A 108,951-nucleotide genomic window follows, 5' to 3' on the forward strand; every position below is an offset into this window, starting at 1 on the left:
TTTTTTTTTAATTTCTATTGAAAAAGAAATGGAGACAATTCAGAAAAGGAGGGTGAGAATGATCGCACAACTAGAAGAATGTAATCAATTCCACCGAGCTGCACATGTAGAAACCGAACTGGTGTACAATTTGCTGTATCTATTCTCAACAACAGCAAAACAAATGAAATTAAAAAGAAAAAAAGAAACAGAGGCCCTGAAGGAGAGAGCAATAGTTTCTGTCTGCCACCTGCCTTCCTGTGATCAGCGCCAGGTGCCACTCAGAGACCAACTGAAGGTACCCCAGGAAAGAGGGGTTTAGAGGGGTGTCCAGGAGATAGCTATCCAGAAAGATGCAGTGACTCGCCCAGGGAAGGAGCTGAGCTTTGATCAGAGATTGGTTTCAGTCCAAAGCTCTTTGCACACATTACCCACAGCACTTCTTCCCAGGTTTGCTGCCCACCAAACCCTGGGATGTTCCTCGGAACTAGCCTATCTCCTCAAGATAAACGGAGGCATAAGGTCATTTGGTGAGAGGCTTTTATGGGAAGCCTTGAATGCCAGGCAAAGAAATTGGGCAGGCGCAGGGGCCTCATTGGCTGGAGGAATTCTGGGTCATGGTGACCTCATAAAGATCATAACACAAGCCTAGGCTAGGGGAGCCTAGGTCAGCTGGGGGTAGCTCTGGGAAAGTACAAGGGGTGGGGGCAGCCTCAGTGACCACCTTCGCCCCACCCCCCCGGGTAAAAGTCTCTCTCCTCTGGCTGTAATTCCACAGTTAGAACTTCATACCCTTGGCTTAAAGCTGAATTTTCTGTTACCATGTGGATGCTCCAGGTGGAGGTAACACATTGAACTTTATATCAGCAGCTTAAGGCTCAGAAAGAGTTTATGCTATAGGTCCTGAGAAGGTGCGAGTGGGAGTGGCGAGAGGTGAAGAGTTGAGGAGGGAAGAGTGAGAAGACACAGGGAGAGAATATCACAGACTGGGGAAAAGAGAAAGCAGAGAATCTGGAAGCCAGGCTTTGTCTCTTTTTTAAGAGACTCGTTGCCATCGAGTCTTTTTACCCTGCCCTCACCCAGGGAGAAGAAGGAATGGCAGGGGTGAACATTTGTTGAGGGCCTACTGTGGGCTAGAACATATGATCATCACTTTATATGCATTATTTTATACTCTTCTGTATAATAATCTTGGGTATTGAGTATTAAGATGGAAGCTCAGAGTGGGAATGCCACCTGCACTGTTTTAAATCACTGGTGACACAGAGTGGGTTTTGAATTTAGGTTTGTCTGACCCCAAAGTCCTGGAGTTTTGCATTATACCTGGGCATCAGGAGAGTTGCATTGTTTTTATTGGACTTTTCCTCTAGACTAGGGGCCTAAGAGTGGCAGAGAGAATAGAGAGTAAGAAATGGGAAGACATGGCTCCACTGAGTGATTCGTGCTTTGGGAACCTCTGTGGTATTGTGGGGAAAGATATAAATTGAGAGAAGCTAGGTTTGAGTTCTGCCTCTGCCATTTATTGAGAACTTTGCAAAAATGCCTTTAGCTCCCTGAACAGTCTGAATTAACTTCTCAGTAAATGAGGATGATGATACCTCCTTTGAAGAGTTGTCATTTGTTCATTCATTCTCTCACTTCATGTGTTCTGAGCCTACCCTGTGTGTCAGGCACTGTGATATGTGTTGGGAAAACAAGGGTAACAAGATAGCCAGACACTCACCAAGCTCACTTTCTAAGATAGAGACAGACAAGTAGGTAATCCTGGTACAGGGTGATCACACAAGGGGGGGTGCCTCACCCACATTTAGGGGATCTGGGAAGACTTCTGGAAGAAGGGACATTTAAGTTGGTGTCTGAAGTGTGAGCCAGGAGTAGTGATTGTAGTTTAGGAGGGTGGTCTTGGGGAAGTTACGTAAAGAGGAAGAGTGTTTGCAAAGGCCCCAAGGCAAGAGGGAGGCCAACACATTTGAGGCACTGGCAGAAGTTGAGAGTATGGGTGTGCAAGGTTAGGGAAAAAGATGGCAGTAAGCTGGGGAGGTGGGGAGGTGGAAGGGCCAGGCCTGCAGGTTGAAGACCCTGTGAAAGAAACAAAAACATCAGCCTGTAGATCAGGGTGTCTCCACCATGGCCTGCCCACCAGCTTTGTGATAAAATGCTTTATAAAAGGTTGATTCATAGCCCCCTTCAGAGCTACAAAGTGAAGTCTCTGAGGGTGAGGCCTGGGAATCGATCTTAAAAATATAAGCCCCACCTCCATTCCACAATCCGAGAACCCAAGAGAAGCCACAGAGTTGTTACAAGTGGGGAATGCATGGTTGGATTTGCTTGCATTTTTTCTTTCATCTGAGAATGTCTTTATTTCCCCTTCATTGCTGAAGGATAGCATCATTGGGTATAGAATTTGTGGTTGACAGATCTTTTCTTTCAGCACTTGAAAAATTCTTGCCACTTCCTGCTGGCCTCCATGATTTCAGATGAAAAATCTGCTGTCACTCAAACTTGTGTTCCTCTATGGGTAGTGTGTCAATTCCCTCTGGTTGCTTCTAATATTTTTTTTCTTAGTTTTCAGAAGTTTAGTTATGATCTATTTTGAAATGTATTTCTTTGGATTTATTCCATTTTGGTGTTTGCTCAGCTTCCAAACTCTGTATGTTTATGTCTTTCACTAAATTTGGGACATTTTCAGCCATTATTTGCTTGAACGCCTTTTCAACCCCACACTCTTTCTCCTCTCCTGGACTTCAATGACACGAATGTTAGATGCTTTGTTATTACCTTAGAACTCTGAGATAATTTTTTTTCAGTTGATTTTCTCTCTGTTCTTTAGATTAAGTAGATTTTATTAATAGGTCTTCAAGTTCACTGAGTCTTAACCTCTGTCATCTCTGTACTATTGAGCTCATCCAGTATTTTTATTTTGGATTTTTATTTTTCTGTAATTTCCATTTGCTTCTTTGTTTTTTTAAATATATAACTTCTATTTCTTTGCCGAGATTTTATCTTTTTTCATGTGTTTCAGGAGAATTTGTAACTGCTTGTTAAAGCATTTTTATGTTGGCTGCTTAAAAATCCTTGTCGCAAATTCCAACATCTGATTTATCTCAGTATTGGTATCAGTTGATTGTCTTTTCTCACTCAAGATGAGATTTTCCTGGGTTTTGGTGTGATGAGTGATTTTTTATTGTATCATCGACATTTTGGATTCTATGTTAATAGGCTCTTGATCCTATTTCAATCTATTTTAGCAGGCAGTCAACCAGCTAAGGTTTAGTGTGCAGATTCTGGTCTACTTTTGGGAACTGTAGTTCCAGCAACAGTTCAGTTTTCAGAGCCCTGGTCTGCTTTGTTTGTCTGGTACTACTGGGCTCGTGTTCATCCTTACTGGTGCTGCCTTCAGGGGGAGAAGGTGTTTCCCTGGGTCATCTGTTGTCACTCGGGTGGCCAGGAATTCCTGGGCCTGTTAAGCTGTCTGCCGCTGATGGAGGGCCCAGAGACACAGAGCTCTTCTGACACTGCCATTGAGGGAGAATTGGGGGTAAGGGACCTCTGCTGGGGTTCTCTCTCTGTTGGGCTTCCCATTTCCCAGTCCTTTGGCTAGAGAAAGTAGGTTTTTTTTGTTTTTTGGTGTTTGTGTCTGTGTGCACGCTGTTGGCAGTTCTATTGCAGGCCTCTCTGGCACCCAGTTTGGGATATATAGGAGATAAACAATAATCCCAAGAAACTCACTGCAGGGTTGTCTCTCAAGTTTTGAGGTTCTTAGCCAGTCCACTGCCGCCTTTCCAGTTTTTGGATTCCTTTTATGATTGTTGAATTATTTCATAATACTTAATTGTATTTTAGAAGGAGGAGCAGGGAAAGTGAGTCTACACCATCTTGTCTGTTGCATGCATTTTTTTTTTTTTTATAATAACTTTTATTAAGCTTCAAGTGAACGTTTACAAATCCAATCAGTCTGTCACATATAAGTTTACATACATCTCACTCCCTACTCCCACTTACTCTCCCCGTCTTGAGTCAGCCCTTTCAGTCTCTCTGCATGCATTTTTAAAGGAAGATCTTTGTGGTTCAGTCTCGAGAATGCTCTGGCAGGAGCAGGCTTGGATACAGAGACCCGTTTTGAGAGGACAATTCCAAGATCCAGCTCTGAGGCAATAGGAGCTGGACTAGGTAGGACAAGTGATGGTGATGGAGAGATGGGTAGAGTTTTTTTTTTTTTAGATGAAGGTTTACAGGGCAAATTAGTTTCTTGTTAAACAACTAATACACATATCGTTTTGTGACATTGGTTGCCAACCTCTTGACACGTCAACACTCTCCCCTTCTCGACCTTGGGTTCCCCATTTCCTTTCGTCCAGCTTTCTTGTCCCTTCCTGCCTTCTCTCCCTTGCCCTTGGGCTGGTGTGCCCATATAGTCTCCTATACATGGTTACGCTACGTGTATTATTATTTGATTTATGGGCCTGTCTAATCTTTGGCTGAAGGTGAACCTCAGGAGTGGCCTCATTGCTGAGTTAAAAGGGTGTTCAGGGGCCATACTCTCAAGGTTTTCTCCAGTCTCTGTCAGACTAGTAAGTCTGGTCTTTTTTTGTGAGTTTGAATTTTGATCTGCATTTTCCTCCAGCTCTGTCAGGGACCCTCTATTGTGATCTGTATAGAGATATGAGAGCTGTTCTGGAGCCAGAATTAGCAGAACCTGACCATTAATTTGATGCAGCAAGTGAGGGAGAGAGGAGTCAAGAATGATGGTATTTCTCGCTTGGACGATGGTGCAAGTTCCTTGCAATGGAGGAGAGTTGGAGGGTTCAATTTGGGGGGAAGATGGTGAATTCTGTTTTGGATGCTCTCGGTCCAAGGTGCTCCAAATGCCAGATGTTGTGTGTGTGTGTGCGTGTGCATGTGTGTACACATGCATGCATGCACGCGTATGCTGAGTGCCTAACATATTCTGGGCCTACACACCTGGTAAACATGTTCTTAATGAGGAACTGGAAGATCCATTGATGGCTCACCCCCTGGGGGGTTCAGCAATGCCTGTCCAGGACCTGGAAGGCTTCATTGAGGTGGGTGGGGGCACAGGAATCAGTCAATAATTCTCTCAGTCTTGGACAGGACTAGCTGTTTTATGGCCACACTTCGCCCTCCCCATTTGGGGCCCCAGGGCTTGGAACAAAGGCCGATAGGCAGCTTGTGGCTGCCAAGTCAGTAGTGGCCCCAGGCTCTGGGGAGCTTCCTTAGCTCCCTTGGATGCTGCCTAGGCCCTTCACAGCCACCCCTCTTCCTATTGCACAAGGCCCCTTTGGCGGAGGGTAAGACAACGGCTGCCCCAGGCCACTGGTAGGCAGCTCTGAGTGAAGCCCTGTCTGTCTGTTGAGGATGGAGGAAGATTGAGGGAACAGGAGGAAGTGGGGGAGGTGGTTGTGGTGGATATTCTGCTCTTCTCTCATGGAAGAGGGAGGGCCAGCCAGAGTTGAGACTTGAGGTCTCTGCCCAGTGACCTGGTATTGTGCCTCTGCTGGGCCAGTGGAATGGAGATCATCACCCTTACCCATGGCCCAGGTTTTCAAGAGCCTATTCACTACCCAGTGAGCTGCACCTGACCAGTATTTTCCCAGGTTGAACATGCTTCACTTTGATAACTATGGCTGTGTGTGTGCATGTGCGTGTGTGTGTGTGTGTATGTGTGTGTGTGTTTATGTGGCATGACCAAGAGAGGAGCTTGAAGCTTTATATAATTTTGAGGTCCCTCTTTAAGTAGAAGAAGATAATGTGAACATAAAAGTAGGTACAGAGCCTTGGAAGGGACTGTGCAAGCAAAGGGCCCTGAGATTTTAAATTTCATCAGCTTCTTGGTAAAATTGTCCCTGGGGTTGTTGGTAAGTAAAGGCTTCCTGCTTCTGAGGCAGGATGCAAAGCTGTGCTCAACCACTTGCTTGGAATGAAGGCGGCTCCCACCTGGCTGAGTGCTTAATCCTCTCTGCCCACATGCCCAGCAAGGGAGAAGCTATCACTTAGGGAAGGCCTTCAGTGGGTGGCAGACTTAATGCTCCCTGTCTTAGAGGTGAGGAAGACAAGGGTTCGGGGGGATGTCTCTTGCTCAAGTTCACCTGGACTACTAAGAGGGTAGTCTGGGATTTGAACCCAGGTCTACATGGCTCCAAATCTATAGCCTTTCTACAGCCAAGCTATAAAGATGCATGGCAAAATTTGTGGCTTCAGAACATGATTTAGTGAACGGGTTAGTGCATGCTTGAGAGAGTCAGTAGAAGAATGGATGAGCAAATGAAGAGATAAAAGGATGAAATTACAAACCTAAACATTTATTGAACAATTGCTGTGTGCCAGGTGCTGTGCTAAACATTAGAAATTGGCAGAGAAAAAGGCAGACGTAGTCCTTGCCCTTAGGGAACTTATTATCCGGTTGGGAAGCCAGATGCTGCGTGTAGGAACAAAAAATAAAACCCGTTGCCATCTAATCGATTCTGATTCATAGTGATCCTATAGAACAGAGTAGAATTGCCCCATATGGTTTCCAAGGAGCAGCTGGTGGATTTGAACTGCTGACCTTTTGGTTATTAGCCTGAGCTCTTAACCACTGTGCCATCAGGGAGGGGGAAAGAATAAGGCACCTTGGGAACTCATAGGTAGACCTCACCTAGGGGGCCAGGAAGGCTCTTGACATTTGAACTAAAGCCTAAAGGGGTGACGTTTTTGGTGTTAGACAGGGAAGGGAGGTGGAGAAGGGGGCTTCCAGCCTGTGGAAGGCCCAGACCTGACCTGGAGAGCCTGGCTCTTTGGGGAAAATTAAATGAAGGTGGAATGGAGGGAGATGGGAGTACGGGGAGGCAAGGAGGGTAAAAAGGGGGCTGCGGCCAGAGAAAGGAAGGCTTTTTAGGTCCTGCCAAGGATTGGGAACCCTGTCCTGAAGACGACAGGTATCCATGGAGGAGTTTAGGCAGGAGAGTGGCATAAAGAGATGGTCATGGCTGCCCTGAGGCCTGATGAAATAAGTGAATCTCCTCTTCTTGCCCACCACTTCCTCATGGGGCAGAATATCTAACTTCCAGGACTCTGTATGTGTGTGTGTGCACACGCAGGGTGTGTAGGGGGATTTGGTTAGAAGGTGTACATGTCTGGTCTGTAGACTCTGCTCAGTAAGTGCTGAAAAAGCCACTCTTCCCCTGACTTGGTCTCCTCCCAGGGGCCCACTCCTGCTTAAGAACACCGTGCATACAGGGGAGCTGTACCCACAATTACCACAGGGAGGGTGGTCCAGGTGTTGGGGGTGGGGTGGCGTGGAGGGATTGGGGAGTTCATCTAGCAGTCAGATTGCTGGGTTGAAGCAGGCTGTATTTTTAATGAGTGCCCCAGGTTCTCCATACAGTCTGCCTCACCCAGCACAGTCCAAATGTTAAGGGCTGTGGGCAGGTCTGCCAATGCTGCTTTGGAAAGCTAATACCATGGCTCTTTGAAGGAGAGTTCTAGAGACTTAAGGGTTTGTCTCTGATTAGGACCATCCTAATCTGCTGAGGTTCAGGAATCCTTGTTGGTGAATATAGGTTTCCAAGTCATGTGTGGCTGGGTGGCAGTAGGGTTATCCATTAAAAGGCTTCTCCTTTTTTCTGCCTGAAGGTAGAAGAGGTTCCTCACTTGTTCTAGTATTTGTAGACTTTCTACTGTGTACCTGGCACTGTACTAGGTGCTGGGGATGCTACAGGGGCCAGGATATGTACAGTTCTTGTCATCACTGAGCTCGTTTCTTGCAGGGGCTAGACCACTAAATAAGTCACTGGGATAAAGCATGAATATTTTGCTTGGAGGAGTAGGATTGACAAAGGGCAATGGGAGGAGGTCCAGGCCAAGGAAATTTGTGAGGGCCTTAAAAGGGAGCCCTAGTAGTGCAGTGATTAAGAGCTGGGCTGCTAACCAAAAGGTCAGCCATTCGAATCCACCAGTCACTTCTTAGAAATCATATGGGGCAGCTCTACTCTGTCCTATAGGGTGGCTATGAGTTGGAATCTTCTCTAAGACAACTGCTTCGGTTTTTTGGTTTTGATCCAAAAGAGAATAGGGAGTGGTCAAAGACAGAGAATAGGAAGTGGTCCAAAAGAGAGAGTAAGAAGTAGTCAAAGACAAGGAACAGGGAGTGATATTGGTGGAACCAGGATAAGGGTCATGTATGAGGCCTTAGTGAGTAGGGAGTGGTCAAGGACAGAAAGTAGGGTGTGGTAAAAGAACTGAAACACATCATCTGGAACCTAGAAAGCTGTGCAAGATGGGCCTGGAGAGGTGGGCTGGGTGTGGTCACTGGGGACATTGTAAACCACAGTGAGGGCCTTCATCCTAAAGGGAGCCATGAAAAAGCTCTAACAAGGTGTGGCATGGCCACATTTGCCTTTCTCTCAGGAGCACTACAGGAAGCTCAACCGTCGGCTGTTGGAGAGAAGGGGGCAGTGGCACTGAAAGACCTCCAGGCTGGTCATGGCCCTGAGTCCAGGAGTTAGTCTGACTCTCCGTGAAAACTCAAAGATGACGCCAAGTCTCAACGCCAGTGAGGCCCCTGTTTTAGGCTCTGGCACTGTCTCTGTGCCCAACCCAGATGTGGCCCTTGTTCCTACCTTGAATCTACCCTTGAGTTCTGGCTTGGCTCTTGTTTCAGACCTTAACCCAGCTCTGAGTCCTGTCTCAGGGGAAACCCCTGGCCTGATGTCTGATAGCACCCCCAGACCTGGGGACACTAAAGCCCCGGTTCCAGCCTCCCTCCAGACTCCCAGTTCCCACCCTGCTGAGGCTGTGGGCTCGGATTCGAACCACATCTCAAAGCCTGACTCCTGTGGGCCCCTTTGTCCAGCCTCAAATCTCATCCTGAGCCCTGGCTTTACTGAGGCCCCTGATCTAAGCTCGGACAACCACTCTGGGCCAAATTCTGAGGAGACCTTCAATGCCCTCTCAAGCAAGGTTTTTGGTTTGGGTCAGAGTAACTCCAATCCTTCCAGGCCTGAATCAAACCCATTTGTAAGGCCCCATTCAAAAGAGGCCCTGGTGATGGGCCACAGCGTTTCCAGGCCAGGCTCAAAAGCAGTTCTTATTCCAGCCTTAAGCACTTCTCTGGATCCTGACTCAGGAAATGTCTCTATACTGGATCTGGATGCCACTCCAGGGACCCCCATCCCAGACACAAGTGAAACCATCACTTTGTCTTCCCATAACATCTCTGAGTCTGTTTCTAAAGGAGCCTTGGATGCAACCTGGAACACAAGCTCCAGGGGCACCATCAATGTGGTTTCAAATGTCAACCCCAGATCTGATTTGAACGTGACCTTCACTAAGGTTTCATGCATGACCCTGAATCCCTGCTACACTGACGGTATCAGCCTGCACTCCAGCACCCATGGGCCCAACTGTGCCCTCTTTCCATCCTCGTGCATGACCCTGGTCCTGGGCTCCAATGAGACCCTGAGCATGGGCTCCAGCCTCCTCTTCAGCGACACCTCCACCCTGACTCTGAGCAGTCAGCCAGATTATTCCGAGGACAACAGCATTCGCACCATACCCCTGGATGAAAATCTGGACGGCTGGAGCGAGGCGACCAATGTTGAGGCAGGCAAGTTCCCCCTGGGGTTCTCCACCTCTGACACCAAGGATAAGGATACCACGGTCTTCCAAAACATCCCTGAGGGTGAGTAAGGCAAATGGAAATGCCCCAGAGAGATCACTGACCTGGAAGGAGTCAGCATTCAGACTTGTGGGCAGGGAGGGGAAAGGACATACACATTACACACGATGTGCAGTGGATTAATTATACACAAAAGAACTAGTATTCAGCCTGTGCTAGCTGTGTGACTTGGGACAAGGTACTTCATGAGCTTCAATTTCCTTAACTGTCATACTTCCATAAAATAGTAATAATACTTGTATTCTGTCTAAATTATTAGTTCATTAGCTAATTATACCCCCCATTTAAGGTTTCTTTCTTGACAAATTTTAAACCTGGGCTTCTCAAGCCAAAGTTTTACCAGTGCAGCATGCAGGCTCTAGGCTCAGCACACCTCTCTTGAGTCTTTGAGATCCTCACCTGTGCAGGGCCTTGGGGTCCTGCCTGGAGCCTGTGCCTCACCCTTAACACACAGGAGTTCCGTAACTTAACCCCTGTCGATTTGTGATGTTGTAAATATCTTTTCTCAATCTATTTTTGTTTGTTCATGCATCAATACCATATTATGATGTTTCAAAAATTACCATGGCTTTGTAATATGTACGATATTTTTATGCAAATAACGCTCGCGTTATATGCTTTTGCCAACCGTGCGACCTCCTTGCACATTATTTTCCTAGGCGTGCTATAAGTGTTACAGGTGTGGGTGTGTTATTTAAAATATGGTATTCATATCTGGTAGAGTGAGAATCCCTCTTTAAAATTCTTTCTCAAAATTGACTTAGTTATTAGTCCATGTACTTTTAGAATAAGTTTGCCTAGTTCCTCAAAACTAGACAATGGCATTTTTATTACAGTGTTGTTAATTTGTATATCTATTCAAATTTTCCTTTAAAGGCTATATCCTTTATTAGAATTAAAAATAATTCTTCATAAAGTATTTACCCAATATTACCCGTTGCCATTGAGTCAATTCCAGCTCATAGCTAGGGATAGATTAATTCCTACATGCTCTCTAGGTTTTATTGCTATCATGGATCATATCTTATTTTCTAATACAATTCCTATTTGTACTGATGTTGTAGAGGAACTTTATTTCTGTAAGTTTATCTTTTTCTTTTTAACAGCATTAAACCATCCCCATTGCCATCGAGTTGAATCTGACTCATAGCAACCCTACAGGACGGAGTAGTTCTGCCCCACAGCGTTTCCAAGATTGCCACGTTTCTCCTGCAGAGGGGCTGGTGGATTTGTACTTCCACTGTGCCACCAGAGCTCCTTTTTAACAGCTTTACTGAGATATAATTCACATGCCACACACACAAATACATTTAAAGTGCACAAGTCGGTGCCTTTTCATAGATTCACAGCTGGGCAACCATTACTCCTAAAAGAAACCTCACCTCTCAGCCATCACCCCTCAGCTCCCCCCATGCCCTCCAACCTTAGGCAACCACTAATCTACTTTCTGTCTCTATGGATTTTCCTGTTCTGGATATTTCCTATAAATGGGATCATACAATATGTGGTCCTTTGTGCCTGGCGTCTTTCACTAACCATAATGTTTTCAAGGTTCATGCATGTTGTGCTTTATAACATTACTTTATTCCATTTTATTGTCAAATAATATTCCATTGTATGGCTAAACTATGCTTTATTTAGCCATTCATCGGTTGGTGAACACTTGGGTTGTTTCCATTTTTTGGCTATTTTGAAGAATGCATCTATGAACGTTTGTGTACAAGTTTTTTTTTTTTTTTTAAATAATTTTTATTGAGCTTTAAGTGAACGTTTACAAATCAAGTCAGTCTGTCACGTATAAGCTTATACACACCTTACTCCATGTTCCCACTTACTCTCCCCCTAATGAGTCAGCCCTTCCGGTCTCTCCTTTTGTAACAATTTTGCCAGTTTCTAACCCTCTCTACCCTCCCATCTCCCCTCCAGACAGGAGATGCCAACACAGTCCCAAGTGTCCACCTGATACAAGTAGCTCACTCTTCATCAACATCTCTCTCCAACCCATTGTCCAGTCCCTTCCATGTCTGATGAGTTGCCTTGGGGAATGGTTCCTGTCCTGGGCCAACAGAAGGTTTGGGGACCATGACCGCCAGGATTCCTCTAGTCTCAGTCAGACCGTTAAGTCTGGTCTTTTTATGAGAATTTGGGGTCTGCATCCCACTGATCTCCTGCTCCCTCAGGGGTTCTCTGTTGTGCTCCCTGTCAGGGCAGTCATCAGTTGTGGCCGGACACCATCTAGTTCTTCTGGTCTCAGGATGATGTAAGTCTCTGGTTCATGTGGCCCTTTCTGTCTCTTGGGCTCATAGTTGTCGTGTGACCTTGGTGTTCTTCATTCTCCTTTGATCCAGGTGGGTTGAGACCAATTGATGCATCTTAGATGGCCGCTTGTTAGCATTTAAGACCCCAGATGCCACATTTCAAAGTAGGATGCAGAATGTTTTCATAATAGTATTATTTTGCCAATTGACTTAGAAGTCCCCTTAAGCCATAGTCCCCAAACCCCGCCCTTGCTTCACTGACCTTTGAAGCATTCAGTTTATCCAGGAAACTTCTTTGCTTTTGGTCCAGTCCATTTGAGCTGACCTTCTTTGTATTGAGTATTGTCCTTCCCTTCACCTAAAGTAGTTCTTATCTACTAACTAATCAGTAAAAAACCCTCTCCCACCCTCCCTCCCTCCCCACCTCGTAACCACAAAAGTATGTGTTCTTCTCAGTTTATACCATTTCTCAAGATCTTATCATAGTGGTCTTATACAATATTTGTCCTTTTGCCTCTGACTAATTTCGCTCAGCATAATGCCTTCCAGGTTCCTCCATGTTATGAAATGTTTCACAGATTCGTCACTGTTCTTTATTGATGCATAGTATTCTATTGTTGTGTACAAGTTTTTATGTGGGCATAAGTTTTCATTCTCTTGTGTATATACCCAGTAGTGGAACTGTTGGGTGATATGGTAACTGTGTGTTTAACAATTTGAGGAACTGCCAGACTGTTTTTCAAAGTGCCTGTGGTGGTTAAAATTGTGTGTCAACTTGGCTGGGCCATGATTCTCAGTGTTTTGGCAGTCGTGTAATGTTTTGATCACTTCCTTGTTGAGATTTGATACATGATCACCCCCATGACGGGATCTGCTGTGAGTAGCCAGTCAGTTGAAGGGGAGTTTCCTTGAGCATGGGGACTGCATCGAGTGTGGGCGGATGTTCAGGCAGGGCTCAGGGGCTCTTACTTGTTCTGGATCCTGCAGCTGGCTCCTGTTTGTCTGACCTCCAGTTCTTGGGACTTGAGCTAGCAGCTTACCTGCCATCTTGCCTGCTGATCTTGGGATTCGGTGAGCTTCACAGCCTGTGAGCAACAGCCTTGCCCTCTGGCCTGCTAATCTTGAGTTCGCCAGCCCCTTCAGCTATGTGAATCAGACGCCTCTTTCCTGACCCACAGATTTGGGACATTACAGCCTCTACAACTGCGTGAGCCATTTCCTTGATACAAATCTCTATATATTTATATGCTTTACTGGTTTTGCTTCTCTAGAGAACCCAGCCTAAAACAGTGCCTGAACCATTTTACATCCCCACCAGCTGTGTATGAGGGCTCCAATTTCTTCACATCCTCACCAAGTACTTGTTATTGTCCATGCTTGTTTGTTTGTTTTTTAAATAGTTATCCTAGTGGGAGTGAAATGATACTGTATTGTGGTTTGGATTTGCATTTCACTGATGGCTAATGATGTTGTACATCTTTTCATGTGCTTATTGGCCACTTGTGTATTTTTAGAGAAATGTCAATTTAAATCCTTAGCCCACGTCGTCAAAAATTGGATTACTTGTCTTTTTATTATTGAGTGCTAAGAGTTCTTCATATAGTGTAGATACAAGTCCCTTATCAGATAGATAAGTTGTAAATATATCCTCCTGTTCTGCTGGCCGTCTTTTTCACTTTCTTGATGGTGTCTTTTAAAGCACAAACATTTTTAGTTTTGATGATATCCAATTTACTTTTTTTTTCTCGAGTTGATTGTGTTTTAGTGTCACATGTAAGAAACCATTACCTAATCCAAGGTCATGATTTATGCTTATGTTTTCTTCTAAGAGTTTTCTAATTTTAGCTCTTACATTTAGGCCTTTGATTCATTTTGAGATAATTTTTTTATATGGCGTGAGGTAGGAGTCCAACTTCATTCTTGTGCATTCTTTACTCATCTGTAAAACCATTTTGTCTTGAGGATTTGGGGGATGGGGTGAGTGGAAGGTAAGAGGAAGTTTTTGATTACCATTAAAAATAGTTTTATTGATTATAATTGACATACACTAAACTACACTTACTTCAAGTTTATAGTTTGATAAATTTTTACATATGTATTCACCTATACCATTCACCACAAGCAAAACTATCCTTTAGTGCCAAAAGATTCCTCATGTCCCTTTGTAATTCTGCCTCCCACTACTGTCCCTAGGCAAATACCACTTGCTTGCTATCTGTTGCTATAAATTAGTTTGCATTTTCTGGAATTTTATATAAATGGAATCATATGGTATGTACTCTTCTTTCATTCAGCAAAATTGTTTTGAGATTTATTCTTGTTACAATGTACATCTATAAAACTATAGTTCATTCTTTTTATTGCTCAGTTGCAGTCCATTGTATGGATATACTGCAATTTGTTTATCAATTCAATTCATTTGGGTTGTTTCTAGGTTTTGGCTGTTACAAACAAAACTGCTGGGAAATCCATGTGCAGGTCTTTGTAAGGACATATACCTCCATTTCTCTTGGGTAAATATCTAGTATTGAAATGGCTACATCACATGGTAGGTGTATGTTTAACTTTTTAATAACTTTCCAAGGTTGATGTATCATTTTATGTTCCTACCAGCAGCACATGGGAACTCCAGTCACTCCACATCATCTCCAAGACTTGATATTGTCAGGCTTTTTGCTTTTAGCCATTCCAATAGGTATATAGTTGTATCTCATTTTGGTTTTAATTTGCATTTCCCTAATGACTAATGATGTTAGGATTTTTTTCATGTACTTATTTTGCTATCCATATATCGTCTTTGGTGAAGTGTCTGTTAAAGTCTTTTGGCCATTTAAAAAAATGTGGCATGTTTTCTTACTTTTTAAAGAGTTTTTCAGGTTTTTTAAATATATATCTTGGATATGTCTTTTATCAGATAGATGATTTACAAATATTTTTTTCTCACTCTGTTGTTTGTCTTTTCATTCTCTCGTAGTGTCTTTCAAAGCATTCTTAATTTTGAAAAAGTCTAATTTATCAATTTTTTTCTCTTATGGATCATACTTGCCTAACTCAAAATCACAAAGACTTTCTTCTATGTTTTCTTGTATTAGGTTTTATAGTTCTAAGTTTTATATTTACAACTATGATCAACTTTAGCTAATTTTTTATATGGCATGAGATACGGATCCAGTTTTTTTTTTTTTTAATGTAATGTATTTTTTCCAGTATCATTGGCTGAAAAGACTACCCTTTCTCCACTTAATTGCTTTTGCCTCTTTTTCAAAAATCAATTGACCTTATATATGTGGGTCTATTTCTGGACTGTCTATGCTGTTATATTGATCTATGTGTCTATCCCTTAACCAATACCATACTGTTTTTACTGTGGTTGTTGTTAGGTGCCATTGAGTCAGCTCTGACTCATAGCAATTTTACATGTAACAGAACGAAACGTTGCCCATTCCTATAATATCCTCATAATTGTTGCTTTATCTGAGCTCTTTGTTGCAACCACTGTGTCAATCCATCTCATTGAGGATTTCCCTCTTTTTTGCTGACCCTCTACTTTACCAATCATGATGTCTTTCTCCAGCAATTTGTCTCTTCTGACGACATGTCCAAAGTAAGCAAGATGAAGTCTTGCCATCTTCGATTCTAAGGACAAGTCTGGCTGTACTTCCTCCAAAACAAATTTATTACAGTAGATTTATAATAAGTCTTGAAATCAGGTAGCATAAGTTCTCCAACTTTGTGCTTATTTTTTAGTTATTTTTGCTATTCTAAATCCTTTGATTTACCATATGAATTTTAGAATTGGCTTGCCAATTTCTACAAAAGAAGCTTTCTGAGATTTTGAGTGAGACTGCATTGACTATAGATCAAGTTGGGGAAAATTGACATTTTAATATTCTTTTGATCCATGAACTTGGTATCTATTTATTTAGATCTTCTTTAATTTCTCTCAGGAATGTTTTATTATTTTCAGTTTATGGATCTTGTACATCTTTTGTCAGATTTATCTCTAAGAATTTTTTGTTATTTTTTAAATTTTTTGAATATTTTATTGTGTTTTAGGTGAAACTTTACAAGGCAAATTAGATTCCCATTCAAAATTCATACACAAATTGTTCTGTGACATTGGTTACACTCCCTGTAATATGACAGCACTCTCACCATTTCCATGCTGCCTGTCCTGTTTCCATCCATCCAGTTTCCCTGCCCCTCCTTGCCTTCTTATCTTTGCTTTTGTGTGAATGCTGACCATTTGGTCTGATATAGTTGATTGTTTAGAGGAGCATATTCCTCGCAGGTGTTATTGTTTATTTTACCGGCCAATTCATTATTTGGCTGAAAGGCGACCTCCTGCAGTGTCTTCAGTTCCAGGTTAAAAGGGTATCTTAGGGCGATGATCTCTGGGGTTCCTCTAGTCCCTATTAGTCCAGTAAGTCTGGTCTTTTTATGAATTTGAGTTTTGTTCTACATTTTTCTCCCATTCTGTCTGGGGCCTTCTATTGTGTCCCTGGTCAGAACCATCAGTAGTGGTAGCTGGGCACCATCTAGTTCTTCTGGGCTCAGGCTAGAAGAGGCTGTGGTTCATGTGGGCCATCTAAGAATTTTTTTATGCTGTCATAATTTTTATTGTTTTTTAAATTTCTGATTATTTGTTGTTAGTCTATAGAAATATATTGATTTTTTTGGATCCCACAATCTTGCTAAACTGATTCTAGTGGCTTTTTTTTTCAGACTCCATAGGATTTTCTATATAGACAATCATATTGTTCTGTGAATAAGAGTTTTACTTCTCTCTTTCCAATCTCCATGTCTTTATTTCTTTTTCTTGCGTCATTGCGCTGGCTAGCACTGACAGTACAATATTGAATAGAAATGATGACAGCAGACATTCTTGCTGTGTTCCTGATCTTATTAGGGAAAGCATTGTTCACCATCAAGTAAATTGTTAGTTATAGGTTTCATGCAATCTTTTTAGAGAACTTTCGGCTTTGTGGTTTTCTCTATTGTATGCATACTTTCCATTTTACCAATTTCTGCTTTTTAATTTTTCTTTTTATTACTTTCTTTGCTTTAACTTTTTAGTTTTTTCTTCTTGAGATAAAGTTTAAATCATTGATTTTCTGTATTTATTTTCTAAAATATCCATTTAAAGCCATAAATTTCCCTTAAGGCATGACTTCACTGAATCCTACAAGTTTTGATATGTTCCATTTTTTTAATCAATCAATTCAAAATACTCTCTAGTTTTTAATTGGGATTTCTTCATTGACACATGAATTATTTAGAAGTGAGTGCTAAATTTCCAAATGTTTTCTAGAAATTTTTCTGTTATTGATTTCTGGCTTAATTTCACTATGGTCAGAAATAGTCTATGTGATTTAAATCCTTTGAAATTTGTTAAGTTTTGATTTATGGTTCAGCACATGTAAGTTTTAGTAAAGGTTCTATTGCATTTGAAAAGAATCTGCATTATTCAGGCATAGGGTGCCATGTTCTGTGTGTTTCGATTAGGTCAATTTTGTTTTCCAAACTGTCTACCTATCTATCTATCCATATATCTATAATGAAATCTCAAGAAATCCCTTGGGTGTGGGTAAACAGCAAATTTACTTCTGGTGTCCACCTGCAGTAAGGAGGTGGCCCTTTGGAGTCTAAACCTTACATACATTTAATGTATCTTCCCTACTAGTCTTTGAGCTCCACGGGAGCTAGGATTCTGTCTGTTTTATTCACCCCTGACTCTCTAGTAGTGCCTACCACAGTGGCTGGGCACTAAATAATTAGTTTATTCAATAAACATTTGAGTTTATGCACGGGTGATGCAATCCGATTTACATATTAAGAATCATTTGTGGGGGGTGGGACAGAAAACAAAGCCCAAGGCCCACCCAAGTCTTCTAAGAGACCCTCTCCATAAAGTTGGGATTTTTCATTGCAAGAATGTCCTTTTTTGTTGCAAAAGATTAAAATCCATCGCAACACCAGACTGAGTCCAGCACAACTAGATGGTGCCTGGCTATCACCACCAACTGCTCTGACAGGGATCACAATACAGGGTCCTGGATAGAGCTGGATAAAAATGTAGAACAAAATTTAAACTCACAAAAAAAGACCACACGTACTGGTCTGATAGAGACTGGAGAAACCCCGAGAGTATAGCACCCAGACACCCTTTTAACTCAGTACCAAAGATTAGGCAGGCCCATAAAATAAACAATAAGACACGTAGTTCAACCATGTATACAAGACTAAATGGGCACACGAGCCCAGCGGTAAGGATGAAAACGCAGGAGGGGACAGGAAAGCTGGATGAATGGAAACGGGGAACCCAAGGTTGAGAAGGGGAGAGTGTTGACACAGTGCAAGGTTGGTAACCAATGTCACAAAACAATATGTGTATCAACTGTTCAACGAAAAACTCATTTGCTCTGTAAACCTTCACCTAAAAAAAAAAAAAATTTCACCTAAGGCACAATAAAAAAAATAAGTAACACGATTTAGAAAAAAAGTCCAATTCAAAGTTGCTTAAGCAAACCAGGGACTTTATTGGCTCACATAACTAAAAAGTCCAGGGATAGAGCTAGCTATAAAAAAATATAAGCAGGGTTAATCCAAAAGTTCAAATAATATCAGAAATCTCCTCTCTCTCTGTGTTCCCTCTCGTCTCTGCTTTTATCCCTGTTGGCTCCATGCTCCATGGCATCCTCTGGTGGCCGAGATGCCCTGAAGGTCTAGGCGTCTGTGACCGCCATCTCAGGAGAGAGGCCTCTCTCCCTCGGTGATGCCCTCAGCCCCCATAAGGGGCTCTACTCAGCCAAGTGCCCACCCTTGGAATGGCCCCTGTGTCTCGGGGCGTGAGGCGCTCAGATTGGCCAAGCTTGGGTTCCAGACCACCTCTGTTTGAAGAGGGGCTGATGGGTGGGGGTTGCGGAATTCAGCTTCACCTAGCTACATGGAATGGGCAGCCCATAGGAAAGAGAGAGGTTCTTTCACCTAAAGAAAAGTGAGGAAGTTTGGGGTTGGCAAGACAGCAGGTATCTACTATAACAAATAAATGTTTAATTATAAATTGCGACAACTGTGGAAAGAAGAGAATAGGATGATGAAGAGGGTCAGGGAGAGCCCTCATGTAGCCTGGGGGTTTAGGGAGACCTTTCTGAGGAGTGCAGGCAAGCAGAGACTGAAGGAGGTGACCCCTCACTGGGTAAGGGGGTGAGGCAGGGGACAGCCCAGGTAGAGGAAACCACATGTGCAAAGGCCTTAAGGGGGAAGCTTTCTGGGGACTGCAAGGAGGCAGAAGTGGCCAGAGCACGGTGAGAAAGGGGAGAGCGGAGGGAGACAGGGCTGGGGAGGTGGGGAGGGAACGCAGGCCCTGCAGGGCCTTGAAGGCTCTGGCAAGGATGCTGGCTTTGTGCTCTGTGAACTGGAGCATCACTGCAGGGTTTTAAGGAGGACCAGAGTGGTGACATGAGCTCATTTACACTTTTAAAAGCTCTCTTTGGCTGCTGGGGGAGCCAGGATTGAAGGGGAGAGGGGACTTTGTACTCTGTAAAAAAAAAAAAAAAAAAGGTGTTTTTTTTTTTTTTTTTAATCTTTACCCTCCCTTTTCTCTCCTCATTGAAATCGTGACATGCAGGAATCTTCGATGAGGTGCTCTCTTGTCTGGTGAAGATGCCTGGGAAGAGAGAGGATGAAAGCAACATGGCTCTGGTACGCCTCCTGCTTAACCCCCAGCTGACTCTCCTGGAGATCCCCCACCCCACCCCCACACACACCACCTGGCTTTGCCTGTCCTCTGCCCAGCTTTTCTTTCCTCCATTGTACTCATCACCATTTGATACGCTCTATGCTCTGCTTAATCAGTCTTATTGTCAGTCTCGCCACTCTAGAAGGTAACCTCCATAGCGACAAGGATTCCTGTCTGTCTTGTTTACAACTCTATGCCCAGCATCTAGAAGAGTGCCTGGCACATACTAGGTGCTCAATAGAAGTTTTTTGAATGACTGAATGAATTGTGGGAGAGGCTCTGAAAGGGACAGAAAGGCTGGATATGGCCTTTTTCAGGACACAGTTGGCCCCAACCCAGGTCTTGGCCATGTAGCAGGCCACAGAAGGCCAGTCCAGTGGAGGCAGACTAGACAGGCTGGTGACCTTGACTGTGATATATGGATATATGATATACTGGCAAGACTGAAAGGTGGACAGAATTCAGAGAAAGGGAATCCACCCAGGCCAGGATACAAGGGAACCCAGATGGACAGCCAGTACCAGGGGAGTAAGCAGGAGGGAGGCTCTGGCCCCAGGCTGCTTAGGAGCAAGCTCCAGTCTCTGTGGCAGTGCAGGGTGGTAGTGGAGGGAGGGTGACAGGACCAAGAAGAGGCCCTGCATTTTGGGAGCACCTGTCCTCATCCTGTGACGTTCTCCCGGTTACCCATCTTGCTATTTCCACACCAGCCTTCTTTCTGTTTCTCACAATGCTAAGCTCATTCCTGTCTCAGGGCCCTTGTACTTGCTGTTTCCTCTGTCAGGAAGGTTCTTCACATTTATAAAATAGGTGCAGTAGTTGAAGTGAGGCCTATGTTAGATAATGTATACACCGCACTGAGCGTGGTGCCTACATAAAGAGTTTATTTAGCCATTCAGTCAGTTTTTTACTGAGCTCCTGGTATGTGGTATGCACTCTTTAGGCATTAAGGCTATAATAGTGAACTGATACTCTAGTTTGGGGAGACAGGCAGGCCTTCCTCTTCCTTCTTCACGTGGCTAGCTCTTCCTTGTCATTCAAAGCTCAGCCCAAATGTCGCCTCCTCTAACAGTCCTTTCCTGATCATTTGGTCCAAATTAGCCATCCCTCCACCATCGCTCTCACTGTTTAAGTTATCAGTTGCTGTTTAACAAACCACCTCAAAACTTAGAGGCTTAAAATTCACTCTGTCTGCTGCGTGGTTCTTCTGCTCCACGTGGTGTAGACTGAGATTGCTGTCGGGGGTTGGAACATCCAAGATGACTCTTTATCACCCAGGAACTCTTTCCACATGGTCTCTCATCATTCCATAGTCTAGTCTGGGCTTCCTTACAGCGTGGTGGCTGGGTTCCAGAGGGAAAAAGAGGAACATACCAGTTGCCAGTTTCCTTAAGGGCTAGGCTAGAACCTGGCACAGCATCACTTAGTTAAAGGTAGTTGTAAGATGAGTCCAGATTTAAGGGGAGAGGAAATAGACTCTACCTCTTAGTAGGCAAAGCAGGAAAGAACTTATGGTCATCTTTAACCCATCACCCTCTCCATCAGATAAGCTTCTTTTGTTATCTTTACTATATGAAGTTATCTGTTTTTGCTTCTTCCATAAGATAGTGGGAACTCATAGATTAACTCGACATCAGTTAATGTGTTTGTTCTCTGTCTTAGGTAGCAAAATGCCTTAACCTGACCAGTATGTCCTAGGAGGCCCTTAAGAAGTGAGGCTAGTGGTAGAATTTCCAGTTGAAGTTTTAGGACCTTTCCTATCTCACCAGCTCCTGCTCTTCTTCTCCCTTGATTGACCGGAGGTGGGGGCCTCTGACACCTGGTCCTCCTCCAAATGCTGACCTTGAGGGATTATCCTCCCCACCCACCCCCTGCCACTGTGATCTTCTCAAATCTCCACCCCACCCCACCCCGAGATCCCATTGTGGTTTGTTACTTCTCCTGAGCCAATGCAGGTGGCCGGCGGCTGGGGAAGAGCAGGTGAACGAGTTGGGTGGTTAATGGGTGGCTATCAGCAACTCCTGAGGGTTAGGTTCAGTGTGGTACTCACCTTGTGGCTTTGTGCTCTGCTGCCCCCAAGGTCGAGAATGGCCTCACCATCCAGAAGGGTCAGAATCTGCTGGACTCAGAAGGAGAGAAGAAGATCCTGATGCAGAAGATGATGGTGCGGAAGTCACATCCGGGTCTGTGGCACCGGGGTGGGGAGGGGATGGAAGGCCCGAGGTTTCCTGCTGAGGAAACAGGGGGCTGAGGTGGGCAGCCGACAGGATGAGGAGGCAGGTCACCTAGGCTTGAGCCCTAGCTCCACCACTAACTTCCTGAGGGAGCTTGGAAAAGTCACTTTATTTTTCTGAGCCTCCTTCTTCTCATCTCACAAACAGGTGTGATAATACCTGTATCGATGGGTCGCTGGGAGAACACAACCCCATGGTTAGTTAACTATAAAGCTTTATGCATCCAGTAACAGTTATTATTATTTAATGCATTCTTTCCCCAGAAATTCCTCCTCGTGGGAAACTTAGAAAGTTTCCTCACCATTTTGCTAAACGCAGTCACTTCTCAGTCATCTGCCAGAATGAGTTTTGGCAGTGATAGCCACCGATGTTTTCAAAACTATATTTGGCTTCCCTTAAAAAGAGGAAAAAATCCTTACCCTTTGCATCTTCATTTAACTAACATTAATTGAGCACCTACTTTGTGCAAGTGCTAGGTCCAAAGTGGAAGTGAGAAGTAATTTGTTGAATGTTTTGAAGGAATCCAACCAGACAGCTTTCAAGGGCCATGTATGATGTTTTCTGGTCAGGTCCGTCTGCGCTTTAAACATGCCTCCCCATCCCAAGGCTGCTGACACAGTGCTTGCTGAGTCCTATATGTGGGGTGCAGCTGGTTAGGGTGTAGGGTGTTTCTGGTGGTCTTGAAGTGAGGGCCCAGGATGGGTTTTAGTAGCGAGTGAGCTCTCCAGCTCCTGGAGGCCCAGCAGGGTGTGGCACCGGTGGGGGAGTTCTGCGCAGGCTGAGGGGCTGCATGGCCTGCTCCCTCTGAGGTCTGGCGTGGTCCTGCCCCTCTCATCAGCCTCTCTGGGGTCCCCTTTCCAGAAGCAGATCCAAGAGGAGCCACTGGATTCCCTCTCGAGCAGTGTTCGCCGGCAGGCCATGGAGACCCTGACCCAGCTGAGGTGTCCACAACGACTCCCCTCACCCCTTCTCACTGCTCCTCCGGGCTCTGCCTGTCTCTTCTGCAGCCTTTCCCTGGTGCCCCTGCCACTCTTCGCCTTTTCTTCTCCCTTGCCCAGGGCTCTCTGACACCCACACCCTGCTTCCCTCTTTCTCCACCTCTTCCCCTCCTTTTTTGGAGTCTGAATCTCAGGCAGCCCTTACGCCAGCCCCACATCCTTAGCTTCCTCTCCTCCAGCAACAGGGCCCATTCCCTCACTCGATGTCTTTGCTTCTTGTCTCTTCTCCAGTCACAAGCAGCCAGTCCTGGGGTTGCGGGAGAGGTCAGAGCTGGTGAATGTGTGCGTGAAGAGTGTGTTCTCCTTGCCCTCTGTGCAGGCCATGCAAGAGAGAGATGAAGCCAAGGCTGAGGCCATACAGGTGAGGCAGTCCCCGCCCTCCCAGGTGCCTCCTCAGGGCCTCCCTCTCATGATCCTGACACTGAGGCGTGTTTCTGCACTCACAGGGTAGAGAAGTAGAAAGGTGTTTCAGGAGGTCGATCTGGAAATTCACTTCCCATTTATTAGCTGCCTGGCCTTGGCAATTCTCACCTCTCTTGGCCTGAGCAGACACTCAATGGATGTTTGATCAATGAGTGAATCCTCAGAACAAGGGGACCCTCATCTGGAGGGCCCTGTCTACTTCTGGACAAACGTTGGCATGGTCAGAGAAGGTGGCCAGGATTTGGGGGTGGAAGGACTAAAGACCAGACCATCACAAAGGAAGACCGGGGGAGTTGGGGCTGAGGTTTGGAGAAGAGGAAACTTAAAAGGCTGATGCAAGCATCTTCATACTGCTGCAGGGTTATCCTGAGAGGAGCAGGCAGAGGTGACCCCTAGGACAGAGGAGAGCTGGGGTCACTGGAGTGCAGAGGTGACTCAGGATGAAGGGACAGCTGGGGTCACTGGGGAGCGGGGAGGTTAAAGGAGAGAGTGTCAGCTCAGGTGAGGCACATTCATTCATTCTTTCATTCAGCAAATGTTAACCGAGTGCCTACTTCACGCCAAACTCAGTAACAATGGAGCCAGGAGGGGAGAAATAGAAGTTATCAAAGAATCATACAAATAAATGCAAAATTACAACAGTGGTAAATGCTAAAAATAACAATAGGTGGTGCTGCAAAGAGCGTGCACTGGGGGATATTCCCTGAGGGATCGTGATGGCGGAGCGGAGAGGCTACAGAAGAATTAATCAGAAGGGGGTGGTAGGAGGAGGAGTATTCTAGGCAGAGGGAACAGTTTCTGTGGGGATCTGTGGACAGAGAGAACATGGTGGCTGCAGGATGACAAGAAGGTAGTGTGGGTGGAGCCCAGAGGGAGAGGGCTAGAGTGGTGAGAAGTGAGGCTGGAGAGTGGGTAGGGGTCAGGCCACGTTGGCAGTTTGAGGGCTCTGAGTCCCTGCGGGGCTGTGCTGAGAGGCTCAAAGGAAAGTTGGGGGATCCTTGCCAGGTGAGAAGAGGGGGCAGCCGTCATGTCATACCAGACATGACCAGCAGAGGTCAGTGCTGCATAGTGATTGGCAGCACATGGCAGGGAAGGAGGAGGTAGTTGGTGGGTGAGGCTTGCTTGGTGGTTGTGGTATAAACCTGAGAACCTCTGGCTCCTGGTTGTTCAAAAGCTTGGGAGGCCTGGACAGTGAGAACCCCTGAAACAGGCTTGGGGAGCTGACAAGAGGAAGGGAGGCAAGGAAGAGAGGGTCTTCCCAGAGTGGCTCAAACCCACCACCCAGCCTGTGTACGTGTAATGCCTATACCTCCAAAAGACGATTCCAGAACTGTGGGATAAGGAACCTGGAACCTCTAAGGAGGGATGGCTTCCTTAAGAGGGCCCACTTGGAAAATCTTTACGTTTAGGAGTAGAAGTTCAAAAAAGAATCAGAGAACTTTCCCATAGACAATAATAAAAATAAGGTTGGTTCTCCTAACTCTTACAATGCTAGAGCACGTTCCCATCCATCCTCTCATTTGTTCCTCATGACTTGAAACTTCCTTGCTGTGTGATCTTGGTCAAGTATCTACTCGTTTGTAAAACGAGAAAAACAATTTGAAAACAAACGGCTATGGTTGTAAAACCCACCAGGCACTTTCCTGGCCCGTGGTAGACTCTCAGCAAATGCTGACCCTCTGCTTCCAACCTGTTTAGGCTAGGAAGGGCAGGGATAATTACTACCAATTTGCCAATGAAGAAATTGTAACACATGGAAGGAAGTCATTTGCCCAATATAACCCATCAAGTTAGTCTCAGAGGCCTGGCCAGAAAGCAGCTTCCCTGGGCCTGAGAGCCCCCTTCTCCTCTGACCCATGCCAGGGATTGTCTGGGGTGGAGCCTGCCCTAGAAGCTCCCTAGTGACTTGGTCCTCCTCCTGTCCACAGGTACTTTATCATCAGACCCTGGACGCCCTGCAGACACTGCTCAACGCCCTCTTTGTTGAGGACCCCACTCCTGCTGGGCTGAAGAGCATCTTGGAGGTATGGGGTAGGGGTGAGTGGGGACAGGGAGAGGGGAACTGACTCAGGAGTGGTGGGGGCTGGGTGCAGGAAGGAGTGATTTGACTCCAGGATGTCATCTTGTGCCAGTGTTCTGCCTCTCTGTCCCTCTTACAGCCCTTGTCCCAGTCCTGCACCCCTTCACTCTCTCTCTGTCCCCCATCTTCCTGTTTTAGATGTCCCCATCTCCTCTCTACTCCATTCTCCTCTCTGTCTCTCTCTTGTGTCTGCAAGACCCTCCACCTCTCATTTCTCCTCATCAACCCACTTCTTCCCTCCTGTTTCTCAGCCCTGTTCTCAGCTTCTGGACCCTATCACCCCCTAAACTCTGAAAAGAGGATGAGGGCTGTGGTGAGTTACCTTCACACCCTCCGTGGAAGCTTCCTGCTGATTGGCAATGGCTGGCTGTCCACCCCAGCAGCAGGGGCTGGCATCCAGGCTGCAGCTCTCAGTCCTGCTCTTATTGTCCCCACAGCCCCTGGGGCCCTGGATGAACTCTGGGAAAGCCCATGAGAGAGCGCGGGCTGTAAACAGCAATGTCTCCGTGTTGAACCACACACTTCTGACTCTGCCTTTCTTTGTGAGTGGCCCCTGGGAGGGGTGGGCAGTCATGGGGAGAATCTTCCTAGTTCTGAGAGGGCCTGTGCATCTATCCAGGGAATGCTGGGTGGCCCTCACTATCCTCTATCTGCTGCCAGGGCCAAACCATTCGGCTCTGTTCACCATTACTGTATAGTGTTATCGAACCAATAAGACTCAGTCTCTAAGATTCTGACACAAATAGATGTCCTCGGGGTTCCCGGCACTGGGGCTTCTGCTGGGGAGGCTCATCCTTCGCATCGGGGATCCTGACGAGGAGATCGGCCGGGAAGCTCTGGACGGCATCACCATCCTTTACACCATTCTGGAGCTCCAAAAGAGTAAGCCCTATTTGAGTGCTTCCAAAGCAAGACCTCTGAATAGATGCTCAGCGTGGGAATCTGGGGTGAGGCAGGCTGGGGCCTTGGCAATAAAGTGCTGGTGAGATATGGGGGAGACCAGGGTAAGGTCAGATGGGCCTGGGACAACTTGTGTGAAGCCTTAGTCACTTCAGAACCAGAGACAGCCTACAAACAAACCTGTTTTGTTTAAAGAAACCCTTCTTCTACCTGAGCATTTTTTTTTTCATCCTTCCAAGCTTAATTTGTGACTTATCTTCACGTTTCCATGCTATTGCATATACCAGGGCGTGATAGCCTTAATGGCAAGCTTCTTTGTCTTCCCTACTGGATTTATTACCCCATTGAGGGTAGGCCAGGGTGGTTTCTTATTCACAACAGTATTCTTAAGGCCTAGCACTGGGACTGGCACATGGTGGGTGCTCAGTGAATATTTATTGAATGAGTGAACCAAAAACAGGTCTTATCTTAGAATCTGGAGTGGTTAAAACCTATTGTTGAGGGACTACCCCTAGATTTGGCATCAGGGAACTGGGAATGTGGTATGGGCTGACACAGGTACTCATCTGGCCCTGCACCTACAGCTAGAGGTGGATGGTACTAGCTGTTACTTACCTTCTTCTTCTCCATTGTCCCAACTCTGCCCCAAACCAGAGGACCTTGACATATTGTTTAAACTCCACTGGCTCTGGAGACATAGTGACCTAGGTAAAAGACCCAGCTCTGGCCCTTCCTAGCTGTGTGACCTCAGGCAAACGACATTGCTTACCCAGGCCTAGGTCTCCTCATCTGTAAAAAGGGCACAATAGGTATAACTTGCAAGCTTTTCAAAAGATTAAACAAGATCCTATATGTGAAGAGGCCAGCTCAGTGCTGGGTCATTATAGGTACTTGTTGTATAGAGTTTCTTTTGTCCCTCACCTACAAGGCCCATCTTCCTCATTTCAGCCTATCACTCCAGGCTTCGGGGATCTGTCTACTGTCCCTGCTCTTCTGGATCCCCAGTGTTGGGGCAAAGATTTGGTCCCTGGGAACTACTCACGCCTCCTGAGTGATGGGGTGAGGGTGGTATAAGCCATGTTATGCCTGGCCTTAACCAAAACAAAAAAACCCACTGCCGCCAAGCCGATTCTGACTCATAGCGACCCTGTAGGACAGAGTAGACTACTGCATAGAGTTTCAAAGGAGCAGCTGGTAGATTCGAACTGCCGACCTTTTGATTAGCACCCAAACGCTTAGCCACTTCACCATGTGGGCTCCATGATTGGCCTGAGGGGTAGGAATATTACAGACCAAATTAGAATTGTCAGATTTGGCAAATAAAAATACAGAATGTCCAGTTAAATTTGAATTTCAGATAAATGAATAATTTTTAGTATATTTGGGACATACTTATACTAAAAATTATTCATTGTTTATCTGAATTCAAATGTAACTGGGCAGCCTGTATTTTATTTTGTATTTCTCCCTAGGTCAAACCCACATTGGCAAAGTCTCAAGGAGTAAAGTGGCTTGTCCAGACACCCTGACTACAAGAAGCAAATCTGTATTCCAACCCGGGTCTGCCAGATTACAGACCTCAAGCTCTTTCCCTTTACAAACAACCCCCGCACTTGGTCCTTAGGATCACTCTGCCTTGATGGCCCTTTCTTATGGCACAGTGCTTAAGTGCTTGGCTGCTAAGCAAAAGGTCAGCAGTTTGAATCCACTAGCTGCTCCTTGGAAACCCTATGGGGCACTAGGAGTCGAAGCTGACTCCACAGCAAGGAGTTTGGTTTGGTTTTGGTGTTTTGCATACCTTGAGGGAATGCAGGCAAGACCCAGGCCAGGCCCTGGTAAGGGCTCAGGAAATGGACCTGAAATGCATTTCTTTCCACAGAAAATATGGAGCCCCTGAGTCCCTGGGTGGCACAAATGGTTAAGTATTCAGCTACTAGCCAAAAGGTTGGCAGTTCAAACCCACCCAGAGTTGCCTTGGAAGACAGGCCTGGAGATCTGCTTCCAAAGGTCACAACCTTGAAAACCTTATGGAGCAGTTCTACTCTGCATACGTGGGGTCCCCATGAGTCGGAATCGACTTCACAGCCACTGACAACAACATGTGGCAGGTACTATGCTAGGTAGTGCAGACATAGCAGTGAAGAGATGAATTCAACTATCCACCTTCATTAAGCATGTGTTCTTGTTGCCCCAAGACAAACAATGAACAAAATAAATAATACATATTGCAAGTCACATGGTGAAAGTGCTTTAAAAAAAAAAAAGGCAGAAAAGGGAATTGGGAGTGCCTGGGGTAGAAGGGTTACAATTTAAAAGGGGCACCACCATCATCCCCAGCCACAGAATGTAAAAAATGAAACAGATGAAAATAGGGACAACATTAGGAGCCCTAACACATGGCATAAACAGTATATAAAACATTACTAACAATGCAGAAGAGAAACTAGATAACTGGGAACTCCTAAAAATCAAACACCTATGCTCATCCAAAGACTTCACCAAAAGAGTAAAAAGATTACCTACAGACCGGGAAAAAGTTTTTAGCTATGGCATTTCCAATCAGCACCTGATCTCTAAAATCTACATGGTACTGCAAAAACTCGGCTACAAAAAGACAAATAACCCAATTAAAAAAAATGGGCAAAGGATATGAACAGGGACTTCACTAAAGAAGACATTCAGGCAGCTAACAGATACATGAGGAAGTGCTTGGGATCATTAGCCATTAGAGAAATGCAAATCAAAGCTACGATGAGATTCCATCTCACTCCAACAAGGCTGGCATTAATCCAAAAAACACAAAATAATAACTGTTGGAGAGGTTGTGGAGAGACTGGAATACTTATACACTGCTGATGGGAATATAAAATCACACAACCACTGTGGAAATCGATTTGGCGCTTCCTTTTTTTTGCTGGGTAAAAAGCTAGAAATAGAACTACCATAAAAAAAAAAAGGATCCAGCAATCCCACTCCTTGGAATATATCCTAGAGAAATAAGAGCCTTTATACAAACACATATGTGCACACCCATGTTCATTGCACCACTGTTTTCAATAGCAAAAAATGGAAGCAACCAAGGTGCCCATCAACGGGATGAATGAATATATAAATTATGGTATATTCACGCGATGGAATACTATACATCCATAAAGAACAGTGAGGAATCTGTGAAACATTTCATAACATGGAGGAGTCTGGAAGGCATTATGCTAAGTGAAATTAGTCAGTTGCAAAAGGACAAATATTGTATAAGACCATTATTACAAGAACTGGAAAAACAGTTTAAACAGAGAAGAAAAATTCTTTGACGGTTATGAGAGAAGGGAGGGAGGGAGGGAGGGAGAGGGGTACTCACTAATTAGGTAGTAGATGAGAACTACTTTAGGTGAAGGGAAAGACAACACACAATACAGGAGAGGCCAGCACAGCTGGACTAAACCAAAAGCAAAGAAGTTTCCTGAATGAACTGAATGCTTCGAAGGCCAGCGTAGCAGGGGTAGGGGTTTGGGGATCATGGTTTCAGGGGACATCTAAGTCAAGTGGCGTAATAAAATCTATTAAGGAAACATTCTGCATCCCACTTTGGAGAGTGGCGTCTGGGGTCTTAAGCGCTAGCAAGCAGCCATCTAAGGTGCATCAATTGGTCTCAACCCACCTGGAGCAAAGGAGAATGAAGAACACGAAGGACACAAGGTAATTATGAGTCCAAGAGACAGAAAGGGGCACATAAACCGGAGACTACAGCATCCTGAGACCAGAAGAACTAGATGGTGCCTGGCTACAACCGATGACTGCCCTGATAGGGAACACAACAGAGAACCCCTGAGGGAGCAGGAGAGCAGTGGAATGCAGACCCCAAATCCTTGTAAAAAGACCAGACTTAATGGTCCGACTGAGACTAGAAGGACCCTGGTGGTCGTGGCCCCCAGACCTTCTATTGGCCCAGGACAGGAACCATTCCCAAAGCCAACTCTTCAGACAGGGATTAGATTGAACTGGACAATGGGATAGAAAATGATGCTGGTGAGGAGTGAGCTTCTTGGATCAAGTAGACACTTGAGACTATGTGGGCAGCTCCTATCCGGAGGGGAGATGAGAGGGCAGAGGAGGTTAGAAGCTGGCTAAATGGACACGAAAAGAGAGAGTGGAGGGAAGGAGCAGACGGTCTTATTAGAGGGAGAGCAGTTAAGAGTATATAGCAAGGTGCATATAAATTTTTGTATGAGATACTGACTCAATTTGTAAACTTTCGCTTAAAGCACAATAAAAAAAAACAGACTGGCAATACCATGTGCTGGCAAGATGTGGAGCAGCCAGAACTCTTATACACGGATAAAAAAAAAGAAAAACCTAAATCCATTGCTGTGGAGTCAATTCCAACTCAATTCCAACTCATAGCAACCCTACAGGACAGAGTAGAACTGCTCCACAGGGTTTCCAAGCAGCACCTGGTGGATTCAAACCGCCAATCATTTGGTTAGCAGCTGTAGCACTTAACCACTACACCACCGGGGTTTCCCGTACACCACCAGTAGGAGCTAGTTGGCTAATTCCCCGCTGTGGAAATTGTTCAGTAGTATCTCCTGAAGCTGAACATATGCCTACCCCACCGTCCAGAAATTCCACTCCTAGGTATATACCCCCCCAAAAAATGTGTACATATTTTCACCAAAAGACATGTACTAGAATGTTCATGGTAGTTCTATGCATAATAGCTAGAAACAGCCCAAATGTCCATCACAAGTCCAAAACCCAAACCAAACCCAGTGCTGTCGAGTGGATTCCGACTCATAGTGACCCTATAGGACAGAGTAGAACTGCTCCATAGAGTTTCCAAGGAGTGCCTGGCGGATTCCAACTGCCGACCCTTTGGTTAGCAGCCATAGCACTTAACCACTACGCCGCCAGGGTTTCCCCATCACAAGTAGAATAGATAAATAAGTGGTGATATATTTACACCACGGAAACTCTGGCGGCGTAGTGCCCAAGTGCTACAGCTGCTAACCGCAGGGTCGGCAGTTCCAATCAGCCAGGCGCTCCTTGGAGACTCTATGGGGCAGTTCTACTCTGTCCTATAGGGTCGCTATGAGTCGGAATCGACTCGACAGCACTGGGTTTGGTTTGGGTTTTATATTTACACCATGGGAATTTAGACAGCACTGAGAATGAATGAACTAATGCTACCTGCGACAGTATAGATGAATCTCACCCACGTAATCTTGAGTAAAAGGAACCAGCCGCAAAGGACAACATATTGTCTGAGTCCGTTTAAACAAAGTTCAAAAGCAAGCAGAACTAATCTAGGGATGCAGAAGTTGGAAGAGCAGTTACCCTGGGCGGGGAGGGGATAATGATTGGAAGCGGGGGGCACAAAAGGGGCTTCTGGGGTGCCTGTCATGCTCCAAATTTGCTGGCTACACAGTATGTTCACTGCGTGCAAATTTATCACGGGGGTTACTTAAGATCTGTACACTTCTGGTTTAAACAATTAGGGTGGCCAGGCCTCACGGAGATGTTCTCTCCTTGCAGGAGCCAGAGACAAGGAGCAGACCAACAAGATGGACCTCTACGAGAGCAACAAGCGCTTCCTGGGGCCCTATAACCCCGTCAGCCCGTGCCAGAACATCCTGCGTGTGATCGCGGTGACTGCCTGCTGCCTGTCAGCCTTCCACCCCAAGTGCCTTACCCTCCCCCTCCCTCAGCTGGCCCCCTCTGCAGGAAGCCTTCCCCATCTCGTTAGCCCCTCCTGAGCACCTCCTCCTCCTCTGCCCTTTGCCACGACTCCTGGGTCATGACTTTGTTCTCCTTGATGGGTGCTACCCAGTCCTGGGGGCAGGGACCATGTCACCTCTTCTACTGTAGCCCCTCCTCCCCTACCAACCCTGTATGCGTGGGCCCCTCTGTGGCTGTGTTTGTACATCTGTATATTGTGCCAGGTATGTCAGCATCTCTCCATCTTTGTTTCAGGAATTTGGGGACTTCCTGGGACCCCAACAGGTAAAGGACCTGCTGCTGGCAGCCCTGGAAGGGTTGAAGAGTGGCTCAGAGGCTCTTGGGAAGGACTCGGGGGAGATGATGCAGCTGGCTTCGGAAGTCACGCTCAGCTCGGTGCTGGAGTGGTACCGGCACAGGGCGCTGGAGGTGGTAAGGCCCGCTGCGGGCAGGGGACTGGGCTGTCACTGGGGGTCTGGGAGTCCCTACAGGGCCTGCTTGTTACTCTGAGCAGCCTGCTTGTCTGTGGATGAGGTTGGAGGGGTGGGGAGTGATGTTGAAACCCTAACCAAGCACTGGGGCAGAGTAGAGTGGAGGGGTGGTAGCTGAGTTCTGGGAGCCCCCAACCTGCAGCTTTCTCCCCACCCCCAAGAGAAAGCAAACTGAGTTGGGAGGGGGAGGAGGCAGCTGATACCAACTGACTCATCCCAGGGAAGAGCAGGCGCTGGCTGTCTGTCCCCCCATTTCTCTCCTTGCTTTCTCCTCCCTGCCTCCTGTCACCCTCTCTCCTGTCACTCCTGTCACATCCCTTCCTTCCTCCTCCCATCCCCCTACGCCCTTCCCCCATGCCTCCTTTGGCTTCTCTGTCTGCCTGCCTCCCACCTGTTCATGGCTGCCTGGCTGTGCCCCAGATCCCGGAAATCATGCAGGCCATCTACGTGCAGCTGAGCCACATCCAGGAGCCACGGGCCCGCGAGGTGGCCCTGCTGCCTGTCTCCCTTCTGGCCAGCTCCTTCATGACTGAGGTGGTTGTGGCCCTGCTCATGTGCCCCCTCCCACTGGACAGGTACCAAGTGGGGGCTGGGAACCCCCCCTTCTGCTCCCCTGCCCTCCCAGATGGCCCTTCTTCATGAGCACTGCTGGGTGTCAAGCACCATGCTGGGCATTTAGTACATTCTCCAATTCTCACAACAGTCCCATTCTACAGATGAGGAAACTGAGGCTCAGCAGGTAGTTTCTTGCCCTAGGTACCAGTGAGCAAGCAACAAAGCCAGGACCTAAACTCAGGTCTGACTGACTCCAAGCCCAGAGCTCTTTTAGTGATACCAGGGAAAGGAGGCCTGAGTGTTGCCCTGACTCTACCTTCAGCTGCTGTGTGACTTTGGGCAACTGCTTGCCCTTTCTGGGCTTCAGTGTTCCCCCATAGTCGAGAGGAAGAAATATCCCTGCATCTACACTGGAGGGGTAGTTGTGACAAGTAATGCAGCCAGTGGTCCTGAGTGCCTGCTGGGGCCTGGCCTATGCTGGAGGACGTGCCACACTCACATTCTGATGGACAGAGGGGAACAGGGCCAGACAGTGAGCTCGTGGGCACCAGAGACCAGCATGGCTGGCCTCAGCCTCTCAGCGCAGGAAACATGCCCATGTGTTCTGTGAATGAATAAAACAAGGCGTTGTGTGGTATTGTTATTAATTGCAATCGATTCCAACACATGGTGATCCCATGTGTGTCAGAGTAGGACTGCTCCATAGGGTTTTCTTGGCTGTAATATTAATGGAAGCAGATTACCAGGGCTTTTCTTCTGCAGTGCTGCTGGGTGGGTTCAAACTGCCAACCTTTAAGTTAGCACTCGATTGCAAAGTTGTTTGAGAACAAATGTGAAAGAATTGTGCAGAGCTGGGCAAATGGGGTGTGTTTCCAGTAAAGAGCATTGCTATCATTCATAGAGACTGAGAGTAATCAGGATGGCGAGGGCCAGCCTGGCATAGCCCCATCCTCCCACCTGGAAGGATTTCACCCTTATCAGCTGCACTGACCACCAGGGCGGTTTCTTTTGGGTCCAACTAAACATTCAGACTCACGAGACTATCCTGGGCCACACTTGACACTGGAGTCATTCAGGATAGAGAACAGGGCAGTGTCAGGGGCTTCTCTTTGCAGATGTCCCCACAATCATTCACACAGCAGTCCAGACAGGGCTGAGACTGGGGTGAGGCAAATGAGGCACTCAGGATGCAAAAGTTAAGGAGGCAACTACACTCAGGTGCTGAGGCTGCACTTGCAGGAACCTAAGAGTGAACGCCTCCTTAAATCTTGGGCCCTGGATGCCTCACTTGCCTCACCCTAGTTTTGGCCTTGAGTCCAGTAGTTGATCTCTTGGGCCTGCCAGGTGAAAGCTCAGGGGTGAGCAGAGGCCTAGCTAAGGAGGGCAGGTAGGGCGCGTGCCCCGGGCTTCACCTGCATGCTCTGGGCACCGCTTGAGGCAGGGAGCCAATTAGCAGTTTCTATTGGCCATCACAGTTTCCATTGCCAGCTGTGAGAGACCATTCAGCAATTTAACACTAATTGACCTAGGGGCTATTTTCCGTAGTTAGGCCCCTGGGTGTGAGGGAAGGAGCTGCCCTGGTTTAAGTGGCTGAGGCCTCGCGGGAAACAATCTCTCCTGTAATAACTCCATAGAGCTGGGTTCCAGGGTTCCCACTGGGACAAGCTCAGTTACAAGAGTCACAGCACCCTGGGAAGCTCAATGCTGTAGTATCCCCACCCGTTTCTTATAGTTAATATATACTTCTTCCCAGCCCAGATGCAATTTACCAGTCGGGTCATTTCTACCATAAGCAACGTTGCCTAGCAACATAGTTGACATACTATCTTTATCAGGTTTCCAGGGGAACAGAGCTAGAAAGTTAATGGAAGGTTCAAATGCTCATGCAGAAGGGAAAAAGATTTTTGTTAACCCTTTACCACACCGGCCCATCAACACTGCTCCCTGGTATTGTGTGACAAGTGCAAGATCCAGGCCCCAGAGGGTTCAGCTGCTTTGATTCTTGCTCCTTGGCATAGAGGAAAGAACACAGGCTTTAGAGAGCTTAAAAAAAAAAAGAACAGTTGCCATCTAGTCAGTTCCAACTCCTAGTAACCTCATGTGTGCAGGGTAGAACTGTACTCTATAAGGTTTTTAAGGCTGTGACCTTTCAGAAGCAGATTGCCAGGCCTTTCTTCCAGGGCACCTGGGTGGATTCAAACTGCCAACTTTTCAGTTAGTAGTTGGGCACTTAACCAAATGTGCCATCCGGGGATGGAGACATTGGACCTGATCTAGTCTTGATTCTGCTGCTCATCAGCTGTATAGTCTTGGACTAGTGACTTCAGCTCTCTGAACCTCAATTCTGCATCTGTAAAATGGGAATGACAACACCCACTTTGAGGGGCATGAGATTTCAATGACCTTGAATGTCTTGACTGTCTTGTTCATGTCTGTATCCCCAGAGATTTGGCCTAGTGTCTTGCATATAGCAAATCATAAATATTTGCTAAGGAAATAAATTCTATGTAAGCACCTGGTATGATACCCAGGAAACAGCTTTTTCAATAGTTATTAGCACCTCTGCTTCCTGGGGAGTGTTTTTTGGACCATTCTTTCCTGGCATGCCCATGAATGTCATTACAATGGCACCTTCTCTTTCCCCTCCCCAAATCATTTGAAGGAGGGTGGGCCCCACTGCCCTGGCCACCACTAACCATCCTCCCTGTGGCCTTTCAGCAATGGAGCAGAGATGTGGAGGCAGCTAATACTGCGCAAGCCCAGCTGTGATGTCCGAGACCTCCTGGATCTACTGCTGACCAGCCTGAAGGAGAAGCCTGTCACTAAGAAGGGCCGGGCCTCCATCGTGCCCCTAGCGGTGAGGATCCGCCCCCAGCTCTGCCCCTTCCCGCCCTTCTCCTCTCCTTCCCTCCCTTTACTGAGCTCAGCACAAAGGGCTTCTTCGGCTTTGAGTTTCCCACGCCGCCAGTAACCGGTTATGTGGCCTTAGGCAAGTCTCTGTCTCTGGGCTGTTGTCATCTGCTGGACAATAACAGTAGTGCTACTTACAGTGACAGCAGCAGCCTGGGACAGTGGAAACAAAACAGCCCCGGAGCCACAGCTCTGAGTCTGAGTCTGACGTTACTACGCTACTAGTTTGTGACCTGAGCAAGTCATTTCACCTCTCTGAGGCTGAGTCTCTGCATCCATAAATGGAAATAGTATCTGCCTTATTTGGTGGTTGTGAAGATTAAATGAGAACTCATTTCTTCATTTAGGCAGCACAAATGCTTAACTACTCCTTGCTGCCAGGCTCAGTGCAGCCCTGGGAGCACAGAGGGAAGAGGCAGCTCTGACTGCAGGGTGCTGGCTGACAGTCAGGTGGGAGAGGCAGGAAGAGCTGGCAGATAGCAGGTGCCTGCTACAAGTGGACTGGAGAGTTGGGTTTCTCTGTGCCTCCATTGCCACCACCCTGGTCCAAGCCTGCTGGATGACACCCCTGCTTCTCACTCATCTCCCTGCCTCCACTCTTGCCCCTCCAATCTGTACCTGTTGCTGTCGAGTTGACTCTGACTCATGGTGACCCCCTGTGTGCAGAGCAGAACGGCTCCATAGGATTTTCAAGGCTGTGACCTTTCGGAAGTGGATCACCAGGTCTTTCTTCCGAGGCATCTCCGGGTGGGTTCGAGCCAGCAACCTTTCTATGGTAGTAGAGCGCTTAACCATTTATGTTACCCAGGGGCTCCTTCCAATCTGTACCACAGCCAAAAAGTCTTTGAGAAATATACATCCGTTCTTCTCACCCTCCTCAATGGCTTCTGTTGCCCTTGAGAGTAACACACTCGTCCTGCCTGTGCTGCAAGGCCCTGCACCCCTCTCTAGGCTCGCCACACTCCATGATCCTTGTGCTTGTTCTGCCTCACCTCCCTGGTCTTTCTCAGGACTTCATACCTACCACATGTCCTCCTGCCACAGGCCCTTTGCACGTGCTGTTCTCTCTGCCTAGAAGATTCTCCACTTACTCAACTCATACTCATCTCTCAGTTCTCAGCTCAAATATCACCTCCTCAGGAAGGTCCTCCCCAATCTCTCTGACCAGGTCAAGTATGTCTGTTACACTTTCCCATGACACATACTTCACCTTGGGGGAATTTACCCCAGTTGTGATTTGACGGAAGTGTGGGCAATTGTTGGATAATTATGTGAGATGGATGAGGTAGTATCTGTGCCTGTTTTGTTCACCATGATATCCCAATGCCTAGCATACGCCTGGCACATAGTAGGCACTTGAAAAATTTTTGTTGGGCTGATTTATTTATTCAATAAATATTTATTGAGCACCGACTGTGTGCCAGGCACACTCAAAGGTTCTGAGGATTCAGCAGAGAACGAGATATTCTGATGAAGGGGAGTATCTTAGTTATCTAGTGCTGCTGTAACAGAAATACCACAGGTGAATGGCTTTAACAAAGAGGAATGTATTTCCTCACAATAAAGTAGTCTAAAAGTCCAAATTCAGGGCATCAGCTCCAGGGGAAGGCTTTCTCTCTCTGTCGGCCTTCTCATTAATCTTCCAACAGACTAGGTGCTTCTCCGTGCAAGGACTCTGGGTCCGAAGGATGCACTCTGCTCCTAACACTGCTTTCTTGGTGGTACGGGGTCCCCAACTCTCTGCTTGCTTCCTTTTCCTTTTATCTCTTCTAAGATAAAAGGTGGTGCAGGCCACATCCCAGGGAGACTCCCTTTACATCGAATCAGGATGTGACCTGGGTAAGGGTGTTACAATCCCACCCTAATCCTCTTTGACATAAAATTACAATCACAAAATGGAGTACAAGCACAGGATACTGGGAATCATAGCCTAACCAAGGTGAGGTGTACTTTGGGGGGACACAATTCAATCCATGAGATTGAGCAAATAAATAAATATGTAGTGGACAGAGGAGGGAGTGCTTTATCCCATTTCCAGAGGAGGGTACTGCTGCTCAGAGATGTTCCACATCTCAGTCAAGGTCACCTAACTAGTGAGTGGTGGTGCGAGGACTCTGGCCCAGACTGCTTACCCCCAAATCCCATGCTTCATTGCCGTATCTCCCCTACCACTGTGTTCTATGACTAGGGTGTCAGTGTCATTCTCTGCCTGATTTGGGCAATCATCCATTCCTCCTTCAATCACTGTGTGTTACTGTGTTTACCAGTCACTCACTCAAGCTTCTTGTTCAACAAGCATAGTGTAGGTGTGGAGACGCCCTGAACAGAATTTTTATCTGTGGTATTGATAAACAGTTTGTGTAAGACAGAGCCAAGAGCAGAGCCCTCTGGCACCTGACTAGAGACGCTTCTCTACATTACAGACTGTACTCTGGAAATAGCAGCTTTGGGATCACTGTGAAAAGTGCAAGGGCTTTGAGTCCAAGAGGCTTGTCCTAGCTTTGCCACTGCCTCACTATATGTTTGTTAGGTGCTGTTGAGCAGGTTCCGACTCAAAGAGACCCCATGTACAACAGAACGAAACACTGCCCGGTCCTGCTTCATCCTCACAATTGTTGCTGTGTTTGAGCCCATTGTTGCAGCCACTGTGTCAGTCCATCTCCTTTAGGGTCTTCCTCTTTTTTGCTGACCCTCCACTTTACCAAGCATGATGTCGTTCTCCAGGGACTGGTCTCTCCTAATAACATGTTCAAAGTATGTGAGACAAAGTCTCGCCATCCTTGCTTCTAAAGAGCATTCTGGCTCGCCTTCTTCCAGGACAGATTGGTTTATTTTTCTCGCAGTTCAAGGCATATTCAGTATTCTTCACCAACACCATAAGTCAAAGTTATCAGTCCTTCTTTGGTCTTCCTTATTCATGGTATTTTCAATCAGCTCATATGCATGCAAAGCTGGACAATGAATAAGGAAGACCACACTATATAACCTTCACCAATCACTTCCCCTTTCCAGCCTTACCATTTAGATCTGTAAAATGGGTGGAACTAATTCCTGTCTTGTCTATCTTACCTAACTGTTGAGAAGAGTGAGATTGTGTATGAAAGGGCTTCCTAAGCAGCAAAGTACAAACAACTATCGTGGATTGCTCTCATCCAGCCCACATGATATTGCTTATTTCCAAGGGAACATGGGGATTCTTCCGCTCCACAATGAAATGCTTTTCCCTTGGGCTGGCTGCATGGGGCCTAGTGGCACAGCTCTTGACCATTGCTTTATAAAGTTGGCCCTCAGTAACTGCAGGTTCCACATCCACGGTTTCAATCAGCTGTGAATCGAAAATATTTGGACAAAAAAAAAAAAGTTCCAAAAGCAAAACTTGGCATTTCGGTGAACCCATGTGAATGAAGTAATGTGTAGGCATACCCTGCCCTAGCCTCCTGCCATTTCAGGGATCCTCAGTCTCTCTCCAGCCCTCGTTGTTTGAGCATTGTTCCTCTCAGTCTCATGAGTTCTCTACTTGTGTTGTGTGCACACTTTGTTTCTGTGAAAAAATGCCCCCTAAAAAGAAATTAAGGGGTCTAAGCAATCTCTCAAAGGCTAAGAGGGAGTGTAAAGTGCTATCTAGATAGCACTTTACAACTATTTACATAGTATTTACATTGTTTGGGTATTATAAGTAATCTAGAGATGATTTAAAGTACACGGGGAGGATGTATGTAGGTTATATTGCAAGTACAACGCCGTTTTATATTAGTGACTTGAGCTTTCTATCCCAGGGTCTGGGAATCACTCTCTGCAGATACCAAGGGCCGACTGCATAGCATTCTCACTACCACCATCTCATTTACCCTCCACCAAACCTGTGAGGTTGGCTGGAGGAGGATCAGTACTCCCACTTTACAGATGAGTCTGAGGTTCAAAGAAGGGACAGGGAATGGTGGAGCCAGAACGAGCCACTGGGTCTAGTTACCCCAGCCTACGCCCTCTGCCCTAGCGCATTATTCTCTGTCAGGGAGAGAGGCCTTGGTGGGCTGAGTGTGAGGGATGGGCCAGGCCAGGGCCAGAGCTGGGCTGGCAGATGGAGACACTGGATGGTGAGTGCAAAGTGGGTCCCAGGGAGCACTGTGGGCCAAATCCCAGCAAAGCCAAAGTCTGACTCCAAGTTCATGGGACTTTGGAGGGTTGACAGAAGGAGCCATGGACTGGAACAGGCAGGAGAGGGCCTGCAGTGATGGAGTCCAGGACGGAGTCCAGGACAGAGTGCCTCCCCTGGCTCCTGCTCGAGCATTAGTTTTCCTTGGTGCTGATCACTTAGGGGCGGGGGTAGGGGGGGACAATCTAGTTTAATGGCCCAGGGTAAAGAGACCAGCCTGGTGCTCCCACCATCTGTGTGTCTATGTTGTGAATGAAGAGGAGACTGGGCATACTACGGCCAGTATCTGAAAACCTGAGTGCAAATCCCAGCTGTGCCCCCAAGGGGCTGGGTGACCTTGAGCCAGTCCATTTGTCCCTCTGAGCCATCTCCCCACCTGCAAAATGGGATCAAGACTGCCCCACAGGAGGTGGGAAGGGATCCCTCTGCCATGATTCTTCCAGGGTTGTGTAGAGATCAAACCCAGGACCAAAGCTATCAGCTACCGGTTGCTGTCAAGTCGATTCAGACAAATGATGACCCCATGTATGTCAGAGTAGAACTGTGCTCCATAGGGTTTCCAGCGGCTTATTTTACCAAAGTAGATCACCAGGTCTTTCTTCCAAGGTGCCTCTGGGTAGACTTGAACCTCCAACCTTTCAGTTAGCAGCCATGCATATTAACCATTTGTACTACCCATGGACTCCTGGACCAAAGATAAGCGGCGGCTGTTGTTACTGTTTTGGGTAGGACCCACCCAGAGGACCAGGGGGCTTACGGGAGGATCTAGACTTTCCCAGGCTGGGCCAGAGAAAAGCAAAGATTTGGGTTCAACCTCCCCGAGAAGCAGTCCTGGCCCCAGCCGGGAGTGCTGGGAAGATGGGCCAGGATATCCCAGCAACCTCCCCTCTGCCCCCCACAGGCAGCCAGCGGCCTGTGTGAGCTCCTGTCTGTCAACAGCTGCATGGGTCGCGTAAGGCGAATCTACCCCCAGCTGCTCCTGGCCCTGCTCATTCAAGTCCACTACCACATCGGCCTCAACCTGCCTGGCCGTGTGTCCTCCCGCAAGGACACCAATAAGGATGCACAGCTGCCTGCCTTCGTACCTGTCCGGTATGCTTTGCCCATCTCACTTTATCTGCTGTCCCTGGCAGTGGGGACAGCCACCCAGCAAGGGCCCTTCCAGAAGTCCTTAGAGTGATCAATCAACAGAAATTAGCTTTGAGAATAGAAGAGAAAACAGAAAGACAATTTTAGTAGCGCCAATAATTCGTTCAACGATGGTTTTTGAGCACCTGCTCTGTGTCAGACACTGAACTTAGTACTGGACCCAGGAGAGGACCATAGTCCCTCTCCCAAGGCACTCACCATTTCATTTTCCTTTCCTCCCTCCCTAGAGATATTATTTGTATTAGGTTCATATCGAAGAACTGAGTGTCTTACTTTTAATTATTAATTATAATAGGTAATATATGCACATGGGTAAAACATTCAAAAGACAAAAAAGCAAGTCTCCCTTTTTATCCTACCCCTGTTATCCTCTCCAAAGACAGCCATATTGTTATGGACTGAATTGTGTCCTCAAAATATGTGTCAACTTGGCTAGGCCATGATTCCTAGCATTGTGTGATTGTCCACCATTTTGTCATCTGATGTGATTTTCCTATGTGTTGTAAATCCTACCTCTATGATGTTAATGAGGTAGGATTAGAGGCAATTATGTTAATGAGGCAGGACTGGATCTACAAGATTAGGTTGTATCTTGAGTCAATCTCTTTCGGAATATAAAAGAGAGAAGCAAGCAGAGAGACAGGGGGACCTCATATCACCAAGGAAGTAGTGCCAGAAGCAGAGCGTGTCCTTTGGACCCGGTGTCCCTGTGCTGTGAAGCTTCTAGACCAGGGGAAAATTGATACGGACCTTCATCCAGAACTGAGAGAGAGAAAGCTTTCCTCTGGAGCTGGTGCCCTGAATTGGAACTTCTAGCCTACCAGACTGTGAGAAGATAAATTTCGGTTTGTTAAATCCACTCACTTGTGGTATTTCTGTTATAGCAGCACTAGATGACTAAGACACATATTTTTTTCATCCCCTTCCAGAGATGCTACCTGGTGGCCTATAAGAACAGAAGATTATTATCTCACAGTCCTGGAAGTTAGTACTTTGAATTCAGGGCCATCTCCGAAAGCTCTAGGGGAAGAACCTTCCCTGTTTCTCCTAGCTTCTGGTAGCTCCAAGTGTTCCTTAGCTTGCAGCTGTAGCATAACTCCACCTTCACATGGCCCTCTTCCCTCTGTCTCTCTGTGTCCCTTCTTTTATAAGGATACCATTCAGATTGGATTAGGACCCACCCACTCCAGTATGTTGTTGTTAGCTGCCATCGAGTTGGCCCCCAACCCAAGGCAACCTCACGCACAATGGAATGAAACGCACGTTGTGAGTGTCATTGGCTGATTTTTAGAACTAGATCTCCAGGCCTTTCTTCCTAGTCCATCTTAGTCTGGAAGCTCCACTGAAAGCTGATCAGCACCGTAGCAACCTGCAAGCTTTCCCTGACAGACGGGTGATGGTGGCCTTCCATGCGCAAGGCTGGGATTCTACCGCTGAACCACCACTGTCCCCTACTTCAGCATGACCTCATGTTAGCTGATAACATCTTCAAAGACCCTATTTCCAAAAAGGTCACATTCACAGCTACTGTGGGTTAGGCCTTCAACATATCTTTCTTTGAGAGAGATAATTCAATTCATAAGATGTGGTCTATACACATATAAGCACATGTATTTATATTCTCTATATTTACACCAGTGGTAGCATACCTTACGCACTGTTATGCAATTTTGCTCTTATCATATACTCTATTTTGGAGATTATTACATAAAAAGTTCCCTCATTATTTTAATAGCCACATAGTATTCCTATGAACAGAATTCCAACATAGTAATTTATTTAACTGGGCTCTTCTTGATTTAGGGAGTTTCTAGCCCTTGCATTTACGATGTTGTAGTGAATTTCGTTGTTCATATGTCTTTATGTACACGTGTGATTACATATGTAGGATGAATTCCTGAAGGTCGAATTGGTGCATCAAAGGATTTCTGTATTTAAATATTAAAGTGGAACAAGAATATGTGGTAGAAAATTCTTGACCTAAAGTGCTCATTTGCCAAACTGCTCCCCCACGGAGGGCACTGCCACCAGCAATGTATGAGAATGTCTATTTTCCCACACCCTCATCAACACAATTTATTACAAAATATTTTTATCTTTGCCAGTCTGAGAGCTGAAAAAACAAAAAACTATTTCATTATAGTTTTAGTTTACATTTCTCTTATTATGAGTGAGATTGAACATCTCTAAATAGGATTAAATGCCATTTGTATTTCTTTTTTGGTAAACTGCTCTTGACATTTGCCTATTTTTATATAGGACTGTTGGGAAATTTTCTTATTACTTTGTAAAAGCTCTTTGTATATTAAGGAAATTAATTCTTTGTCATTTGCATACCAGTTTGTCACTTACCTTGTAACTATTTTATGGTCTTTTGGCATTCAAAAATTTTAGGTTTTTATATAGTTGAGTTTTATCATTCTTTTGTTTTGGGGCTTCTATTGCATATTATACTCCAAAAGGGGCATTTTGAAGGGCAGAGGGCAAGCAGTTGTGTAGCAGGGCTTGAAGTCAGAAAGTCTTGGATTTGAACCCTGGCTCTGTCATTTAGTGCTTTGTACTTTGGGTAAACTTGGCAGGTTGATTTCCCTGCCTATGAAATGGGGTAAATAATTCCCACCCCATAGGTGTGTTGTGAAGACCAAATAGGATCACCTCACTGACTGAGAGCACGTGCCCATAATGTGGCACCAATTCTGATTCTCCTGCACTAGTAGCTGCTGCTCCGAGCACATCGCCCTTGACACAGAAAGCTGGTAAGCTCTAGGATAAAACAAACCAAGAGGAAAGTGGGGAAGGTGCTGGAGGCGGAGGAGAAAGAGACGCACGGAGTGGAAACATTCCTGACTGTTGTATGATGAAGAGCATGACTTGCCAACGTGGAATGAAGCATTCATTCATTGAGTGACGACATGAGGGAGCTGGAAGAGAGCTGGCATGCCTGGCCTTACCTCCACGTCACAGAAAGCAGCCTGTGAGACAGAAACAGGCAGGCCAGACACACACTGACAAGGGTCAGAAAAATCACGAGGCCATGCCTGGGTGTAGCGGAGCTCTGCTGACATCTTGATTTCATCGTATGATACTGACTTTGGACTTCTGGCCTCCAGACCTGTGAGAGAATCAATTCTGTTTTAAGCCACTGTATCTGAGGTACTTTGTTACGGCAGCCCTAGGAAACAACTACGCTGAATTTGGAACCGGAGTAGATCACGGTGTTACAGACTCCAGCGATGAAGAGGAAAAGCTCAGAGAAGCTGACAGGTGCCCACAGGTGGTTATGTCATTCAGTGAGGAGAGGCGAGGCTGGTCAGGGGATGAATGCAAGGATTAACTCTACTGACCCAAGTCCTGTCACATCTGACTTTGGGTTGAAGGGGGAGAGAGGAGTCCTAGTGGAGTAGCCACCAAAGGCATGGCCATCCAGTCTCTGCACCCTGCAACAGCTACAGGCTTTAAAGCAGCCTCATGTCGTATCACTGACTTCTCCCCCCAATCCTAGGAGAGGGAAAGGGAGTGAGTATTTCAAGGCGGCCCTTGCTCAATGTCGCTGAGGAAAGCCAAGAGCTTTCCTGGAAGGTAAAACTTGTAGAGTAGGTGTTTAAGGACAACAGAAGAGCCACTACACCACCGCAGCCTTCTTCCCCAGATGTCAGCTCTGCACTTCACGGAGCAGCATGGCATCACTTTTGGCTATTACAAGCATATCATTTGAGGGTGAGTCAGGGAGAAAGGAGATGCATAAGGTCATTCTTGTTAAAATTTGGAACCCAGTTGAGGAAATGGAGAAAGGCTGGAGAGGACAAACTACTAACGATGTCATTTTGTGTTCAGAAGCTCTTGCCTAAATATATATACTCACTACTGAGAATGAGGACAAGGAGTCTGTGTAAACATGACTGTGTGAAGCCTTCTGAGCTCCTGAGCTCAACGCTGTCCCCAAGCCAGTTAATGAGAAGGTGACGAAAGCTGTCCTGGAGATGGAGACCCTAGAAGAGCATGCACAAGCTGCTCATCCTGTCGTAGTTAAAGGTTCTGGTTCTTGAAATTGAAGGGAATAATTATTCTTTTCCAAATGAAAATGTATAATCTCAGCTTAGCGATTCAGCCAGTACTTGGAGTTTTAGGGGCAAGGGAAGAGGGTAGAGATGGGAGAGTTGGGGAGATTGAGCCCCCAGGCTGTTTGGGTGGGCAGCACTTACAGCGTGCCTCTGTGTCTCCATCTTCCCTTCCTTCCTTTTCTCTTTCCTCCCTTCCCTCCCTCTCTCCCTGTCTCATCTTCTTCCTTACCTTCTTTTACATTTTCTTTCTTTCACACTTTCTTCCTTTCACCCTTCCTGCTTTCTCTTTAGCGTTGAACCCTGGAGCCATTGCTGGTAGGGGCTGTCATGGGCTGAGTAGTGTCCCCCTAAAAGTCATGTCCTGGGACCTGTGAATGTGGTCTTATTTGGAAATAGAGACTTAGCAGATGTAGTCAACTAAAAATGAGGCCATACTAGATTAGGGTAGGCACTGAATTCAACGACTGGTGATATCATAAAAGAAAGGAGAGGGAGATTTGGATATAGAGACACAGAAGAAGAACAGGAGAGAAGGCCATGTGACCATGGAGGCAGAGATTGGAGTGATGTTGCTACGAGCCAAAGAGCAGCAAGGATGGCCAGAGCCATCCAAAGCTGGGAAAAGGCAAGGAAGGATTCTCCTCTGGAGTCTTCAGTTGGAGGATGTCCCCGCTGACACCTTGATTTTGGACTTCTAGCCTCCAAAACTGTGAGAAAATAAATATCCGTTGTTTTAAGCCACCCAATTTGTGGTATTTTGTTATGGCAGCTTCAGGACCCGAACACAGGGTCTATTATTGACAGCACATGTTTCAGTTAGTCACCGTAAGGGTGGGATGATTCCAAAGCCCTGGCCTCAGGAGAAGCTTGAATTTTCACACTGGGACAATGAGTGTACCAGTGAGGGGACAGGACTGTCCCCCAAGGTGCCCACCCAGCTGCATGGGGTCAGTCTTGGGCTTGAGGGGAACAACAGATGGGAGTGGAGGGTGAGAGTAAGGCAGAACCTGAGACACCCAGCTGCCCTGGGGAGGGGCAGACTTCTCCCTCCAGCAAAACAAGGTTCTGAAGAAAAGAGAGTGGAAGCAGTCTCCAAAGGGAGGTGAATTTTTCTTCTGTTTACTCTCTTGTTCTCAAAGGGAATATTATTTTTTAAAGCAACCCTTTATGGGTACACTGAATGCTGTATCTGACAATTAGCGTGGTGGAGAGAAGCTTGCAGGGCCAGACGGGAGCTGATGGTGAGAGAGCCCCGGGTGGAAGGCAGCCCGGCCTGCCTGGGACAGGGTGGACATGAGGTCTCAGCCTCCTTGTCTTGGCAGCTGGGTGGTGAAAGTGGTGAAAACCCTGCTGCTGAAGATGGGTTGCTCCTATGAGGCCACCTTTCTGGAGGACCAGGGCGGCTGGGACTTCTTGGAGCAGGCTGAGAACCACCACCGTGGAGTGTCCTTGCTGGCAAGGTGAGGCCTGAGGATGGGGGACCGCCACGGGCAGGGGTGGGAGAGACCCCAGGATCTTCAGACAGACTTGGGTTTGCATCTTTCTCTGGGCTGGTTTCTTCTGCTCAGTCTATAACCTCTTCTCGACAACAGGGAGAATATGGTCTATCTCGGAGGGTGGTTGGGGATCCAACAGATGTGAAAGCTGGCCCAACACTCTACGGATATAAACTCTGGTTGTAATGGTTCTGGCAATTGCAGAGCACTTTGATTATTTACAATAATGCTTTCTCACCGCTTTATAGAAGTGGCTGTTTACCCTAGCAGTTAAGGTTGTGGGTTGGGGTAGGTCTGCCCTGTCTGAACCCCAGCTCCCTGCTTATCAGCTGTCTGACCTCGGGCCAATTACTTCTCCCCAGCCCACGTGTCAGTTTTCTCATCAGTAAAATTGAAATAATAATAGCACACGTCTCAGAAGTTCGGAGTGAGGAGTAAACAAATTACGTGTAAAGTACTTTGAACAGCTCACATGGTAAGAGCTGAACACGTGTTATCTTCTGTTATCATTATTATGATCACGGTGGGGCAGGGATTAAGGCACATTTTGCAGAGGAGCATACCAAGGTCTAGACACAGGCAGTCCTGTACCCAAGGTTACACGACTAGGAAGTGATAGAGCTGGAAAATGACCTACTGACCCCAGATCAGGACTCTCCCCAACCACACACAGACTGTCATGGGGTCCTGGGCAACTTAATTTCTATAATGTGGCCCCTGAAGGAACCAGCCTAGTTTCTTAGTCCTGCACCTTGAGTGCCCAGGATGGTGCTCTCCCTGGAGGTCTCAGGATACAACAGTGCTTACTGAGCACTTACTATGCTCTAGGCACCATGCAAAGAGCTGTACATGGATTACCCATTTAAGCCTCACCATGACCAATGAAATAGCACTACCATTATCCCAGTGTTATACATGAGGAACCTGAGGCCCAAAGAAGTCAAGAGACTTGCCCAAAGTCACGCAGCTAGTTTTGGGGCAGGATTTGAACCCAAGCTAACTAACAGGTTCCCAGCTGATGCTGATACTGATGCTGCTGGCCCCAGTGTTCCACACTGAGAACTATTGGCTTAGTAGAATAAATGACGAAACTTGAGTGAGGAGTCCTGCCTGGGCAGGGGTCAAAGCTCTGCCATTTTCCAGCTCTGTACGTATGTGTGTGTGGGTGATCTTAAGTGGCTCACCATCCAAGCCTCTGTCTCCTCATCCAGGAAATGGGGATAATAATAGTAACCTGCCTTGAAGGGTAATGGTGAGGATTGAATGAAGTAACAATGTGGAAGCGCCTGCCTGGGCCTGGCATTAGTGAGCGGGTCCTCACATGCTCTCCTTCTGTCTCTTTTCCTGAAGTGGTCAGGTACAGTCAGGGATCTTAAGCCTGTCTCTCTTACTGATTTGCTCTGGCCCTCAGTTTCCCCATCTGTAAAACGAAGCGGTTAAACTAGATGGCCTCTGAGATCCCATCCGGGGGGTCATCCTGGGAACGCAGGCACCCAGGTGACCCTGGCTTGCCCATGGTGTCGTGAGCAGGTCCCCCTGAGCCCAGAGAGCCTGAGGGGCCTGCCTCCCACTCCCACCCCCAGGGCTATGGTGCACTACTCCTGCCAGGAGCTGTGCCGCATTCTCTACCTGCTCATCCCACTCCTGGAGCGAGGCGACGAGAAGCACAAGATCACCGCCACCGCCTTCTTCGTGGAGGTACCAACTGGGCCACTGGGCATGGGGTGGGGGGCTCTGTACGGGCCTTCCCCTGAGCATAGGCCTCAGTTCCACTACTGGTCATTTCTCCCTTGTGAACAGTTCTTGGCAGTTTACAAAGCCTTCCCTCAAGCATGATTTCTCTTGCTTATGGAGACCCTGTAGGTCTCCTTCCCTCTTCCTTTCCTCTTCTCTCCTCCCCTTCACCCCGTTCCACTCTTCCCAGACCCCCTAGCATCGCAGGCAACAGCCAACTTTTACTGGACTCCAGAGATACAAATATTAATTTAACTCCGCCGTGTCCTCGAGGAGTTCTCAGTGCAGGGGAGACAGATGACACCCTAATCACAACCTGAGGTCCTATAGGGTGATAATGGGGGAGCCCAGGCAGCGGGGTGGGGAGAATAGGAAACTTGGGGTGTCATCAGGGAGGGCTTCCTAGAGGAAATGACATCTAAGCTGAGTGTGTATGTGGGGCAGAGGCTAGAGAGAGAAATTCATAATAAGAGATGAGTCCGGAGAAGTTGATAGAGTCAGACCCAGAAAGGGAGACTAACCAATAATAATGTTATGTTGTTAGATACAGTCCAGTCAGTTCCAACTCATAGCAGCTGTGTGCACAACGGAATGAAACTCCGCTCAATGCTGCACCACCCTCACAATTTTTGCTATGTTTAAACCCATTGTTACAGCCACTATGTCGATCCATCTCCTGGAGGGTCTTCCGCTTTTTCCCTGACCCTCTACCTTACCAAGCATGATGTCCTTCTCCAGGGACTGGTCCCTCCTAATAACATGCCCAAAGTCTGTGGGACAAATTCTCACCATTCTCACTTCTAAGGAGCATTCTGGCTTTATTTCTTCCAAGACAGATTTGTTCATTCATCTGGTAACATCGTAATTCAAATGCGTCAATTCTTCTTTGATCTTCCTTATTCGTTGTCCAGCTTTTGTATGCATATGAGGCAATTGAAAATACCATGGCTTGAGTCAGGTGCCCGTTAGTCCTCAAGGTGACATCTTTGCTTTTTAATGCTTTAAAGAGGTCTTTAGCAGCAGATTTGCTCGATGCAATAATACTTTGTTGATACCTTTTTTAAATTGTACTTCAGATGAAGGTTTACAGAACAAACTAGTTTCTTATCAAACAGTTAGTACACAGATTGTTCTGTGACATTGGTTAACAACCCACGACATGTCAACACTCTCCATTCTCAACACTGGGTTCCCTATTACCAGCTTTCTTGTTCCTTCCTGTCTTCCAGTCCCTGCTCCAGGGCTGGTGTGCCCCTTTAGCCTTGTTTTGTTCCATGGCCTGTTCAATCTTTAGCTGAAGGGTGAACCACAGGAGTGACCTCATTACTGAGCTGAAAGGGTATCTGGGGCCATGCTCTCAGGGTTCCTCCAGTCTCTGTCAGGCCAGCAAGTCTGGTCTTTCTTTTTGAGTTAGAATTTTGTTCTACATTTTTCTCCAGCTGTGTCTGGGACCCTCTATTGTGACCCCTGTCAGAGCAGTCAGTGGTGGTAGCCAGGCACCATCTCGTTGTTCTGGACTGAGTTTGGTGGTGGCCATATGGTAGATGTGGTCCTTTAGTCCTTTGAACTAATCTTTCCCTTGTATCTTTAGTTTTCTTCACTCTTCCTTGCCCCTGAAGGTGTGAGGCCAGTGGAGTATCCTAGATGGCTGCTCACAGGCTTTTAAGACCCCAGACGCTACTCCCCAAAGTAGAATGTAGAACATGTTCTTTATAAATTATGTTATGCCAATTGAGCTAGATGTTCCCTGAGATCATGGCTCCACAGCCCTCAGCCTAGCAATTCTGTCTGTCAGGGAGTTTGGATGTGTGTATGGAGCTACCCTGACCTTGCCTTGTACAGGTTGTGCTGGCTTCCCCTGTATTGTATATTGTATTACCCTTCACCAAAGTTACCACTTATCTATTGTCTATTAAGTGTTTTCTCATTCCCACCTCTCCCCTCCCTCGTAACCATCAAAGATTGTTTCCTTTTGTATGTAAACCTTTTCATGAGTATTTACGGTAGTGGTCTCATACAATATTTGTCCTTTTGTGATTGACTTACTTCACCCAGCATAGTGTGTTCCAGATTCATCCATGTTATGAGATGTTTCACAGATTCATCATTGTTCTTTATTGTTGTGTAATACTCCATTGTGTTTATCTTCCAAATTTCTTGGCATAGACCAGAAAGCATTTCCAGCATTGCACCCGTTTGTTGAAATATCTCATTTGGTATTCCGTCAATTCATGGAGACTTGTTTTTTGCCAATGCCTTCAGTACAGCTTGGACTTCTTTCAGTATCATCAGTTCTTTTATGAGCCACCTAGAAATGGTTGGGTGCCAACCAATTCTTTTTGGTATAATGACTCTGTATTCCTTCCATCCTCTTTTGATAACTTTCTGCGTCATTCATCTTTATATATTGTCTTTTCCTCTTATTCATTGTTGTTGATTTTGTTTTTGCTGAGTCTTTATTTTTTTTTCTTGTATTTTATTTTGATGAGTAGGATTATTTGTCTCCTTCGTGGTTACCTTAATATTTACCCCTATTTTTCTAAGTTTAAACCTAACTTTTATTTCTTTATATTGCCTTAACCTCCTCTCCATATGAAAGATCTGTGACTACATTTCTTAGTCCCACTTTATTGTTTTAATGTTGTCTTCATTTACATAATGACATCGTTGTTTCCCTGTTGTATTTTTTTTTTATCTTAATTTATTTTTGTGATTTCCCTATCTGGGTTGACATCTGGTTACTCTGTTCTGTGTTCTAGTCTTGGGTTGGTATCAGATATTATTGATTTTCTAACCAGAGAACTCCCTTTAGTATTTCTTGAAGTTTTGGTTTGGTTTTTATGAATTCCCTAAACTTCTGTTTATCTGGAAATGTCCTAATTTTGCCTTCTTATTTGAGAGACTGTTTTGCTGGATATATGACTCTTGGCTGGTAATTTTTTTCCTTCAATGCTTTATATAAGTCATCCTTTATTGCCCTATGCCTGCATGGTTTCTGCCGAGTAGTCCAAGCTTATTCTTATTGACTGGACTTTGTAGGTGACTTTTCGTTTATCCCTAGCTGCTCTTAAAATTCTCCCTTTATCTTTGGTTTTGGTAAGTTTGATTATAATATGTCTTGGTGACTTTCTTTTGAGATGCACCTTATGTGGAGTTCAATGAACGTCTTGGGTAGATAGCTCCTCATCTTTCACAATATCAGGGAAGTTTTCTGCCAACAAATCTTCGACAATTCTCTCTGTATTCTCTGTTATCCCTCCCTGTTCTGGTACTTCAATCACTCGTAGGTTATTTCTCTTGAGAGGGTGCCACACGATTCTTAGGGTTTCTTCATTTTTTAAAAGTCTTTAATCTGATTTTCCTTCAAATTTATTGGTGCCAGGTGTTTTGTCTTCAATCTCACTAATTCTGCCTTCTACATCCTCAATTCTGCTCCTCTGACTTTCTATTGAATTGTCTAATTCTGTAATTTTATTGCTAATCTTCTGAATTTCTGATTGCTGTCTCTCTATGGATTCTTGCAGCTTATTAAATTTTTCATTATGTCCTTGAATAAGCTTTTTAATTTCTTCAGCTGCTTTATCTGTGTGTTCCTTGGCTTTTTCTGAGTTTTGCCTGATCTCATTCCTGATGTTTTGAAGAGTTCTGTATATTGATCTTTTGTATTCTGCGTCTGGTAATTCCAGGAATACACCTTCGTCTGGAAGATTCCTTGGTTCTTTGTTTTGAGAGCTTGTTGAAGCGATCATGGTCTGCTCCCTCATGTGATTTGATATTGACTGTTGTCTCCAAGCCATCTATAAGTTATTATATTAGTTTACTTTATGTTTGCTTACTGTATCTTAGCTTCTTGCTTTGTTTTGTTTTTATATGTGTAAATAGGCTGTCTGAGTGAGCTAGCTTGATTTCTTTTTCCCTTTGAAGCTCTGATGTCCTTTCACCAGATGGCTAGAGCTGTTACCAGGTATATGAGCCTAGGAGTCCATTCACTTTTCTTGTATGGATTCAGCTCAGGTGTCCAGGTAGTTGGTCATCAAGTGTGTGGTATAGGCTCTGTCATACAGTCTTAGAGGGGCAGGGGTGATTGGTGTAGGTACAGGTATCTGGTTGCAGCAGGGGGTCATGCTGTGAACAAGGCGGAGGCTGACAACCATCCCCTGAGTGTCTGTGAGGAAAGTGCATCACTGTTCCCTAGGATGCACAGGTGGGTGGGTTCTGCAGCTGGACCATGGATGCCCAATGCTTTTGGACCGGGAGGTACCACATATCCTTGGACCCCTGTCACGAATGGCTAGTTGACATGGGTGGAGCCGCCAGTCCTTAGGCCCCTGATGTGGGTAGGTGAGGACCCTGTTTATTAGGCAAAGTGGTGTCAAACATCAAACACCCACCTCTCCACTGCACAGCTGAAACAGTTGCAGTCTACCAACAAGGGCCTATTCTCCTAAAATGGGCCCACACAGATCCATGCAGGGGGGAAATGTATTCAAGGTATTCAAAGTCACTGTTTGTGCCTGGACAGGAGCCGCTTCTGTCCTGAGCTCCCCAGCTTAGTGGAGCTGGCAGATTATCTTTTCCCCCAGTTGTGAATTTACTCATTCTCCAAGTCCGGGAGAATGGCTCAGAGCACACTGCAGAACCTGTCTCAGGCTCAGGGAAATTGACAGCCACTGAAGCTGGCTTTGGGGCTGGGGGCACAGTAAAATAAGTGCAAGTACTTAGCTTTTGCTGAGAGCACCATTCTTCTCTGTTTCCTGAGGTGTGAGTAGGCTGTGCGGGTCTGTCTGTCCCTAAGGAAACCATTTCTGGAATGCTACCTCCAGCCCCACTGTGGTCACTCCAGGGAATGGTACCTGAGGGTTCCTGGTAATTCAGGTCCGGCAGCCCCTCTCCGCTTCTGAACCATCTCTCCCTCCCCCTGATGCTCAGTCCGTTTTCTTACTTGGCCTTTGATGTTCAGGGCTCCTAGCTTGTCATATATATAATTGTTCCACTTGTTTTTTTGGGTCTTTGTTGTAAGAGGGATCACCAGAAACCTCTGACTACTCTGCCGTCTTGGCCCCACCTCATTCCTGCATCATTCAAGTTTTTGCCTGTAGAATCTTTCACTATTGCAACTCGAGGCTTAATTTTGTTCTTCAGTTCTTGCAGCTTAAGAATGCTGAGTGTGTTCTTCCTTTTTGGTTTTCTAACTCCAGGTCTTTGCACATGTCATTATTATGTCTTACTTTGTCTTCTCCAGCCACCCTTTGAAATCTTTTGTTCAGCTCTTTCATGTCATCATTTCTTCCCTTTACTTTAGCTACTTGACATTCAAGAGCAAGTTACAGAGCCTCTTCATACACCATTTTGGTCTTTTTTTTTTTTCTGTCTTTTTAATGATCTTTTGCTTTCTTCATGTATGATGTCCTTGGTGTCATCCCACAACTCATCTGGTCTTTAGTAGCTAGTATCAGTCAAGTCTATTCTTGATATGGTCTCTAAATTCAGGTGGGATATACTCAAGGTTGTGCTTTGGCTCTTGTAGATTTTTAAAAATTTTCTTCAGCTTCAACTTGAACTTGCATATGAACAATTAATGGTCTGTCCCACAGTTGGCCCCTGGCCTTGTTCTGACTGATGATATTGAGCTTCTCCATCATCTCTTTTCACAGTTGTAACTGATTTGATTCCTGTCCATTTCATCTGTCGAGATCCACATGTATAGTAGCCATTTATGTTGTTGAAAAGAGGCATTTCCAATGAATAATTCATTGGCCTTGCAGAATTTTATCTTGCAATCTCCCATGTTGTTTCTATCACTAAAGTCATGTTTTCCAATGTTAATGAGCACCTACTATCTTCCAGGTATGCTCTAAGAGCTTTCCATGTATTGGTTCATTTAATCCTCACAATAATCCTACCAAAAAAAAAAAACAAACCAAACCCAGTGCTGTCAAGTTGATTCTGACTCATAGTGACCCTATCGGGCAGGGTAGAACCGCCCCATAGAGTTTCCAAGGAGTGCCTGGTGGATTCAAACTGCCGACCCTTTGGTTAGCAGCTGTAGCACTTAACCACTATGCCACCGGGGTTTCCATAATCCTACCAGGCAGGTGCTATTATATCCCCTGTTTTACAGAAAAGGAAATTGAGTTACAGATTTATATAACTTTCCCATGACTATGCAACTATTAAGCAGCAGATCCAGGATTCAAACCCAGACATTTGGGTTCTAAAACTTGCTCTCTTAACTACCTTCCTTGCCTGTGTCTTGTGACCTGATGATTGTGATGCAGGAGGATCCAGGTTATTCCCAGGGTCTATCCAGTGGTACTCAGAGGCAGGAGGCTTACTGCCTCCTTGAAAGGTAGTGAGGTTAAGGAAGGCTTCCTGGAGGAAGTGACATTTGAGCTTGCCAAGTAAGTCAAGTTTGCTAAATGGAGAAGAGGTAACACTTATTGCATCTTTTGTGCCTTTCCAGCTGGACCGTGAGCCTGAAAGGCAGGGACCATGTCATGTTTGTGTTGTATCTCCAGGGCCAGTACAGGCCTGGCCCAGAGAGGGCCCCAGGCCATGGGGACTGGATGGATGAATGAGTGCCTCAGTGAATGCTTCGCCTGGCACTGCAGAGACCAACAGAATGTACCACCTCTGGAGAGGACATGCCTGGGTCTTGGGGCCAGGAGTCCTGGGTTCTAGCCCCAGCTCTGCCCTGGCTCTACTTCTTATTTCTTTCGTGACCCTGCTGAAGGAAAGGGAGAGGACCATTTCTTGAGGATCTACTATTTGCCAAACACTGTGCTAACCTCTTTCGTATTTTACCCCACTAATCTGGTCAGGAACCCTGCAAAGAAAGCAAATGCAATGCTCGTGTATAGGTGAATTAGGGGTATTTTTCAAGATCACACAGCTCAGGGAGTCCAGAGAGATTCAGACCACAGATTCCGCCTGACTCGCTCCTCTATCCTGGTCAGCCTGTTGTGTGGTGTACTTCTCTCTAAGCCTGTTAATGGGAGAGGATGTGGACCTTGCCAGACATTGAGGGTGCTTCCTATGTCTAGTACAAGATCAGGGATCCTGGGCCTAGCTTGTCCCTAACATCCTCCTGTAGCCCTGAGCAGCAGCCCTCCCTTCTGGGACAAAGTCCTCACCCAGGCTCAGTCCTACATTTCCAGAAGAGGTGGCCCACTCCTAGCCAGAGCCATGCTTGCCCATTTGCTGTGGCACTTTGACATAGTACAGCTGTCCCTCCCAGGCTCCCCTTAGCCCTCTATGCTGTGACTGTGTGTGTCTGCTTCACCCAGCAGTGGGTGACCTCTCAGGGGAGCTGTGTGACCTTGGGTAAGTCACTTAACCTGTCTGCACTTCAGTTTCCTTACCTGTAATATGGGGATAATGAATTGCTGACCTCATATGGTTTTGTTGTCGCTGAGAATATACACAGCAACACATACACCAATTCAACCGTTTTTACATGTACATTCCAGTGACATTGATTACATCCTTTGAGTTGTACAACCATTCTCACCCTGCTTTTCTGAGTTGCTCCTCCCCCACTAACATAAACTCACTGCCCCTAAGGTTCCTATCTAATCTTTTGAGTTGCTGTTGTCAATTTGATCCCATATAGATAGCTCTTAAAAGAGCACAATGCTCAAGGCAGACATTCTTTACTACTTAATGAGCTCTTATGGTTTTGATGATTAAGTGAGTTCATGTAAAGCACTTAGAACAGTGCCTGGCACATAGGGGACATCCCCATGAGTCAGCTATGTTACTGTTATTATTGTTATTACTCATTTCTGTGTGTCTCATACCTGGCCCAGAGCCTGGTGTGGAGTATACCTGCGCTGCGGTTGTGTCTATAATGGGGGGGGGGGTGGTTGGGGGCTAGGAAAGGTGGAGCTCCCCTTTCCTCCCTCCTTGGAGAACTTCCTGCCCCTCAAGTGTCCTGCAGCCTCTACTCTAGCCCTCCCTCTCCTCAGCTCTTCCTTCCCACCATACAGACACACCGTTGCAATAGCGTCAGCAGTGGTGTAGATGTAAGATGAGGGAGTGAAACTGTTCATGAGGATGACTCAGCAGGGACTGAAGACTACTGAGGCAGAGAGGGAGGTAGAGAGTGAGAAAGAAATGAGGTAGGGGCCAATTTTTGGCTCAGACAATGAGGGGCTGGTGATGTTAGCCCTGCAATGGGGAACCCAGTAGGAAGAGCAATTCTAAGGAGGAAAGGGACCGAGTTTCATGTTGGACCTGAAGTCATGATACAAATGTTCCCTAAACACATAGACCACAGCAGACCTCGTGTTAGGTAGAGGAATTCCAGGATGAACAGCTTGGCTTTTGTCCTCAAGGAAGCCCTCAGACTGATAGGGGAGGCAGATGTGAAAGCAGACGGGAACACTAAAGGTTTCCAGGTGCTGTCTCAGGGGGATGTTTGTGGCTCCCAGGGACCCCAAGAAGGGGCAGTCAGCCTGGGATGGTGGAGGGGGGACCTGAGGAGCAATGTCAAGTGTAGTCTCAAGGGAGGCTGAGCTTCAGATGGAGCCGTGCAAGGTGAGTGGGGATGAGAGTAGAGGTGGGAGTCCCTGCAGAAGGTCATCCTGCCAGCAGAGAAGGGACAAAACAGTCTGGGTCATTCAGAAAATGGTGGGCAGTTTAGGTAGAAGCTGGTTGGCTAGTGGTAAGAATCTTGGCTACATGATGGGCATACTGAGAATGAGGCCACAGAGGCAAGCAGGGGCCAGATGGCAAAAGGCAGCAGGGGGCCACAGAGGACCCACAGGAGAGAGTGGCATGCTCAGCTTTGCCATGAGGTGCCTGATGGCCCTCCAGTGGAGATGTCCAGTGAACTGCTGGTTTTCCAGTTCTCAAGTTCTGGGCAGAAGCTGAAACTAGAGATAGACATTTGGGAGTTATCTGCCTATTAAAAAAGCAAAGCTAACCAATGTCATACAACAATGTGTGTACTAACTGTTGAGAAACTAGTTTGTTCTATAAACCTTCATCTAAAGTTCATTTAAAAAAAAAAAGGATCTGTTGCCATTGAGTTGATTCTGTCTCATGGCTACCTAATGTGTGATGCTAGTTGCTCTATAGTTTTTTCTTGGTTGTAATCTTTACAGAGGCAGACGACCAGTGGCTTGCATTGTACAGTGCTGACCCAGCCAGCAGCTATTCATTCATGCTCCATACCTGGTTTCCTGGTTATCCAACGTGTACTACCTTCCCTGGGGAGGGCAGTGGACCACTCTTGCCTCTTGGCCTTGTGAGTGATTACTCATTTGCTCCCTCAGCTCCTCCAGATGGAGCAGGTACGGCGGATCCCTGAGGAGTACTCTCTGGGGCGGATGGCGGAAGGCCTGAGCCACCGCGACCCCATCATGAAGGTGCTGTCCATCCGTGGCCTGGTCATCCTGGCCCGCAGGACTGAGAAGGTGAGTGAGGGTGGAGAAGATCCTGGCCCAGCCAGGTTCCTGGCTGGAGGGAGGATGGAGCTTGGCCATCAGAGTCTCTCAGATGCTGGTGGCCAGAATCAAACCCTATCTCTGTCCCAGCCTTGATTGTCCCATCTATAAAATGGATGTTTTTGTTGTTGTTAGTTACTGTTGAGTTGATTCTGACTCATGGTGACCAGACATGTACAGAGTAGAGCTGTATTCCACAGAATTTTAAAAGCTGTACCTTTCTGAAGCAGATTGCCAGGCCTTTCTTCTGAGGTGCCTCTGGGTGGGCTCAAATTTGTCAAACTTTCAATGAATAGTCCAGCACTTAGCCATTTGCACCACCCAGGAACTATCCCTTAATAATCCTTTACATGCTTTATTCTTTTTGTAATAGTTTCTAATTCAGGTTTTCCAGCTCTGTATGTAGGAGGAGCAGGATAAGCGGCAGAAATGGCAGTAATTATTCCCATTTTACAGATTAGGAAGCCAAGATACATGATTAGCATTTAAAAAAATAGCTTTGTTTTTCTTTACCAGGCACTGTTGCAGCTCACGATGTAGCCAGCATGAAGGGGTAGGCCGTAGACTTAGAAAGATAACTCACAATGCAGGGCTCTGTCTACCTAGTGCCAAGGAAGGAAGCAGACAACAGAGGGCCTCAGGCGTCTGGGCCAGTAAGGAGTCACTGAGGCCAAAGAGGGCTTCAGCGGGGAGCAAGAGCTTGCATGAGGGCATTCCAGGCAGGTGGGATAGCATAAACAGAGGCCTGCTGGTGGTAATTTGTTCACCAAGTGCATATTGGTGAATCAGAGGCTGGACCTCCTACCTGTTAGCCCAGGTAGGAGCCTCCATCACAGACACTCCTGCCCCACAGACAGCCAAGGTGCAGGCTCTCCTACCCTCCATGGTAAAGGGCCTGCAGAGTGTGGATGGGCAGCTGGTGGTAGAGGCAGTCCACAGCCTCAAGACTATCTTCAAGGGGCAGGACCGGAAGCTTTCGGACAGCTCGGTCTATGTGGAGATGCTGCAGGTCCTGCTGCCACACTTCAGTGATGTAAGCAGCCGTTCTGGCACGTGTAGAGGGGAATGGGAGTGGTGGTGGTGTATGAAGGGCAGTTCTCTACTACCCTGGGGGTGCAATACCTTGTAGTACCCCAGTCCTTATACCCTGGGATTTGTTAGGGTGTAGTCAGACGGAGAATGGGGCCCCTTGCTCCAAATGATCCATGTCTTGTTGTAATTGGTTCTGCCAGAGAAGGTCCCTTTTTCTAAGTGGTTCTACCATAGAAGTTCCCTTTTTCTAATTATTTCTTCTAAACAATGTTCCTTTTTCTAATTGGTTCACCCAGAGGAGGTAGCTTTTTCTAACTGGTTCTCCCAGGGAAGGTCCCTTTTTCTAATTGGTTCCCACGGAGAAGGTCCCTTTTTCTAAGTGGCTCTACCATAGAAGTTCCCTTTTTCTAATTATTTCTTCTAGACAGTGTTCCTTTTTCTAATTGGTTCACCCAGAGGAGGTCCCTTTTTCTAATTGGCTCACCCAGAGGAGGTCCTTTTTTCTAATTGGTTTACCTAGAGGAGGTCCCTTTTTCTAACTGGTTCTCCCAGAGAATGTTCCCTTTTCTAAGTGGTTCTACCATAGAAGTTCCCTTTTTCTGATTATTTCTTCTAGACAATGTTCCTTTTTCTAATTGGCTCACCCAGAGAAGGTCGCTTTTTCTACCTGGTTTTCCCAGGGAAGGTCCCTTTTTCTGATTGGTTCACCCAGAGGAGGTCCCTTTTTCTAACTGGTTCTCCCAGAGAAGGTTCCTTTTTCTAAGTGCTTTTACCACAGAAGGTCCCTTTTTCTAATTATTTCTCCCAGATGAGGCTCCTTTTTCTAATTGGTTCTCCCATAGAAGGCCTCTTTTTCTTTGGTTCACCCAGAGAAGGCCCCTTTTTCTAAGTGGTTCACCCAGAGAAGCTTCCTTTCTCTAACCGGTCCTTTCAGAGTGAGCTTTTCTTTTGTAATCAAGTCTCTCCAGAGAGAGTCACCTTATTGTAATTGATCCACCTAGAGGTGCTGAATGATTTTTATTGTTCCTGGCAGAGGTGGACATTTTGCCACTGGGCACTAAGGCACCTTTTAGGTTAGTGGGGGCCCTGGCTGGGAAGAGTGGGGACAGCTTCAGACCTAGGCTCAGGGGAGGGGATGCTGGCACCCAACCAGGCCTGCTGGGTGGCCTGGGCTGTCCCTGTACCTTTGTGCCTGGAGGGCCCATCAGAATGAGTGAAAGGAGGCCCTGCTGCTCTGGGTAGGTACAGGAGGACAGAAGCCTGGGCAGCCTCTCAGAGGAGGGCACCGCCTGAGCCTTCCCTTTCACCCCAGTCACGAGAGGACGTACGCTGCTCCTGCATCAACCTGTACGGGAAGGTGGTCCAGAAGCTGCGGTCCCCATGCACCGCGGCCATGGAGGAGCAGCTCATCAGCACCTTGGTGCCCCTGTTGCTGGTCATGCAAGAGGGCAACGCCGAGGTGAGCCAGGTGAGTGTGCCGGGGGCACTGAGGCCTCTACCACCCTGAGAACCAGCAGGTATGCCTCTCTTTGCAGAAACCAAGGCAGAATCAAGAAATAATCCTTTGGGGAGTAGTTATTTATAAGAGTCTGTTTTCCAAAGACACCCACTACCCCGAAACAGCTAACTTCACTTGTATGTTTGAAAGAGGAATTGGTTTTCCAAAATCTAGTCTCCATACTTTTTTTTTTTTTTTTTGGAACATGGTCTGCTGTCCTGGAATTCCACAGCTATGGTATTCTATTCCTATTGGTTCCCAGAAATGTGTGAAGACCCTGTTCCGCTGTTCTTGCTTCATGGGTTGGGAGTTGCCAAAAAGAGCTTACAGCCGGAAGCCCTGGGACAACCATCAGCAGACAGTGGCCAAAATCTGCAAGTACCTTGTGAGTGCTTCCTGGGTCTACAATGGTTGGTTACGAGTATTTGGGAGTAGAGGATTCTTTACTTTTCCTTCTTGTTACACAAGCATCCTATCTGATGATTTCCATCACCACCTACAAGTCATTGGCTCCTGAATGTCCATCTCCATCTCTCACTTCTTGCCCCATTTCCAGTGTTTCCTTTCCAGGGGCTTTCTGGACACCTTCCCCTGAATGAACCACAGGCACTTCAAGCTCAGCATGTCTCTCAACTTACGATTTTCCATTTCAATCCCCACACAGCCACTAGAGAGAGGTTGTTAAAACACTAGTCTGTCTGTATTATATCACTGCTTAAAGAGCTTTGTTAGCTGCCTGGCAACATCAGTCCCACAAGATATACCCCAGGGGGGAAAAGAAGTTCCAAGGCAAATGAGTTTGGGAAATACTGCAGAGTCATTTTCCTCTTGGAGATTTGTAATGACATTAGCACATTAAAGGCTCTGAGAGGTCCTGTACTGCAGAATTGTGTTCACTGTTGTTTAATCCATCGTTTCCCAAACTTATTTAACCACAGAACACCCTCTCTAGGTAACACTTGTGAACTCCTTGTGGCACACTGCCCTGCAGGAGACAGCCCCAGTTCCTCAATACAACCTTTGGGAAGCTTTGCCATCTAGTCTCAGTGTACCTTCCCTGTTCTCAGGTTGGGTCCCCAGGAAGCTGACTCTGGGACAGAGGTTAGCTGCAGGAGGTTTCTTACAGAGGGTCCTTGGGATCAACACCTGTGGAATGGAGAGGAGGGAAGCAGGATTGGTCAAGGGAGAAGTTGAGCTGCCATGTAGTTTCAGTGAAGTTCTCAGCCAGCCCTATGTGAAAGTCCTTCAAATTGGGGCCAGGGTCCAGGTCTCTACAGCCTCCTGGCTATCTGTTGTTGGATGCTGGTCACCCCAGGAAGGGGTTTGACCTTAGGCAAGGTAGTTTTCCTCAGTTGAGGCAATCCCTATACCTGAGGAAATACATCCATAATACCTGAAGGGAGATCTGATCTGGGAGGAGTATCCCAGCATCCACTAGACATATATACATAGTAACAGATTGTCATTATGACTGAGACATCGGCTTGACATCATTATTATAAATAACGTTCAAAACCTGGGCAGTCAAGTATCTAGCATTACTGCTATTGTCTTCCAGAGGAGGAAAAGCTATCTGGAGCAGGTGTTTGGCCAGGGCCGCTAATTCAAATGCCTACAGTGACCAGGAGATAATGACCATGAGCAAAGCGGAAGTGGTGGGGGGCCTGGGGCAATCTGGAGAGTCTAGACCCATCAAAAGCAACAGTGGAGAGCCCCAGTTCACTGTCACCCCACAGGCCACTCATGCTGGGTCCTCCAGTTTAAAAGAAAACCAGAAACCCAGATCTTTTTTTTTTTAATTTTATTTTCGGTGAAAATATACATAACATACACCCATTCAACATTTTTCGACATGTACAGTTCAATGACATTGATTACATTCTTGACATTGTGTCACCATTCTCACAGTCTCTACCCATATTGTTTCACCACCATTAATGTAGACTCTTTGTCCCCTAAACTTCTCCTCTGTTTTAGAGTTACTCTTGTCAATTTGATTTCATATAGATAATTCTTTAAAAGAGTGCACTGCCCAAGGCAAACCTTCTTTATTAGTTGGGCTAAACTGTTGTTGAGTTTAAAGATGACTTCATGGGATAGTTTTAGTTCAAGTTTAAAGATTATCTCAGGGCAACAGATTCAGGGGTTCCCCAGTCACAATGTGTCCAGTAAGCTTGGAAACTCAGATTTTCATAAGACATTAATTAACAGTGAATTTAACACTATGCCTGTCACAACTCCACAGGCCACTTGTGGAGTCACATAAGCAGAGGCCTGGCTTGTGACCCCTCTAGATTCTCAGTCTCTTCTTGCTCCAGGCCATCAACAGCTTTTCTCATTCAAGGTCAACCTCTAGCCTTAGCTTTAAGAAGAGGTGGTAACCTTCTCACTAATTAATTAACTGATTTAGCTAACATCTCAGTTTCTTCATTGCCTGCTCTGTGCTAGATCCTGCCCAGGGTGTTGAGAACCCTGACCTGAATGAGACAGCCCCTTCTCTTGGGGAGCTGTGGGTCCAGTGGGGGAGACAGGTGTAAATAATTACAACCCAGTGCCATTGCTACCATGACAAAGGATGTGCAAGATGCTGCAGAAACCTCAAGGGTGGTGGGATAAGCTCTGCCTGAGGGTTGCAGAAGGCTTCAGGGAGGAGGTGGCTTCTGAGCTGAGCCTCAAAGGATGAGAGAATTTATCAGGTGAGGAAAGGAAGGAAGATCACTGCGAACAGGAGTAATCACCTGTACAAAGCACGGAGGTGCCAAGAAGCCTGCCTGTCTGAGGACAGCTGGGCTGTATCCTTGGACTAGAGCACAGCATGCATAGAAGAAGGAGGCAGTGGTGGGAGATGAGGCTGCGAAGGAATGTTAGATGCAGAACATGATCATGAAGGCTTTGCATACCAGGCCCAGGAGTTTAGATCTTGACAGGAAGGAGTTGTCAACGGAAAAGTGATCAGATTTTTCTTCATCTCCCTCAACAAACTCTTAGCTGGACACCCGCCTCCCAGTTTCTACTTGATCAAACCCATCCTGAATACCACTGACTATTTTGCTCCAAACACTGCTTTGTCACTGCCCTACCAAGAATGAATGCTGACTTCCTGTTTTCTAGTATATAAGTAAGCCCTATTCCTGCCTGGCTTTTAAGCACCTTTTAGACCTCTTAACCATCCAGTTTACTCCCTCACTGCTCAGGAGCTTGAATCTTTCACCCTGATCAGACCTGTCTCCTTACCTCTCTGTCTCTCACATGCCCTAACCATCTCCACCTCTGGCTGGATTTACATATTAGAACCTTCTGTCCACCTGCAACAGGGGATAGATTGGAAGAGGAGATGCTGAAGGCAGGAAGACTATTGAAGCAATCAGCTAAGAGAAGAGGCTTGGCCTCTGGGAAGGCTCAAGCAGATAGTGGGTGGCAGAGATGTTTAGGAGGCAGAAGGCCAGGGCTTGGCTGCCTGCCAGGGTCACCATTACTAGCTTCAGGAAGGTAGGGTGGATAATTAGTCCCCTGAAAGCCCAGCACTCTTGGATTTCTCTTTGGCCCAGGTGAACATTCACGGAGACAGTGCCTCCAAGTTCCTCAGCCAGAGCCTGGAGTATGCCAAGAACTCCCGGGCCTCCCTCCGGAAGTCCTCAGTCATGTTCATAGGTAACCTGCCCTGGCGTAACTACCCCTGCTGCCAGGCCCCTACCTGCTGTCTAATTTGCTTCCTTCCAGGCTGTCAGCCTTTCTGCCACCTAGATGAATGCCTCCCTTTGGATGCAAAGGTTGGCCAGCAGATAGCACTATGGTACAAATTAGAAAGATCCTCCCTCCTCTGAGATCACAGCTTGGGAAATGGGCTGTAGACTGGATTTGGCCTGGAGTCCTTGTGCAGGCCACAACCTGGGCAACTGTGCACAGCAGAATTGCTGCTTCCTCCCTGGAGCATAGCATGGGTCCAAGCCCAACCAAAGCTCAGCCAAATTCCCCACTGGCTTCAACAGGAAGGGCTAAACTATGCAGTAGAAAAGGTCAAGCAGAATTTTCAGCTCCATCATCCCCTTTCTGTGTGGCCCCAACTGAGTCATTTACTCCCACTGAGCCTCAGTTTCCTCATCTGTAAGATGAGGATCGAATCTTGTTTTACAGATTGAATGAGAATATATTTTGAAAGGCGCCAGCCTTGAGGTCCGGCATATCAAAGAGTTCAATGAATGCTAGTCACCTTAATCCTTCTATTTCCCATAATCCCAACCTTTGCCTTTCTGGGAAAGAATAAACAGCAGATTCCCCTTGCCCAGAATCCCCACACAGGACTCTTCTGATGGCATGCTGGGTAGATGGGTCTCCTTTCAGCCATTCTCTTCAAAATATCCACATGGCCTTCACCAAGGACGGGGAGTCCCTGATGCAAAGGGGCTTGGAGATGATGATGCTCCCAGCCTCCTCCCCTTAAAAGCAATGCTTGTTTTTTTTTTTTTTTTGTGCTTTCCCCAATTAATTTGCTTGTTTTTTTATCCATCCATCCATTAATTGGCTTATTTAACAAAGGTTTATTGATCCCTACTCTAAGGTCCCTGGGTGGTGCAAATGGCTTGTACTCGACTCCTAACCTAAAGGTCATCGTTTTCAACCCACCCAGCCACCGTGGAAGAAAGGCCTGGTGATTTGCTTCCATAAAGATTACAGCCAAGAAAACCCTAGAGTTCTACTTTAACACATGGGGTCTTCATGAGTCAAAACCAGCTTGACAGCAACAAATAACACTGAGTCAGGCATGCTTAGCGCTAGAGAAACAAAGAACCCTTCAGGAGGTGATGCTGATGGTGGGAGTAGGGGAAAGAGGAAAAACAAGATCTGTCAATATGCTCAGTCCTGGGCCGGAGGAGGGATGCCCAAGACTGAGGGTAGCCCATTGAATGTGGGGGGCCATTCAGAGGCAGCTTCCTGCACAGAGTGACATCTGGTTCCAAGATGCTGATTTCTTTAAATCTTCCTCCAAATGAATCACTTCTAAAAATGGTAGTTGGTGACCTATTTGTTTAACACCCAGGAGAGTCTTCCCTGTGCCAGGGCCTGTGCTGGGGAAACAAAGCTGAGCTCCCAGCATAGTGTAGTGATTCTTAACCTTTCTGAGGTTACGAATCTTTTGTGAGACCTTAAAGAAAGTTATGAACGCTTTCTCTAGAAAATGCTTATATGCATACAATTTACAGTTTTGCATGTAACTTTAGGATGCTTAGAGACACTTCCCACCCCTCCAGTGGATCTAAGATTAAGAAACCCCAGGTCTGGTGGGAGATGCTGTTGTTGTTACCGTTAGGAGCCGTCTAGTTGACACCAACTCATGGAGACTGTATGCACAACAGAATGAAATGCTGTCTTTGTCATCCTCACAATCGCCAGCATGTGTGAGTCCATCATTGGGGCTGTTGTGCCAGCCCATCTCACTGAGGGTCTCCCACGCCCTTATTGGCCCTCTCCCCAAACATGATGCCCTCCTCCAGCAACTGATCCCTCCTGATGAGGTGTCCAAAGCAAGGGAGTTGGACAGTGTTCTCTTGTGATCAACAAGGCTTTCATGGGCTAATTTTCGGAAGTAGATCACCAGGCCTTTCTTCCTGGTGGAAAAAAGATATTCATAAATCACAAATAGAATGGAACATAGTATATAGTGATAAGAACTCACAGATACTCTGGGAGCCCAGAGAGGCACCTAATCCAGCCTGGAGGTGAGGGGATTGGTCAGGAAGAACTTCCTGGAGGAACCACTTGTCGAGCTGAATGCTCAAGGACACACAGAGATCAGCTAAGCAAAGAAGTGAGGGAAGGACCTTCCAGGCAATGTAGCAACGTGGGTAAAGGTGTTGAGCCATGAGAGGTGGTACAGTCATTCGAGGGCCCGTAGGCACCTCAGGAGCCAGGCATGGGGCTAGGATGGGCTGGGGTCTGAGTAATGTGGCTACTGAGGACTCATGGAGAGCAGAGAGTGCAGGGCTGAGCCTCTTTTAAAGAAACAGGTTCCTTGACCCAGCACACCTGAATCGCTGGCCCTCCAGGGACCCTGCTCACAGCCACCCTTGACAGGTTCAGGGCATTCGGCATCTAAGGCCCCCTGTGTCTTTGATATTATTGCCTCTCAAGCTCCTTGGTGAGTGGGCAGCAGAGCAGTATCTCTCCACATCACAGATGAGGAGACTGAGGCCCAGCCTGGGTAAATGACCAGCCGAGGGCCACACTGTGGGTCCAAGTCAGCTGTGGACCAGATCCTGCCCCTGTCCTGGTGCCATCCCTGTGCTGGGCCAGCCACCTCTGCCAAGATCCCTCTTAGGGAATCAGCCTCAGGGTCAAAATGAAGTCCTTCTTTCAAGTCCTCATTTGTGGGGTTGGGAGAGGATGGGGTGAGCTTCTCTGAGGAGGTCTGGTCTGAGAGTGGGATGGTGGTAGGGGTTGGAGTTAGGGGGTGGGAACACTTACCTCCTGGATTCTGCTCAAGGGTTCCTGGTCCCCTGTATGGAGAGCATAATGACAGAAGATTGTCTGAATGAAGTTAAAGCCGGTGAGTCCTGCTGCAGCTGATGAGATTTCAGGCGGGGGACAGAGAGTGAGTAGGAACACAGCACAGTGAGCAATAGGGAAAGGGGAGGGATATGTCCCGAAGCAAGAGTCTTCAGCTCAGTTCAGTTGTGCTAGTCTTTGACCAGAGTGAGTACCATGTTAGGTATCATGAGGTCACCATAAGAGAGAACACGTAGCCCAACTCTGGGAAGCTGACAATCTAGTTGAGATAATGAGGCTCAGGAAATGACACCAGAACCCATCTAGTACAGAGAAAGTAGTTCAGACTCTTAAGAGGGACCATGGTCACCATGATCTGCATTTTATAACTGGGGAAGTTGATAGGAGCCTCGAGGTAGATTGGAATAGTCTAGGAAGGCTTCCTCAAGGAGGCAGGTTTTGATTCAGACTTAGAAATGTGTGAAAAATTTGAAGGAAGGTGAGATGAGGGGATGCTGAGCAAAGGAAATTGTCAGAGGTGGGATGGAAAGATGAGAGACAGAAAGATGAGGTGACGGAAAGCAGGATTTTATACCCAAAGAGACCCATGTGGGGACCTGGTCTTAAGTTGCCTCTCCCCTTCCTATGATCCAGCTCTGGAAAACTTGAGACATGACCCAGAAGCATCAGTGTGCATCTGTGCGGCCCAGGCCCAGGACCACATCCTGGCCAGCTGCTGGAGGAACTCCTGGCCGCTGCCACATGGAGATTCTTGGGTGTGCGACCCAGCCACCACACACCGCTGGAGCCCCAGCTGTGAGAACCTGCCCACTTCCCACCAGCGACGCTCCTGGATCATGCAGGCACTGGGCTCCTGGAAGATGTCCCTGAAACAGTGACGTCCCTGAGCCCCTAGCCCTCCTCGGGGTGGTCACAGCCCCAGCCATGCTCCATATAAATCCCACATGGCTTACCTTTTCCTCCTGAGTGTTCCTCATTGGAGAGGTCTGGGCCCAACCAGCCTGCCAGGAGGGCAGAGCCCTTTCCCACCATCACTTTGAGATGAGCGTGGCCTTCGTTCATTGACTCAGTCAGCACTCACTGGCTCACGTAGGCTGTTTGTCCACCTTTCATAAGTGAGGCAGCTGAGACTCAGAGAGGTGAAGTGACTGGCCCATGGCCATGCAGTAAGTAGGCTGGTGTCTCAGTCCTCCACACCCTCCCTCCCCCGGACTCCAAAGGCAATTATCAAAACAAAAGGAGATGATGATTTTGGTGAGCTTTGGGAGATCTCTGAGTCCCATCTTTAAGTCTTTGCCCAGAGATTGGCCACAACTCATTTGGGCAATGTTTACTGAGTACTTACCCCAGGCCAGGTATTCTCTGGGTGCTAGTGATACAGACAGGAAGGAGACCCAACCCTGGGCCCCGAGTTCATAGTCTAATACAGTGATTCTGAACCGAGGGGGGATATCTGGAGATGTTTTTGGTTGTTATAACTGGGGAGAGGTGGAGAGTTGCTATTTGCATCTAGTAAGCAGAGGCCAAGAATGCCGCTACACATTCTACTATGCACAGGACACATCCCACAACAAAGAATTATCCAGCCCCAGATGTCAATAGTGCTGAGACAATGAAGTCACAAATAGCACAGCAGGACAGTGCAGTAATGAGGGGAGGCATGGGTTTGTGGAGTCCAGAGAAGGTACATAGCCCAGCTGGGGTCTAGAGTATCAGGGAAGGCTTCCCAGAGAAGGGACCTCCCCCTAAAAATATGTGTTCAGATTCTAACCCTTGTGCCTATAAATATAACTGTGTTTGTAAATAGGAGTTTCTTTAGTTATGTTAATGAAGTATCACACCAGAGTAGGGTGGGTCCTGAACCTAATCACTCCTGAATTATAAAAAGAGCAGAATAGACACACAGAGAAGAGACAGACATCAAGAAATGTCAAGGAACTCCAAGGATTGCTGGCAGCAACTAGATGCTGAAATAGCCAAAAAAAAAAAAAAAATACTTCCACCTAGAGACATGCCCTGAATTGAGTCTAGCCTCCAGAACTGTGGAAAAATAAATTTATGTTCTTTAAAGTGACCTATTTGAGGTATTTTTGTTATGGCAGCTCTAGGTACCTAAGACAGTGCATGTGTATGGAGGAGAGCAAGGCACACACAGGCCCAAGGACCAACTGTGTGTGCATTGAGCCTGGAATGAAAAGGGAACAGAGGGCTAGGGCCAGGTCACCACGTCTTGGCAGCTGTGTTGAGGGGGGGTAGACTTCATCCAGAGAGCAAGAATGCATGGTGGGATAAAACTAACTAGGGACATAAAAGATTTATACAAAGAAAACTATAAAACACTACTGCAAGAAACCAAAAGAGACCTTCGTAAATGGAAAAACATACCATACTCATGGATAGGAAGACTTGACATTGTGAAAATGTCAATACTACCCAATGCAATCTATAGATACAATGCAATCCTGATCCAAATTCCAACAACATTCTTTAATAAGGTGGAAAATTAACCACCAATTTTACACGGAAAAAAAAAGAGCCCCCGGATAAGTAAAACATTATTGAAAAAGAATAACACAGTAGGAGGCCCCACACTACCCAGTCTCAGAACCTACTATACAGCTGTGGTAGTCAAAACATCCTGGTACTGGTATAACAACAGACATATAAACCAATGAAACAGAATTGAGAACCCAGAAATAAATCCACCCACCTATGGATACCTGATCTTCAACAAAGTGTTGAAGTCCATTAAATGGGGAAGAGATAGTTTCTTTAACAAATGCTACTGGCAAAACTGGATATCCATTTTCAAGAAAGTGAAACAGGATCCACACCTCACACCATACACAAAAACTAACTCCAAATGGATCAAAGACCTAAATGTAAAACCTATAACTATAAAGTTCATGAAAGAAACCATAGGGACAACACTAGGGGTCCTAATGGCATAAACAGAATATCAAACATAACTAAAAATGTACAAACTCCAGAAGGTAAACTAGATAACTGGGACCTCCTAAAAATTAAATACTTATGATTATCAAAAGAGTTTTCAAAAAAAAAAAAAAAAGACTTTTCTAAGGAATAAAAAAACCTATGGACTGGGAAAAAATCTTTGGCAACCACATATGTGATAAAGGTTTAATATCTAAAATATACAAAAAACTTCAACAACTCAACAATAAAAAGACAACTCAATCACAAAATGGGCAAGGGACATGAACTGACACTTCACCAAAGAGGACATTCAGGTAGCCACCAAATATATGAAAAGATGGTCACCATCGTTAGCCATTAGAGATGCAAGTCAAAACCATGATGAGATACTATCTCACCTCTGGAAGAATGGCACTGATAAAAAATTAAGAAAACAATAAATGCTGACAAAGTTGTGGGGAAGCTGGAACTCTCATATACTGCTGGTGAGAATATAAAATGGCACAACCACTATGGAAAATGATATGGTGCTTCCTTAAAAAGCTAGAAATAGAAATACTAGAGGACCCAGCAATTCCACTCCTAGGAATATATCCTAGAGAAATAAGAGTTGTCACACAAATAGACATATTCATACCCATGTTCATTGCAGCATTATTTACAAGAGCAAAAACATGGAAACAACCTAAGTCCCCATCAACAGATGAATGGATAAACAAAGTATGGTACATACATACAATGGAATACTATGCAACGATAAAGAACAATGATGAATCCGGAAAACATCTCACGACATGGATGAATCTGGAGGGCATTATGCTGAGTGAAATAAGTCAATCACAAAAGGACAAATATTGTCTGGGACCACTATTATAAAAACTCTAGAAAAGGTTTACACACAGAAAGAACCTTTGATGGTTACAAGGGAGGGGAGTCATGGAGAGGGGAAATCACTAATTAGATAGTAGACAACTGTTAACTTTGGTAAAGGAAAGACAATACATAATATAGGGGAAGTTAGCACAACTTGACCAAGGCAAAGGAAGACACTTAAAGGAACACAAGAGAAAAAAAAAAGAGGCAACCACAGTAAATTCTATAGCTTATACAACACTACAACAACAGTAAAAACAATAACTTACAAGTAGATACACAGACAGACATATATGCTGAATAGGAGAAAGAGGGGGTATAGGAGTATATCCACATACATACATAGGTTAAAAAAATACTATTTATACGTACAGCATAACCCCCCCAAAACATATATATTCATATATATAATAGATCACAAAGGGGGCACGTCATAGAAGGTTTCTAGACACATTCAGACACCTTGAAGGACCGAATTACTGGGGCTGAGGGCTGGGGACCATCGTCTCAGAGGATATCTAGGTCAATTGGCATAACAGTTCATAAAGGAAATTTCTACAACCTACTTTGGTGAGTAGTGTCTGGGGTCTTAAAAGCTTGTGAGCAGCCACCTAAGATATATCGATTGGTCGCATCCCGTCTGGAGCAAAGGAAAATGAAAAAAACCAAAGACACAACGAAAATATTAGTCCAACCTGAGTCCAGAAGAACTAGATGGTGTCTGGCTACTACCACCGCTTGCCCTGACAGGGATCACAATAGAGGGTTCCAGACAGAGTGGGAGAAAAATGTAGAACAAAATTCAAATCCATAAAAAAGATCAGACTTAACTGGTCTGACAGAGATTGGAGGAACCCCATGAGACATCCTGCTAACTCAGAACTGAAGCTACTCCTGAAGTTCACCTTTGAGCCAAAGATTAGACAGCCCTATGAAACAAACTATAACAATATGTGTATAGGAAAAAAAACTATTGAAAGAAAATTAACCAAAACCGTAACATTCTCTCTTGGTGATGGGACTCTGAGTGAATATTTTCTTTTATATATTATTGTCTAACTTTCATCATCAAGCATGTATTACTTTTACAATCAGTTAAAAAAAAAAAAAAAAAGCCAAATAATTACTGCCAAAAAAAAGAGAGAGAGAGGAGATCACAGCAGATTGGAAATCCAAAGGCATGAAGCTGTTGTCCTGAGGCAGAATTTCTTCTGTCTCTTAGGAAAGCTTCAACTCTGTGCTGGTCAATTTCAATTACAATTTGTTTGCTTATTTTTTTTCCTTTTAGTTCTAACAGGCAGAATACTGTAAACCAAATTCCTATTTGTAATTAGGTTTTTTTTTCATTTCATATGTGTCTTTAAAAATACAAATAATATTGTCAATAAATCTGTTCATTCCCGGTTAAAAAAAAATAAAACAATAACACACGTGAGGAAGGTGCTTTTTAGATCAATCAAGTATACAAGACCAAGTGGGCAACACCTGCCCCAAAGCAACGGCAAGAAGGCAGCAAGGGACAGGAAAACTGGATGAACAGACACAGGGGACCAGGGAGAGTGCTGACATGTTGCAGCAACTGCAACCAGTATCACAAAACAATTTGTGTATAAATTTTTTAATGAAAAAATAAATTTGCTCTGTAAACTTTCACCTAAAGCACAATTAAAAAAAAAAAAAGGAGAAGCAGCAGCAGCAATGGCTGGGTGCTAAGCAGGGAAGAAGGTCCCTGGGTGGTACAAACAGTCAAGCACTCAACTACCAGCCAAAAGTTTGCCAGTTCAAACCTGCCCAGAGGTGCCTCGGAAGATAGCCCTGGCGATCTGCTTCTCAAAGGTCACAGCCTTGAAAACCCTGTGGAGCAGTTCTACTCTGCACACGTGGGGTGGCCATGAATTGGAATCTACTCAATGGCAACTAACAACAACAAGCAGGCGAGCGTCACGGGCACATGTATGGCAGGAACACCCAGGCGCTGCTGGTGGGAGGGTAGCTTGGTGCAACATCCTGTACGGCCATCTGTCACTACTCAGTCATATCAAATTTATGCAGACCTGTGAACTAGCAATTCCATGTGTGGGTACACATCTCAGGGAAATCTTTGCACAAGTCTGTACGGGGATATGTATGGGGAAGTCTATTGCAGTGTTATTTGTGGTGCCTGGGGAGGAAGGGGACAGCCTCCAACCTAGTGCTGAGTGAGAAAAGTATATCCAAAATGTATCCACAAATGAATTAATATTTTGCAAGAACACTCAAACTGAAGATACTCATTAATTACGTTAGGATGACTTTTTATAGTGGGGGAGGGAGGGGAGCACTGAAGCATAAAAAACTAATTGCTGTCGAATAGATTCTGATTCATGGTGACACCATGTGTGTCAGAGTAGAACCCTGCTCCATAGTGTGGTGCAATGAATTACTTATTAGGGCCCTTCTAGCCATAGTCTTTTTGACTCCCATACAATGATTGGGTGGGACTATGCAAATAAGGTGCTTGTGGCCCAAAAAGGGAATTGGGCAGATTGCTAATAATGCAAATAAGGGGCATGGAACCCTAATGAGGGGATTGGTCAGTTTGCCAGTTTTGCCAGGGTTAAAAGAGAGTCGATCCCAGAGCAGAGGGAGACCTCACTATGACCAAGAAAGCAGAGCCAGGAGTGGAGCACATCCTTCAGACCCAGGGTCTCAGCATGGAGAACCTTCTAGGCCCAGGAGACAGGGGGAGAGAGAGAGAGAGCTGTAACACCGGAGATGGTGAGAGATGATGAGAAGCAGTTGCAGAAAAACAGCTGCAGCAGAACCAGGAGACTGGTGTGAGATGGCGAGATGGGCTTCCTGGCCCACAGAACAAGGCCGTTATGGTGGACATGCTGCCCCACAGAGTGAGAGAGTTGACTGCCTTTGGGCAGGAGGCATTCTGGCAGAGTGGGGTGCCTCTGGGCACTCATCGGCAGAGCTAGAGAGCTTTGTAACACTTGACCAAGCAGAGCAGAGGCAAGGCTAAGGGGCCCAGTCCTGGCAATAATCCGATCTCCTGCATCAGGCTCCTGTAATATCTTACTACCCTTCTTTCGAGTCTCTCATTCCAGGGCTTTGACCCATAATTTTTCCTGTTCCGCTTAACCCAAATTTTACAAAAATTTGGGTCTGTTCCCATTTTGCTTCATCAGCCATGACTGAACCGGTCCAAACCAGTTCAAAGCCCTGGCAGAGAAGTAGAGAGTGCCATGGGAGAGACGCCTGGTGTCAGAATTGGTAAAAAGCTTGAGGAGAGGAGGGTATGTCTAACCTCCGCCTCGTAGGAATCAGCCTGGAGTTGATGTTGATCTTGATCTTCCCTCCTCATGAAGTTAGAGGAGGTCAAACGTCTGCATGGCCATTTTTACACGTACGGTTTTCAACAGCTGATTTTTTTGGAAGTAGATCACTGGGCCTTTTCTCCAAGGCACCTCTGGGAGGTCTCCAACCTTCAACCTTTCAGTTAGCAGCCAAGAGCCACCCAAAAATCCCAAAGCATAAAAGAGAATTTAAAAAAAAAAAAAAAGGAGGGGGGCAGAAGAAAGGTCACTCTGTTAGTGCAGTGAAAGCTGGGGGACTGGAGTGGACGAGAGCACAGAGAGGGGCCTGGCTGGAGGGTGGCCTGGGCTCTGGCAGTGCTGGATGGAGAAGGAAGTTGACAAGGAGCCCTGGTGGTGCAGTGGTTAAGCACTACAGCTGCTAACCAAAAGGCTGGCAGTTTGAATCCACCTGCTACTCCTTGGAAACCCTATGGGGCTGTTCTATCCTGTCCTACAGGTTCGCTATGAGTCAGAATCGACTTGACATCAATGGGCTTTTTTTTTTGGTGGTGCACAGAATGGGCAGAAGGTAGAGAGAGGGAGGCATCAAGGATGGTTTCTGGGTGGGTGACTGGGCCAATTGTGTCCCCACTGAGTGGTGAACCCAGGACCAGGAGCAGGGGTGAGTTCCGTCTGAACACGGTGAGCTTGAGGGGCTTTTGGGACATTCTGGTGGAGACATCCACAGGCAGTTGGCTGCACAGGGTGGAGCTCAGCAGAGGGTCTGGGATGGAAACAGATTTGGAGTTCATCTGTGTACAGAGGATGGGGTGAGATTCCCTGGGAGAGTGTGTAGAGTAGGAAGAAACATAAGCCTGGAAAGCTCCTATATTTAAGCTCCCACTGAAGATGAGGAGTCATGACACTGAAGACACAATCACACTCCAGTGAATGGTAGGCCAAGGCCACCGGAATCCTGGTCCTGAGAGAGTGCAGGGAATAGGGGTGGTCCCCTATTCCCTGCTTTTTCCGTTGCCAAGAAGGATGCAAAGCATTGCGGCCTTTGAATCTCATGGTAGTAGGGTAGCATTTTGCTTACATTCTACAGATGAGGACATGGGCACAAAGACAGACCTTGCTTAAGGTCTCACAAGGGAACCAATGGAAGTGTAGTCCCAGAGGTCTCCCAATTCCCATGCCTGAGACCTTTCCATCCAGGGTGGCCTTGGCCACTGACAGCTGCCACATTCTGGGTCAGGGTGGCCTTGGAGCATGGCAGAAACTGATGGGCTTTGTTATCTGCCAAGGACACAGTTATGATTGAATTGCATCCCCCCCAAAAATGTGTGTTGGATTCCTTGGGTGGCGTGATGGTTAAGATTGTGTGTCAACTTGTCTGGGCCATGATTCTCAGTGTTTTGGCAGTTGTGTGATGTTGTGGCCATTTCCCTGTTGAGATGGGATGTGTGATCCACCCCCATGGTGGAATCTGCTGTGAGTGGCCAATCGGTTGAAGGGGAGTTTCCTTGGGTGTGTGGCCTGCATCGAGTGTGGGCAGACGTTCAGGCAGGGGTTGGGGGCTTTTGCTCACTCTGGATCCTGCAGCTGGCTCCTATTTGTCTGGCCTCCAGTTCTTGGGACGAGTTAGCAGCTTGCCTGTTGTCTTTCCTGCCAATCTTGGGATTCATTGATCTTTACTGCCTGTGAGCAATAGCCCTGCTCTCCAACCTGCTGATCTTGGGTTCGCCAGCCCCTTTGGCTACGTGAATCAGGAGAAGTCTCTATCCTGACTCATGGACTTGGGATGTTACAGCCTCTACAACCATGTGTGCCATTTCCTTGATATAAATCTCTCTCTAGATATATATTTACATGCTTTACTGGTTTTGCTTCTCTAGAGAACCCAGCCTAAGACAGGTGGCACAAGTGGTTTGCACTTGATTACTAACCTAAAGGTTGACAGTTCAAACCCACCCAGTGGCGTCACAGAAGAAAGGCCTGGTGATCTGCTTCCATAAAGATTATGGCCAAGAAAACCCTAGAGAGTAGTTCCACTCGGTGACACATGGGGTCACCATGAGTCAGAATCAACTTGATGGCAATGGATTTTTGTACCCATAAATGTGACCCTGGTTGATAATAGGGGTTTTCTTTTGTTATGTTAATAAGGTCATACTGGAAGAGGGGGAGTCCTAGTCCTAATCTCTTCCGAGTGGTATTTTATAAAAAGAGCACACGGAGGACAGTCACGTGACAATGGAAGCCAGGAGAGAGGCATGGACACTTCCTCTTTCAAAGCTCTCAGAAGGAGTCAGCATGTCCAATATCCTGATTTGGATTTGTAGCCCCCAGAACTTGAGATAATAAGTTTCTGTTCTTTAAAGCCACTCACCTTGTGGTAGTCCTAGGAAACTAACCAAAACACCAAACCTGAGTTAATTCTGACTCATAGCAACCCTGAAGCACTGAGTAGAACTGCCCCATAGGGTTTCCAGGGCTTTAATCTTTATGGAGAGCCCTGGTGGTACAGTGGTTAAGAACTTGGCTGCTAATCAAAAGGTAGGCAGTTAGACCCCACCAGCCACTCCTTGAGAACCCTATGGGGCAGTTCTACTCTGTCCTACAGGGTCACTGTGAGTTGGAATTGACTGGATGGCAATGGGTTTTGTTTTGGGTTAATCTTTATGGAAACAGACTGCCACATCTTTCTCCCCTAGAGCAGCTGGTGGGTTGAAACTGTTGACCTCTCAGTTAGCAGGCCAGTGCTTTAATCACTGTGCCACAGGGCTCCTCTGGAGACTAAAACCAACCAAAACCCACTGCCGTCGAGTCAATTCCAACTCAGCGACCCTATAGGACAGAGCAGAACTGCCCCATAGAGTTTCCAAGGAGTGCCTGGTAGATTCGAACTGCTGACCTCTTGGTTAGCAGCCATAGTACTTAACCACTAAAAAAAACTACAGCCCCTAAATTAGTCTTGAGTTGGAGGGTGCAAAGAGCACTAAGAAAGTCATTTGCCTTCTCTGAGCCTCCCCTATCATCATCTGTTCTTACTTCACAGGGTTCTTGTAAGAATCAGATGGGAAAATGGAGACAGAAGGACTTTGTAAGCTCTGTACTCAAGAGGGGAAACGATAATGAAGAGGAGAATAAGGAAGGGGAACTAGGCTTAGGGAGCAGGGTTGGAGGAGAAAGTGTGGAAAATGAGGTTTGGCTTTGGAGGAAAGGAAGCACTTGAACAAGGTCTTCTGCTAGGTGTGGGCATTTTAGAAAAGATACAGTTCTGGCCCTGGAAGGCTCATGGCCCCCTTATCACCCTTAGTCCTCATCCCCATATCAAATAATGACCATGCCAGCCAGCTCCACCTTCTCCACGGCCAAGCTTCAGACCTTTTCTCTCTCACTGGTAGCCTCCTTGCCAATCACTTAACTCAGTCTCTTCACCTTAATCCTTGCTCACCTGGAAACCCAGGCCTTCCTAAGACAAATTTGCCCATGGCCCTCCCTCCCTTGAGATCTCTTCAATGTCTCACTACCCTCTGCAGTATAAAGGCCAACAAGGTACTCAGGACCACTGGCCTCTGCCCACCTTGCTGGCCTTACCTCTTAGCTCTTGCAATATCCAGCATGCCAGGTTGTTGTGCACCTCCATGACTCTACACACAGCCTTCCACTGCCTAGATGACCAACCTGTCTCGAGCCCCATCCATCTGCAGAGACTTTTCTCATCTGTGCTCTCAAATCCAGCATCACCCCCTCTGTTAAACCTTCCTGAATCCCTCAGGTAACAACAACCCCTCTGCGCCTCCACTGTGCAGATCTGTGACTCAGCTCTGGTTTACATTGGTCCACTGCCTGACTGTCTGTCCTTCCAGACCAGGCTGCAGCACCCAGTGCAGGGCCTGGCAGCCATCTGCTGAGTAACTGGCTGCAGGAAGGCACACTAGATCTGCCTCAACTGGGCTAGAAACCCTGTTTCCATCCCTGCTGTTGGAGTGGGGAGGAGTTAAGCTCAGAAACAGACATGTTCGATTTTCTTTTTCAAAACTCTCCAACACATCAATCGCACTCCCAAGAAAAGCCAAAATCCAGACAGTGGTAACAGGCCCCTCATGGCCCCTTGGCCCTTCCTCCTCCCCTACTACTCAGCCCCTTCTTCATTGGCTCCAGATACCCTGGCCTCTCCTTCATGTTCCACAAGCACGCCCCCGCCCCCTCTCCCTCCTAGACCCTGCAACCTGTTCCCTCTCTTAGGAATGCTGTTCCCCAGATATGTGCCTTGTCACTCCCAAGTCTTTGATTGAATACCACTTTCCCAGTGAGGACTACCCTGACTGCCCTGTTTAAAATTTTTCAATAGCTCTTGCTACCACCTGACAAACTATTACATCTTCTTTGTCTCTCCCTACTACCTTATAATCTCCTACGGGGCAGTGATTTTATCTAGGATTTGTCTAGAAGAGGGCCTGAAACACAGAAGGAGCTTAGTAAATATGGGCTGACTAATTTTACAGAGGAATGAAATGATGGATCAGGTGGGGGCACTACGGGGTTTTGGCCTTACCCATTACTCCAAGAGTACTAGGGACCCGCAGCAGGACTAGGTACTCCCGAAGGGAGAGAAGGATGGGCCAACAGTTTGGCCGAGGAGATAGAGCCGGATTGGCCCCGCCCCCACCCCGGCGGAACCCAAGGTGTGCGGGTCGGCGCCGCCCGGAGGATTGAGGGTAGGACGCTGGCGCCGCCGGAAGGAGCGTCGCGGTTCCGCACCGGGACCTCGACGACGGGACTGTGGCTGGAGGGCCGGATAGCTGCTATGGAGCGGCTTGGGCCGGACGCGGTGTCCGACGACGCCATGGACTCGTTCCTGGAGAAGTTCCGGAGCCAGCCTTACCGCGGCGGCTTCCACGAGGACAAGTGGGAGGAGGTGGGCGGTCCCGGGGGCCCCGCACGTGTGTGGGGGTGTCGTCCGAGTATTTGGGGCCCCTCGCTCAGGCACATCTACCTCACCCCTCGGGACACTGGCGCTACGAGCAGATAGCGGGAGAGTTTCCACTGGGGTGTTAAAAATCTGCCTCGAGGTTTTGAGGGTCTTCTTTCAGCTCTCGGTACATTTAAGAGTCCGGGTTTTGGAGTCAGAAAGACTTGTGCCTCCACCGCTTATTGCTTCTGATATTGAGTGAGTTATTTAACTTCTCTCAGCCCCTTTCTTCACCTGTAAAATTGCCTTAACAATAGCAGCAAGCTCGTAGGGTTGTGGTGGAGATTAAATGAGATGGTGGGTGAAGTACCTGGCACATGATTGTAGAATGAGACATGAAAAACTCTTTAGGGATCATTATCGTACACTCTCATTTTACAGAGGGATACTGAGACCTGGATGAGGGGAGGGAGATACAGCAAATTGTGATGAGTAAGGCAACTTTGATATAGAGTCATAGAATTGGATCTACTCAGTGGAAAACTTTATTCATAGACTTAATTCTTCTCTTAACAATCCCCAGGAATTTGAAAAGATCCCCTTGTTTATGAAGACAGCACCATCAGAAATTGATCCCAAAGACAATCCGGACTTGGCTTGCCTCCAGTCAATTATTTTTGATGATGAGCGATCTCCAGAAGGTATTTTACATGACTGTAACATTAATTTTGTGTCTGCGTTGAATTGAGGTAAAGTGTGAGTTAGAAAAGTTCTGATGGATAACAAGAGGTAGTTAGCATGTGAGTGTCCTTGTCACTATACATTCCACACACATCTTTGGATTCCTACTAAATGCTGTCCATTGAGGAAGCAAAGGTAAATACAAATTTTTGCTCTCAAAGGTCACACTCCACTGGATAGCCAGATTGTTCTAAAGAATCAGGGCAAATGTGTGTGATCAGTGCCAATATGCAGCTGTATACAGTGAGACCTGTGAGAGCCAGAACTCAATGGGACTGCCTTGTTTCTGGGTCTCAGAAGTTTTCTGCTTTTGACAGGGTGTGATCTTAGCACTTTTCTATCACTCATTTAGTGGAAAATATTTGCATTTTCCTTTTCTGACAGGTTCTTGCTTTACACCTGTTCCGGCTTTTGCAGGTTTTACTGTACTAGCTCTGGGAATGCAGAAGGGGCAGGAGTGGGCTCACAATGGGTTGGAAATTTGAACCAAGTCTTAAAAATGTTGCAGGCTCTTAGCAGAGCGAGGAGGGTACTTTGCATTCCAGGTAATGAAACAACGTAAGCAAAAGCAGAAATATAATTTCATCCTGTTTTTTCAGCAATTAAAAAAAAAAATCCTTTCTCCAAGAGCTAGGATAATTATACTTTTTTCTTTTTTTTTGGTAAGCACTTTGTAATCTACTGTATAAGATCCTTGGAATTAATTGTAGCATTAAGTATGCATGACTTTGTTTCTCCATATTGATCCGTTTTCTCATAGCAATAAATTTGTGTTTTCTTCCCCTATGGGTTTCTTCTGTTTGGTTTATCATGTATTAGATTATTGCATGATTTATTTTTGATGAGCCCTTTAAAAATTAGGAAATAGTGATCATTTTTCCTCCTCTTTCAGAACAGGCCAAGATCTATAAAGATGAGGGCAATGATTACTTTAAAGAAAAAGACTATAAGAAAGCTGTGATTTCCTACACTGAAGGATTAAAGAAGAAATGTGCAGACCCTGATTTGAATGTTGTCCTTTATACCAACCGGGCAGCAGCACAGTACTACCTGGGTAATTTATTTTATTATTTAATGCTTTCTAAAGAATTAGCTTATGATAAAAGGCTTTACAGTGGATACTAGAATGTTTGACAGAGTCAGAGGAAGAGGGGCGGTTTATCCTAGAAAACTAGACTAAGGATAAAAAACAAAAAAAAGTTTTTTTTTTTTTTTTTTTTTAAAGGATAGTTTGTTGTAATTGAACTCTGACCTTCCTGGTAGACAGTGAAAAGATAGGTTGTGTAATTCTTACTCTCTGAAACACATAAGTGGCTTAGTAGCTGTATTAGTTTCATAGGGCTGCTGTAATAAAGTACCACAGACTCAGTGGCTTAAAGCAATAGCATATATTCTCTCATAGTTCTAGAGGTTAGAAGTCTAAAATCAAAGTGTCAGCGTGGCCATGTTCCCTCTGAAGGCTCTAGGGAAGAATCCTTCTTTGCGTCTTCTAACTTTTGGTGGCTGCCCACAGTCATTGGCATTCTTTGGCTTGTAGCAGCATCACTCCAGTCTTTGCGTCTGTCTTCCTGTGTTCTCTCCCTTGTGTGTCTGTGTGTGTCCTCACATGGCCTTCTTATACAGACGTCATTCATTGGATTTAGAGCCCGCTCTAATCTTGAATGACTTCATCTTAGCTAATCATGTCTGCAAAGACCCTATTTCCAAATGAGGTCACATTCTGAGCTTCCTGGTGGACATAAATTTTGGGGGGACATGACTGTTGGGAGACGTATTGCATTGGGCAAATACGTGGCAAAAGATCTCCTTAAAGGGTGCCTTAAAGGTGCGCCTGACCCAAGTCATGGTATTTTTGACCACCTTTTTCATATGCATGTGAAAGCTGGATAAGGAATAAGGAAGACCGAAGAAGAATCGATGCCTTTGAATTACGGTGTTGGCAAAGAATATTGAATATATCATGAACTGCCAGAAGAACGAACAAATCTGTTTTGGAAGAAGAACAGTTAGAATGCTCCTTTAAGCGAGAATAGTGAGACTTCGTCTCGTGTACTTTAGACATGTTATTAGGAGAGACCAGTCCCTGGAGAAGGGCTTCATGCATGGTAAAGTAAAGGGCCAACAAAAAAGGAGGAAGACCCTTGACGAGATGAATTGACATAGAGGCTGCAATAGTGAGCCCAAACATAGCATTGATTATGAGGTTGGCACAGGACCGGGCAAGGCAGTTTTTCGTTCTGTTGTACATGGGGTCGCTATGAGTCGGAATTGACTGGATGGCACCTAACAACAACAGTGATTCAACCCAGTATAGTTACTTTCGTGTGGTATTTGAGCTGTTATGATCTGAGATTTTTTTTAACCTAAACACTTCTCAATTAAAAAAAAAATTTTTTTTTGTGGCCTTTTACCCTCTTCTCAGGGATATGAGAAGGATTAAGGTGATAGATGTTCATGAGTGAGAGATACTATATTAATCTAAAGGAGGATTTCCCGAGAAGTATTCTGTGGAACCCTTGGAGTAAAAAAAAAAAAATTCCATGGGCAAGTTTGGATATTGTTACTTCTTTGTTAGTATGTTAAAAACTCTTGAGGTGACCTACAATAGTCTCACTCTATCTTTCTCAAGTTTTGTAAACCCCCCCTTTGGAGTAACACTTATTAACATGTTACAGGGCTGTTCTGCTGATGGAACTTTGGGAAATACTGATTATTTGGGTGATTATTCTAGCTAGGGTAAGTGGGAAAATAGTAATAACACCCCATGAAATAGGTACTCTAGAGAAAAAGGAGCAGAGTTTAGGAAGTGGGTATGGGGAGAAGTAATAAGTTTCTTTTGGGGCATGTCAGGTTCGAGGTACCTGTGAGACATCCAGGTGGAGAAGTTTGGAAGTAGTCGGACATGTTGATGTGATATTTATACTCACAAATTTATGTTCATAGTCAAGAGTATGAAGGTAGCAGGTGAGAGCTAAAAAAAAAAAAAAGTGGTCAGAAATCCCCCAAGGAGGGTGTATAGTGAAACAGAATGAGTGGCTGAGGAAGAAACTTTAGGAATCAGAAACAGAGAACTGGTAGGTGAAGAACCTGGAAACAGTAGTATCACCGGTGTCTAGGGGATAAATCTAAGGGAAAAAGAAGTAGACTGAAATAACTGTTGGCCAGCTATTTTGTACCCCAGATATGTATTGCAGATATTTCCAAAAAACTGAACAGTATGTCTTGGCTACTCTCTGGATGGAGGTTTTCTTCTTTTCTCTGCAGCATGCAGAACTGTGAAATCACGTGGACAGATAACCTGCTTTTAAAATGTAGGACCACCACCTGCTGATTTGGAAATAGGAGAGTCTTAGTAATTTTTGTTGTTGTGGTTAAAGTAATACGTGTTTATTGTAGCAACTTTGAAAAATACAGGAAGGGTAAAAAGAAAATTAAAATCATAATCCCACAAGCATGTAACTACTGGGAACATTGGATATATATCCTCCTAGTCTTATTTATTTACATTCAGATTTTTATCACATTTACGTATACGTGTAATTTAAATAGTCAAATAGTTTTTTAAAGCTTCTTATGAAATGTTATCAGTCCCTCGACTGCCTTTCCTACCATTTTGTGCTCCTCAGAGGCAGCCACTTCCAACTGTTGGCTGTTTCTTTTCACATGTATCTCCGTATAACTAAATAACACACTTACATTGCTACTTTTTTATCTTTCAGTTTTAGCCATTATCTGCTGATTCCTGCTATGGAAGATGAGTAGTTTATTCTCTTTCACTACTGCTACCACATCTCCACACATTCTGTCCCCATGTCCTCAAGTGTATATTTGAGTTTGGTATTCAGTCTTTACATTATTATGTAATGTAAATTGCATCACTATGTAAACGTTATTTACAACAATGTTGAATATTATAATCATTTTTCTTTTTTTAATGAACATTTGTTTTCCCTTCAGTTAATAACCCAACAAAACCCACTGCCGTCGAGTCAGTTCTGACTCATAGCGACCCTGTAGGACATAGTAGAACTGCCCCATAGAGTTTCCAAGGAGCACCTGGCGGATTTGAACTGCCGACCTCGTGGTTAGCAGCTGTAGCACTTAACCACTATGCCACCAGGGTTTCCAGTTAATAGCTGTCTTAATTATTATGTTTACTTGGTTTTCATTGTACTTATCACTAATTCATTGATGTATTCTCCCCATATTTCTAACTCCTTGCCCCATCCATTTTACCTTCTTGGTGACATCTCTCTGGGAGTCTTCTGATTTTGGTCTGGCCTGGTTACTCTTTGTGCTTAGTGCACAGCTGTTATCCTGGGATCTCTCTTCTCCTTTATCTAGGGATTCCGTTTCCCTTTTTTGTGTTTGATCCCAGTTTTCTGGATCCCACAGTTTTTTCTTTCTTGATTTACTCCAGTGTTTTGGTGGAATGCATTCTTCAGTAGCTCTCTGATGAAGGAGGCAGTAGAGGTGAACTTTCTGAAACCTTTCGACTCAACAGCAACGGGCTGTATGTCCGAAAACACCTTTATTTTACTCTCACGCTTAATAGATAATTTGGACAGGTGTGGCATTGCAGATTGAAAGTCATTTTCCCTCAAAATTTACAGCATTTCTTCATTGTCTTCTAGCAATACTCAGAAGTGTTGCTGTTAAGAATCCAGAACTATTCTGATTCCTGATCCTTTGAATGGTGTTCTCTTTGTTTTGTTTTCCTTTAGAAGCTTCTAGAATTTTCTTTATCTCCAATGTGCTGAAGTTTCATAACAGTGTGCCTTAGTGTGGGTCCTGTGTGTTGTGTATTCAGTGAACAACTTTTTCTGTCTGGAGAGTTGTTTTTAGGAAAGTTTTTTTTAAATTATTTCATACTTTCCTTATTTCTGTTTATACTGTTTTCTCTTTTTGGAAATCCTAGCTCCTGGTGTTTTGAGAACCAAGTAGGGGAATAGGGCTAAGGGCTCAATATTTAGAATGTACTTTCACTGAATCACCACTATGCCTAGTGGTCTCTGTCCAGAGACCCTGTTTTATTCTTTATATAGAATAAACCTCTGGTCTTCCACTAAGCAAGGGGGAGCGGTAGGTCCCACCACAGGACACAAGTTAACAAGCACGGGCATCTGACTGCTTCTTAAATAGATTTCAATGCACTTTCACCCCCCATTTCCAGAGATCGCCGGTGCCATCAATTCCTGGGTCTTGGAGGTTCCGCAGCACAAGCTGGTGGCTTTTTGGCTTTCCTCCTGCTGTGTTAGAGTTCAGTTTTCTCAGGCCAGATAAGTCAGTCAGTCCTTGTCCCTTTACTTTCCAGCTTTCAAAATTTGTTCTGTGTTCTTCTCATTCCTTTTCTCTCTGTGGGTTTATAGCTTTTTGTTTGTTTTTCAGTGGGATTTTTGGGAGGGAGCTGAGTTAAGTACATGTTTTCAGTCTACCACCTTTAACCAGAAGTCCTTGGATCTTCTATATGCATTTTTTGCCATATTTGAGATCATGCTGTGTACACAGTTTTATTTTATATATAAACGTATGCACAGTTATTTTATTGTGGTACAAATATACACAGCAAAACTTCGCCAGTTCAACAGTTTCTACATGCACGTGTGCAATTTTGTATGCAGCTTTTTTTTCTGCTTACAATTTTACCTGTCATTAAAAATTATTTGCAAATGCTATTTGAATAGCTACATGGAGTTCCATCATATTTACACTACTTGCTTTACTATTCCACTTTTACTGAGTAGATAGGCTGTTTCTGGTTTTTTTTTAAAATGTAACAATGAACAAAGTTAGTTGTGAAGTATTACCAACAGTTCTGACTACTACTTAGGCTAAAGCAAGGATCTCTTCCTTTTTCATACCTTCTTCAATAATGGATATTATCTGTCTTTCATTTTTACCTATTTCATATTTCATTTTCATAATCATTAGTGAGGTTGAGCATTTTTTGATGTGGCTAGTAAGCCACGTACGTTCTATGGATTGCCTGATGCTATAAACATTTTTGAGGCTCTCGATGAGCACAGCTATATTTTTTCTAAAGACAGTTGCTCTGATTTATATTTCTTCAAGTTGTATAAGTGTCTTTGTCACTACACACAAAATTTTGGAAACATTCTGTCTCAAAATTTCTTTTTTATTAAATCACAACTTGTTAGGCAATTTCCGTTCTGCACTCAATGATGTGATGACTGCCAGGAAGCTAAAACCCAGCCACCTGAAAGCAGTAGTAAGAGGTAAGTCTTAGAGAACTGCAGTACGATTGTCATTATGGAAAGGATGGAACATGTCACACCAAATATTGAGATATTTTAAGCTTAGGTACTAAGATGCTAAGATACTAATTTTTTTTTTTTCCAAATTGATTGAAGGGCGAGATCTTCAAATGCCGTGTTAATGTTAATTAACAGATAAGTTACAGGACCTTTGCTGGTAACACTGATGCTGCAGTGTTCCCAGATTATTTTTTCTGTTGTAGCCTGACCTTTCTGTATAATAACAGTGCTGTTATCACTTTTATACCTCACCTTTTCTTTGAGAAGTTGATAGGTGCTTTGCAAACTTTAATTTATTCATCATACATTAATCTTTGCTACATCCCCACGGACCAGCTTAAAATGCTTTAACGAAGTTATGCTTCTTTTGATGGTCACGATTAGACGATGGCAAGTAGATCTGCTTTCCTCAGCTGTAGGGAAAAGAAGGTACTGACCAAAGACCGAAGATGGGCAGATGAATCAAGTGCAGTCCTGTGGGATTGGCCTCGGGCTGGAAGTCTGTAGTCCTCTGATCAGTTGTCAGTTTCACCTTATCATGTGACCTTGGCAGGATACCCAGTCAGATCAGTGTGCTCATCTCTGGAAAATGGAGTTGGAGTCTGTGATATCTAAGCCCTTCCAATTCTGGTATTTTGAAATTATGTGTAAAACCTAAAGAGGCTTATTGGAGAAAACGCAATTACAATAAAAACTTTTTTTTTTTTTTTTTTAATAGAAAAAAGAGGTAGCTTAAACTGGTAGCCATAAAGAACAAGATTAGGAGAGACCTAGATGGCTTTGGTCATGCCACTGACTTGATGAATGGCTGAGGCAAATTCTACTTACTGTCTCCCTTTAAAAAAATTATGTGAGATAGGCTTTATTCTTTCCATTTGCAGATAAGGAACCTGAAGCTCAGAGATGCTCAGTCCTTTTTTTAATAAGGCCCAGCTGGTAAATGATAGAGCCAGAATTCAAGCCTGTGCTCTTTGCTAATGAGCCATAACCTTCCTGACTTTAAGAGTCCTTAATACTTGGAAGACTTATTTTTTTAATGCAGGATATATATATCATATATATGTAAAATATATTCTTTATTTGGGGAGTACAGCACAAGGGGCTTTACCGCCTGTTCTCCCTTCAGGGTGCTGGCTGGTGGTTACTAGGGGTGGGGGTTGTTGGGGTCCTGCTCAAGGCAGGCCTCTTTCCATGTCCATGCATTCTAAGGGTTCTGGATTCTACAGGTGCCTTATGCCATCTGGAACTGAAAAACTTTGCTGAGGCCGTGAGCTGGTGTGATGAGGGACTGCAGATAGATGCCAAAGAGAAGAAGCTTCTGGACACAAGGGCTAAAGCTGACAAGCTGAAGGTTGGTGGTGGAATAAGCAGCCAACTACCATTTGGCTTCCCCAGATTGTGGCTCTCAGGCCATTGCAGACATTTTCTTCTTTAAAAACCAAAACCCAAACCAGCCAATATGACAGTCCTACCCTTGGAGCTCAGTGAGAATACAAATAAGTAAATAAGCAGTTACAATGTGTGATATAAAGGTAAGCAAGAATATATAATATATATAGTAGTGATTCATACAGCTTGGATGAACCTTGAAAACATTCTGCTAAATGAAAGAAGCTAGGCATAAAAAGGTCATATATTGTCTGGTTCCACTTACAGGAAACATCCAGAATAGATAAATCCCTAGATACAGAAAGCAGACTAGGGGCTGGAGGAAGTGACTGCTAACGGGTAGAGTTCCCTTTTTGGGGTGATGAAATGTCTTGGAACTACATAGAGGTAATGGTTGTACAACATAGTGACTATACTAAATTACCCTGAATAGTACACTTTAAAATGGCTGATGGTTAATTTTATGTTATGTGGATTTTCTGTCAGTTTTTTTTTTTAATTGTGCTTTAAATGAAAGTTTACAATTCAAATCAGTCTCTCATACAGAAACTTACACACATTGTTATATGACCCTGGTTGCTCTCCCTGCAATGTGACAGCACTTTCCTTCTCCCCACCCTATATTTCCCATGTCCATTCAACCTGCTCCTGTCCCCCTCTGCCTTCTCATCTCGCCTCCAGACAGGAGCTGCCCACACAGTCTCATGTATCTACTTGAGCTGAGAAGCACACTCCTCACCAGTATCATTTTATGTTTTATAGCCCAGTCTAATCTTTGTCTGAAGAGTTGGCTTCAGGAATGGTTTTAGTTTTGGGCTAACAGAGTCAAGGGGCCTTGTCCTCTGGGGTCCCTCCAGTCTTGGTCAGACCGTTAAGTCTGGTCTTTTTACTAAAATTTGAGATCTGTGTCCCACTTTTCTCCTGTACCATCAGGGATTCTCTGTGTGTTCCCTGTCAGGGCAGTAATTGGTCTTAGCCAGGCACCATCTAGTTCTTCCGGTCTCAGGCTGATGGAGTCTCTGGTTTATGTGGCCCTTATGGGTCAGTTCTATTCTGTCCTATAGGGTCACTATGAGTCAGAATTGACTTGACGGCACTGGGTTTGGTTTTTTTGGTTTTTCTTTTTCTTGGGCTCGTATTTTCTTTGTGTCTTTGGTGTTCTTCATTCTCCTTTACTCCAGGTGGGTTGAGGCCAATTGATGCATCTTAAATGACCGCTTACTAACTTTTAAGACCCAAGATGCCACTCACCAAAGTGGGATGCAGAACGTTTTCTTAATACACTTTGTTATGCCAGTTGACCTAGATGTCCCCTGAAACCATGGTCCCCAGACCCCCGCCCCTGCTACTCTGTCCTTCAAAGTGTTTCGTTGTATTCAGGAAACTTCTTAGCTTTTGGATTAGTCCAGTTGTGCTGACTTCCCCTGTATCGTAGGCTGTCCTTCCCTTCACCTAAAATAATTCTTGTCTACTATTTTTTTATCTAGTTAGTGAATATTCCTCTCCCTCCCTCCCCACCCTTGTAACCATCAAAGAATGTTTTCTTCTGTGTTTCAGCCTTTTTTTGAGTTCTTATAATAGTGGTCTCATACAATATTTGTCCATCGTGACTGACTAATTTCACTCAGCATGCTTTCCAGATTCCTCCATGTTAGGAGATGTTTCAGGGATTCATCGTTGTTCTTTATTGTTGCGTAGTATGCCATTATGTGAACATACCATAATTTATTTATCCATTTATCTGTTGATGGACACCTTGGTTGTTTACATCTTTTTGCTATTGTAAACAGTGCTGCAGTGAACATGGGTGTGCATATATGCATTCGTGTGAAGGCTCTTATTTCTCTAGGGTATGTTCCAAGGAGTAGGATTGCCAGATCATATGGTAGTTCTATTTCTAGCTTTTTAAGGAAGTGCCAAATCGATTTCCAAACTGGTTGTACCATTTTACAGTCCCACCAGCAGTGTATAAGTATTCCAGTCTCTCTACAACTTCCAACGTTGATTATTTTGTGTTTTTTGGATTAATGCCAGCCTTGTTGGAGTGAGATGGAATCTCATTGTAGTTTTGGTTTGCATTTCTCTAATGGCTAATGATTGTGAGCATTTCCTCATGTACCGGTTAGCTGCCTGAATGTCGTCTTTGGTGAAGTGCCTGTTCATATCCTTTGCCCATTTTTTAATTGAGTTATTTGTCTTTTTGTCGTTGAGGTTTTACAGCATCTTATAGATTTTAGAGGTTAGACACTGATGGGATTTGTCATAGCCAAATTTTTTTTCCCAGTTTATAGGTTGCCTTTTTACTCTTTTGGTAAAGTCTTTGGATGAGCATAGGTGTTTGATTTGTAGGAGTTCCCAGTTATCTAGTTTCTTTTCTGGTGTTTGTGCATTGTTAGTAATGATTTGTATACTGTTTATGCCGTGTATAAGGGCTCTTAGCGTTGTCCCTAATTTTTCTTCCATGATCTTTATCATTTTCGGTTTTATATTTAGGTCTTTGATCCATTTTGAGTTAGTTTTTGTGCATGGTGTGATTTACAGGTCTTGTTTCATTTTTTTGCAGATGGATATCCAGTTATGCCAGCACCATTTGTTAAAGAGACTGTCTTTTCCCCATTTAACTGACTTTGGGCCTTTGTTAAATATCAGCTGCTCATAGGTAGATGAATTGATGTCTGGATTCTCAATTCTGTTCCATTGGTCTGTATATCTGTTGTTGTACCAGTACCAGGCTGTTTTGAGTACTGCAGTGGTATAATAGGTTCTCAAATCAGGTAGAGTGAAGCCTCCCACTTTGTTCTTCTTTTTCAGTAATGCTTTATTTATCTCAGGCTTCCCTTCCATATAAAGTTGGTGATTTGTTTCTCTATCTCATTAAAAAGTGCCATTGGAATTTGGATTGTGATTGTACTGTATCTGTAGATTGCTTTGGGTAGAATGGACATTTTCACAATGTTGAGTCTTCCTATCTGTGAGCAAGGTGTGTTTTTTTCCACTTATGTAGGTTTCTTGCAGTAGTGTCTTATAGTTTCCTTTGTATAGGCCTTTTATGTCTCTGGTTAGATTTATTCCTAAGTATTTTATCTTCTTAAAAAAAAAAATCTTCTTAGGGGCTATTTATTGTAAATGGTGTTGATTTGGTGGTTTCCTCTTCAGTGTTCTCTTTGTTGGTGTAGAGGAATTGAACTGATTTTTATGTTTATCCTGTATCCTGATGCATTGCTGAAACCTTCTATTCCAGTAATTTTCTTGTGAATTCTTCAGGGTTTTCTGTGTATAAGATCGTATCATCTGCAAATAGAGATACTTCTTCTTTACCAGCCTCGGTGCCCTGTGTTTGTTCATCTAGCCTAATTGTTCCAGTTAGAACCTCCAGCACAATGTTGAATAAGAGTGGTGATAAAGGGCATCCTTGGCTGGTTCCTGTTCTCAAGGGGAATGCTTTCAGACTCTCCATTTAGGGGGATTTTGCCTGTTGGCTTTGTATAAATGCCCTTGCATATGTTGAGGAATTTCTCTTCTTTCCTATTTTGTTGAGAGTTTTAATCATGAATGGGTGTTGGACTTTGTCAAATGCCTTTTCTGCAACAATTGATAAGATTATGTGGTTCTTTTGTTTTATTTATGTGGTGGATGACATCGATGGTTTTTCTAATGTTGAACCATCCCTGCATACCCGGTATGAATCCCACTTGCTCATGGTGAATTATTTTTTAAAAAGTTTGCTCTTCAAAGGACATTGTTAAGAAAATTAAAAGGCAAGCTATGGAGTGGGAGAAAATATTTATAATACTTATATCTAACAAAGGATTTGTGTCCAGAATGTATAAAGAAATATATATCCTCAAAAAAAAAAAAACTAAAAAATGGGCTTGATTTGATGATATGAACAAATACTTATCTAAAGAAGATATATAAATGGCCAGTAAGCAAATGAAATATGCTTAACATCAGTAGTCATTAGAAAAATTCAAAGTAAAACTTGAGTAGAACACCACTTGACACCATCTAGGATGCCTAAGATTTTAAAACAGCTGACAGACCAAATATTGGCAAAGATGGGGAGCAACTAGAGCTCTCACACTTTCCCACGGGATATAAATTGGTGCAACCACTTTGGAAATCAGCTTGGCATTTTCTTGTAAGGTGAAATATATGCCTATTCCATAATCCAGCAGATTCACTCCTAGCTATTTACCTAAGAGAAATGAAAACATGTTTTTGTAAAAAGATTCATGTAAGAATGTTCATAGCCGGTTTATTCATAATAGTGTAGAACTGGAAACAGCGTTTGTGTCCAAGAGTAGGAGAAAGGATAAACAAATTGTATATTCATACAGTGGAATATTACTTGATGATATAAAGAAAGAACTTACCAGATCAGTGATGGAGGGGAGTTGACTGCAAAGAGGCATGAGGGAACTTTCTAGGGGATGAAAATGTTCTCTGTCTTGACTGTTGGGTACTCATGTGTATACATTTGCCAAAACTCATTGAACTGTACACTGACTTTTATATTTCTGCTGCCCCAGCCTTTGTACATGTGCTTTGTAAATGTTAATTGGATCTCAACTACTGGTATCCCTTAACACAGGAGTATGGGTTGAAGAGACTAGAGATAGTAATTCAGGAGCAGGTTGGGGTAACAGAGGAAACAAGTTCTCTAGGGTTGATGCATCTGAATTTCATTTTCAGCGAACTGAACAGAGGGATATAAGGAAAGCAAAATTGAAAGAAAAGAAGGAGCAGAATCAGAATGAGACTTTAATCCAGGCCATCAAGGTGAGTTCTCAAAGCTTAGGCCCCTCTGGTCCTGTTAAATCCACTAAGCCTGAAGTTTGTCGAGAACCTTTCTTGGGATGCTTTACCTGAATGAATTTGCTCATTTTCATTTTGCTTTGGTGAAGCAGTGTGATGAAAGAACCTGGGCTCTAGAGTAAGACCACCCAAATTTATTCTCAGTACTCCCACATGTATGCATGTTTGGCCTCAGGCAAGTCATAGAACCCCTCCAAGGCAGTTTCTTATCTGTAAAATGAAGGCATTATCTCTTTATAAACATGTAACTGATGAGTTACATTGATACCAACCTGTCTACAGGAGCCTACTTGTAAAAGGTATATATGGGTATGATTTCGCAGCTCCGGAATAAAAACTGATGCTAGCTATCATATGCTGAATATCTACTGTGTGCTAGACATTGGGTAGGGAACCCTGGTGGGACAGTGGTTAAGTACCAGAAGGTCAGTTGTCCAAACCCACTAGCCAATCTGTGGGAGAAAGATGTGGCAATCTGCTTCGGTAAAGATTTATAGCCTTGGAAACCCTATGCGGCAGTGTTGGTCTGTTCCGTAGGGTCTCTATGAGTTGGAATCACCTGGATGGCAGTAGGTTTAGTTTTTTTGTTTTTAGACATTGTGTTAAGCATTATCTCGTTTAGTCTTCACAGTTGACTTCTGAAGCAGACAGCTTGCTCTTGTTTTGCTAGGTGATAAAACATTCTCTGAGAGGTGAAGAAACCTGGCACAGCTAACGTGTGTCAGAAACATACCCTTGCTCTCAACCACTGTGCTTTGTACTATACTGCATCCTGAGAATGTCTGTGTTTAGGACATTGCTTCTCTGACTGTAATAAAAACAATTTAAAAAAAACACCGGCATTTTCTCTCCTTTTTAAATTTTGAAATGAATGCAGTCTGATCCACATCTTGCCTTTAACTTGATACCCAGTAAGTCACCTGTTGGAACGTTGGCTTGCTTGGTCTTCAAAAGGGAGAGAAGACTTTCTGTGAGGTTTCGGGATAGGTTCTTTGTTTCATTCTTCGTGCAGCTAAATTATGAACCCATTTAAGTTACTCACTGACCTTGAGAACCTAATGCTGCCAAGATGCACTACTTTTGTCCCTCCCCACAACAAGCCAACTGTTAACGTGTATGAACAGATTAAGCAGAACAGAATACTCCAGTTTCTCATCATCATTCACAGTGAGGGATTTGGTTATTTTCTTAAAAGTAGAATATTTGAGTGCCAGACATTTGCATATAGATTTTTTGGTGGTTCCCTCCTTTAGTCTAACTCTTCATCTTAAACTTCAGTGTTTATAAGATTACTCTCACCAATAGTATACACAAAGCCATACAAACCGTATTTTACTGATGGTTTAAGGCAGGGATCGGCAAACTGCAGTGCTAGAACATAGCCATGCTCCATTATTTATTTATTATCCATGGCTGTTTTCACATTATAACAGCAGAGCAGAGTAGTTGGGACAGAGACAGTTTGGCCCACAAACTCTAAAATATTTATTATGTGACCCTTCAAAGAAAGTTTGCCAACCCCTGATTTAAGATGGATAGCTCCTGATTTGTCAAGAGCAATTCTGATTGCATGTAATTTTCTCCTAACGTGCTAACTTCAGGATCCTCTCCACACGCACATATGTGCACACACACAAAAAAAGAGGTAACCCCTTCCTATTCAGACACTTGATTTGGCCATCATTTCCATGAAAGAGTAACGATTAAGTCCACACACATTATTTTAAGTATTCCATGTTCTAGCTAAGCAAGACTTCTGCCACTCCTGTATACACGACACCTTATTTCTTCTCTGCCTTTGCACATGCTGGTCTTGGCTTGGAATGCTTTTCTTCCTCCTCCCCTCAACTGCTCTGCCTATCAAAGTCATTGCCCTCGGCCTAGCATTCCCCAGGCACCTCCATCATTCATTCCAGCTTTGCAGTTCCACAGCTCCACTTCTTGCCTTACGTTGTGATTATTTCTATAGCTGTCTCCTCCTTAGACCATGAGATCCTTGCGTGCAGGAAACCATGTCTGGCTCACCTGTGTGGCACAGGGGCCAGCATGTGTAGTTAATGATGAGTTGAACAGATGATGCCTACCATGTGCCAGGCCTCAGGGATAATGAAGATGAATTGTGTATAGGGCTGGCCCTCAGGGAGCTTGCAGTGCTGTTTCCCTATTTCAGTGAAGTAGGTCTGCATTCTCCTCTACAGAAAGGTTTGTGTGTGTGTGTGTGTTTCTTTAATGCAGGCTAGGAACATCAGGTTAGTTTCTGAAGCTGCCGGTGAAGATGAAGATGCCGCCTCAGAAGGTTTAGCTGAGCTTTTCCGGGATGGGCTTATCTCTGAGAACCCCTACGGAGCCAGAGTGAGTCTCGATGACCAGGGCAGGCTGAGCTGGCCTGTGCTCTTTCTGTACCCAGAGTGTGGGCAGTCGGACTTCATCTCTGCCTTTCACGAGGACTCCAGGTACTTACCGGCCTGAGATCCTTCTGCTTCTGGTTACGTTCTCTCCCGTTGACTAGGAAGTAGGAAGTGGTAGATTTTGCTTGAGGAGGGAGTAGAATAGTTGAGAGGGTTTTACACAGCCTGGTTTGGTGTAACCTGTCTACCTGTAGCTGAGTTCTCCCTTGCTAATGAGGTTTGCAGTGGCAGACACAAGCCTCACCAGCATGCTGACTGGGTTAGTAAGTGTAACACCACAGTAGAGTGTTCGCCAAAGAGTGTATCACATATCATCTTCACATATCACTGTTGAAATGTGAAATCATTTTAGTTTGTACATGAATAATAAATCAAGTGTATGAAGATTAGAAAAAATATAATTAGCACATTTAGCTTGAGATTGATGAAATTAATGCTTAGAAAGTAGCTAAATTTAAGTAATGTTTTTAAGCCTGAGTGAATTTAAAGAACAATATTATGTCAGTAATAGGAGGTGATACACGTACATATTTTGGATGCTACTGTCAAAACGGCTCAAGCCTGCGTTGCATGTTTTATGTATCCCTGAGGTATCTGAGAATCGGTATCTAGGGACTGTGGTGTGGGAAAGCCCGGTCATGAGCTAGTGACACCCAGAAGTATACGTTGTGCCCTTAGGTTTATTGATCATCTAACGGTGATGTTTGGTGAAACGCCCTCTTGGGACTTGGAGCAAAAATACCGCCCTGATAATTTAGAGGTAAGAGAAGTTTTACTTTGTTCTTCTGTGGGATTTTTTTTTTTTAAACAATCGCAAATTTACAATACAAAGAACTTATCATCTTCTAATAATTTGAAAGGAGCCCTGGTGGCACAGTGGTTAAGAGCTCAGCTGCTAACCAAAAGGTCAGCAGTTTGAATCTACCAGCTGTTCCTTGGGAACCCTTATGGGGCAGTTCCGCTCTGTCCTATAGGGTCACTATGAGTCAATCGACTTGACGGCAGTAGGTTTGGCTTTTTTTTTAATTATTTGAGGGTAAGATGCCAACTGATGCCCTATCACCCCCAAATACTTCAGTGCATATTGCCTGACATTCTCAGCTGTATTTACGTGTGTGTGTACACATTAACACGCACACACACATATATAACCATGAGTTCTCATTGATACCTCCAGTTCTAATCCAGTACCAGATTTTATATTCTTGTTTTCTCCAGTATTTATAAACAGTGGCTTTTATTATTCTTAATATGTTTATTCATTTGATCAATCCCTCATATTTAATCAGTCTTCTGTCACCACCACTGCGTCTCGCCCACATGGACCTTCCTCACCGGGTTGGACTCTCGACTCCCTGTATCAGGCTGCGGCCTCTGCATTGGGGCCTTCCTCATCCTGTGTAGACTCTGACTGCACTGCTCAACCTCCCTGTGTGCACAGCCTCCTCATCGTCCTCAGGCTCTGACTCCCCACAACAGGCACCCCCTGTGTGGACGGCCTTCTCACCCTGCTTGAGCTCTGACACCCTTTGCTGGACAGCCATATGACAAGGAAGCCTTTTCACTCTGCTCAGGCTGGCAGTCTCCCAGCGTGGGTGCTCTCTTCCACTGGTCGGGCTCTGACACCCTCACATTTTGGCAGCCCTGCTGTGCAGACGTCCCCTTGCCCTGCTTGGGCTTTGATACCCTGCACAGGTCTGTCCACTCTGTGGCCACCCTTCTCGCCCTGCTTGGGCTCTTTCCCTCCTCACGGCTTTTTCCCCGCTACACCTAATGGCTCTGGGACTGAATTGTTAGGGAAGGGAAGGCCGCATAGGCCTGGGCTTGAGTCCTGGCTGCTCGGTTTATTAGCTGGGTGACTTTAGCAAGTTACTTCACTTCTCTTAGCTTTGGTTTTGTCTTTGGAACACGGAGCTGGTAATGTGTTTTTTCAGTGTCATGAGGAGGACTAAAGGCAAAGTAACCAGCCCTACAACTGTATAAAGAAGTCACTCAGCTAATACCAGTTGCAATCTCTTTACCTTTTCCTTGGGCTTGCCTGTAGCACACCTAGTGCTGCTGATGCCTTTTATTCATACTGACTACTCGTTCTCTAAAGGAGCACTTGATGGCCCAGTGGTTAAGCACTCGGCTGCTAACAGAAAGGTCAGCAGTTCGAACCCACCCAGTGGCTCTGTAGGAGAAAAGACTTGGCAGTCTGCTCCTGTTAAGATTACAGCTTTGGAAGCCCTAGTGGCAGTTGTGTTCTGTCCTGCAGGGTCACTACGAGTCAGAATCAAGTAGATGGCACACAACAGCAACAGCAACAGCACTGCTTCTCTGTTAATCTTGCAGGTCTACTTTGAGGATTCAGAGAGAGCAGAACTATACCGGGTGCCTCCTGAGAACACCCTGCTGCACACACTGCAGCACCCCAGGTGAGTCATCCATGTGGGGCTGAGTAGAATGGGGAGGGTGCTCAGGCACAGCCCGAGGCAGGCAGCCAGGTTCTCAGGCTATCGCTGGCTGCCAGCTTTGCCGGTTGATTGCCTGCACCCCCTCACTTCTGAACTGGGTGCAAAGCTAAGTGAGATGGCATCCTGGAGCCTCACCTGGCCTGTTAAACTGGGCCATTGGCCAGACAGGATACAGTGAGTGACAGCTCATTGCACTGCATATGACACCCCCAGGCTGGGGGACATAAATGGGGTTGGTCTGAGCAGAGAAAAGCTGCCAGGCTTCTGTACCTGAGGGCAGCTGAGCTGACCCTCCTGATCCTAATTGTGTCTGTGTCCCCGGAAATTGTTTAAAGGAAAGAGCACTGGCTCTTGAAGTCAGACATACAGTCATTTACTGGCCGTGTGACTCTAGGAGATCACTACCTGTCCGAGGCTATTGCCTCATCTCCAGAACGGGAATAACTTGTGCCTTCCATATCTTGGGATTTCTGAGAGCCAGTGAGAGAGTAGGCATCCAAGTGCTCTGGTAAGCGTAAAGTGGTCCCACTACACAAGGGCGTCTTTGTTAACTAGTGGTGGCAGCCAGTTGGATTTGGCAAGTTGTCCCCTTTTACAGCTGTGAGGTGTTCCCAGACTGTAAGAGAATGCCCTCAGTAGGTGTATAAGTTGGCTGCTGGACTACTATTCCCTAAGGTTTGAGCAAAGCAGAAAAGGGAAAAGCAGATACTTTTGCACTGAGGTAGAATGAAGAGGTTGGGCGTGGCAGGAGGTGAGGCTGGAGAGCTAGTTAGGGCCCTGCACAAAGGCCTTGAATGCCCTGCCAGGGAGTGTGCAGTTCATTCTGATGGCATTGTGGAGCCAAAGGGGGTTTGTTTTTTACATACAGAGTAATGCACAGATTTTAAGTGTACTATTTACTGGTGAGGCCTAAAATAGTAGAGAGGGATTAGAGAGGTTTAGGAGGCAGATTGGGTGGGAACTGGTGATGTGTTGACTGACTTGGTAGAGATGGCCAGCTTGTCCTGTTCCTGCTGCTTTGGCTTGGTAGGCAGGAGGGGAAGATTTCCTCAGAGCTGACCTCTGACTTTTCCTTGGTGTTTTCCTCTGGCTGCACATCTCTCTTCTCCAAGTTCATAGACACAGTTTTAACTGTTCGTTTTCTCACTTGTTAGCAAATTACATAGAATTCTTTAAAGGCTGGAGGTCCGCCTACCCTATCTCTAAGAGATCGGGGGCTGGAGGGAAGGATTTAAAGAGAAAGCAGGCAGATTGTGGAGGGAAACCAATTTCATGCTTCTCAGAAAGTAATGTAAATGCTGTTGAAAGTGATTGCTTTTTAAATGACTAGCATAGGCAAGAGGCTTCCCAGGGCTGGTTTCTGGCAACTCTAGACCCTGAACTGGGCGGAGCTAAGACATAGGGCCTCCTGTCTAAAACCACACCCACTGAGTAATGCTAACAGACCTGGGAGGCCAAGGCCCTAACCCTCTCCACCCTGCTTCACTCCCTTTACAATCTGCCCCAATAACAGCAGACAGCTTCTGGTTCTGTGTACCCCCTGGCTTTTGCCTCTCCGCTCCTGCCGCCCCCACTATCACCACCACTTTTCCAAATTAAAGCCAATCTAAAACCTTTCAGGAAAGCCAGTCAGGAAGCCTTTCCTGATTCCTCTTCCCCAGAGAGGGAATCATGCCTCCATGGCTAACACTGTACCTCACACATGTGTCTGCGGTTGAGCCTTGCTGTCATTAATTGATTCCTTATCTCCTTGCCCCAGTACTGAACTTGGAAGCAAGGATGATGGTTTTTATTTTTTTTAATCTCTGTGTTTTCAGCACAGGAGACCTGGCTTAACCCTAGCACTCACTGAATGTCTGTTGAATGAATGAAAGCATGTTTTGTAGCTTATTTCAGATTTAGCCATAGGCAGGCATGATGCTGGAGGACTGGCCTAAAGGTTCTGGCTTGGGTAATGGAGAGAGTGTCATGCTAATTTGCCGGTTCTATAAACAGCCAACCAAATAAATGTGTTAAACTTGGGTTTTAATGTTGACTAACTTCCAGAGGTTCACTTTAAAGGTTATGGGGAAGGTCCATGGATGATTAAGATTGTAATTCAGTTAACCCCCTCTCTTTCATTGTGTTCACTGCAGGTACTCTGTAAAAGCCCTGACACCAGCATTTTTGGTATGTGTAGGATCCTCTCCTTTTTGCAAGAATTATCTCCGGGGGAGAAAGGTGCACCAGGTAAAGTGACCAAGCCAGGCTGTGGGAGCCAGACCCCTGGACCTCCTCCTTCACCCGCCTGTGGCCGAAGTCCAGCACACTTGATTCAGCTCTGAGATGCCATTTCTCTCTCTCTCGGGACAGTGCTTCCTAGCCTCTGGCTAGGGAAGTTGGCGCTGACTTCCCTGGACTGTAGCCTTTCTGGCCAAAATGCTGAGCTCCAGCTGGTCTCCATTCTCCTCTGCTGACAAAAAACTCTGTGCCTTGGTCCTGTCATCCTTGGACTCCCTGTGAGCTAGCTGTATTACTACCAGCCTCCATCTCAGAAGAGACCATCTATCGCATTTAACACAGCAGCTGACCCAAGTGACTAACTGGCCTGCAGAGACTGGCTCACGATCCAGTGACATGGCTCTGGACCTCTGTGGAGTTAAGATGACTTAGAAAAGCTACCCCTCAAATTGCACTTACTCATATAAGCAAATTGTGCATATAATTTTAAGGCATTTACTGAATCGCTGAAGGCCAAGCTAAGATACACTAGCCTCCAGCTATTTGGTGAGCACAGGGGGAATTGTGTGGGATGTGGTAGAGATGCCCTGGGGTGAGATGGGGCCAGGAAAGCCAGGTCCCATTTCCACATTTATAAACAGCATGCAAACAGGTCCTTGGTACCTCTAAAGATACAGTCAGTGCTCCTGATCTTTGCAGGACAGAGGTCTACCATAGACTTGAGCAGTGGCCCCTGAATTCCTCTCCAGTTTCCACATCTTAGGATTTTGTGCCTTTTAAACTGAAAAATCTTTTTGTATGTTGGATGATTGTCACAGGTTGTATTTTTGTTTACAGCTATCTTTGCTCCCTTTACCTATTTAGAGGCTTTTGTATGTATGTCCTTGCCAGTAGTTACCTGCCTTCTTGTAGCCCCCGCTCCCTGCAGGGATGCTTCTGCTTCTCTAGCATTGGGCTTAGTTGTGCAACTTGACTTCAAAGGGATGTTAGCGACGTGACGGGTGCCGTGTTCCAACAAGTGTGAACTGCCATTGCGTGAGAGATGTGCGCTGTTTTCCTTCTGCCATGAGAACACGTGTCCCAGATACAAGCTCTTTCTTCAGCTTGGGAAAGGGGTGAAAAGGGACTTCAAATAATAGACTGTTAGACCACAGGTTGAATCCTGGTGGCTGCCGACTTGGTGCGGCCACAGGTAAGGCACTACCACTTGGAGTCTGTGGGACTTCTGTACAAAATGGTATGTGAAGGACCCAGCACAGTGCCTGGAACATGGTTATTCAGTAATTTCTGTTAAGTGAACTGTATCCAGGGCACATCTATGCTGACCGATAGTGCTAGTTCAGCGGTTCGCAGCCAGGGGTGATTTTGCCTCCAGCAGACATTGGGCAGTATCTGGAGACATTCTTGGTTGTCACAACTCAGTGGAGTGCTGCTGGAATCTAGTGGGTCAGGGACGGTGCTAAACACCCTGCAATGCCCAGGAAAGCCCCCAGTAGCAAAGAATTAGCCATCCCAAATGTTGATAGTGCTGAGATTAAAAAACCTTGCACTAAACCAAAAAAATAAAATGAAACTTTCATTCAGTCAAACAGGTTCACAATAGTCACCAGTCTGTATAAGTTGAAGCACTTAAAATAGCAATCCCTAAGAGTAGTCTCTCAGCCTTTCCCAGGCCTAAAGGTAGGGGTGCAGAGAGGAGCCCACGCTGTTGGCCTGGTCATTATGCCCTGTGTCACCAGTACAAAGATGGAAAAAAAAGGGCTCCCAACCCTGCTGAAATGTGGTTGCATGTTCAATTACTGTTGGCCACATGGGAAGCTGGAGTCCTGGCCCTGCCCAGACCCACTGTGTGACTGCATTGTCACCAGATGTTCCTCACCTGAACATCTGTAGGGCTCTTTGCCATGCTCTCTGGTTCTGCAGCTCTGTCATCCCCACCTCGACAGGGGAAACAGCCTGGCCCCTTCTGGCCAATGTTCAGTGGGTAGTGCTTGCTGAAAGGCCAGAGAAAATGGGCCCGGAACACAAGAGTTGTGGACGTGCAGGGCCCATGGTGGATCTGCAGCTGGGGAGAAGCCACTGTGGCTAGAAATGGGCCACCATGAACCCTGAGACAGCTGAGAAAGGTGCCAGCCTCCTCACTGGCCTCAAATGGGACAGAGCTTAGACCCAGCTTACACTGCCTGGCTCTGTGGCCACGGGCAAGTCCTGTGCGTGCTATGGGCCTCTAGTCTCTCTTTCTGTTAAAGAAGGTTGGAGAGATGATCCCTGGAGCCCCTTGCAGATCTCACCAGGTTGGGGAGGAATGGGGTTTGAGGGCCCTCAGCATAGCAGGTTTATTGGGTGAGCCCCCCGGCAGGGCTAGAGGCTCACTTGGGAGAAAGCCACAAGGCCCCTCCCCGTCAGTAGGACTAGAGTGTGGAGAGGCGTGTGGCCAGGTGGTGTAGGCTTACACCATTACAGGCCATGCAGACCAGGTTGCAAAGGAGCAAGAGGCAATGGTAGCAGGTAAGCTGGCAGCAAAGGGCCTGGTAGTGGGGTTGGTAGCTCGCAGGTGGGTGTAGGACTTCCTGGAGAAGAGGCTGATGTCATGGCCCAGGCCGTAGCTCTGTTCAGTAAGGTACATGTCAGCCACGATGTCTGACGTCATCTGCCCAAACCACTGGGAGTTCGCCATGGCTACACACACAAACAAGATGACCGGCTGTAGCAGGGTGGGAGAGAAAAGGTCAGGACATGGCCCTCCTGCTGCCCTCTCCCACCATTACAGGCCGCCAGGGTAGCCAGAGCACTGAGACCTGGGTTCACATCCATGCTCCTGTGCTATCTTGGGCAAGTTACTTTAACCTCACTGAGACTCAGAATTTTTGGCAAAATGAGGCTAATAAAGGTACCTGCACTCAACAAAATGATAGTGATACACGATTCCCTTCCTCCATCAACTCAGGTACTACATGCGAAAAGCCTTTGCCAGAGTGTAAGCAGTGATGTCTGCAGGGCACAATCCTGTAAGATGATTTCCTAGCCCTCATCCTGACATCTGGAACCAGGATGCCTATCTCCAGCCCAACAGGTGCTGGAAGCACCATAATTCTTGAGCTAGAAGGGCTGTCCCCACACCCCTGTTTTAGAGGTGGTTTGGACATTGCAGCCACACCAGGGCTGGAAAAAACCATTTGCTTCTGTCATTCTGCCAAAACCTTCACTGGGGCTAGCTCTGGGGCAGGTCCCGCCCTCGGCACTGGGCACTGGGCCCTGCCCTTGAGGAACACCCAAGCCATCAGCAAGGGAGATGTGGGACAGAACGAGGATGCAGTCAATGATGCAGAAGAGGCCCGAGCAGCAGGAGTAATTGATCCTGATGGAGAGGCTGGGGGAGAGCATAGGAAAGGCTTTTCAGAGGAGGTGATGCATGAACTAGGTCTCAGAAGATAAAGAGGCCCGAGGGGAGAAACAGGAGCATTCCCGGCAGAGGGCTCAGCATATGCAAAGGTGTGGAAACCTTTCCTGACCTTTTGCCCTTCCCAGGTATGTTTCACTGCATCCACATCTCCTACACCCAGTTCTTTTCACCCTTTTACCCTGCCAGACTGTGCTCCCCAAGAGCCAGGCTGGTATCTGATACCTGTGTGCCCAATGCCCAGCTCAGAGCCCAGCACAGAGGAGGTGCTGGAATGTATGGTGGTGCTGGGCTGGCATGCTGGAGGAACAGCGAGCAGTGTGGTAGCACTGGAGCCAAGGAGAGAGGGACAGAATGGCAGGAGGTGAGCAAAGCTATGACCAGGAGGTGAAAGGCCTTGATCATTGGGCCCAGGCATTTGCAATTGATTCTGTGCACCCTGGGGAGCCCTGGATGCACTCTGAGCAAAGTGGTATGCTCAGAGGGGTTTTCCTAAACTCTGGTAGCCAGGGTGGGCACTGGGCTGGGAGGCGAGGGGGCCTGCATACCTGCGTGGGCTCCTCATTGAGGAGCTCCCTTGGGTGGTATGTGGTAAAAAATAATCAGGTCGCAAAGGGGCGGGCAGAGCCCATGTGGAAGTAGAAGGGGAAGAGGCGGCTCTGGATGAAGCCCTGGGCTGGTGTGGAGAAAGGGACTAGGATTTCGCCTGGGAGGGGAGACCCGGTCGTGGCCCCGCTCCCCGGCGCCCTGCGGTCGAGCACGTGGCCGGCAGCTGGTTCCCCGGATGGCTGCCAGGCCGGGCGCGTTCAGAGCCCGCGCGGCCCCGGGGGGTGCAGAGCGCACCCTTACACCCCACCCCACCCCCCACCGCTCCCCATCGCTTACCGAGTGCTGCGCAGTCTGCAGGTACCTGAGTCGCAGCTGTGCCGTGGCGAGCTAGCAGCAGGATTCCGGGAGCTAAGCAGCCAGATAGGGCGCAGCTGGTCGGGGGACAGTCCTTGGGTTCTCCTCTTCCTCCAGGAGCGGGGTCGGCGGGGGTGCGGGGAGGGAAGCAGCCCATGAGGCTGAAGCTGCCTGTGGGGATGGTGAGCTTGGGCCTCGTGGGTGGGTGCTTCCTGGGCCACCTTGCCTCCAGGAGAGACCAGCCAAGATCCCCTCAAGGATGAGAGAATCAAGGCCCAGAAAGGAGGAGGACAGGGGCAAGGCCAAAGCACGTGCACCAGCCTGTGCACCAGCCTCTGCACCCCTGACTTGAGGCCACAGGTTTTCCCACCACCCTGGGACCCTCCATCCCACAGCACTCACACCCTAGTGCAGCCCTTCCCAGAACTGAGGCCTCCGTTACGGAGGTGGCACTGGACCACTTCAGTCTGGTTCTTAGCTGCAGTCAGCCTGGGATGCATGGGATCGGACCATTGTGATCTGTTGGCTCATGTTTGGAAGCAGATTGTCAGACCTTTCTTCTTAGTCTGAAGCTCTGCTGAAAACTGTTTAGCATCATAGCAACACACAAGCCTCCAATGACAGATGCATGGTGGCTGCACCTGAGGTGCGTTGGGTTTGGTGGGGTTTGCCGGGTCTCCTGCATGGAAGGTGAGAATTCTGCCACTGAACCACCACTGTGCTCTTCTGTCTGGTTACCTCTGTGGATTCCAGGTGATAGATGAGAGAATTGGAGTGGGGGGACAAAGCCCCCTTAAGGCAACCCTTGTCACACATTGCTGGCAGATGCACAGGGCAGGCGGGGAAGGGGGAGTGATTGTGGTCACTGTTAACACAGCTCCGGCCCTGCGCTAACCTGCTGTGTCTGGGTTCTCTTATTTAATCCGAGCAGCCTCTCTCTAAGGTCTGTGATCCGTTTCATAAATAAGGAGATGGAGACAGAGAGTGATTAGAAACGTTGCAGTCACACCACTAGTGAGTGTCAGAGCCAGGATTTGAGCCCATGCACCTCACACCACAGCCCACCTTCCCTCCCTTTCCGTGCTCCTTGGACAGACCCTCAAGGTCAAAGTGCATCGGGCAGCGTCTGCCTTCAAGGTCACACTGCTGAGTGAATATAACTCTAACCCTGAACTCCAGTGAAGAGAAATACAGCCACAAGCAAGTCCATCCACGTCCCTGCTCTCAACCCTCAGTGGCTCCCCCTTTTTCCTCAGCAACACTCTTGGCCTGGCATTCATGGCCCAGTCATCCTGGACATGTTTCAGTTCTGGGGCAGGAGGGTGCAGTGGTTAAGAATGTGGGGTCTGGAGCCATGCTGTCTGGATTCCAATTCCAGTCTTGCAGCTCACTAGCTGTATGGCCTTGGACACTCTGTTTCGGCTCTCTGTGCCTCAGTTTCCTCATCTGAAGTATAAGCAGGATAATAGCACTTACCTCATCTGAGTTAATCTGTGTGAAACAAATAGAGCTTGCTTGTAATGAGTGTTCAGTCTATGACACTACTTTTTATTCCCCAACCTTGCCATGCTCTCTTAGCTTTGGGCCTTTGCATAATTCAGTTCCCTTTGCCTAGTGTACTCCCTCCCATTTGTTACTCCCTCTCCTAACTGTTCCTCCCTGCCTTCATTCAGGTCCTGTTGCCATCTGCACCATCACTTCATGTCTGTTTACCTGATGGTTTTCCCTACTTTGTGTAAATTACACTTCAGCACTGCTGGGGCCTAACACAGCACCTGCTCAGCACATAGTAGGTGCACAACAAATAATCACTGCCTAATGGCACAGAGGAGGGAATAGCTTAGGGTGGAAGCCACTACCCATGATGGATTTGGGCCATGAAGGCGTGAAGGAATTGGGGGTGGGGGAGGTGAGAGGGCCTTCTAGGCATGGGGTACAGCACAAGCAAAGGCAATGAGACTTGCAAGGGAAATATTCCAGGGGATATGCTGGCATGGCTCAGCTTCCATCTCTTGAGTACTTAAAATATGGCAGACACCATTCTAGGGGCTTTGCATGCATTAGTTCATTTAATTCTCCCAACATTCTAGGACCATTTTACTGATAAGTGGCACAGAGAGGTTAAGTTTCTTGCCCAAAGTCAGCTAGCTAATGGAACATCGAGCCAGACAAAACGTGAACTCAGGACTCTCCTCAGCCCTTTGGGAGATACAAATAGGAACAAGACCCAGCCCCTGCCCTCAAGGAGCTTCCAGTCGACCCACCTGCCGTTGCCCACCTACTCCAAGGTAGTGCTTGCTGTGTCATGTAAAGTCCCCAACCTGTCTGCTTGGATAGAAGAATCCACTGTCTGCAGAAACCTCTACCAGAGCCTACGGCCAAATCCCCACACCAAGTGACATACCACCAATAGGGCTCCCCTAGCCCACCAGTTGCACTCTTGGGCCTAAGCAGCATATTCTGCCTTTGCAAATGGGGCGTCCTCCACTACCATTAACTGGTAAGTGCTTCCTCCTCACTCCCTTACCTACATAGTTTTAATTAGCCAAGGTCAATTAAGCTCTAATTATGAAGCTCATTAGCAGCCTTTAGAGCTGCTGGCTTGACAGAGGTGGACACCAACCCTACACCAGGGATGGTGCATTAACAGCGGGGCCTAAAGGTGTCACCCATCCTGCTGGGCCACAGCACACCACTCGCCCACCTACTATGAGCAAAGGGCCAACTGGCCTAATATAAGGCAGCTGCCACTTACCAAGCACCTGCTGTGAGCCAGGCACGGTTCTCCCATTTTAAGGATGAGGACACTGTACGTTCAGTGCAGAGAGTATGAGGAAGTGCAGTGCACCCCATGCAGTCTGACTCCAAAGTCTCCAGTCTGGCTCACTGTTGTTTTTAAAATTAGGTGAAGTACTTTTTTTGTTGTTGTTGTTCGTCTAATAGCATCATAAAACAATTTCACACATTTTAAGAAAGCTTTTAAAAATCCTTTTCCTAACTCTAACACAAAGCCTTATGTGCCCCTGGGTGCATAACTCCATTCTAAAATCATATAAGCATCTTGGTGTGCGAATGGGTGGTGGGAAATCTGCAGGGGCCTGGTACACAAGTAGTTAAGGAAATGGCAATTTCAACAGATTTCTGCAAAGCTCCTTTATTGATAGCCCAGCAGGTGTTTCTCTATTAAAACAGAATATTAATGGAGCCCTTGATTTACATTCTAGGCTTGATTTACATGACGGTTTTGTTATGCACCAGCCTTTGTCCCCAAGTATTAATTCTGCTAAATATTTCCCAGCCAGTTGCTTCTCAGTCTCTCCAAGGAATGAGCAATGATAATACAGGCTGTACCTGTTATTTTGCCAGCATCTCAATTTCATCAATTTATGGCAAGAGGTAAAACTGGCAAGTTCAGTAATGAGAGAGCAAGGTACGCAGTTTGAATATTTCCATCTTTCCTCTAAGGAGATGGAACCATTCTGTAGGCGTGACCTAATTCTTGCTGGTGGCACTCCCCAGGAAGATTGTAAAACATCGTATCAAGAAAACAAGACCCAGGTCTCAAGATAACGAAGTTAATAGCAGAACCTGGGCTCCCAACGGAGTGACTTCCTAAGTCATACGGTCTAAGGGAAGTGTCTTCTTAAGCACACTACGGGCCATGCGTTTCATGTGAGCTCATTCAACCCCCAAACCACCCTATGAGGTGAGCAGCATTATCACGGCCATTTTACAGATGAACAATCTGAGAGGCACCAAGGGCAATTAACTGATCCAATGTGACATTCCTGCAAAGTGTTGGACCTAGGATTGTGTGTCTTCCAGGTTCTGATCTTTCCACCAAATCATGCTGCCTGTGGCTACTAGAAGAAACATTGGCTTAATGACCAGGACACCTAGGTTATAGTTCAGCTTGACCCTGGGCAAATCACCATGCTCCCTGGATTGTCCCCACATGGTAAAATAAACATGATGGGTACCTATTTTAGCAAACCTACGAGGCTTCTGTGATCCAGCCAGTCTTCTAATGCAACAAGAGGTAGCCTGATTGAGGGGACACAGCACCTGGCCTGAATCAGTTTTGTCAGTCAAATGGTACCTGGTAGGTTAATTCTCTCTTCAGACCTGTTCTCCCTTGGTGAAAAGAGGGCTGGACACACAGGTCCCAGGTTCTCCTCCTGTTCTAAAGTGCCACGATCTTTTATCCATCCTCAAATCATTCTGTAACTAGCACATTTATGAAGAATTTAAAATTAATTGGTTCTCTATTCTTGGAATCTGGTTTTTAAAAGTGCTTACATTAGGCTAGCCTTCCATAAATACGCTTATGGAACACAAATTTAAAATTAAAAAAATTAAAGCACCCATTTATGTAAGCTCCAATTTCTCATATACTCCAGGCTAACCTGATTAAACAGACTATAAATAATCCAGTTTTATTTATTGAGATCGCTTTGCTAAGGCAGAGGCCATGTATGGTAGCAGGAAGGGCATGGTTTCTGGCTGATACTCAGATTCTAGCTCTGACACTTGACAGCTATGTATGCATCCTCGAGTAAGCTACTTAAACTGAGTCTCAGGTTTCCTCATCTGTGAAACGGGAATAATAGCATCTATCTTGCACAGTTTTAAGGTCTGGGAACTCATAGCCTAGTGGCACATGGCAGGCCCTCAACAAATAAATGAGCACCCCATTAAAAGCAGAGGGCTCACAGCAGTCTGATAATGCACAATATAAATTACTCAAAGAAATGCCAAGCCACAAAGTGGACTTGGGGTGGTGGCTACCCTTACGCCAGCCAGAAGCTCTCAATCGACTGGCTGCACATTCGAATCACCGGGGGAGCTTTAAAAAAATCACATGGTCTGCCACACCCCGACCTTAATCAGAACTTCTGCATGGAACCCAGGTGACTCCAACCAGCAGCCAAAGGTAAGGTCCCCTGCCTTACCATCCAGCCTTTCCATATCTCTCTCAGAATCCACATATCCTGAGCTGAAAATTTGAAGTATTCCAACGGAAGCCTGGGAGTCATAAGGGTTTGGTGTATACATTAACTAAGAGACCTGATGGTGTGTTTGGGGGATGGAGTTACTCTAGCAGAACAAGCTGCCAGAAAGCCAGTGAGCGGGTGAAACAGGCCAAAATGAGAACTGCAGTGCACTAGGAATGGGCTCAGGACCCTGGCTTCAGGAAGCTCACTATCAACCATAGGTGGCTGAGCCATACATACAATGAGCTGCTGCAAAATAAGGAATGTGATCAATGCCATAGGCAAAGTGCCACTGGGGGTAG

The 108,951-nt window shown here is 45.8% G+C and overlaps 2 protein-coding genes across 3 annotated transcripts; both read left to right on the top strand.

Moving 5' to 3' along the window:
- Positions 1-7,719: 7,719 nt before the first annotated feature.
- MROH7 (maestro heat like repeat family member 7) lies at positions 7,720-69,171 on the top strand. Its single transcript, XM_003411061.3, has 22 exons — positions 7,720-9,658; positions 19,544-19,617; positions 21,732-21,815; positions 22,747-22,826; positions 23,115-23,244; positions 25,235-25,330; positions 25,824-25,928; positions 26,133-26,268; positions 31,819-31,931; positions 32,257-32,433; positions 32,913-33,067; positions 35,766-35,904; positions 41,012-41,202; positions 46,643-46,780; positions 48,400-48,514; positions 57,829-57,969; positions 58,853-59,032; positions 60,344-60,499; positions 60,792-60,914; positions 64,078-64,180; positions 67,011-67,073; positions 67,667-69,171. Exons 1-22 carry the CDS (start codon positions 8,461-8,463, stop codon positions 67,909-67,911), a joined length of 3,942 nt encoding a protein of 1,313 aa, XP_003411109.2. The 5' UTR covers positions 7,720-8,460; the 3' UTR covers positions 67,912-69,171.
- A 9,709-nt stretch (positions 69,172-78,880) lies between these two features.
- Positions 78,881-100,935, top strand: TTC4 (tetratricopeptide repeat domain 4). 2 transcript variants are annotated; one of them, XM_003411060.4, is made up of 10 exons: positions 78,881-79,051; positions 79,629-79,746; positions 80,679-80,840; positions 85,945-86,022; positions 87,288-87,412; positions 92,146-92,232; positions 94,504-94,721; positions 95,355-95,436; positions 97,011-97,093; positions 99,268-100,935. In XM_003411060.4, exons 1-10 carry the CDS (start codon positions 78,941-78,943, stop codon positions 99,368-99,370), a joined length of 1,167 nt encoding a protein of 388 aa, XP_003411108.2. In that variant the 5' UTR covers positions 78,881-78,940; the 3' UTR covers positions 99,371-100,935. The 2 variants fall into 2 exon arrangements, with proteins under 2 accessions (XP_003411108.2, XP_064138088.1); XM_064282018.1 differs by lacking the exon at positions 78,881-79,051 and adding an exon at positions 79,079-79,303.
- The last annotated feature ends 8,016 nt before the right edge of the window (positions 100,936-108,951 follow it).

This window comes from Loxodonta africana, chromosome 3 (genome assembly GCF_030014295.1).
Source record: "Loxodonta africana isolate mLoxAfr1 chromosome 3, mLoxAfr1.hap2, whole genome shotgun sequence".
Taxonomy (NCBI): domain Eukaryota; kingdom Metazoa; phylum Chordata; class Mammalia; order Proboscidea; family Elephantidae; genus Loxodonta; species Loxodonta africana.

Excerpts from the sequence above, each read along its gene's own strand:
- MROH7 (XM_003411061.3), top strand. The coding sequence starts at position 8,461 with ATGGCCCTGAGTCCAGGAGTTAGTCTGACTCTCCGTGAAAACTCAAAG. Across the intron at positions 41,203-46,642 it reads CCTGCCTTCGTACCTGTCCG|CTGGGTGGTGAAAGTGGTGA; the intron begins GTATGCTTTGCC and ends TTGTCTTGGCAG. Across the intron at positions 48,515-57,828 it reads CCACCGCCTTCTTCGTGGAG|CTCCTCCAGATGGAGCAGGT; the intron begins GTACCAACTGGG and ends TTGCTCCCTCAG.
- TTC4 (XM_003411060.4), top strand. The coding sequence starts at position 78,941 with ATGGAGCGGCTTGGGCCGGACGCGGTGTCCGACGACGCCATGGACTCG. Across the intron at positions 79,747-80,678 it reads TGATGAGCGATCTCCAGAAG|AACAGGCCAAGATCTATAAA; the intron begins GTATTTTACATG and ends CTCCTCTTTCAG. Across the intron at positions 94,722-95,354 it reads GCCTTTCACGAGGACTCCAG|GTTTATTGATCATCTAACGG; the intron begins GTACTTACCGGC and ends TTGTGCCCTTAG.